The sequence below is a fragment of the Lampris incognitus genome, chromosome 14 (genome assembly GCF_029633865.1).
Source record: "Lampris incognitus isolate fLamInc1 chromosome 14, fLamInc1.hap2, whole genome shotgun sequence".
Classification (NCBI taxonomy): Eukaryota; Metazoa; Chordata; class Actinopteri; order Lampriformes; family Lampridae; genus Lampris; species Lampris incognitus.
The window spans coordinates 33,843,220-33,968,122 of NC_079224.1; the positions used below are offsets into that span (position 1 = coordinate 33,843,220).

Below are 124,903 nucleotides of genomic sequence, written 5' to 3' on the forward strand. Positions count from 1 at the left end.
TTTTTCCATATTTCTCTACCCACCGTACTGCAGAGCACCTGTCACCATTAAGCCACTGGACACATGCAGCGCTTCCTACCCCTCCTTGTTCTACTATACCAACAGGCAATGTTAAAAAAAAAAGTTTAATTTTTTTTAGTAGCTCTGGAAAAAAAAATTCTGAAAAATATCAAATGTCTCAAATATCTTAAAAGGCTTTGAATATTTGAAATTATTTGCTTCAAGAGCGTCAGAGATGAGGATTCACCCCTTGACATCTAATTATAACAAATTATACTATAAATAACACAAATGATGAATATTTTTAGCCATTTAAAACTAATTTCCTGCATTTTAAGGTGTGTATTGTTTGATGTTTCACCACAAAGCAGTAAGTAATTAGAATTTGAGTAAATTGTTTAAGAATGTAAGACCATGGGGTCAGTGGTTGTGTCAGGAAGGGCACCCGCCGTAAAAAAAAATTGCCAAATGATTACGCAGATTGACAAAACCATACCAGATCAGACGAGGCTCCATACGGGATTGTCTAGGGCCCGGATTAACAACGGCTGCCATTGGTGCTGTGCCCTCACAGGGTACTGATGAAAACTGTACAATCCGCTGTGGTGACCCCTGAGAAGCAAGGAACAAGCTGAAAGAAGAACAAGAAGAAGTTTAAAAATTTAAGACAGTGTGCAGCATTATCATATACGCTACATTCCTTTGGAGAAACTCCTTACTGTCAGGTGAAAAGAAGCGGCTGGCGACTCCACATGTATCGGAGGCATGTGGTAGTCTGCAGCCTGCAGGAAATGGGGATACGCTTCTCTATATTTAAGCAATATCATACGAAAGCGAGTGCTGTTATACTGAATATCAGCACAGCTGTGATTCGGTCGTAGGTGCGAGGCCGCAGGACGAGTACCGAAGATAATCACAGTTGATATTGATAACGACTGTTAATGTAGCCTAATTAACGGTTATTAATAGAAAACCTGTGCGGCGGAGTGATACATATATACTTAGCACAAAAAGTAAGGAAATGTGTGTTTGGTAGGTTATTTCTTTGTTGTAACAATGCTTCTTGGCCATAAATCTTATACCGTTGGAAAGCCTGTTTATTTCCCTTTTAAATGGTGCCACATTTGTAAGGAACATGCATTTGTGGGATCAGCAGCAGAGCTGAGTATGTGGGTTGCGCCCATGAAAAATTTGCCATATCTTCTCTGCCAATGCCAAACAGCTTATTTTGCTGCTGCTGTTGACTCTTGTTTTGAGCTTCTGGTACTCCAGGTGCTGACAATCAGGTGCCTGATTTAAGATTTGTTGCCAAGAAGCATTGTTACAACGAAGAAATAACCTACCAAACACACATTTCCTTACTTTTTGTGCTTAGTTTAGTTGAAAGTCCTAGTCCTGTTATGCTGAAGCTTGTTTGTAGTCACGTGATTCTGATGCCGCGCGAGATTCAGATGGAGGGCAGGAAGTGAAACGCATAATGGACGAGATGGAGGAAAACTCCAACAAAGCAAAGAAAAACAGCTTTAGCGTAATAAAGTAAGGAAACAGTTAAGCTACATAAACATAGCCACATAAAATTACTTTACCTTTGACGAAGCGGTCACCGCACACACACGCGCATTATCCGACTCCGCTCCTCCCGACCGCAGACGACGGTTCGCAAGCCGTTTTTTTCCGGCGTTTTCGGTCAGTTTCTTGTATTTCCACTCCTTACGAACAACAGCTTTTGGTACTCGATAAACACTCCTCGTAGTTTCTCGATTTAAACGATGTGAGCAACTGGCATTTTGAGAGTTTGTGACAGTGCTTCCTATGTAGAAAATCACTTCCTGCCCTCCACCTAAAGTGACGTGACGTCATATGCAAACAACCTATATCAGCGCTTATGGAATGCCTCTTGTCCAATCAAATGACTTGGTTGGAACTAACTGTTGTATAAATGCTCATAATCCAGGTAAGAAAATCGAAGGGAGTTGAATCAGTTCAGACAACGTTCATTGGCAGACACGTTTCAACGCTCATCTAAGTGACCTCTTCTGTCTAAACCGACTGCACGTATCCCCACCCTTATAAACAATACAGTGCCACAATGACCGAAAACAACGATCAGTTTCATATGCAAATATGTGCGTGAATTGTAAACTGGACGTACATTTACTGCGGAGTACGTGTAGACCAGACTATCGCAAAGGGCGGCGCTGTTCAAACAAAATGGCGAACGGTTACCTTAGCTGACAGGGGCTAGCATAGGCTACATGACTAACGCTTAATACAGTCTTATCTTTCAGGAACATATAACCCACGGGCTTTGCGTGAAATGACCCGTTACAATATACCGATTTGATTTGCTTCTTAATAAAAAGTAATACGACGTGCAGGAGCCAAAAGAAAAGGAAAAAATGCGTCTAACAACGAAGCGCGCTATCATGCTAGTGCCTAAACCACGCACGGAACTAACACACCCCCCCCTTTCTCTCTCTCTCTCTCTCTCTCTCAAATATTTCGTAGTTCACTGCAGTATATAGCTGAAAAGAGCAATTCCAATAACTACACTAGTATACAATTATAATTATTTTTTCATTACAGACTCAACCATTAAATGGAGAAGTTTTCCTTATAAGTCAACCATTATACTGTAGCGAATTCGGGGGACAACGCAACCACAAAAACTGCCGCGGCAGGGAAGCGACCCCGTATCGCCCGCACCGCAGGAGACATTGCTAACCGCTAGACTAAAGGGTCAGTTCCGCCGCCAGCGGCCAGCGTGTCTTGTTATCCATGCACGTTACAATACTTTGCCCTATAATGGCTGAGTTCCTACTGGAGAAGAACATTCATTCATTTAATGACATTTAATAAATGTCATTAAATTTAAATTTCATTAAATGAATAGAGATTCTTCTCGAGTAGGATAGGGTGAAGTTTTCCTTACCCTATAAATCCTATTTATTGAATTTAAGACATTTTTTTTCAAAGAAATGTTATAGTCAAGTTTAGTTTATTAGTGATACTTCTTCCGGCTGTTCCAGCTAGGGGTCACCCACAGCAGATCATCCGTTTCCATTTCTTCCTGTCTTCTGCATCTTCCTCTGTCACACCAGCCACCTTCATGTCTTCTCTCACCACATCCATAAACCTCCTCTTTGGCCGTCCTCTTTTCCTCTTCCCTGACAGCTCCATATTCAGCATCCTTCTTCCAATATACCCAGCATCTCTCCTCCACACATGTCCAAGCCATCTCAGTCTTGCCTCTCTTGCTTTGTCTCCTGACTGTCCAACTTGAGCGGTCCCTCAAATATATTCATCCCTAATGCTGTCCTTCTTCATCACTCCCAGTGAAAATCTTAGCATCTTCAACTCTGCCACCTCCAGCTCCGCCTCCTGTCTTTTCGTCAGTGCCACTGTCTCCAAACCATATAACATAGCTGGTCTCACAACCATCTTGTAAACCTCCCCTTTAACTCTTGCTGGTACCCTTCTGTCGCAAATCACTCCTGACACTCTTCTCCACCCACTCCACCCTGCCTGCAATCTTCTTCACCTCTCTCCTGCACTCCCCGTTACTTTGGACAGTTGACCCCAAGTATTTAAACTCATATGCCTTTGTCACCTCCACTCCTTGCATCCTGACCATTCCACTGTCCTGCCTCTCATTCATGTATAGGTATTCCGTCTTGCTCCTATTGACTTTCATTCCTCTTCTCTCCAGTGCATACCTCCACCTCTCCAGGCTCTCCTCAGCCTGCACCGTACTTGCTACAGATCATAATGTCATCCGCAAACATCATCATCCATGGAGACTCCTGCCTGATCTTGTCCATCAACCTGTCCATCACCATTGCAAACAAGAAAGGGCTCGGAGCCGATCCTTGATGTAATCCCACCTCCACCTTGAACCCATCTGCCATTCCAACCGCACACCTCACCATTGTCACACTTCCCACATACATATCCTGCACCACTCCTACATACTTCTCTGCAACTCCCGACATCCGACTTCCTCATACAATACCACACCTCCTCTCTCGGCACCCTGTCGTATGCTTTCTCTAAATCTACAAAGACACAATGCAACTCTTTCTGGCCTTCTCTATACTTCTCGATCAACATTCTCAAAGCAAACATGGCATCTGTGGTGCTCTTTCGTGGCATGAAACCATACTGCTGCTTGCTAATCGTCACCTCTCCTCTTAACCTAGCTTCTATTACTCTTTCCCATTTCTTCATGCTGTGGCCGATCAACTTTATACCTCTGTAGTTGCTACAGTTCTGCACATCGCCCTTGTTCTTGAAAATCGGTATCAGTATGCTTCTTCTCCACTCCTCAGGCATCCCCTCACTTTCCAAGATTGTGTTAAATAATCTAGTTCAAAACTCCACTGCCATCTCTGCTAAACATCTCCATGCCTCCACAGGTATGTCATCAGGACCAACTGCCTTCCCACTCTTCATCCTCTTCATAGCTGCCCTCGCTTCCTCCTTGCTAATCCACTGCACTTTCTGATTCACTATCCCTACATCATCCAACCTTCTCTCTCTCTCTCATTTTCTTCATTCATTAGCCCCTCAAAGTACTCCTTCCACCTTCTCAGCACACTCTCCTTGCTTGTCAGCACATTTCCATCTCTATCCTTGATCGCCCTAACTTGTTGCACATCCTTTGCAGCTCGTTCCCTCTGTCTAGCCAATCGGTACAAGTCCTTTTCTCTTTCCTTAGTGTCTAACCTGTCATACAACTGACCATACACCTTTTCCTTTGCCTTTGCCACCTCTCTCTACACTTTACACTGCATCTCCTTGTACTCCTGTTTACTTTCTTCATCTCTCTGACTATCCCACTTCTTCTTTGCCAACCTCTTCCTTTGTATAATTTGCTGTACTTCCTCATTCCACCACCAAGTCTCCTTGTCCTCCTTCCTCTGTCCTGATGACACACCAGGTACCTTCCTAGCTGTCTCCCTCACTATTTCTGCAGTGGTTGCCCAGCCATCTGGCAACTCTTCACTACCACCCAGTGCCTGTCTTAACTCCTCCCTGAACTTCGCACAGCAGTCTTCCTTCTTCAACTTCCACCATTTGATCTTCGGCTCTGCCTTCACTTGCTTCCTCTTCTTGGTCTCCAAAGTCATCCTACAGACCACCATCCGATGCTGCCTGGCTACATTCTCCCCTGTCACCACCTTGCAGTCTCCAATCCCTTTTAGATGGCGCCTTCTACATAAGATATAGTCCACCTGTGTGCACTTTCCTCCACTCTTGTACGTCACCCTGTGTTCCTCCCTCTTCTTGAAATATGTATTCCCCACAGCCATTTCCATCGCAAAATCCACCACCATCTGTCCTTCCACATTTCTCTCCTTGACACCATACCTACCCATCACCTCCTCATCACCTCTGTTCCCTTCACCAACATGTCCATTGAAGTCCGCTCCAATCACCACTTTCTCCTCCTTTGGTACCCTCTCCACCACGTCATCCAACTCACTGCAGAATTCTTCTTTCTCTTCCATCTCACACCCAACTTGCGGGGCATATGTGCTGACAACATTCAGCAATACACCTTCGATTTCCAGCTTCATATTCATCACTCTTTCTGACACTCTCTTCACCTCCAGCACACTCTTGACATACTTTTCCTTCAGAATTACCCCTACCCATTTCTCCTCCCATTCGCACCATGGTAGAAGAGTTCGAACCCACCTCCAATACTCCTGGCCTTACTCCCCTTCCACCTGGTCTCTTGCGCACACAATATGCCTACCTTTCTTCTTTCCATCGTATCAGCCAGCTCTCTCTCTTTACCAGTCATAGTGCCAACATTCAAAGTTCCGACTCTCACCTCCACACTTCTACCCTTCCTTCTCTCTCTAGCTGCCTCTGGACATGCCTTCCTGCTCTCCCTCACCTTCGCCCAACAGTAGCATAGTTTCCACCGGCACCCTGCTGGTTAACAGTACAGGTGGCGGTCGTTGGTAACCCGGGCCTCGACCGATCTGGTTTGGAAATCTTATTTATGATCCGCATATTTGATTTAGCAAAGATTTTACGCCGGATGCCCTCCCTGACGCAACCCTCTCCATTTATCCGGGCTTGGAACCGGCACTAAGAATGCACTGGCTTGGTCATCCTCAGTGGCTGGGTTACGAAAAACAAAAAAACCATGGGAGAAACCTGAGGAAGATCAACGGAGGAGGGATCCCTCTTCCAGGACGGACAGACATGCAGTAGGTGTCAGATGCACAAAGTACACAAAAATAAACAGAATTATAATGTAACATCATAGATTACACAAAGCAAGGTAAATACATATAGTTGATGCAAATTTAAATGTGCTGGGTAGTAAACTTGTAACGAGAGTGCAAGGCAAATTTGCTGAATCTGTGTCCATCCAAGACAACATTAGGAAGCCCACAGATGCAGTGAAGAGACAGAGGGACCCTGCACCACAAACCAGTTCTACACAATGGGGCCCTACAGAGAGAATAGACGTCACATGCACACAAGAGGGGAGGCAGACTTCCATACAGATTTCACAGAGAGAGAGAGAAAAACAGGAGAACAGTGATGAGAGTGATGCAGAAATTGTCGTAGCTAAAACAAATAGTATAAAAGCAATTTTAAATGAGAACAGCACAAAGGATAGTATAAATATCCAGGAGGGTGGGATGGTCCATCCATCCATTATCCAAACCACTTGTCCTGCTCTCAGGGTCGCAGGGATGCTGGAGCCTATCCCAGCAGGTGGAAGGTGGGGAGACACCCTGGACAGGCCATCACAGGGCCAACACACACACACACACACACACACACACACACACACACACACACACACACACACACACACACACACACACACACACACACACACACACACACACACACACCTAGGGTCAATTTAGTATGGCTGAGTCACCTGACCTACATGTCTTTGGACTGTGGGAGGAAACCGGAGCACCTGGAGGAAACCCACACAGACATGGGGAGAACATGAAAACTCCACACAGAGGATGACCCAGGACCACACCCAAGGTTGGACTACCCCGGGGCTTGAACCCAGGACTGCGGCACGGTGGTTGGCACAGTCGCCTCACAGCAAGAAGGCCCTGGGAGCACAGTGACACAGTGGCTAGCGCTTTCGCCTCACAGCAAGAAGGTCCCGGGTTCTTGAAAACCCAATTTCCAAAAATGTTTCAATGCCAAGAAACGGCATTTTAGCCTACCAGTGGGGCATATTCTGCCAACGACTGATTTCAATGTTTTTAATGCCTCTTACAAAAATAGTTAAGTGCCCTTCATAGCTTAAGTATGAACCCCAACATTTCCTGACCTATCAATGGAACTTATTCATATAGATCACATGAAACAACAAAAATGAGAAATGACATTAACGGAGACATAAGGCCGAGTAGATAAGAGAGAGGGACGTTGTAAAAAATGAAAACGAGAGTCAACTCAAAGACACAGGCATCTTAAATGTCACACGAGCTGTGATAACACCATCAATACAGTACAAGGTATAGAGGATGAAGCACTGGGGGATGAGGAAGGTGGAGGGCTGGCGGCTCCTCCAACACCTCCATTCATTCACCTCCTGCATGTCCTCCAAACAACAAGAATCAAACATTGAAATTTCATTCCTGGGATGACCTTCATCTCCGCCTGAGAGAGGCATTAAAATCCTGCAGAGAGGAGTGGGTGTTGAGGAGGCTACCCTGAGACAAATCATGTAGGCATGGATTAGAAGATAGGATGGTACAAGGATGGGATGGTGTCCAAGGGAAAACAGGACGCATCACAAACAGGCTCTGAAGTCATCAGGCGTTTGAAGAGAGCGAGAGAGATGATGATGATCCATAGTCATCAGACAATCCATAAAAGAAGAAAATATGTCCTGGAAAGCAATAGAGAGACAGAGACAGAGATAGAGAAAGTAATCATACATACAGTAATCATAGATTTTTGTTCGATGGCCTGACAGTACAAAATGTTATTAATGCAGCGTCACAAACTGCAAAGAAAGTGTGAAGTATCTGTCTTTTTTTGCACTCTTAAGACGAAAAGAGGTCATATATTTCCACTGTGTCTAAATGTGGGACACCATTCTACTATGCCCAGTATTGTTTAAGTATTGTTCAAAAGTAAAAAACACAAGCACACTGGTTCAAAGACACATACATGCACCTATGTGTTCACAGACACTTAAATTCACCTCTTTGCTCTTTGCATTTGCACCATTAAGTGACATTTCATATTAGGCAAATCGGGTTTCTATAGCTCCGTCACCCAGGTTCACAGGAGAGCTTTTGAAGGAAAGTAAATTTGTGGGCCTGATCAACCCTGGCTGGGTCGCCTGAGAGAGGGTGTATGATGGTGAAACACCCGAAACACCCAAGGACCTCAGCAAACATCACTGATGATGTGTCCCAGTGCATCCTAGGATGCATCTTCGAGTCTGTGTAGGTGCAGCTCTCGGGATTCTGCAAATACACAAACTGTGGGCCACATTACACTTGTTGCACTGGTTTGACTTTTACAACAGTGTTGCTGCTGTTTAACATAGTTACTGTATAATACTGTACAATTTCATTACTGTATAATTTTCTTTTACATTAGTAAAATTACATTACATTACATTACAAAAAATACATTAGTACCTTACAGCTTTTTGATGTCAACAATGTACAGTGTTTATCTATTTCTATAGCCAAGTGTTTGTGAGCTATAGTGCAATATTTAACCTTCTGTCCAATATTCCACAACCTTTGCATAATAGTGTTCCAGTATTCCCTAATCCCTGCCAACCCTTAATATAATTGTGGTTTAGCCTCCTTTACCCAAAACCTTGTTGCTGTTGTTCTGTAATGTGCATTTTATAATGCTGAGTGAGCCAAACAAAGACAAATGTCTTGTGTGCTAAGATACTTGGCCAATCCATCTGATTGTGATCGATTCTTTTAACCTGTAAAATAGCATTTCGACACTAGATGGCGATATTTTTCTTTCTTATAAGTGGACTATTGGCCTCATTAAAAACATGCGCTGTCTTATTACCTATTCTTATATTGTTATTTATTTGGACTTTAAGTCAGACACGGAGGGATGTTGAAATACGTATAATCTTGCATAATAAGTCTACAACCTCAGATCAGTTATCTCTAATCAACACTTGCTTAACTCCTCCATGTTCATTTAAATTAGAATGACTGCCCTTATTCTGTGTCGGAGTGACCTCTTCACAGGCCTCAGTTTGTAGTGACCACCAGAATGAACCTGACCGATAGACCCTCCTATTAGACTGAATTTTATATAGCTTGCTGTGTGTATCCGCTCTCTCCCCGTACTTGTGTGTATAAATATGACACATTTAACCATGAATCAAATCTGTTTTCTTTCACATATCCCAATCCCGCAAGACACGCCCCCAGCACAGGCCCCTCCCCCTCAAACCAAAAACACACGCGGAGCTCTCTCTGGATCTTTTCATGCCACCATTCAGACCATCACATAACTGGGCCCAACAGGACTAGTGGCCTTCCGTTAAGAACACCTGTACAGGGGAAATAAGGTGGGTCAAGGAGAAAAGTAATGGGAGAGAGCGAAAGCAACAGAGAAAATTAGAGAGAGAAGAATGAGGGGGCTATAACAAAATAAGGGAGCCTGCCCTCCATCTACATGCTACACATCACCTGTCCTTGAACTTGAGTCTTGTCATAAGCAACAACACCAACAACACCTACTACTACCACTACTACTACTACTACTACCACCACCACCAACAAAGTTTTGTATAGCACAGGCACACAACACATAGATATGCATTTGTAGTCAAAATCACAAACCAACTTGTCAGAGCACCATGTAAAGCATCCACCCATCCATTATCCAAACCACGTATCCTGCTCTCAGGGTCGCGCTGATGCTGGAAACCATCCCAGCAGTCATTGGGCGGCAGGTGGGGAGACACCCTGGACAAGCCACCATCACAGGGCACACACACACACACTTGCTTGCTTGCTGGTTGTCCATCGTGCCCGATGATGACCATCTTCTTCTATTTGTGGGTCCTTTGAGGACTCAGATAGCAGAAGATACCTGCGCAGAGATGGTTTTTAAAGTGGCATGGGGGGTGCGCTTCTCCCAACGCCACATGACTTGATTGTAGAGGAGATGGTTCCGATGGCAAGGGGGATCCCTAGATGACCAGCACCTCCACACAACTGCAGGGGGCTGCCGGAAATCCAGTTTTTTGGAAACCGCCTCGAAGCGTGCCGCCACAGCTTGCTTTTCTGCTGGGGTGAGCTCCCTTAGCCTTATGTCTTCCAGACTCACCCACAAGGCAGCGGGGCAGTGGTTGATAGGTGCCAGGGTGTGTCCACCAGGGTGGGCCTGCACACCATATCTCTGGGGCCCACTGCTGCTCCGAGATCCCCTGCCAAGTTAGCCTGGGGCCGCAAGACCCCAGTTACCACGTGTGGCCACGGGGAGGCCTGGCAGGAGTCTTGGTGAAGGAGAGGCTATGTACTGGCAAGGGAAGGGTTACACGCTAGGATGCTTCCCTATTCGCCACAAAGGCTAGCCAGCGGCAGCAAGCTAAGGGCAGGAAGGACACAAGCGGGTTGGAAGAACACATGCACCTTCCCTCCAACTACACACTGCTGCACTAGACGCATCACAACACTATGTGTGTATGTACACACACACACACACACACACACACACACACACACACACACACCTAGGGACAGTTTAATACAGCCAATTCACCTGACCTACGTGTCTTTGGACTGTGGGAGGAAACCAGAGCACCCAGAGTAAACCCACGCAGACACGGGGGGGGGGTGCAGACATGCAAACCCCACACAGAGGATGACCCCCAAGGTTGGACTACCCCGCGGCTCAAACCCAGGACCTTCTTGCTGTGACGTGACCACGCTAACCACTGTGCCACCATCCCGCCCCATGTAAAGCAGTAATTCCCAAACTTGTTTCAGATGACTGTGAGTGTTGTGGTGGAAGTTTGAAGGCGGAGGAGCTGTGTAGGAATATGAATGACTTGAGTAAGAATCCAGAAAACCAGGATTCGTGTGTGATCATCAAGGTGTAACACTGCATTACACATCGTTATTGATTTCAGTATTTTGGACTTTGCAAACAAGAATTAATTTGGGTGAAAAAGATTCAAAAAATTGTCTGGAGACAAATAATGTTTTTAACAAGTAGTTTTAATGCTAGGGAGTCTGCGCTTTGGTTTTAAACACAGTGATACATTTTCGTTATCGAAAGGTGCCCGGCACTGAATAAGAACAATTAAGATTCAAGAGGAAGGTTTCGATAAGGTACATTAATAGATCAATAAAACATCTCATTCTGTACTTATCAAGTCATGTCCACATAAAACTTTATACACAAACACCATACAATTTAAAAGATCAAAAACTGTTTCTCATAAATATCAAAATAGATGCTTTATTACGTAAAACCCCGTTCTAATAAAAGTTACATTTATTGCATAGAAATGTAGTGAGAAGACAAAAAAAGAAAAAAAGCAGATTCAAACATTTGATACCCTATCAAGTGCATTTAGTTAGCTGGTTAGCGGGGCTAGCAGGATGCAGCATGGGATGCCCTTGGTGAGGGCCACAAATCAAATATAGCTTATGTTGAAAAAACGGACTCGATCAGGAATTTCTGGTTTTGATGTGAAAATCTTTTGGGATTTAATGTCAACAAAGAACCAACAAAGTTGCGTGTACACAGAGAGAAGAGGCAACTGTGACACGCACTGTACGGTAACACACATCACGTCTCTTACAGATTTGGGGGAAACACAATGCGGAGCATAATGTACGACGACTTAACACGTCATCGGTGAAAAGGGGAACTCTTCACAGCATATCCGATTTAGGAATTCTCTAGTTTACAAAAATATAGGTACCAAAATATCTTCACTGGTAACCTCAGAGACCAGCATTGTTTGGTGTCGGTTATCTCGGCTGGGTACTTTGGAGCTCTTTGAAATATTTACACCCCTGGTAGAGTGAAGTTGGAAAGTGTGAATGTGTTAAAGAAAAGCAAGTTATTGAAGCGACAACATGTTGGAGTGGCGAGTCGGTAAATCGTCATTTACACAGATGAAAGAAGTTCACTGCATTACAGTAGGAGGAATTCTCCTCATTTTAGTGAACAATTTAAATAAAAGTGCAGATATAAGTTGTTTTTTTTCTTCTTTTGGCTGGACTATCTAGTTTTGTGAAAATGGATGGAAAAAATTGCTTTAAAAATTAATATTTGTAAACACTTCTAAACTGTTTCCCCTTGCAGGGGAACCTTATTCATTCAATCCTAGTTATAAAACATAGATTTACTCTTTAAGAATATTCAAAACTAAAGTTAATTAAAACTCTAGGCTTGAATATCTATACAGAGGCTCTCACAATGGTTTACGTCGCTCTCACCACGAATGTTAAGGCTGCCTAAACAGACAGACATGCTAGTATGCAAACAACTAAGGCTCCATTTTGGTTGTTAAAAAGAGTCTTCTCTGCAAATTAGGATATGAACTGACACCAGCTACACCCCCACCCTTAAAAAGGCCTTTTGTATCACACTTTTCCTCCACAGAAAAGGGTGTAGGCGTAGAAGGGAAATGTTGCCCTCTATTGGTGACCTGAGAGGCAAACGGTTGAAAAGCAACGTGAGAATTGTAGCTGGGCAACACTATCAATTCTGACTGTTGAAAAAGAAACCAGGTAAAATACACCGGCAGAAAATCTGTCCCACGTATTATCACAACAAGCGTTGAGGTGGATGACGTGATGGTTGGTTATTTACTTGTGATGTAGGATAAATATGAAGTCCTTTTTTGGCCCGACCAACTCCATCCAGTAAATTCACACCAACCTGCCATTTCTTACACACAGGAGACACTGTTAGATTTCACTTTGAATTAATGTCACTTGAGGAGAATTACTTATGTATAACATGGCTCCAGTCTAGACATGTGGCAGGTTTGGACCGAAGGTCCGTCCGTCTTAAAACCTGTGTTTAAACATGTTTCGGCTTTCATTTCATTCAGTTTTCTGAACTGGACATTAATGTAATGTTTGGTGGACCAATTCATGTTCTGGTAATTTAATTTAAACTCACCATAAGGACATTTTTCTAATAAACAGACAAGACACAGGGTAAGTTAGGAGGCAAGTACCAAGGGGCAGCTCTGACAATCCTATACACAAACACACAGACACAAACCTTAACACACACACAAACTCTTGACACATGCACACACACACACACACACACACACACACACACACACACACACACACACACACACACACACACACACACACACACACACACACACACACACAAGCTGTTGAGAGCATATGGACGCATCAGGCAAAACACTGACAGGGAGTTAGACACATTGTGATGGACAAGGTTTCTAAAATAAACATTTAAGAAAAGAAAACTGTACATCATGTCAGAATATTAAATATAAACACGTTTTCAAAAAAATAATCTCTATGGAGGGCATCATTGTGTTGATTATTTTTATATGGCAACTAGAGATACTTTTGTGCTCTACTAGACCTGGGAGACAATATATCTGAATATATTCAAAAGAGATTTCATTTCAAATTATTGATCTGCGTCTGGTACACTAGACTTAATTAAGAGTCACTCAATTAGCATTCAAGAGTAAAGACATTCACTTGCAACATCAGATAAATCATGTGAACCATCTGCTGAACTTTTTAAAATGCCTCTACCGCTACTTAAATCCAACCTGGTCATTGTTTTTAAAAGCCAGTTCCCAGTGCCTCCATGTCCTCACATCCAGGGGTTGGGGTACCCCTCTCAAGTCCCAGACTACCATTCATTCCCTGGGTATGGAGGTTTTTCTGCTCTCCCTGGTAATGCAGCGGGCACTGGATCGGACAGAGGAGTTTTCCAATTTCCCCTTCCATGTGTGTGTCTATACAGTCTTGTGTCAGAGTCTGCATGGGACAGCCTTGTTGCTTTTTATTCCTGCATTTTAGGTCACACATGAAGCATGTTTCCTTGCCATTCTCTCCTTCCTCCTCCTCCTCCTCCTGGCTGTTAGAGTACTCCATTGCTTCTCCATCATCTCTCTCACTACTGGGAACCATAGGAGAGCAGCTGTCTTCAAACACATCCTCCTCTTCCTTCCTCGCAAAAGCCTCCGCCCCTTCTCCCCTGTCCCTGTGGGGCCGGTATGGTGGGATCTCAATCACAGCAAATTTCTTAGCCCTGATGCTCTGTGCCACTTTTTCACGGACCTCGTTTCCTAGCAGCCCCGGGTCACAGTTTGAGTTAGTTGCTGACAAAGTGAGAGAATAAAAAAACAGAGTGGGCGGGGGGGGGGGGCAGGGAACAAATAGAAAGGATATGGAATGATGGAAGACAAAATGAAAGGAGAGATGAAGAAAAGAAAGGGACATGCAAAGACAGGAAACAACATTATTATCCAACTTAGTCATCCGTTTTAGTCTGAACATTCACAGTACATAAAATTAAAGGTCCCTGTATTTCTCGTAACGGTGATATCTCTATAATGTACACAATAGTTGCCAATGTTGTTTTTATTGCTGTAGGCAGCGACAGCAAACTGGCTTACTTCTGTCATCCATTGACATCAATGGATGGCGGAAGAACTACAGTGCTGATTGGCTGGGCTATTTTTTTTAATTATTATTATTTTTTTATCTGCATCATTGAAAAACTCTGTTTTAGAAGATCAATTAGACCACCAGCACGCAACGGATGCTATTAGTGGTGAAACTTCCCTTTGAGAACAACTCCATCACTGGTTAATTTTTTCCTTATTCAGTATGTAACCAAGTTTCCATTTGTCCCTCTTTAAATAGAAATAAATCAAGATGAGACCAGATTTAAATTTTACTGTAAGAGGAAATGTATTCCAGGGTCTGGTAGTAGTATGCTACCTAAGTCCAATTTAACTAATGGACTGGAACGTATCCCCCCTCAAATAAACGTCAACCCTTCGTTTTAAGTAAACGCACAAATAAATAAATAAATAAATAAAATAAATTATCTTCTACTGTAATTTGTAAGTTATAACTTATAAATGAAAGAGAATGAATGACATGAATGAATGACAACATAACAAACACGAATGGATGACATTAAAGAGATACTAGTTTAGCTATTAAGAAAATAAAAAAGCAAAAACAAATTCTTGCTCAATATTAATTTTTCAGTCTTAATCAAAAGTGAACATTTTACTGTTGTAAACCAGTGAAGTTAAACCTCCTAAAAAGGACAGGATGTTGTGTTGCTGTAAAGCTCACTAAGGCTAATTTGTGATATTGGACTATACAAATAAAATTGACTTGACTAATATATAAAGACATCTGCTATTGTTTTAGTTCTACCTACAACGCAGTTATTGGACTTTCCCCACTTCCCCAAACATTTCATACTAAAATGGGATCATGGTGTCCCCTGACCAGACAGTCACCTGGCATAGTTGTGGAGAGCTGGATGGAGTTACACATAGTAGAGTTGTTGTTAATATAGCCAACAGCAGCAGCAGCTGAGTGGAAGGCCTCTGAGCGGGGGAGCAGAGGGGACACCGGTAAGGAGTGGCACTGTCTGCCGGGCAGCTGCTGCCAGTAGTAACAGGGCTCCTGCTGGAGCCCACTGGGACCTTGGGAAGAAGGTGGGCTAGAGAATGCACTCCCTGGTGGTGAGCGGAGGTCAAACATAAGCGAGAACACGGACTTGCTGGGCACATCATAGAACTTGATCTTGCCCCCTCTAAGGTCCTCGCGGGCGGTGAATGGGTTGACCTTGCAGGTGCCGACAGCTCGCTGGGGAGAAGGGGGGTTGTAGGAAGGGTCCTGAATGTTGATCTTTCTTGCCGGCTTACGGGAGAAGATGTCCGACTGGCTGCGGCTGAGCCATATGTTTCGGCGTGGGCGGGGCGATTTGGGCGGGATTTTGTCGTCCTGGAGACCGAGAGGGTTCAACCGCTTAATGCCCTGGATCTTTTCACCTACAGGGTGACAGAAGAAGGGAAAAGCATTTTATCAGAAAGAGGAGGACAAGGAGAATTACTGATCCACTTTTCCAGCAAAACTTTTCATTATTTTCAAAACCTTTTGGGGGATCTGGAAATATACACTACCGTTCAAAAGTTTGGGGTCACATTGAAATGTCCATATTTTTGAAGGAAAAGCACTGTACTTTTCAATGAAGATAACTTTAAACTAGTCTTAACTTTAAAGAAATACACTCTATACATTGCTAATGTGGTAAATGACTATTCTAGCTGCAAATGTCTGGTTTTTGGTGCAATATCTACATAGGTGTATAGAGGCCCATTTCAAGCAACTATCACTCCAGTCTTCTAATGGTACAATGTGTTTGCTCATTGGCTCAGAAGGCTAATTGATGATTAGAAAACCCTTGTGCAATCATGTTCACACATCTGAAAACAGTTTAGCTCGTTACAGAAGCTACAAAACTGACCTTCCTTTGAGCAGATTGAGTTTCTGGAGCATCACATTTGTGGGGTCAATTAAACGCTCAAAATGGCCAGAAGAAGAGAACTTTCATCTGAAACTCGACAGTCTATTCTTGTTCTTAGAAATGAAGGCTATTCCATGCGAGAAATTGCTAAGAAATTGAAGATTTCCTACACCGGTGTGTACTACTCCCTTCAGAGGACAGCACAAACAGGCTCTAACCAGAGTAGAAAAAGAAGTGGGAGGCCGCGTTGCACAACTGAGCAAGAAGATAAGTACATTAGAGTCTCTAGTTTGAGAAACAGCCGCCTCACAGGTCCCCAACTGGCATCTTCATTAAATAGTACCCGCAAAACACCAGTGTCAACATCTACAGTGAAGAGGCGGCTGCGGGATTCTGGGCTTCAGGGCAGAGTGGCAAAGAAAAAGCCATATCTGAGACTGACCAATAAAAGAAAAAGATTAAGATGGGCAAAAGAACACAGACATTGGACAGAGGAAGACTGGAAAAAAGTGTTGTGGACGGATGAATCCAAGTTTGAGGTGTTTGGATCACAAAGAAGAACGTTTGTGAGACGCAGAACAAATGAAAAGATGCTGGAAGAATGCCTGACGGCATCTGTTAAGCATGGTGGAGGTAATGTGATGGTCTGGGGTTGCTTTGGTGCTGGTAAGGTGGGAGATTTGTACAGGGTAAAAGGGATTCTGAATAAGGAAGGCTATCACTCCATTTTGCAACGCCATGCCATACCCAGTGGACAGCGCTTGATTGGAGCCAATTTCATCCTACAACAGGACAATGACCCTAAACACACCTCCAAATTGTGCAAGAACTATTTAGAGCAGAAGCAGGCAGCTGGTATTCTATCGGTAATGGAGTGGCCAGCGCAGTCACCAGATCTGAACCCCATTGAGCTGTTGTGGGCGCAGCTTGACCGTATGGTACGCAAGAAGTGCCCATCCAACCAATCCAACTTGTGGGAGCTGCTTCTGGAAGCGTGGGGTGCAATTTCTCCAGATTACCTCAACAAATTAACAGCTAGAATGCCAAAGGTCTGCAATGCTGTAATTGCTGCAAATGGAGGATTCTTTGACGAAAGCAAAGTTTGATGTAAAAAAAATCTTATTTCAAATACAAATCATTATTTCTAACCTTGTCAATGTCTTGAGTCTATTTTCTATTCATTTCACAACATATGGTGGTGAATAAGTGTGACTTTTCATGGAAAACACAAAATTGTTTGGGTGACCCCAAACTTTTGAACGGTAGTGTATAACCCCCAAATAACCAGGCAAACTAAACATTTATTTATTCTTAGGCCAAACCTACATTTTACATTTAATGACAAAAAAGATAGTCATAGTGCCACAAAGTAGTTCCATCTGATGCTATATTCCCTATATTAGAGGATGATTATAATCTAACCAGCAGGTGGCACTGTAAGATAACGACAAACAAGCTTAACGTTTTTTACTTGTGGAAGTCCTGGGACTTTTAATAATGCTCTGGATGACTTTTGGAGCGCGTGTCGGGTTCTTTTTCTTTCTTTATTTTTTGCACAAACGCAAACTCCGTGTATGTAAGGATTCAACCGTTCATTTTATAAATCTTTCCAGAGCCCTACAAACATGAGCCAATAACGAATCCACAGATGTTCTTCTATTGCTGAAATTGGTATCCATTTATGTTGGACTTAAAACTGAAAATGATCCTTGTCATTCGTGGACAAAAGAGCAATGGCACAAAAGAGGGGATGGAGTTTTTGTTATGTAACAGAAATATGTATTTCTAGATTCAGAAAATACTGATAGCATCAAGCAAATTGAGGGCGTGGGAGGTGGGGTGGAATTTGTTAAGTAGGAGAAGTCAGTGACATCACGGTCGACAGCCGCCTACAGCACGAGAAGGTTGGAAGTAATCACAGATCCAGTCCATATTTTTTGGACAAAATTATCAAAAGGAGCTCCTTCCATGAAGTCAACACAGTCCAGTTTAAGAAAAAGATTTCATATAACTGCAGCCTCCAGATATTGGAACCTATATTTTGCCTCTTCAGATATAACATTTTTTTAGCTAGCGAGCATATAATGCTGAAAGAGGAAAAACACTTGTCGTCACTAATATAAACAAGGCCTGAGCTATACAACTAGACTGGCTTCTCCTTCTATAGGGCAGGTCTGATGATAGGGAGTTTCTGTGTTGGTCAAAACAAAAGCAAAGCCGCATCCTGACTCCTTGACGAGTAGATTGGCGGGCAGTTCTCCTTTGGACCAAATTAGAAGTGGACCCTGGGCCCGGAGGGATCAAGTATCTCAGAATAGGAATGTTGATCATCTGAGAGCAGTTTTCCTCTGAAGTCATTTTGAAGTTTAGCCGGGGATCATGGGTCAGTGCTCCTATAATTTGCTGAATGACTGGTCGATTTTCATCTTTTCATCTGGGTCAAGGTGCGCTGCCACCGATTATGTTTTCATCTGTTATGGTGCTCCGACACCAGATTTTGTTAAGTATGCTAGTCTGTCACTATCTTGGCCTTACTATTATGACTCCTCTTCCATAGCGCGGCAGTCTGTTTTACTAGTAATTATTTCTTTTAGGTGTCAACTGTGCAGTGCATTTCACTGTTGCTGGTCATTTTAAAGCTGCATCCTCTCATTTCTTTCATTGGCTACTGCCATGACATTATGTTACATCTGATTGTGATGGACAGGCCGGGGCCGCTTTGACCATCTTGGATTGGGGTCCGGCCCTGACTCGTTATGCCTGTGATAGTCCACAAACCACTGGGTGATGTCACAGTATCTACGTCCGTTATTTTATACAATCTAAGCTATTGTAGTATAATAAAATATCTGCTGCTTCAAACAGGAATTTAAAAATAGACTTTAGGTTGCAGTAACGTCACTTAACGTTACCTAAAGTACATTTCTAATAACAGTAGGCCTAAAAATTAAAGTAAGCCTACACCACTTTAAGCCTTCTGGTGATTTTGGAGGCAGATTTTTGTAGCTGAGGTGGTGCCATTCAGTATCATGGAAATAAGCAAAAACTAAACTATAATTTTTTTGGGAGGGGGATTTTCTCCCCCCCTTTTTTCTCCCCAATTGTATCTGGCCAATTACTCCACTCTTCCGAGCCGTCCCGGTCGCTACTTCACCCCCTCTGCTGATTCGGGGAGGGCTGCAGACTACCATATGCCTCCTCTGATACATATGGAGTCGCCAACTGCTTCTTTTCACCTGACAGAGAGGAGTTTCCCCAGGGGGACTTAGCACATGGGAGGATCACGCTATTCCCTCCAGGTCCCCCTTCCCCTTCCCCCCGAACAGGCACCCCGACCGACCAGAGGAGGGGCCAGTGCAGCAACCAGGACACATACCCACATCCGGCTTCCCACCCGCAGACATGGCCAATTGTGTCTGTAGGGACACCCAACCAAGCCAGAGGTAGGCAACATGCGGATTCGAACCGCCGATCTCCGTGTTGGTAGGCAACAGAATAGACCACCACGCCACCCAGACGCCCCCTAAATTAACATTTTAACATTACATTTTCCTTAATTATCTTGGTTTTACTTTTTTTTTAAATTCCCGGTAAATTGAAGATCTAAAATGGTTACTTAAAGCTGACCGTTTGATAATAACCAGATTATTTAAACAGCATTTGTATAGGAATGACTGTCCAGAGACTTTTGATAAGTATAAGCAGTTGAGCACTCTAACTATGATCACCATTCAGCGGTTTCCACTGTACCATTTGTGTACTGTATGTGTGTCAAGAAATAATTTCTGTGTGAGTGTTTATCTCTCTACCAATGTGTGTGTTTGCATGTAACCAGTGCAGAGTGTTTGTTACTTTTAGGTGTTGACTTCTTGTCCTGGTCCCCACTAAGAGCCGCTCGATTGCACTCCACCTCGAGTCGGGCCAGGATCTCTTCCAGCCGGCTCACAATGTCTGGGAAGGACGGACGCAGTTTCGGATCCATCTGGTGGAAAGACGAATTAGAGTGTTGAAGGATGACAACTGAGAGATTGTACTGCTGACACTTGTAGCTACACATAGCGGTGATGCAGAGAGCAGCAGGAAATACAACCATCAGGTCCAATCTCAGCTTTCCTCTGTAAAGGATGTGATAGGGAAAACATTCACACGAAAAGCAGGAAGTGGCTCTTTTAAATAGCTACTGAGGATATAACTCATCAGTGAAGAGAAGAGGAAAATGGTTATCTTAATTGGAATTTATGAAGCCTGAAATTCTTGGGGGGGGGGGGATGAGATTAGAAGAGAAGGAGAGACACAGGAGTTACCAAGGAGGAAAAGAGAGAGCTCAGGCAGACAGGAAAATGACAAACGGGTGGAATGAGAAGAGTGGGGTGAGGAAGGAGGGATAGAATAGAGGGAGGGGCAGCTACAGCAGGAGAAGAGAAGAGAGGAGGGGGAATGCTAAAGGAGGGAGCGGTGGGGTGAGAAGAAGGGAGAAAGAGTAGAGGAGGTGGATGAGGGGTAGAACGGAGACGGGAGATTAAAGGGAGGGAGGGATGAGGAGCAACAGAACAGATGAGAAGGAGCTGGAGGAAGTAGATAGAGCGATACAGGATCAACACAATCAGCAGGGTGTTCAATAAAGCGTATTATCTTGCTTCTCCTGGATGTGGTATTCATCCTTCTCTACACACCAACTTCATACAGTCTGAAATAACAATTATCAATTACTCAACAAATCCAACGGTTATGAGCTGACCTGATGTTCTGCAGATTCCAAGACAACTATATTAGCAAACCAGATTTATTTCTAATTATTATTTAATAATAAATAATGTAATTAAACTGTAATGAAAAATAGTCACAATTGCCTTATTGAAATCATTAAGTTTAACTTAATGATTAACACTAGAATGACCAGGATTTCACTCCTACCTAAAACGACCATGGGCGGTCAACATGACGACCAGTTTTTAAACTCTATATTCTGTCAAGATAAATACCCAGTTGAGATATTAATGCATCGCATATGTTAGTATGTCTGTTAGGAAACGACTGACACCAAAATAAAAATTTTAACAACTACAACACTATTTTTAACAATTTAAACTTCAGCGAGACATGGTCGAACTTGAATAGCAAAATTGAAGTGAAAATATTACCTGAAAAACAGAACGGGAAACACTTTTTGCTAATCTAACAAATGTAACAAGGCCTATAAAACGTGAAATGTAAAAAAAGAACTGAAAATAAATATTGAAACAGTCCCAAACAACGACAGGAACTTTAAAACTACTAGAACGACGCCCATGGTTTTTAAACTCTGTATTCTGTCAAGATAAATACACAGTTGAGATATTAACGCATTGTATGTGTTAGTATGTCTGTTAAGAAATTACTGACACCAAAATTAACATTTTAACAACTATTTTAAACATTTTTTTGAATAGCTGCTGCCCAACACCTGTAAATACTGCAACGCCTCGGTGGTAGTCAGTTTAGACTATTTCTCTGTACTGGAGAATGCTAGTGTGTTTCTAGGACACAGCAAGGAACTTCACGAAGGAAATGATGTGATCAACACACGTCATAAATAGTGACATGACGTGCAAATTACAAGCCGTCTTTTTGACCGCTTTTTGGTCGTTTTAGGTAGCTCTTATCATTTGTGTGAAATTGATCTAAAACTAATTTTAATGCAAATATATGCAATTCTAGGAGCATTCAGGGAGCAGCAGGTCTGTATCTTTTTTTTCCACAAAGTTATTAACCTGAAAATCCAAAACCGTCAAAATGACGGCCTTGGTCGTTCTAGTGTTAAATTCAATCCCATTTCATCAACTGGCCAATCTCACAGCAAATTTATCTTTGGGTATTGAGTTTACCAACCCACAGATCCAGCTCTGCTCAAAGACCCCCCGGGTAGCAAGATAAACTAGATTATTCAACTAATCAGATTATCTCTGCTTCTACACAAAGTTCATTTAAGGAATAACTATTAAAAAGGAAGAATCTCAATCAGAGGACAAAGGCATTACATCTGGTGTTCTCAACGTGGAAAACACCATGAAATAATATGACTTAAAATATGATCATCACTTGCCAACTTGACTGACTGAAAACAATCAGGGCAAGAGATTCAGGCCAAGTTTTGAAGGGACAACCATGTGCTAAATACAAATGATAATTTATGTCAGAGTAATACTTTCTATAAAAAAGAATGCCTTTCATCAAAAGTTGAAAGAGGGCTGACTGAAAGTGACAGATGAACTGAGTCAGAATACCGATGGATTATTTACCCTCAAGTCAACTGGCCGAAGGATGAAACGATGGGCAAATGGGAGCAATTGCAGTCCACTCAAATCACAACTTTATTTCGCTAACATCATTACTGTATTTCTGATGAGACTAAATGATAGAGACGGACACATTTGATAAGGGGTGGGGTAGACTCACATTGCAGCAGTTAAAGGCCAGCTGGAGGAAGTCTGGGGGACAATCTCCAACCATGTGCTGGAACGCATGGTAGTCCAGGCCAAAGTTCTACGAGAGAGAGAGTGAGAGAGAGCGAGAGAGAGAGAGAGAGAGAGAGAGAGAGAGAGAGAGAGAGAGAGAGAGAGAGAGAGAGAGAGAGAGAGAGAGAGAGAGAGAGAGAGAGAGAGAGAGAGAGAGAGAGAGAGAGAGAGAGAGAGAGAGAGAGAGAGAAAAGACAGCAGATGTGTGACATAACCCCTTTGCCAAAGCCAGCTTCTTGTCAGACAAATCCCTCTGACATGGTCCTCCTGATTGCTGTGCTCTCATGTTTGGCAAACAGTTATGGAGCATTATTAAGGGCCAATAGCACCCCTGCCAGAACAAACACTGACTTGGCCCCTGCAAGTCTCAGGGCTTGCATGCAGTACTATGCAGTCTAAGGGCTCAGTGTACTCTTTTGATGCAAGGATAGTTAATATAGGACAGTAGGAACACATTTTGCATTCTGTGGGTATTTAGAGACAAATCATTTGGCCTGTTTCTTTCTGTCCCTCCATGAGTGACCTAAATTACATGAGTTGGAATTTGACCTCAAACGGCTATAGCCATCTGACATTCAAATTAATAAGGGCAATGAAGTCAAGTTATCCAACACAATATCTTTGTACTCTCACATTTATGGGGCTGACATATCATTAAGCCATAAATAGAAGTGTACAATTGGTCATAAGATTATTGAGAAAATCAAAGCTATAAATCTAACCTATGTCAGGCTGAAATGAATTAAAACTTCTGCAAATGCATATGCTTTCAGATTCAAGATTCAATACTTTATTGCCATACAACTTAGTTGTTGGGAATTTGCCTCAGTGTGCTCATGACAGAACAACAATCACAGCGTAAAACACAACTAAATAAATAAATAACACACATAACCCCCACCCTACAAAACATTATGTACATACATCCATGGATGTAAACTCTAATGCAAAATAAGAGTAAAATACCAGGTGCTTAAAAATAAAGTAAATTACAAAACAACATTTCCGCTTCCAGCGTGGGAAGATGGCAGCATAAATTCACGTTTGCAGCGGCCTCACCCAGTACTGTCCATGCAGTGTCTCTGTCCACGTCTGTGTTTAAGTTTTGTCTTATTTTGATGGCTGGGAGAGCTGGCGCTGGATCAGTTGGGAGAGCTTGGTCTGCTGTGTCTTGTGGGCCCAGGGATCATGGCCTTGCCTGGAGCTACGACCAAGGAGATAACACCAAGGGCAGTCTGACAGGACTCGGAAGTGGAGCAGGCTAAGCTAACTGCTAGCCCGGGCAGACCAGCAGTAACGATAACACCGAGGGTGGTCTGGCGGCAGCCTCGCTTGGCATTGACTGTGGTGTTTTTGGTGTCATCGTGTGGAGTGCGGGGAGGTGTGTCGAGGGTGTCTGGCTGGGGAGCTGGTGTTGGATCAGCTGGGGGAGCCTGGTTTGTTGTGTTCGATGGGCCCAAGGACCACAGCCTTAGCCTGGAGCTGTGCCCAAGGAGGAAGCACCAAGGGCGGTCTGACAGGACGCAGAAGCGGGGCAGGCTAAGCTAACTGCTAGCTTATACAGACTGGCAGTTCCGACAGTCATCCTGGCTAGCGTTCGTTCCTTGGACAGTGATTTTTATTTATTTATTTTTTGTTTAGTTTGGATATATGAGTTAGTTTAGATATATGTGTTAGTTAGTATGTGTGTTCTTGAAGTTCTTGTAGTTTTTGGAAATGTGTTTTTGTCTTTGTGTTGCATTGCTGTGGCCTGGGGGAAACAATATTTTGTGTACTTCCGTACATGAAATGAAATAACAAATTAAGTGTTGCTGATTCCTGACAATAAAATACAGCGGTAGTTAGTGCTTTGCTTTCGTAAAGTGCTGATGCAGACAGAATTGGGAGCGATTTAGTAATTGGATGGTTCTACAGTAAGTGCTGTTGAGGAAACAAAATGTCTTAGTTTTGATGGCCCTGAGTCTTTTTCCTGAGGGAAGAGTTATTAAGAGGGGGTTGGCAGGGTGTGTGGAATCCTGTAGTATTTTTAGACCTTTACGCTGAACGCGGGTCTCGAAGATATCAGAGATGTGGGTAAGTTTGCTGCTGCTGATTTTTGAGACAGAGGAAACAATTCTGCTCAGCTACTTCCACTGCTGAACTGTGGGGTTGCCACACCACACAGATATAGAAAAGGTGAGAACACTTTCTACCGCAGCTCTGTAGAACTGCAGCATCTCCTTTCTAGACACACCAAACATTTTGAGCTGTAGCAGGGAAAGAGTCTTTGAATAGCTTTTTTTAATGATGCAGATCAAGTTGTCATCCCATTTCAGAGAGGAGGGGATTGTTGTTCCTAGAAACTTAAAGCTGTCTACTCTTTCCACCTCCTGACCATTGATGGTCAGTGGCAGCAGAGCCTTCCTATCTCTCTGAAAGTCGACCACAAACTCTAGTTTTGGAGACGTTCAGCTCCAAGTTGTTGAGAGAGCACCCGTCAATCAGATAAAAGACCTAATTTCTGTAGGCTGATTCATTGTCACATGAGATCCGCCCCACCACTGTTGTGTCATCAGCAGGAGAGGTGACAGTACACAACCTTGAAGGGGTTTTATGTACCGGGTTTTAGAGAGCCTGTTGTTAATTTTGACTACCTGTGTTCTCTGCTGTAGAAAGTCAAAAATCCAATGATATAAAGAGTGATTGACTCCTAGTTGCAATATCTTATCAAAAAGCTCTTATCAAAAGAGATTTCACAGCTATTAATCTACAGGAAAAAAAAAAGCCTGGAGTGTGACTTTAATACGTCTCTGGTATTACTAGATGAGTGGTGGAAATGTCATGTAATGTGAATGTGGTGGGTTTTATAGGATTGATGGCCCCAAGGGAAACCAGAGATCAACCTGTGTACAAGCCACACACGCACACACATGTGCGCACACACACACACACACACACACACACACACACACACACACACACACACACACACAGCAGTTCTTGGTTACAGGGTAGGTCTGTGGTAAAGAGGGGATGATCACTCACCTCTGTGCGGGGAAGGAAGTCAGGGTCAGCCTGGATCCTAGCAATGATCTCACACAGGATTATACCGTAGGAAAATATATCTGCCTGAAAACAGATAGACACACAAGATACACACATGCATATTCCTTGTCTTTATATAAACTGAGCACATTCCTGTTTGTCACAACTTGTTATTAACAATTGAAAAGGTGAAAGGTAAGGTATCTGGGTGGAGGACCTTACCTTCTCATTGTAGGGTTCATCCCTCAGCACCTCCGGGGCCATCCAGAATGGAGAACCCACCACTGCCAGCTTCTCTCCCTCAGCACTACCAACACACACACACACACACACACACACACACACGCACGCACGCACGCACGTTAGGTTAGCGATTTGCAGAATCATCTCTGATCATTATAATGATTAACGCTCTGAGTTTCCATGCCAGAAGTCAATTTAAGTCAACTTGGATAATAATTCTCTCCTAAGAGAAGGCCTTTGGCCTTTTAAAATGCCGCACAAATATTTGTGCAGATCTGAATACAGGCCTTCACTTAGTAGAAACAGATCTGCTGATCTTGTCTGATCTATTTGGATTCAAATTAGGTAGAGTTGGTACATCTCAATCTGTTTTGTACTGAAAAAACAGCAGTGGGTTTCCTAATGGCTATCACATTTACAAATCATTTTAGGCTAAGTAGCTTTGGCGGTTCTTTTGGCAAATCTTAACAGATTAGAATGGGATTACAAGAGCAACTTTGTTCATGCCTTTTCCCAAAATCATCACCAGCATGCACACATGCACGAGATGAGGTAAATCACCATTTGCTACAGCACTGTTGGCTGTACTTTTGAGGACCTTTTTGAAGGTATTTAAAAAAAGACTTATAGTTGGTCACTCTATTGTGGTATGACTAGAAAAACTTCTTGATATTAACACACCACAAATGCACTTTTGATTATCAACTACTCTTTGGAACGTGGTATCCTCACAAATGTGTTTAATACTGCAATCAGGCCTTGATATATATCCTGCCCTTAGTAGCTACCGCTCCATTTTCAATCTAACATTTCTGAGGAAATCTTTACAGAAGGTAGTGTTTAAACTGTTAGGTAAACGCCTTTCTGCGAACAGTGTCCTGGGGGAAATTCCTATCAGGCTGTGTTGGCATAATGTTGGGATAATGTTATATTAGTTGCTTAAGTCACCCGAGAGCCCATCTTGTTTTTCAGAAACTATTAAGGCAGACAAAAAGAAAATCGAGGTTGCGGCTTTTACCCACTAAGTTGTGGAACGTTCCATCTCAACACTCCATCTCCTGCTCAATAAGTGTTAGCAAGGCGTGCTCAGTCGACATTTATAAATTACAACATACCTTTTAAATCCAACCCATAACAAATACAAATTAACAACACATGACAGTACAAATCCATGTGCTAGATGATGACTTTCTTGTCTGCTGCTCTGGATAAAAGTGTCTTCTAAATAAGTGAAATGTAAAATGTAAATGTAACAAGCGGGATCTTTTTAGCTCATAACTTGGACCCAGTGACAGCAGCACAGTGCCCACCCAATGAAGTCCATCTACAGGTGACACAGGCTGATGTTAGCAAAAGTTTTAAAAGGGTTACGGCTCATAAACCTGCTTTGGCATCCCTTCCTGTGTCCTCAAGGCATGATACACTCAGCTATCTCGGGTTTTTACTGACATTTTTAACCCGTCCGCCATTGTGTGTGGTTCCACTGTGTTTTAAGAAAACCACCATTGTGCCTGTACCTAAGAAAACACCTGTCTCCCTGTCCTTAATGATTACTGACATGTTGCTTTGACCTCTGTTACCATGAAGTACCTGGAAAGATTGGTTATATTGTGGCAGACACTAGGGGCTATGCCTCTCACCCAGCAGGGCTGTGAGCTGGGGGCGTGGTTTACGTTCCCGGGCTCTCTGGTGCAAGGTTGTTCCCGTTTCAGTTTGGTTTTGGAGTTGAGGAATAAAGTTCAAACTCGCCTTCGTCTCCTGTGTTTTTCCTCATCCTGCCACAATATCATATATAAAATGTATCATTCCTGTTACCCTTGACCCATTACAGTTTAACTACTGTTCCAACAGATCTGTAGATGAAGCTATCTCACTTTCTAGTACACCTTAAAAAGAAAAATACCTGCCTGTATGTTGTTTATTGATTACAGCTCTGCTTTTAATACAAGTGTACCATCAAAACTGGTGTTGAAAGTCAGAGGTCTTGCTCTGGGCAACTCTATCTGCAATTGGCTATTTGATTTTCTGACAGGCAGCCTTTCCTGACAGGCAGGCCCCAGACTGTGAGAATAGGTAAAACATACTCATCTACATTAGTTCTTAGGACCGGCGCACCACAGGGCTGCTGTCTCAGTGCCCTATTGTACAGTCTGTTTACACACGACTGTGTTGCCAAATATGACAATAACAGCATCACTAAATTCGCAGATGACACCTTAGTGATAGGACCAATAAGCAATGGCAATGAGAGGATCTATAGGAGGGAAGTGGGAGATATAATCATATAGTGCCATGATAACAACCTCTCTCTAAATTAGGGTTGCCAACTTTTTCACTCCCAAATAAAGGATAAAAGGTGACGTGCCGCGGCGGTGTGGGTATGGTGTTGTGTGAATATACAGTGTATTGTTTTAAGCCATATGTCATAATGATAGCTAATCTCTTACAGTCAAACTAAAGATCAATACACAACTCTCATGCCTTGGTAACATACAGTAGGTTTAATAATAGCTTGTTAATTTACAGCAGGTACCTTTAACACAGTCCTTTATTTGAACCATTACCTATTACCTTTACTATTAGTCTAAGTCAAAACACTTGTGACTCTTACACTGTAGGTTAGAAAAAGTTATCCCCTTCTTGTTAATCCTACAAGTTACAAACTAGAAGTAACAATAGCTTCTGTATGCTGTAGTTTTGCAGAAGAATCGAACAGCCGAGATTCACAGAAGGTGCACCCTCTGTGTACACAAACAGTGTTGGGGAATGAATGCTTCATAGTCTTACTCACTAAAACTATAAATAAGTTGGAAATCACAACTTGGACCCTCACAACAACAACAACAAAAATTAATGCAAAAGAGGAAGAGAGGGGCATGCCTCTGCTCACCAAGTCTACTTTTTCCATGGATATTTTTTACTGCTCTTGACCAATTCAAGCAGTCTTTTGTCCTTTTGTGCAGCCAGAGAAATGTCCTTACATGACAAGTCTCAGTTCACAGATATTTGAAGTTCATTTTTGATCAGCTCTGTGCTGCACTTGTTTCTTGAGTCTGACCATTTAATGGTCATCAGAGAGAAAATCCTCTCTACAAAGGCATTTGAACCTGGCACACTGAGGACAAATAACACAATCCTGAACATGTTGATCAAGTTGGCTTTCCCTGTGTTTTGGAAAACTGCCACCCAATTCTCATTGGTGGATTTTGTGGTATCCTGTCTGGCTTTCTGTATTTCCTCCCTGCTAGCATAAAACTCTTCATAGAGTTGGTCCATACTGACTTGTCTCTGACATTTTGAGGGCAGCCACCACCGGCTCCAGGTCAGTGAAGGAGAGCTCCTCATGTAGGCTGATTGGTTTCAGTTTCATCATTACATTTTCTGATGAGAAATGAAACCACTTGTCAGTGTATGCAATAACAGAGTCCTAGAACTTCAGAAAGTCCTTTTGCTGCTTTGAGCTTTGTGCTGAGACTTGTTTGTCCATCAGCTGCTTGGTCTGGTATCCAAAAAAAGCTGTCTCGTTTCTACTGAAGCATCTTCACTTTGAATTTTCCCACCTCCTCGTAAACATCTGTGATGCAGAGCGCTGTTTTCTCCAGCATTCTCACGAGTGTATCAAAAACACACCCCACATTGTGGAAAAAGCACAGATAAATCTCAGCAGCTCCAGTTTTTTCTTCGTCCTCAAAACTCCTCTTCAGTGCCACAGGACAGGTCTCCCCAAGGGACCTGAAGTATGAGGTGAGAGCTGTCCAGCTCTGCAGGAGACAATCAACAGCTGGATGAAGAGACAGCCATCGCGTGCAAACATGATGCAGAATTTCACACCTCTCAATGCAACAAAGGCAAAAAATGCACGCAGTTCCTCTCTTCTGGAAGCAGATACTGAGAAGTGGAAGTAGATCTTTAAAATGAGTGACTCAATATCCCCTGACAGCTGATCACCGGCGTGCTTGCAGGTGTTATGAGCCATGTGAGCCGGACAATTAGCTTTCAGAATGCGACTGTTGGCACTGCTCAGTAACTGGTAAATGGAGTGGTGTTTTCCAAAGTTGACACATTGGCATCAACTGCTGCATAGGCTGTGATGTGTTTCATATCCGGTTGATACTTTTCCAGACAGTTCATCCGAGCTTGATGTATACCATTTGCAGTTTCATCACTGGCCTCATAAAAGTCAAGTAACTTGCACTACACTCCATCAGACACAGTAAAATATCTCACGCACACTGGAAACATTTTTCTATTTCCCTTGTTTGAGGCATCGGTGGCAACCGAGTAAAACACAGGCTCACCTTCAGTCGGGGACAGATCATCCAGAATATCCCACACAGTCTTTGGTCCTAAAACGTTCTTTGTGATCATCTAAGCTTTCGTTCTTCCCAAGTGCATCTTCTTCACAACATTTGGGTCATGAAACAATGCACCGTTGAGCTTAACAGGACAGTCGGTGCTGTTGTAGCTGAGTCCATGTTTAACAGTATGATACACATATGAGGCTTCATTTGCCGCAATTTTGTAATTTTCCACCACGAAGAATGCACCGACATTGCTTGCACCTTTAGCTAGTGTAGCCTTCTTGTGCATTTCTGTGGAAGCATGCTGAGTCAGGTCATTCTCACCTCCATGGCCAACTGAAAATTCCCTGCGGCATAAAGTACAGAAGGCTTTTGTTGAGTCACTGCTGACGGGCTTAACTCACGTCTTTTTTTTTTTTACTTCCCGTTGCTTATTGTAGCTACACAGGCTTCTTTTTTGCAGGTTTATCCATATATTCAGGTTAATCCATACTTCCACATGCCAAACCGACTGAACAGCAACCAGACATTGCTGGAACTTTTTCTGTTTTTGAAGGAATTGGTGCATTTACTGTACATATACAACCGATGCGCGTGAGGGGGGCTGTGATTGGATGATGACAGGTGATAACTCTCACCTGCCATAATCAGCATTGCTGCTACTGCTGTTGTATAAGATTTGATACTACCGTGAGAGTGCCCTCTAGTGGTTAGAGTAGAGCAGCAGTCAATAAACGGGACAAGGGAGGTCACGTATGGGACAAGGGAGGTCACATATGGGTCAAATCAATTTGCCCCAATATAAGGGACATGCCGACTAATACAGGACAGTTGGCAACCCTGCTCTAAATGTCAGTAAGACAAAAGAAATCACTGTTGGCATTAGAAAGATTAACACATTCCTATTTCCATCCATGGGTCATCTGTTGAAATTGTGGACAGTTTAGATTTCTCGGTTTACACATCACAGACACCTTCACATGGTCTCTCAACACCAATTGAATCCTGAAGAAGGCACCGCAGAGACTGTATTTTCTGAGGCGTCTCCTCCCAAAAAAAAGAAAAAAGAACAGAAAAACTCTTCCGATCACACGTCACCCAAATTTGACGTGAAAAAGCAACTTTAAAGGATCAGACTGTATAAATTAACAACCTCAGTAAATATTGTAATTATAAAAGGTAGAAAAAAAGAGTCTTCTCCATATTGTACTCATGATTTAAACTGTCCTGGGATTGGATCTCAGATTTGCAGAGCAGCAGAGAACAGCCACTTACTCATTAGTGGGAATCTTCTCTGCCAGGCCAAAGTCTCCTACCACTGCTGTATAGCCAAGCTCGTCACACTTAATGAGGCAGTTCTGTTGGACAGAAAAAGAAGAAATATTATTGTCAAAACACAAGAACTTTCAGATAAGGAAATTGAGATATTGGAGGGCCTGGTATTCATAATCGTTGCTGTGTGACTTTTTATTTGCTAAGCAATATCAACTAAAATGCTGGTTGGCCTTGGACTTTGCGTGGCAACATGCCTTTATGGCATATTTTATGAGAAAACAATGGAAATTGTGCTGAATGACTCAACTAAATACATCCCCACGATGCTCTTCCCTACTGTGAAGATTACGCTATAAACCTACTACAGATATCTATTACTATGCTATTCATTTTCATTGCATTGCATAATCTTGTCGTACACGCAATATCCACACAACCCACTTAACATCTTATAGCCTCAAGAGGTACATCTATGTTCTATAATGATCATTTCAATTTAATGGTTGCCATGAACCTACTACTAAAGGCAGGAGGAAATGCAATGTAGAGGGCCAAAAGTGGCTGACGGAATAAGACATCCGGCCTGCAGAGGATTCATGGATGATATAACTGTGATGACTCCATTGATCCAGGGAACATGGTGGCTCCTAAGCTCGCTAGAGAATATGGCTACATGGTCTCGGATGCAATTCAACCCAGCTAAAGCTAGGAAAGTATCCTGAAATGAAAGCTGACAAAAAACATCTTTATTATTCAAGGGGCTGAGATTCCAGTGATTCAAGAACAAGGAATCCGGTGCCTTGGGAAAAATTGTGACAGCACCCTGAAGGACAGCGACAACGAAACCATGGCTCAACTAAACATCTGGCTCAAGATAACTGACAACAACCAGCTGCTTGGAAGGTTTAAGGTGTGGTGCTTCCAGTATGGCATCATACCCAGAATGCAATGGCCATTCCTACTATTTGACTTCCCCATGGCTCAAGTGGAAACAATGGAGAGACTGTGCAGCAAATTCTTGCAAAGATGACTGGGTGTCCCTCCAACTTTCAGTGCAGTCAACCTGTACAGCAAGACCTCCAAGCTCCACTTACCAGTCTCACCAGTGGTGGAAGAATTCAAAGCCACCAAGGCAAGAGCAGTCAGCACACTGCTATTGTCTGAGGATGAGAAAGTCAGACATGCTAAAAAGACCATTAAGTGTGGCAGAAAGTGGATGCCTCGGGAAGCAGTGAGGAAAGCAGAAACATACTGGAAACATCAGGAGATCATTGGGGTAGTCTGTCAAGGATGGCTAGGACTACAATGAAACTACAATGCCAAGAGATGGAGTAAGGCCAATGCCAAAGGGAAGAGAGAACTAGTGGTACAGAGGGTCCAAGAGCCAGCGGAAGAAGACTGCCGCAAAAAAAGTGGTAGGGCTCGCCTGCCAGGGACAGTGGATGCAGTGGGACCAGGCACTCGAATGATCGTTGTCCTGGAAGGAACTCTGGGGTACCGACCAAGTTGACCTTCCTACTGCGTGCTGTGGCTGACCTCTTGCTAACTCCAAATAATCTAAAATTCTGGCGCAAAGAAGACGATCCATCCTGCAAGCAGTGTGGAGCAACCCTTTGCACTCTGAATCACATCTTGACTGGATGTCCCAAAGCACTGAGAGAAGGCTGATACAAGTGGAGGCATGACAAGGTCCTTACAGAAAATGCCAAATGGATGGGCCTGCAGAGGGTCAAAGCCAATAAACACCAGGCATTTCCACCCCAACTTGTCAATTTCCAAAGGGAAGGAGATAAGGCCCCTTGGGCAAGAACAACTGTCAAGAACCCATGTTCCATTTTGCATCAAGCTTCTGACTGGGAGATGTAAGTGGACCTGAAGAAGAGACTTGTCTTTCCGGAAGAGGTGGCAGTAACCTCACTCTGACCAGACATGGTACTTCTATCCAGGAGCACAAAAACTATCTTAGTAGCCGAACTCACAGTGGCCTGGGAGGACAGGCTAGCCATCTCTCACCAACAGAAGAAAGCCAAGTACCAGGATTTGATCAATGAAGCTCGCTTCAAAGGATGGTGCACAACCTTATTTCCCATCGAAGTCGGCAGCCATGGTTTCCTAGCAACATCAGTGCGCTATTTCCTACAGAAGATGGGTTTGGAACCAAAACAACTGAGGCAAGCCATTGGGGAGATAGCCATGGCAGCTGAGACCAGCTCAAGATGGTTGTGGTTGATGAGAGCCTACAGTTGGAACCCTTCTGCAGTTGAAGGCTAATTTGGTCTTTGCTGCCCCACTCAGGCACGGCGTACAGGCTAAGGGGTGAAACGCTTGTGACCCTGAGATACCTGCTGAAGATGCAGAAGGGTTCACCACAATGCGACTGCGCCGACTACATTGCCACCAAGGAATACCATCAAGAGGAGTACTTTGCAACATCTTAAGTAGCTCCTGCAGTTTCTATTTGTAGCAAAGCCTCTCTGATGTTTATTTCACTAATACATCTTGTTTATTCTGGCATAACAACTTGAAAAAAAACTGGCCTCATAACATTACTGAAAGAGTTTATAAGTTGAACAATAATAAGTCTTCTGCCTATTGTATGTCATCAACCATCTTCATACCATATGTTAGTAAGTATATGAGGAGCAAAAACAAAAGAAAAACAAATACCAAAAAAAAAACAACCTCCAAAAACAAAAATATAATTTCTTTAGTTTTACAATATGTAATTTGGAAGTGGATCAGGAGATATTATAAACCGTGAAAAAAAGATATATGTGTGCGTGTGTGTGTGTGTGTGTATATATATATATATATATACATATATATACATATACACACACACACACACGTATATCTTTTTGGCACCGCCAATTTTGTTTATTATGACTGTGATGCTCATATATATAGATAGATAGATAGATAGATAGATAGATAGATAGATAGATAGATAGATAGATAGATAGATAGATAGATAGATAGATAGATAGATAGATAGATAGATAGATAGATAGATAGATAGATAGACAGATAGATAGACAGATAACTCGATGGCCCATCACAATTGAAATCTGAGTAATAAGCATGGAGCTTCATAGATAACATGTACAAGGTGGCAGTACCACACAACACCGGGTGTCAACTATAAACTCTGTGTCTGCTTGCTCCTCTGTCCTTTTTTTGAGACCAGAGCCAAGCAGATCACTGGACAGATGGCAAGAGCAAAGGAACATCAATTTCACTGATATCACTGTAGTTTGATTTTATCTTTTTAAAGACAAATAGGAAAAGATTTCATTTCTATATCTTTGGTAAATATTTGAATTTCTTTTCATTTCTTTTGGTTGATGTTGCTTTAGGTATCACCAAAATTGACTGCACACCAGCACACGTTGACATGGATGGTAAACTATTGAACCTATGAAAATAACAAAACAAACAAAAACAAGATAACATTTTTAAAAAAAAGAAAGACCGAAACTCAGAATCAAATGAAAACAGACTGTTTTCAGTCCCAGAAACAGTTGTTCCTAGGCCCACATGGCTCTGGGTCAACTTGGAATCCTGGAAATGTCTTGAGAGATTATCACATCTGATAATCAGTGTTCTCTATAGGTTAGCAGGGAAACTGAACTGATCTCTGGAAAGTGGTATTACTGGTAAGACCCGAGAAGAAACCCCCAGGTACTCCTACACTCTTCCCCTTAACACATTTCAGTTCAAAGCAAATCAGCTCATAACACAGGTGTCCTACTTAAAACAGCCTCTCTCCAGTTTTGTCATTTCCATCGCTTGACAAAAGTGTCATATGACTCTGGCCCCCAGTACACAGAAGCTATTTCATTATCTTTACTTCCAATCAACTCATAGATGATGCACGATGAAATTTACGAAATGGAGGACAGGAAAAACTCACTTTTCAAGATCTTAGCTTAGGTTTTTTGGGCTCTGTCTGACTACTCAATTGTAGTCACTCAATAAAACAGAAAAGCACACAGTCCTAATTTCCCGTCACAAAAAGAAGTACATTCTTAGTGGAAGAGCAGGGTCCCTCATAATGAAGGTGTCAATATACCTTCAACAGAAATGAAATTATAGAGTACTGTACACATTGTTGTGTGTGAGTGTTTCTATACTTGCCATGGCTTCATTCCTTCGTTTGCCATAAGATGGTTAGCAATAGCATGGAAGCACAGGCAATGAAATGGATATACAGATGCTTCACAACAAAGCAACACAACTGATCATGTGACATAAGGCACCATTTATAAGGATATTGTATAATGGGATGGTGTGCAAAAAGTCCAACTTGTTCAACTATGAGGCCCGTACACACAGCAGAAACTGCTGCTAATGCTGTGCTTGTTTTGGCTCCTTTTGCTTGTATTAACAAGCCAAATTGCATGCCTGCATGAATTCACCAGCACTTTAAGGGACGAAAAACAAAACAAAACACAGACTAGCACTTTAAGGGAAAAAAAAAACAAAATATGTGGCCTACCTTGGAGGTGAGGTCTCTGTGAAAAATTCCTTTAGAATGCAAGTAGGCCAGACCACTGGCAATCTCACAAGCCAGCTTCACCCTCATGGGCCAGCTCAGGTGTTTGTTGCTGTCCAGAAGCTGCTCCAAGTTGCCACCATTGATGTACTGTTATCAGAGAGCCAAAAGCAAAACAAAAATAATAAACAAAGACGTATGACTGCATTAATAATAAACCAATTTACAAATGTGCTTCAGAAACTTTTCCAACATAAAATTTTAGCAGTTATAAAATATAAGGATTAGAAATTCAGTGTCAAAGAAATTAACTAAAGCAGAACCATTTAAATTTCATTTAAAATCAGTGAAATTATCCATTTTGCTCGCATGTTAGCAGAAATTTATACCTGTAATAACTGGCAGCATTATTAGCTATAGATAGGACTGCAGAAATGTGCTACACAGATGAAAAAGAATCTGAGTGAATGATTTATTGAGCAATGAAAAAAACCCAAACAATTTTCTACAAATGATCTTGTGCCATGAATTGAATCCCCCAGAATGGTCAAATGACATGTTAGTTCTACTAGGTTGTGTATGAGCTTGGCCTGGGCATCTAACTGGTCAATAAAGAATATACAGTTTGTATAAGAACTTAAGACCAGGCCTATAATTCTATATCGTTTCAGCATCGTCATCACAATGAGCGCATGCACAATAGTCATGTCACAGGAGTGCATATTAACTCCCATGCTGCAACTTTTTGCTGCTTCATACAAAAGGATAACTCACACATTTCTAATTTTCCATGACTAATTCACAAGAGAAGTCTGTCCGATACTTTGTCATTTCTCGCTCAGTGACACATCGACGTGTTCGTCTGCTTCTTGGCTAGTAATGCGCGGATCACAGTCATATCTGTGGGCACCACGGTTGTGGGTGGATGAAATAATAAATATTCAAGGAGGAAAATATTAGTTACATTCTCTAAAATGTGAACATATTTTAAGCTTAATTTTACATCAAGCACAAATAAGCAGACTAGACTCTCATTGTCAATTTGGCGTTCATTTGTCTTAAGCAGCAATGGAGGCAAAAAACATCCGAGAGAAAATTAAAAAAGGAGAGTTAAAAAGAAAAAAAGGAAGGGCAGAAAAGTTCCATGTGGGAGCGATTTGGTGAAATACTTAACCATGACAAGTCAAGTGCTGGGTATGTCATATGCAACAGCTGCAAAGCACTGTGTGTTTCTGGTAGCTACAAAACTGGTACCTCAAATATGGTGTAATACGTTACCATTTCACTACGCTTACATATATCCCACTGAGAAATAATGGTAATGTGTGATCGGGTGTGAGTCCCTAAATCGGAGAAAATAATTCATTTGCATGGGTGGCGGGTGGATGATTAATGTACTTTTAACATGGGAAGCGACACCTGTTCCCACGGTTACCTCACCACACGACATATTACTTTCGCAACTCCAGACAGTCCGTTTGTCTTTCACATGAGAGGCGGGAGGGTGCGGGAGATCACTTCCCGTTTGAAAACGTCATTATGCGTACAAGCGGATTCAGATGATGTCAGAGCCGATCCGGGCATCACTATTCTCGGTCCATAGCTCCGTATCATCTGTCTGGCTCCATTGCCTCCTCCTCCCCGTATGAATGACGAAAAAAGACACCGTTCACATTTCACAATTTCCCAACAACTCCCCTACAAAATCACCCTAATCGTTCCAGAATCATTCATCCCTTTCAAATCGAGGTATTCAAGTCATCTGGAGGAAATTCCTGTATTTTTCTTTTCATATCGCAATACATATATCGCAGAAAAAAAATATCGCAATATGAGTTTTTTCCAATATCATGCAGCCCTACTTAAAACAGGTCTCAATTCATTACTGGGATAAATCTATTAACAGCAAAAGCCCATTCCCTGATGTCAATGACTAAAACAATTTTGACAGACCAGCCAATAACAAAGACAGCTTGTCTTGATGCATGCTCAATAATCCAGGCAAGGACATCCCAAAAAGTTGAATCAGTTCATCTGGACACAACGCTTAGTGGGAGAAATGTTTCACCACTCATCTAAGTGACTTCGTCAATCTCAGCTTACTGCGGGTATCCCCAGCCTTATGAACAACACAGTTGCATAACCACCGAAACAGTTGCATCACAATCAATAGGGGGGACTAAGAGTACACCTGTCACCATCTTACAATGCTGTGATTGCAACTATTCCCCAATCCTCTGTAAAAAGTACACATGGCCATTGTAAGTGATGTACTGATTAAACTTTCTGGGATAAAAGTTGGCTTGCTTAAAGAACCCCAACCATAAACAAACCAACTGACTAATGGGCTGATTGCTTTGCTAAGGGACCTTCTGCCTAGTTATCTAAAAATACAGTGAGACAAAATAAATGCCGAATGGTTTACTAACTTAGTACCCAGATAAACTGACTGATGAACAACATTAGACTACCGGTAACTTTTCGCCTGTCTGGCTAGTTCAAGTTTAGGCTAATGTGCAGTGCCATGAAAAAGTATGTGCCCCTTCATATTTTCCTCTACTTTTGCATATTTGTCTTAATTGTTTCAGATCTTCATACAAAATGATCGAAAGAAGATAAACAAAGAGAACCTGAGTAAACACAAAATTCATTTTTTAAATGTTCTACTTTTGGCTTGTTCCCTGTTTTTCAGGGGTCACTACAGTGGATTTTATAGTTTCCATCTACCCTGTGAGGGCACAGCACCAGTGGCGGCCGTTGTTGATCCAGGCCTAGACTGATTCGGTATGGTCTTGGCAAGCCGCATACTGATTTGGCAAAATTTTACGTCAAATGCCCTTCCTGACACAACCACTAACCCTATGGACGGGGGCACAGGTTGTCAGGCACAGGCGGTCAGTCGGCCAGGGTGGACATCGCCTGGATGTTGGAGGCCGTTGCCAAGACTACTGTGGTGAAAGCTGGATCTCGTAGACCTCATCTGCTTACTCGTGCTCATGGTCAACCTCCCTGAAATGCGGTTGGAAGGCAGCGGTCTTGTGCTGGGGAGGTCACGTGGACAGTACTACCTCGGCCCGTTCAGCTTCACGGACAGCCATCGCTGGATGCCGTCCCAGTATTCAGGGACTTGCGCCCATGCCCGTCACCATTCAGTTTTTAAATGATAATTTTATTTATTTAAGGGAAAGAAAAAGTTAACCCGCAACTGACCCTGTCTGAAAAAGTAATTACTCCCTTAGTTACTCAATCAACTGATTAACCAAATTTAATTGATCACTGGATTCAGTTAGAGCAGACACACCCAGGCTTGATTACTGCCAGCCCTGTTGAATCCAAACATGACATACAGAACCTTACCATCAATGTGAAGTGGGCTACAAGGTCTCAACAAACAGTACACTATGCTGCGATCAACAGAGACAAAGGAAGAGATGAGAAAAAATGCTGCCGAGATATATCAGTCTGCAAAGGGTTATAAATCAATTTTTAAGGCTCTTGGACTCCAGTGAACCACAGTGAGAGCCATTGTCTCCAAATGGAGACAACTTGAAACAGTGGTGAATCTTTCTAGGAATGGCCGGCTGACCAAAATTCCTCCAAGGGTGCAGCAACGACTCATTCAGGAAGTCACAAAAAGAAAAACCCCAAACAACATCTAAAGAACTGCAAGCCTCTCTAGCCTCAGCTAAGGTCATCGTTCATGATTCGACAATAATAAAGAGACTGGGCCAAAATGGAATTCATGGGAGAGTTGCAAGGCGCAAACCACTGCTAGCTAAGAGAAACATTAGTGCTCAGCTCACATTTGGAAAAAAGCACACTGGTGACCTCAAGCCTTTTGGAATAATGTTCTATGTAGAACTTTTTGGAAGTAGAACTTTTTGGAAGACATGGCTCCCCTTATGACTGGCATAAAGCAAACACAGCATTTCACAATAAGAACATCATACCAACAGTCAAACATGGTGGTGGTAGTTTGATGGTGTGAGGATGCTTTGCTGCCTCAGGGCCTGGAGAACTTGCCATCATTGAAGGAACCATGAATTCTGCTCTCTACCAGAAAATGTTGAAAGGAAATGTCTGGTCATCGGTCTGTGATCTGAAGCTGAAGTGTAATTGGGTTATGTGGCAGGACAATGATCCAAAACACAAGACTAAGTCCACCTCAGAATGGCTCAAAAGAAATAAAGTGAAGGTTTTGGAGTGGCCTAATCAAAGTCCTGACTTGAACCCCATCAAGATGCTGTGGCAGGACCTTGGATGAGCAGTTCATATTCAAAAGCCATCCCAACGTTACTGAATTACAGGAATTTAGCAAAGAAGAGTGGGCCAAAATTCCTCCACAGCGATGTGAAAGACTGATGTCCAATTATAGGAAGCGTTTGGTTGAAATTTTTGCTGCAAAAAGTGGCACAACCAGTTATTAAGTTTAGGGGGGCAATTCATTTTTCAAATGGGTGATATGGGCGTTGGATAACCTTTTTCCTTCAATAAATTAAATGATCATTTAAAAACTGTATTTTGTGCTTACTCAGGTTCTCCTTTGTATGAAGATCTGAAATCATTCAGTGTCACAAATTTGCAGAAAATAGAGGAAATCAGGACGGGGCAAATAATTTTTCACGGCCTTGTATAAGATATCTGTGTGGTTTACATACTGACTGTTTGACTACCTGTTCGGTTTATTATTCAGTCTGGTCTCACTGGCTGGCCACCAAATTATTCAAATACCGAACAACAGGCTGTCTGCTTGGGTAAGCTGACTGCCTGTCTGATTGACAGAAAAGCTTAGTGGCAGGGTGATGATTGACTGTTGACCAACTGGCAGTCATGTAGGGTAGAGAGTGAAGAGCCAGGAGCGTAAATCAGCTCAGTGGGTTTAAAAGTAGCCCTCCTTCACTCTGACTGTCAGCTTTGATCAACAAAACTTGACGTGGCTGTGCTGCTTAGATGGAATTATACACACACACACACACACCGCACGCACACACACACACATGCACAGACAGACAGACAGACAGGCAGACAGGCAGACAGACACAAACACTAATCCGATGTCAAATATCATGAACATTGCACCATGGAGAAGTGAGATGACATAATGAGGTGGTCTGGTTTAGCCCTGATCATTGCTAAGAGTGACAACCATAGAATTAGGACAGGGGGGACTGACAGGCAAGGGAGGAAATCCTTCTGACCTCGTTCACACTGTTTTTGTATGAGCAGGATTCCACAACAGGAAGAGGTTATCAAATTTATAATGAATTTTTTTTAGATTTTATAACATCCTTTCCCTTTTTCTTCTATTTATCAAATACCACTGTGGCACGCTCCTTTCAAGTAACTCACAACAAAAGCATTCTCAGACTTAATAGTAGGGGTGTGACAATCCATCGATCTGGATCGATGTATTGATTCAATGATCAACGATCCAATATCATCGATGCAAAGTGAAAACTTAGATTCATATCATCCTCTTTAAGACACGCCAAGGATGTGAACATTTTAAAGCTCAATATCTCTAAACTGTGACTAAGAGGCTAAAACAATGTTGACCTGTTTGATGTGTCAGAAGCTGTGTCCCAACAGTCAGCAGTTGAGTTCACATTTAAGAGTTGAACATGGTTACTAACATGGACCCAATTTCAAATTGTTTTGTTCTAAGTGGTCCTGTGATGGCCTGGCGGCCTGTCCAGGGTGTCTCCCCACCTGCCGCCCAATGACTGCTGGTGCATGGTTCATGTTCATAATTGAAAGGTCATCAAGGGCTCTTTAAATTCCATCCATCCATCCATTATCCGAACCGCTTATCCTGCTCAGGGTCGCGGGGATGCTGGAGCCTATCCCAGCAGTCACTGAGCGGCAGGCGGGGAAACACCCTGGACAGGCCGCCAGGCCATCACACAGGGCCGATATACACACACATTCATACCTAGGGGCAATTTAGTATGGTCGATTCACCTGACCTACATGTCTTTGGACTGTGGGAGGGAACCGGACCACCCGAAGGAAACCCATGCAGACATGGGGAGAACATGCAATCTCCACACAGAATACGACCTGAGACGACCCCTAAGGTTGGACTACCCCAGGGCTCGAACCCAGGACCTTTTTGCTGTGAGGCGACTGCGCTAACCACTGTGCTACTGTGTCGCCCATATACATGCCGCTCTTTAAGTTAACTGATAAAAAATATTTGCACTTAAACATGAGAAATATGGCACTTTAATAGTGAATAACAGGAGGTCTATTTTTATTATTTTTATTAAAAAGAACAGATTGTTTTTCATTTAAATGTCTTGAAGAGCTCAGTAATAAAATTGTCAAATCATATTGTAGTTGCTTTTTGTGAGTTGATATAAATGTGAGTGACTGTGTTAAATGGGCATACGATATCATCTCATATCGATCGTAGGCTTCTGAATTGAATTGAATCAAAATCGTACCGTGGTAGACTTTGTGATATCAGCAAATATCATATTGTTGTCCAAAGAATCGATATAATACTGTACAGTGATAAAACTTGTGATTTACACCCCTACTTAATACACTGCTCAAAAAAATAAAGGGAACACCTAAAAACACAATATAGACCTCGATGAATTAAATATTTCAGCTGAAAATCTTTATTTATTAGACAGAGGAATGTGTTTAGAGCAAAATAACCTAAGAATGATCAATGGAAATCAAAATCATTAGCCCATTAAGGTCTGGATTCAGAATCATACTCAAAATCAAAGTGGAAAATGAGAACATAGGCTGATCCAACTTCTGTGGAAATTCTTCAAGATGATTCAAAATGAGGCTCAGTAGTGTGCGTGGCCTCCACGTGCCTGTATGCACTCCCTACAACGTCTGGGCATGCTCCTGATGAGACGACGGATGGTCTCCTGAGGGATCTCCTCCCAGACCTGGATCAGGGCATCGGTCAACTCCTGGACAGTCTGTGGTGCGACATCGCGTTGGCGGATGGTACGAGACATGATGTCCCAGAGGTGCTCGATTGGATTCAGGTCTGGGGAACGTGCAGGCCAGTCCATAGCATCAATGCCCTCGACATACAGGAACTGCTGACAGACTCTGGCCACATGAGGACGAGCATTGTCATGCATGAGCAGGAACCCAGGGCCCACTGCACCAGCATATGGTCTGACAATGGGTCTGAGGATCTCATCCCGGTACCTAATGGCAGTCATGGTACCTCTGGCTAGCACGTAAAGGTCTGTGCGGCCCTCCAAGGATATGCCTCCCCAGACCATCACTGACCCACCGCCAAACCGGTCATGCTGGAGGGTGTTGCAGGCAGCAGAACATTCTCCACAGCGTCTCCAGACTCTCTCACGTCTGTCACATGTGTTCAGTGTGAACCTGCTCTCATCTGTGAAGAGCACAGGGCGCCAATGGCGAATCTGCCAACCAAGATGTTCTCTGGCAAAGGTCAATCGGGCTGCACGGTGTTGGGCTGTGAGCACAGGCCCCAATTGTGGACGTCGGGCCCTCATACCATCCTCATGCATTCTGTTTCTCACTGTTTGAGCAGAAACCTGCACATTAGTGGCCTGTTGAAGGTCGTTTTGTAGGGCTCCGGCAGTGCTCCTCCTGTTCCTCCTTGTACAAAGGACCAGATAGCGGTCCTGCTGCGGGGTTGTTGTCCTCCTGTGGCCCCCTCCACGTCTCCTGGTGTACTGGCCTGTCTCCTGGTACCTCCTCCATGCTCTGGACACTGTGCTGGGAGACACATCAAATCTTCTTGCCACAGCACGCATTGATGTGCCATCCTGGATGAGCTGCACTACCTGAGCAACTTCTGTAGGTTGCAGATACCGCCTCATGCCACCTCTAGTGGTGAGGGCACTAGCAAAATGAAAAACTAACCAAAGATCGGCCAGAAAAGATGAGGACAGGCAAATGGTCGGTGGCCACCACCTGCAAATCCATTCCTTTTATAGGGGTTGTCTTGCAAATTGTCTAATTTCCACCTGGTGGAAATTAGACAATTTACCAACAGGTGAAATTGATTCACAAATCAGTGTTGCTTCCTAACTGGACAGGTTGATATCTCAAAAGTGTGATTGACTTAGAGCTACATTGCATTGCTTATGTGTTCCCTTTATTTTTTTGAGCAGTGTAGTATCTCTTCTGACTCCTTGCGTGTTTCAAATGGAGAATAACCAACTTCTGCCCTCTAATTGTCAATTTATTGTCTCTCAATTTAAACACAGCATGCTGAAGAATTCTTTTATACACCAGCCTATCCTGTTTAAACCAAAATCAGTGCACTGCTAACTGAGATTTGAATCCAGAGGATATAATGTATATATGTATGTATAATATATATGTAATAATAATATATATAATTATATATAATTTTTATATGATATTACACATACACACACATATTATATATATATACTACTTTCAGCTGTTCCTGTTAGGGGTCGTCACATAAATATATAATATATATAATGTATGATTGTCATGACTGTTTGATGTGTTTTTCTACATCTATAATAACTGCCATTTGCGTAACCATGTTTAATCTGTGTGTAAATCTCTTGAACGGAACTGCCTAAGGATGCAAAATGAATTTCAGTGTAAACTGACAATTAATTTGCATTGTATCATAATACTTTTAAATTCTGTTTCTAATTTTTAATGTGATCTGACCCACCTAGTCAATCCCTTGTTACGTTTGAACTTCCTTGACTAACGAAAAACGGATTCTGGTTTTGCGATGAAGTGAATGATCCATTAGTAGGCTTATGTTGTACTGACCCACACGGCGAATGTGGTGCTATGACCCTAATCAAATTACACCACAGCAGTGATGTCAATGGCATTGTAATTGGTGTGAGCCTGCTGATGAAGAGAAAGCACTAAGGCATCAAATGCTATCAAAAAACTCAAAATATTGGATTCAGAAAAGATCTTCTCTTGCTGTCATATCTTAGGGCATTTCTACCATTATATTTTCTTAGGATTATTGACAACCAATTCACTTGAAAATTTACTGTAATCATGCTGTTTAGAAAAGACTCTTCGGACCACTGCTGAACATTTGTTCTGTACTTCTGCGTTATTTGCAAAATAGGTCTGATAAGGTTTGCTCTAAGCAGCAACTGAGAAGAGCCCAGCTGTACATGGGGCATTGACAAGCTATATGATCAATATTGTCGTTCAATATACAAAAGACAATTCACACTAGGTTTGGAACCCATTTCAGGTCCTGCACCATATATCTTTTTTCATTATCATGTTGAGGTTGTAATGAGGCCACTGCATGCCATGCCGTGCTGCCAAGGAGTCATGTGCACAGTTATCATTTCTGTTTCCATTAGAAACAGATTACTGGAGATGAAATCAGTTCTAGGAAGTCCCATGTGATGCACATGCAACACCAGAGCCAGCGTCCCCTCCACTGACTACAACACGGATTTGGACAATTTTTTAAATTTCCTTTTCTGACTGAAAAACACAAGTGCTGGTTCACTGCACTTTCAGCAGGTGCTGTAGGATCAATGCAGGATGTAATAATCAACACCCTTTCATATGTGATGCAACCTGAATGCAAAATCAATCATTGAAATACAGACGGCATTAAGCCCTCCCACTAGCATGATCTGGCCTTGTTCAGCAAGGTTATCAAACAATGCTGAAATGAGCAGTTTGGAACCCTTCCACACCAAACCGAGCACGAGTGGAAACGCCACTGGAATGAATTCTTTCTGTGCTCAGAACCTCTGTCTTGCTATGGAAAAACAACAGTTTAAGAGACCCAGGTTTACTGTTGTTTTGGATGCATTTGGCCAAATGATTGCTCAATTTACATTGTTTCTCAATACATAAAATACTGTTTGGCTCGAAAAACGGCACAAATATGTCTGCCCTTGCATGCAAGAGTCAAGTCAAATGCTCAATTAGCCTGAACTCCTCCAGCTCCATACCCTCAGAACTTCTACCTTCGCCTCATTCATGCACACAGGCACGCATGCGTGCACGCGCGCGCGCACACACACGCACGCACGCACACGCGCACACACACACACACGCACACACACACACAAACCCCAATCCTAGACGCCGTACAGGATTATACTGTCTTTGTCCAGCAAATTCCTTTGTAGCCCAACATCTGCTGTCTACTTGCCGAGGGAAGGTGGGGAGAAGGATGGAGCAGTGAAACCTCACTGGAGACAATTAAAACTCAGACTAATCCAACTTCCTGCCAAGGGACTTATAGTGTTAGCCTGAAGCGAATCCCCACCATGCATCTGTCCTGCTCCTACCTGCAAGTAAGACTACAGTGACAACTCCTCAAATGTAGAATTGGGGAAGTGGAGTGAACACTTGACACTACATCAAAGTACGCCTCAACAATCTGGCCCTCAGCAAATAAAAATTGACTTGGGTAACTGACTGATATGAGGAAAGCAGTGCCAAGTCCAAAGTTAAGCATCTTAACTGTCCCTTTTATTTCTCCTTTTGATCAAAAGAGCTTACAGCTATAAAACCTTGGTATCAAGGCTATTTACAAAGAAATCAAAACCATCTTAACCACACAGACATAGAGCCCAATATGTGTGGGCACAAGTTAGAGTGGGGCAGTGATTTTTCATTCTTTTTTGAAATTATTCTTTAAATGTATAATTTTCCTATTCTTTCAATGTCTTACTTGAGATACTGCAAGTGATTACAGCATTGTAAATACTCAACACACACACACACACACACACACACACAAACCTCCCTCAAAGCATTACTTCATACCTAAATGAGTGTTAAATAGGTCCTAATTATATGTCATCATGCTAACTGCTAAAATAGGGCATATACTGTATATACATGCCACTGTGTGTGTTCACCCTAAGGCCTGCAGGGATTTGACAATTTCAACTCCTAATACTTAATCTAAAGTTGTGCAACATTAGTTTGAGTCTGGTTTGCAAGTAACAAAGGCTAAAAGAAGCCAAAAAAAAACGCAGGTCACAGAAAACTAAACTCTACTTTTTAAATTGTACATGTTTTCTGTTTTTCCCAGCTTAACATCCAGCTCAAACTCAACAGTGAGAAACAAAGAATTTTTGTTGGCCACAGAGAGCGGATTTGAAAAGATGGGCTAAATCCTGCCATGGGTCGTGACTTAGCATTAGCCTAGATTATAGAATAACCTTTCCTAAAAGGTGCAGAAACTGAGCAGAGTTTACTATGCCGTACCAATAACCTTGACCATGGAGGTTTTGTATGCTTTTAATGGCTTTGAGGGAATTCCAGTACATGCTTTCCTTCGCTTGGGGCTTGCAAATGAGCTCAATTTGCATCATTTTTGTCTCCGAGATTTGTTGTTGGGTCTTAGATAATACTCAATTATCCAGCTCCTCATGAAACCTTATCCGCTGGTGATGTTGGCTGTGTATGCCTCTCCTAGAGCTGGGGAGAGCATGCAGGTCAGCAATTAAAGTGTTGTTTTAGCAGCTCTGTAGCTCAGAATCAGAGACCAGCGCTGATCATTAAGGAGCCACTGAAGAGTCCTTGGGCAAGTTGGAAGTACAACCAACAATTGACCCGAGTTAAGTAAGATTAAAACCATGTTTTTTAAATTTTCTATCAAAATGTATATTTGCTAATTTCATACAAAATGGTTACCACAAGCAAAATCGCCTTATCCTATATGTACCCTGGAGAAAACACGTTTGTTTTTTTTTAAACAAAGTAATTACAGAACACAAAAATAGAACATGGGGTGTTTTTCCATTTGGGATAAAAGAAAAAAAGGAAAGTTAAAAAAACAACAACATACTTACATAGACAAATTTAAACAAAGGAAGGACGTTTTGGGGAAATATACAATTTCCACTTCTCCCTAATTTCCTCAAATTTTGTTTCCTGAAGCTTCATGGAGAAAGTGATTCTTTCCATCACAAAAATGTCAAAAGTTAGTATATCATACCAGTCCTCTAGAGATGGGGTGTCTGTCTTACGCCATTTCTTTGTAATTGCTTTTCTCACAGCTACACTCATTATTCCAAATAAGTAACTTGTATTAATGTTTGTGGGTGCTGCATATAATAGACCAAAGAGGAGTTCATCCCAATTAAAAGTAATTTTTGTCTATATAAATTTTTTTCTACATAAATCTTACGCCAAAAGGTATTTACTTTTGGGCAGGCCCAAAACAAGGGGTAGTGATTGGCTTCCTGGGAGCTACAACTTCTCCAGCAGCTGGAAGAGCATGAGTGGTGAGGAGACTTTTTTTTTAAAAAGGAGGCCTTATTGTATCCACTATTCTGTGTTCGTATTCTAATCTTCTCAAGTCTTTTAGACGAGGACAAAGCCTTCCCAATCGCTGATGGATTTTTTTCCAAAGAGCACATTCATTGAGCAAGGTTTTTGAGGTCCTGATTCTGTTGCAATGAAGGCTGCAAAGCACCAAAAAATGATGAAAAATATTCAAACTCGTTGGAAACTTAGAAATAAATAAATAAAAATTAACTATCCATGACACTGTAATGTGGAAACCGCTCTAGCTTTTGATTCTCATTGGGTTCTCCACAAGAAAATTTCCGGAGTCATTTCTTTTTCTTTGCTCAGTGTGTATTTTTGATGTGTGACAGCTATCTGTGTATACGGGTAAAGGTGGCTTGGGGCTGCACAGTAACTTGAGCCTCCATTTCCTTTGAGTATGGTCTCATAGCAAGGGTCGGGTAACTAAACAGCATGGCCCCACCACCAGGGTCAGGGCAGTAAGCATTGGTCCTGTCGCAGCACCACAGGATCTTGTTTACGCTGCAGCGAGAAAACAAGACCTACCGCAGTGTGTGTGCGTGCATGTGTGGTGTGTATGTGCACATGTTGGAACATGTTTTCATGACACAGCAGCGGAATAAAGTAGTTCTGTATGCGCCTCAAGATTACAATGTGCACATTCCCTGCTGAACAGTATAATGAGATGTGTGTCTATCTGTCTGAAAGCATGGCTTTTGTGCAACCCTAAACAAGAGTGGAATTGTGTGTGTTTGTACTTGTGTTCATGTGTGTTTGTACTGAATGCATATGCAAATGCAGAGGTTTTTCAGTGTTAACACTGGGCAAGACAAGTTCGTCTGTTCGAGCACAACTTGAATTTGACATGCAAGTGTGTCACACTGTTTTGTATGTGTGTGTGTGTGTGCGTGCGTGCGTGTGTGTGTTTGTGTGTTGGCACAGTGACCTCAGAGCTCTAAGTCTGTGGTTTGGGGCCTCAAACCAACACAGTTGTGATGTTATTTTGGAACGGCACACTGCAGAATTTGGGCAGCCATGGACAGGATCCAGCAACTTTTCCCTTCCTAATTTAAGGACAATTAGGATTTGCTTCTCTGTCTGTTCCCATCTTTTGTTAATATGCAATTCTCTTGTATGAAATGATGTGTATCAAATAATTTCTCATGTATCAAATGCTCTGTCTGCAACTCTGAGTGACAATCAATCAGTAACTCAAGCTGCCTCGTTTTTAACATGTAAGCATATATATATATATTTTATTATTTTTTGGAGGGGGGGTACCCCCCTTTTCTCCTCAATTGTACTTGGCCAATTACCCAACTCTTTTGAACCGTCCCGGTCATTGCTCCACCCCCTCTGCCTATCCGGGGAGGGCTGCAGACTACAACATGCCTCCTCCGATACATGTGGAGTCGCCAGCCGCTTCTTTTCACATGACAGTGAGGAGTTTCACCAGGGGGACATAGCGCGTGGGAGGATCACACTATTCCCCCCAGTTCCCCCTCCCCCCTGAACAGGCACCCAGACCGACCAGAGGAGGCACTAATGCAGCGACCAGGACACATACCCACATAAGCATATATTTTGAAAGACCCTGAGGTGTTTGAGGGCATTTGCCTGTTGCTGTTTCCATCAATTTCATGTTTGATGTATGTAGAGAAATTATGTCAATGTTGTTGAAGAGGAAAAGTTTTGTTCAAATTTCCGATCAAAAGCAAAACAAATTACATGTTCTTGCCACTGTATTAGGCGTTATACGCAGCACATTCTTCAAAACTAGAAAACATAAGACCACAACTGTCATCATCTGTGCACTGTCAAAGTTTATCTACACTACCGTTCAAAAGTTTGGGATCACCCAAACAATTTTATGTTTTCCATGAAAAGTCACACTTATTCACCACCATATGTTGTGAAATGAATAGAAAATAGAGTCAAGACATTGACAAGGTTAGAAATAATGATTTGTATTTGAAATAAGATTTTTTTTACATCAAACTTTGCTTTCGTCAAAGAATCCTCCATTTGCAGCAATTACAGCATTGCAGACCTTTGGCATTCTAGCTGTTAATTTGTTGAGGTAATCTGGAGAAATTGCACCCCACGCTTCAAGAAGCAGCTCCCACAAGTTGGATTGGTTGGATGGGCACTTCTTTGAGCAGATTGAGTTTCTGGAGCATCACATTTGTGGGGTCAATTAAACGCTCAAAATGGCCAGAAAAAGAGAACTTTCATCTGAAACTCGACAGTCTATTCTTGTTCTTAGAAATGAAGGCTATTCCATGCGAGAAATTGCTAAGAAATTGAAGATTTCCTACACCGGTGTGTACTACTCCCTTCAGAGGACAGCACAAACAGGCTCTAACCAGAGTAGAAAAAGAAGTGGGAGGCCGCGTTGCACAACTGAGCAAGACGATAAGTACATTAGAGTCTCTAGTTTGAGAAACAGACGCCTCACAGGTCCCCAACTGGCATCTTCATTAAATAGTACCTGTTAGAGCCTGTTTGTGCTGTCCTCTGAAGGGAGTAGTACACACCGGTGTAGGAAATCTTCAATTTCTTAGCAATTTCTCGCATGGAATAGCCTTCATTTCTAAGAACAAGAATAGACTGTCGAGTTTCAGATGAAAGTTCTCTTTTTCTGGCCATTTCGAGCGTTTAATTGACCCCACAAATGTGGTGCTCCAGAAACTCAATCTGCTCAAAGAAGTGCCCATCCAACCAATCCAACTTGTGGGAGCTGCTTCTGGAAGCGTGGGGTGCAATTTCTCCAGATTACCTCAACAAATTAACAGCTAGAATGCCAAAGGTCTGCAATGCTGTAATTGCTGCAAATGGAGGATTCTTTGACGAAAGCAAAGTTTGATGTAAAAAAAATCTTATTTCAAATACAAATCATTATTTCTAACCTTGTCAATGTCTTGACTCTATTTTCTATTCATTTCACAACATATGGTGGTGAATAAGTGTGACTTTTCATGGAAAACACGAAATTGTTTGGGTGATCCCAAACTTTTGAACGGTAGTGTATATTATGCTGTAATTATGAGAACCAGCTCACACATATGTTAATAAATCTAAGTGGTCTTGTCTGAGATGACCTGTGAACATCGTTTCGGGGTGAATTTCTTGTTTGCAGTATTCTTCACTCCCTTCCGTTTGTGGTGGCTTTAATCAAGAGAACTGGGCCTGGCTTTTGTTACCCCTAGCATTAACATTAACAGAGAACTGTTATGTAATAAATGGACTGCTTATTAGGCATTTCCCCTGTGACTAATTAATGAAAATAACTACCAGAAGGTTCACTGGATCTGGATCTTGAGCCTTATCTTTCTCTGTCTCTCCCTCGCTCTCTCTTACACACAACATATGCACACAAGAAAAAGAATTAAACCTTCTCGCACACCCTATAGGGCCGTCTAGATTACAGGTCAAGTCAAGTCAATGTTATTTGTATGGCCCAATGTCACAAATTTACAAATTCGCCTTAAGGGGCTTTACAGCAACACAACATCCTGTCCTTAGACCCTCACATCGGATAAGAAATAACTCCCTGAAAAAGCCCTTTAACAGGGAGAAAAAATCCTCAGGGAGAGCAACAGAGGAGGGATCTCTCTCCCAAGATGGACAACGTGCAATGGATGTTGTGTTTACACAAATTACAGAGTACAACATTGAAAGAGGATAACAGAATCTTAATGGAATTATAAAATTCAGGCACAAAAATATGTTGTCTTGCATACTCCCAAAGGCCCATAACATCATATGAGAGCAAAAAGTCCTTTAGAGACTCCATATGGGCATTCTGAAGATCTGCTTTTGCACATACTTTGCTGCATAATCAAATTTGAAGAGGAAATTGGTAAGACTTGTGGCAATAGCTTCACTGAGTTGTCAGCTCAAAAGACAAAGTCAAAGGTAGATATTTTCACTCAAATAATGATTTTCTGTTTTAGGTAAAGATAAAACTCAATGAAGGCATTTTTTTGAGCTCCTGCAATTTAATTTCAGAAACATTTAGGTTAAATCTGATGCTTCAGGAACAAATTGCAAAGGGTTACCTTTCTGAAGAGACCATGATTATGCGTATGTTCAAAACTGTTAAAGAGCAGCGTCTTGGTAGCATAGCGGTCTATTCCGTTGCCTACCAACGCGGGGATCGCCAGCTTGAATCCCCGTGTTACCTCTGGCTTGGTTGGGCATCTCTACAGACACAATTGGCCGTGTCTGCGGGTGGGAAGCCGGATGTGGGTGTGTGTCCTGGTCATTGCGCTAGTGCTTCCTCTGGTCGGTAGGGGCGCCTTGAATTCGGGGGGAGGGGGGACTGGGGGGAATGGCGTGATCCTCCCACGTGCTACGTCCCCCTGGCGAAACTCCTCTGTCATGTGAAAAGAAGTGGCTGGCGACTCCACATGTGTCAGAGGAGGCATGTGGTAGTCTGCAGCCCTCCCTGGATCGGCAGAGGGGGTGGAGCAGCGACCAGGATGGCTAAGAAGAGTGGAGTAATTGGCCGGGTACAATTTAAAAAAAAAAGGGGGGGGGTCCAAAAAGAAAAAAAACTGTTAAAGAGCTATGGCGATTTTAGCCTGGGTACATCATTTTTGGACTTGGGCTCATGAATTGAGGGGCATCTTAACTGCTTAAAATTCGGTTATGTACAACCCTGGAAGCACTACTCTCTCTGACCGTAATTGTGACTGAACATTAAACATCTGTGAAAAACTTTATAAGCACGACGCATCATATCATCATGTGCACATACGCACCAACACACAGACAAAAATTATGATGTCCACTCGGGAACGCGGTGGACAATTACAGGCTCCTGTGCTACATACTGTACTGGGATGATGTGATGTTAACCTGAAAAACACTATGAAAAATAAGAACAAACATACACATATAAAATGGTGCACTCTAGGGCTGTTGGAACAATGTAATGTTAATATAAATCAAATAGTATTCTTTTATTCTTTAAGCATTCTTTTATTTTTTCTAAATGTGTTAGCTAACATTAGTGAATCTCGCCCTTCTTGCCACTCCAGATGGTATTCCTAAATTTCCGAAACTCTCGCACATGCGTACTTGATTCAGCACAGCAGCACTTCACAAGCATTAGGTTGAAGATAGGTTGAGGCTGGATTAAGGTTAGGTTAAAAATCCTGTGATAGTTTTGCAAATCTAGGGTTACCATCTAGACATGACCCTTCTTGCCTTGGCCTGCCCGCATGTGTAAACGAAACGCTTTTGTGACGTCTAAAGTTTTCTGAGTCTGACCCTGACTCAAAATCTTACGTTCAATGTAAGCTTTATTAATACCCGTGGGGAAATTCATCCTCTGCATTTAACCCATCCTCACTGTGTAGCTAGGACCAGTGGGCAACCGCCGTGCAGCGCCTGGGGACCAACTCCAGTTCTTTTGCCTCGGTCGGGGGCACAGACAGGCGTATTAACCCTAACACCCGTCTTTGATGGTGGGGGGGAAATCGGAGCACCCGGAGCAAACCCACACAGACACGGAGAGAACATGCAAATTCCACACAGAGAGGACCTAGGACAGCCTGGGGTTCAAACTCAGTACCTTCTTGGTGTGAGACAACAGTGCTAACTACTGCCCCACCGTGCTGCCCTGTGCTGATGTAAACCTCTAACCTTACGGTATAAGAAATGGCAGAAAGTGATGCACCTGCGGAGAGCACCACTCCTGACCATTTAAGAAGCGATGTGTGAAAGGTTTTTGGATTTCCATCAACAAAAGGAAAAATAACAAATAGACTGTTCATGCTGGAATGCCGTCTACGGAATATATAACAACTACATGTTGATAGTGGTATTGGCAATGCATAAGCCGGGTATATAGGTAATATTAATAATAGGCTACATTTGCATATTAAAAATTTGAATATAATTCATCCATCCATCCATTATCCAAACCACTTATCCTGCTCTCAAGGTTGCAGGGATTCCGGTAGCCTATCCCAGCAGTCATTGGGTGGCAGGCGGGGAGACACCCTGGACAGGCTGCCAGGCCATTACACAGAGCCCACACACACACACACACACACACACACCCATCCATCCATCCATCCATTATCCGAACCGCTTATCCTGCTCTCAGGGTCGCGGGGATGCTGGAGCCTATTCCAGCAGTCATTGGTTGGCAAGTGGAGAGACACCATGGACAGGCCGCCAGGCCATCACAGAGCCCCCCCCCCCCCACACACACACACACACACCATCATCATCATCATCGGCGGTCACTTGGGGTCGAGTATGACTGTCCTCCTTCTTGGTCCTTGTGGGTCTTCAGGTGGGCGAAGAGGCTGATCCTGTAGCCACATATTTTGGTGCATTGTGGGCAGGGGTAATTGTGGGATTGGTTTGGGCCTTTTTGGTGGAAACTCCCTCCTTTCTGAGTCTGCGCTTGTCTTCTGCAGCACGTCGGAGATCATTATTATAAAGTGCAGCTCCTCCCCAGACAAGTTTTCTCCAGGTTGCCCTGTTGGCTGCTGTGTCCTCCCAGGTCTTAGGGTCTATGTGGCATTTTTTGATGTTCATTTGGATGTTATCCTTATACCTTTTCTTTTGACCACCCGGGGCACGTTGTCCTGTGAGAAGCTGGGACTATAGGACTTGTTTTGGAAGGCGAGAGTCAGGCATACGGATGACATGGCCAGTCCATTTGAGCTGGTGTTGGGCAATGGTGGCAGTGATAGCGGGAATGTTAGCCTCCTCCAGGACGCTGGTGTTGGTGCGTCTATCTTCCCAAGTGATCTTCAGGATTTTTCGGAGGCACCTCTGATGATGTGTCTCTAGTGTCTTCAGGTGTCTGCTGTATGTGGTCCAGGATTCTGATCCATACAGTAGGGTGGGCAACACTACCGCTTTGTAGACCAGAATTTTCATTCTGGCTTGGACCCTTTTCCTTAGTCTTGAAAAAACCCCACTGGCACAACTGAGGTGGTGGTGTATTTCCTCATCGATGTTAGCTTTGGAGGATAGGAGGCTTCCGAGGTATGTAAAGTGGTCCACATTTTCCAGTCCGGTTTTGTCAACATAGATAGTCGGGGGTGGAGCAGGGTTATTTGTGTTGGGTGGTGGCTGGTAGAGGATCTGGGTCTTTTTTATGTTAAGGGCCAGACCAAGCTGCTTGTATGCCTTGGAAAAGCATCCAGAATGCACTGTAGGTCCTCTTCTGAATGGGCCACGAGGGCATTGTCGTCAGCATACTGCAGCTCCATGATGGATATGGCGGTGGTTCTGCTTTTAGCCCTGAATCTGTTGATGTTCAGGAGTTTTCCATCGGTTCTGTACATGATTCTGACTCCTTGTGGCAGGTGTTTACCCATAAGATGGAGGATAGCAGAAATGAAAATGGAGAACAGGGTAGGAGCAATGACACGACTCCAGTATGAACCCTGAAGGGTTCAGTTTCATCTCCACTGCCACTGAGTACTGTGGCTGACATATTGTCATGCAATAGTCTCAGTATCCGGATGTATTTGTCCAGGCAGCCAATTTTTGCCAGAACCAGCCACAGAGCCTGACGGTTCACAGAGTCAAAGGCTTTGGTGAGGTCTATGAAGGCCATGTATAGTGGTTGATTTTGTTCCCGGCGTTTTTCTTGTAGTTGGCGAGCAACGAAAATCATGTCCATGGTACTTCTATTTGGGTGAAATTCACTCTGAGACTCAGGGAGAATGTTTTCTGACACACACAAACACGCACACATACACAACACACACACACACACACACACACCCCTACCTAGGGACAATTTAGTATGGCCGATTCACCTGACCTACATGTCTTTGGGAGGAAACCGGAGCACCTGGAGGAAACCGGGTGAACATGCAAACTTCACACAGAGGACGACCCCCAAGGTTGGACTACCCTGGGGCTCGAACCCAGGACCTTCTTGCTGTGAGGCGACCGTGCTAACCACTGTGCCACCATGCCGCCCACACACACATTTATATTAAAAATAATAAGGTATGAAATTCGAATGGGGTTATAGAAGATAGACAACCCTAATGCACTCTCTCTCTCTCTTTATTTCTTTCTTTCTCACACCAACACACAGCAGCACTGACACATGCATACACCCTTACATGTTTCAAACCACTTTTACTACATATGTCAATGGCTGATGCAGAATCCTTAATCTCAGATGTTAGAATAGCAAGCAGTCCTTATGTTTGTTTGTACATATATGTGTGTGTGTGTGTTTGTGTTTGTGTGTGTGTGTGACTTCTCCTACCTCTGTCAGAGCATGAAGCTGGCCCTCTTGAACACACACTCCCATGAACCTACAAAACACCAAGAGACAAATAATCAAACATGCAAAGCTGATTTGTTGACTATTTGGATCAGTCATCACAACAGGCGTTTCCCTGGTTTTAGCAGGGCTGGGCTTGATCTCATTAAAGAATTATCAAAATGACTGGAATTTCATCATCTCCTGCCCGAGTCAGCTATAAAATGAAACTGAATGGAAAATAAAATAAGACCGTATAAGCTCAAACATGAGTGCAATCTCAAAAAAGGTATGTTAAACTTGATCTAAAAAAAAAAAATAGCAGATATGGACCAATCCCAACACACACCTTCAAACAACACACCTGAAACAAAAATAAGTTGGAAATAATTTTTAATAACTTGATGCTTTTAATGGAACACATGGCATTTGTGACCTTTTCCATCATCGGTAAACCAAAGGAGGAAGAATGGTTTGGAAAGTGTTGAATATTCTTGGGCAAGACCAGACTTGGGGATCCCAGACAGGTTGTCATTTACCTGGGAGGAAAATAACAGCTCCATCTCTTTCCCTGCATTCCTTCCATTTTTCTCCCATTGCTACTTCCTCTCATCTCTCCATTTTGCTTCCTATGCCTCCGTGCGTCTATATTCAGTAATCTCTGATGCCACTAGGGACTGTTTCAGATGGCTGTGTTCTCTTACCAAACAAGAAACTAGGCAATGCCCCGAAGCCCTCAGAGCTCTGGAGGCAGTAAAAGAAAAAAAAGGTCAACTGTGTCGCCCCTCATCGGATTTTAACTAACAATGACCCCTTCAGTGTCTGCTTGTTAACACACAGACACAAGCAATCCACTGGGTTAACCAAACAAAGATGGTATTGTAAAATTTGCACATGCACATACATAGGCACATACGCATACACACCACACACCTATGTGTGTGTGTGTGTGTGTGTGTGTGTATATATATATATATATATATATATATATATATATATATATGCATGGGCACATGGCACATGTACACACATTCTCCCTCCTGCTTGTAAACTTGGGACAGAGTGTTGGCCTGACATGGTTTGGTGCTGGCTTGACATGGCTTGGAGCCTGCAAAAATGAGTAACTGTGCTCTGGGGCAATGTAAAGGCTCATTGTGATGTATTACACTGAATAAACTTGCAAGAATACAATAAAAGGAATAACAGCCATTTAAAATTCAAACCAGACTAATAAAGCAAGCAGACATTTTAAGATGCAACTAGAGACAACCGAGTCATCACAAGCTTCCATGTTGTTTGTGCCAAGGAAGAAAAACAAACTTTGAGAGGACACAGTGTCTTGCACAGCACATAGTATGTCGTAAGGAGACTATCATGTCATGTATTAGCCAAACAGAAGGACTAATTATTTACCAGATTCTTTGAAGTAAATTAAGTATATGATAGTTCTGCATGTGATAGTCTTGTCGTAATTACTTGGGACAAAGAATGCCCCTGAATGTTTTCCCCCCTCAAGGCTGCTGCTGTAACCCTAACAGGAGCTGGCAGTTCAGAAAATCCATTGTTAATAGGCTCTCTGTTTGACCCGGTTTCAAGCCCATACCAGGAAGAAAAAAAAAAGAGAGACCACAACGACAGGGTCCAGGGTGAGAAAGAGAGAGAGAGTTAGAGAGAGAGAGCACTAGAGAAAGAGAGCTCAGAGAGAGAGCAAGAGCAGAGACAACGTCCTTTCATGGGTAGGTCACAGGTGCCACAGACAGGTTGCTGTTAAAGCTTTCCTTGATGTGGCTGAAGAGCAATATGGAAACAAAGAGGATTAGTGGTTACTCAGTTACTTAAATCCTCAACACAGTGACACAATCCTATTATTTAAAAATTACAGTATGACAATGAGTCCATTCCAAGTTTTTACTGACATCTTTGAAGTTGTTGCATAATGGCCTTTACTGTACTGATATGTAAAAGCCCCTTTGGCTTGGACCTGATAAGAGGCTATGGTTATTCATTCAGCAGCTATGCAATAGCCAGTTCCTTACAGTTCAGTTTCTTAAGTTGTGCTGATGTTTCATGATAATAATGAAATTATTAACTAGCACTCTATGGCTGATAGTATTGTCATTGCTATTAGGATGTGTATGCTGTAGTACTCACTGCAGTACTGCAATTGGTCAACAACCTGTCTGTAAGGACATTGACCAGTCGGACCCTTTTTTCAACCCATTACTGCTTTTGCATTTCTACATTTTTTAGCTATATTCATAATAGTCTGGTAAGATGCAAAAGAGGTTTAATAATCCCTGTGCATACATCCTGTAATAATCAGAACAGCTGGAATCGTTATGGTATTGTAACTTATGTAGTTACCGTTGTTAACCTACCTGAGTATGTTGGGATGTGACAGTCGGTTCATCAGTTGGACCTCTCTCAGCATGTTGGCTCTGTTGCTACTGAGTTTGTTCATCTTCAGAGCCATGACCTGGTCAGAGGCTCGATGACGCACCTGCAGAACAGACAGATGACATCTGAACTTCACCACTATATGTACAAAAACATCAGCCAAACAGTCAAACTGCATTGGTGGAATCCCAATATCTGGACTAGAGATACATTATTTTTTGGCCAACAGCAAAGGTTGAGCTGAAAAATGGGGATAAATTAATGGTTATACTGTAAATAAACTGTAAATGTTTCAGCATCAAAATGAGTTAGCATTACATAGCCTACAACAAAACCACTCTGCAATGCACACTTGAAAATAAAGGCCATGTCTCATGCTCACTGTAATGCTGAGAGGCAATGTAGGAACCCGGAGGGGGATATGGACAGATAGGACCAGAGAATTACATTGAGGTCAGTCACTGCTGACCTGTTATGTCACTCTAGATGTGTCAGGAATGTCATAGTCACAGACTGTCACGATACGAGATCAGGCAACAGCACACACATTTCAGCATAGTGACCAGTACAAATAAGATTTGGGGATGAATTTGTAAATTTCTCTTAGAACTTGTTGACTCTGTACTGCACTGAATAGAGCCAAGTGTGAGACAGTAGTTAGAGATAAGACTGTATCTTTGAGATCAAATGAAGAGGTTTTTCAGTGTCAACACTGCAAGAAAAGTTGAACTGTGTGAATGAGCACAACTTGTGCATCTACATACTATAAATGCACTGTTTTCATGTTTCAATCCCTCACTGTTTTCATGTTTTGGACTGCTGCTGTCTGTTAGTTTCTGCTACAAACACATGACACTGCAACTGCCACTGACTTACTGTCAGTGCCAGCCGTACTGGTCCTTTTCAGACAACTAATACATTAATTAGATGAAGTGTAACAATACTGAACACATTTGAGTCATGTGAACAGGTCAAACAAACAAAAAAAGACTGGGTCAAAACCGAGTATATGGCTGGACTGTGCGTAGTCAATGTTCGAAATAGTGGCCAGTTTGTTACAGGGATAGTCAGTGATAGTGTCTATAATGTGAATTCCTGGATATTAAATGCTCATCTGCAATTTTCTGTAATAGTATCAGTAATATTTGCTTTTAAAGTGTACTGAAGTAGCATATCACATGACATGGTTAAGCTAAGTATTCAAATACTTAAAAACAAACAAACAAATAAATATTAAGTAAATACATAAAACAACTTTCTAAGTATTTACTTAGTATTTATTTACAGCTCGGTGCTAGTGTGGCCAAAGTTAGCATTATAAAAACAATTTTTAGCTATCCTTAGTTAATGTAAAATTGTCCCTAGGTGTGAATATATGTGTGTGTGTGTGTGTGTGTGTGTGTGTGTGTGTGTGTGTGTGTGTGTGTGTGTGTGTGTCGGCCCTGTGATGGACTGGCGGCCTGTCCAGGGTGTCTCCCTGCCTGCTGCCTAATGACTGCTGGGATAGGCTCCAGCATCCCCATGACCCTGAGAGCAGGATAAGCAGTTTGGATAATGGATGGATGGATGGATGGATGGATGGATGGATGGATGGATGGTTAAGCTACGTTCGAGTAGGAAAAAAAAAAGGCTGTAAATGCAGTTGCACGAACAATACTTTCCACTCATATCTTGGGATGTCTGATTTGAAAGAGAGTTTATAGGCAGAACAAGTAGGATTTGTCGGTTGCAGTTGTAAACACAACATTCAAAGTTGGCCCCTCCCCCCCAGCTCAATGACACCAGAAGGACACGGCCCCTGACCACAGTTGCCAGAATACATCCCAGTGTACAAGCCAACTCCGTGTCGCTCTTCATCCCCATGCTGTCCTTCAGTGCACGCCAGCGGGTGAAAGCCAACCCCAGATTCACTCTCACTTTGGAACGAGCTTTGTCCACTTGGCATTTTGCCTCGCTATATTTACGTCTTTTCGGCACTGTGTCCGCCATTGTTGTAGCTCCCTTTTGGATGCGTGCTTAGGATCTCGATCTGGTACTCGGTCACTGTGTTTTTATAGAGCCCCGCTGCCCAAAGGTTAACGCCCAGAAACATCCCGTACACAGCTAAATAAGAAAATACAGGCATAGGACAGGGTCTCTGCAGATACAGACACCGCCACACATGTCTAGTGGGTCATAAGTGATGATTGAGAGGGATTATTTTGTTAGAGTCTGTACATTGAAAATTCTACTCATTATACGTTTGTTATCCAATCAGCTTATACTGCTCTCAGGGTCGCGAGGTTGCTGGAGTTGCTGGACACCCTTGACAAGTCGCTAGGCCATCACAGGGCCCACACACACACACACACACACACACACACACACACACACACACACCCCTAGGGACAATTTAGTATGGCCGATTCACCTGACCTGCATGTCTTTGGACTGTGGGAGGAAACCAGAGCTCCCGAAGGAAACTCACGCAGACACGGGGAGAACATGCAAACTCCACACAGAGGACGACCCGGGATGACCCCCAAGGTTGGACTACCACGGGGCTCGAACCCTGGACCTTCTTGCTGTGAGGCAATCACGCTAACCAGTGTGCCAAAGTGCGGCCCATTATACGTTTAATTGTAATTATAACTATTCTAATCATCTATTAACCCCCCTCCTCTTTCATCTATTTCTATCTTCTTCTTTTTTGTTAGGTGTATTGGCAGTTGGCAAACAACGATTTGGTACGTTATCACCACCAACTGGAATGGTTAGTGGACCAGAATGTCTATTTACTATTAAAGAAAAAAAAAACAACCTCATGTCTTCTCAATAAAACTAGTTATTTCTGATGTTTCTGAGATTGACTAAAAGCCTCTCTCAGCAGCTGCTGTACACCTTCTCCAGAAATTCCTGCAACAACCAGAAATGTCCTTACTGCATCTACAATTATGTCAATTCTCAGATTTTCTCCCTACTCCAGCAGTTCAGTTAATTACCATTGCCAAAAATGTCTTCTGGTCCTGACAAAAGCAAAACTCAGCACGCTTCCTGACCGACTTGTCCTCCTTAGGTTCTTGCCTCACATCATTCTCGTTGTTTCTCTCCATTCTTTTAGCAGCTTCAGCATATGACAATCCCTTTTCTGCTCTAATCTTATTCACTTTCACTTTCTTAATTATTTTTGGACACCATGCTGACCCCGTATCATGATTTCCCTTGCAGTACAGGCATTCTGTTTGTACTCTCAACTTTACAATATTCCACACTGCAGTTGTCCTCCCTACATCTTCTGACTCCATTACATACTGCTGCAACATGTCCATATTCTTGACGGCAAAAACATCTGAGAGGAGCTCTCTCATATGGCCTCACCCTGTAACTAACATAATCAAGGTACACTCTTTCTAGCAATTCCCCTTCAAAAGTCAAACACACCGACTTACTGTCCTCCTCCTTCCAAGACAAATTCGTCATTGTAAAAACATTACAATGACGAAATAAAGTGGCTTTGTTTTTTTTTCTCTTCTTCTACTCTGCTCTATGCAGGACTGTTACAGTGCATAACCAGATGTGGAAAGAGCAACAAAATATTCCGTTCTTAGCATTTCAGTAGTATCCACAAGCAGAAATATATTCTGTTCGTTAGTGTGTGATAAATGTAAAATGAGCTGGAAACCACAGCACCTATTCATTTTGAAAGACCAACCGCCAACAGGAAAACTCCCACTTATATGTTTACCAGTGAAGTTGTTGGTCGGCCGACCAATTGTGTAACTTCAGTGACGTCGTTTGTCACCTCATCCAGTGGCTCAACTGTGTAACTTGATCACTCAGTCATTCCAAACATGTACAGTCGTTTGTAGGGCTGGCCCGCTGGTCCAGTCCAGCCAAAATCAGGGCTTGTGTGTAGATTGGTGCATATGGGGGTGCGAAAGCAGGTAAAAATATGAATATGGGGGGGTCCGGGTAGCGTAGCGGTCTATTCCGTGGCATACCAAGACAGGGATCGCCGGTTTGAATTCCCATGTTACCTCCAGCTTAGTTGGGCATCCCTACAGACACAATTGGCCATGTCTGCGGGTGAGAAGCCGGATGTGAGTCTGTGTCCTGGTCGCTGCACTAGCGCCTCCTCCGGTCGGTCGGGGCGCCTGTCCAGGGGGGAACTGGGGGGAATAGTGTGATCCTCCCATGCACTACATCTCCCTGGTGAAACTCCTCACTTTCAGGTGAAAAGAAGCGGCTGGCGACTCCACATGTGGGAGGAGGCACGTGGTAGTCTGTAGCCCTCCCCGGATCGGCAGAGGGGGTGGAGCAACGACTGGGACAGCTCGGAAGATTGGGGTAATTGGCCGGATAAAATACCCATTTCCATCCATTTTCCAAACAGCTTATCCTGCACTCAGGGTCGCGGGGATTCTGGAGCACACACACACACACACACACACACACGCATATTCATATCTAGGGACAATTTAGTATGGCCGATTCACCTGACCTACATGTCTTTGGACTGAACCCAGGACCTTCTTTGCTGTGAGGAGACCGCGCTAACCACTGTGCCGCTCACAGATACAATAAATAAATAAATAAATATGCAAATAGGAATTTTAAGGCAAAGTCAGAGCTGAATGCTATCAATTCACATTTGTTCTGCAATTACTGCCACTCTTTTACATGAGTCATAGGACCGAAAGTGATCTCATCAAGGTTTCAGCAATACAAAGCGGGAAGCACTCAAAAACACCTGCTCAAGGCAGCATACGACAACAACCCAGATTTCATCTTGAAAGTGCATGCACCCTCACACAACCACCTACAAACAGAATCAAGCAACACAGAGAGGAAGTGGAGAACCACAGGAAGCCAAACTGTGTCAAATAATAAGCCACAGCAGACCTATATCTGCCAACTCACTTCCTCTCGCGACATCGTGAACCATCATGTAAGGGGGCTCTGAATATGTCTGATGGTTACAACATGCTAAGCTCCAAACCATGTCTAAGGGCCCACGACTACACTCTATAACAAAGAGGTTATTATCAAACAATCCAACGCACTATGTGTGGACACGCTATGAGAACTATTCAGAGGCATTATACACCATTATACGATTACACAGGGCTGCATTAGAGCTGAAATAATATCCCTGATAACTTTGCCAGACCTTGTGACAATACTGATTCATAATGATTTTTAATCTTGGTGAGCTGAAGAACAAAATCAATTTATTCTCAAATTATATATTTGTATACTGACATTTCTTAACAACAGAAGGCATTCTATGTGAAATGAAATATTTGCCTGATTATGGAGCTCAAGGTGACCATACAAGATTATTCTGCCTGGACCGACATGGAAAAGATACCACTGTGAATGGCTCGATTTCACCTTGGGCAATACTTCTAAGTGTAAATGATCTCAGAGTTTCACAGGCTCATAAAATTGAAATTACCACTGCAACTGGTTAAAATAGGCTATATTAGATGTGCGCGTCTGACATGAGTGGGCAGTTTCATTTCAGCTGTTTCCGTCTGCTCTGCTCCTTTACCATTCCTACAGAATGTGATACACACATAGTGCTGGGCAACGGGGAAAATATTATGAAAATAATCGGAAAATTTTACACAATATCACATGATATCTGCTTACATATACAAAAATACCATATTTAAGAATTCAATTGAGGCTCATCACATGGAACGGTTATTTGAAATAGAATATCAAACCAATACTAGTTTTCAAATAAACCACTGATAAAAAAATGTGTATCAAAATATGACAATATCCGAATCTCATCCTGACACAATACCACTGAAAGACAAGTGATAATATTGAATTATCGCCAAGCCCTTTACACACACCACAAAATAGGCCAACAAGGAGTGAACACCACTGTTAAGAAGTGTTAGTGATGCCAACTTGTCTGCATGACTCCAACTACCGCACAAGCTAAATATCTAATCAACCTCCCCAATATCAGATGATAGAGGAGAATCACAAAAGACATGGGTGTTTACTAAAGGTCAACTCAGACATATCAAAACACACACACATCCACCTTGCAGTTCCCTGCTGAAGTTCATCTGAAGGGGCCTGGTGTTAAGTACTAAACAGTTTTCACCATGGGACATGAGACATAACAGATGGCCACTCCTCTTCAGGCCACCTCCCCCACCACATCTAACCTTCTCCTCCCCCATACTTATCTATTCACATCCAAACCATCTCCATCTACCCCTTTTCCCACAGTCTCTTCCTCCTAAGCCCGACCTGTTCTCTCTAACAAAACCCACTTCTCATTCCTTATCTTTCTCAACAGTGACTATTCCTTTCCCTACATATCTCCTCTCCACCGCTCCTTACTCGAGCAATCCTACCTCCTCCATCTTACCCTCTCTCCCTATGACCCTCTTCCTACCACCCAGCTCTCAAGCACCCTCTTCCTAACCCCCCTCCTCTTCTACCCATTTTCATCACTCATGCAACCCCCACCCCACCAAGCGCCATACGCAAAACAAACTCACAATTTCTCAATACCCCTCTCCCAGTCTCTGTGCCACAGCCTTCCCATGTTCTCAGCTTGATAGTAAGCCTTCTTCTGTCTCCCACATTCTGTTCTCTTCCACCTCCTATTCCCTAACCTAGTCTGTCTCTTTCTCTGCATCTCCTAGCTTTCCATCCAATCCTCCACTGCACATTACCGCCTCCTCAAGCCTGCCTGGTCACTTCAAAGAGAGACAGAAAGGAGAGTGCATCAAATAAAGGCTCTTAGGGCTACCCTGGCACAATCACTTAACAAAACTACTTGCCCATTTCCAAGTGTACATCCTTCAATATAATACTGTAAAACACACACATTTTACACACACACACACAGACACACACACACATACATATATATATATACGTAACACTTGTCATAAAAAATAAGCTCTATAAAGAATTCATAAAGCTCAGAACCATTGAAGCAGAAATAAAATGTAAAAAAGATAAAAACAAGCTAACTAACATTATGAGGCTATGCAAGAAGCAATACTATAATAATGGGTTACAGACCAATAAAAACAACACCAAAGGTATATGGAGTCCCTTTGTGATCCATGGACTATCTTTATATTTCTGTTTACTGTTGAATTGTGCTATTGGACAATTTTTATCATATAAGGGTTGAAATATGCCCTGTGATGGACCGGCAGCCTGTCCAAGCCTGTCCAGGGTGTCTCCCTGCCTGCCGCCCAATGACTGCTGGGATAGGTGCCAGCATCCCCGCAACCCTGAGAGCAGGATAAGCGGTTTGGATAATGAGTGAATGAATGAATATTTATACACACACACACACACACACACACACACACACACACACACGCACACACACACATTTTATATATAGTAAAATAAGAAAATAAGTACTGTGCATAATGTACTATGTATAATGTCAAATAATAATGTTGAATAATCATCAAGTACCTATTGTGATGCAGTCAGCAGCAAGATTAATTGAACCATTAAATCTTTGATTCCATTTTCCAGAAGCTACATATAAAAAGTGACAGATTATTCCCATATAAAATGCAGTCCCTCAAAAGACACACAATCGAGGAACTATGACATGAGCTGAAAGACAAAATGAGAATCAAGCATTGCCTAAGCTTAAAACATGCAAATTAACTTATTCCCAAACCCCCTACGTACACACACACACACACACACACACACACACACACACACACACACACACACACACACACACACACACACACACACACACACACGTCTGAATACAGCTCATACAACCACTTAACTTTCTCTATGGCAGTCATGATCAGCCCAAGAGAAAGAAATACCAGCTATCAATCAAGATTATTCTTTCACACATGTAAGTGTATCACAACTCAGAGTTCTTTCACAGCCATCGTTTGACTCAAACTGAGTCGTACCAAACATTATGTGTTGTAATGAGACTTGGTGTTATAAGGGACATAAAATAAGATTAGAGCAAAGCAGATTTATCTGCTGATCACTTTTAATAAAGAGGCGTTTACTGAGCACAGCCAAACTAATGACACAGAGCATTCCTTTGTGGCCTCACACACCCCGGCGGGAGGGGATGAATAATAGACTTAACAAACCTCTTTATAAACTAGTCTCTTTGATGTGAATGCGGTCAAACTTGACCTCAGAGTGTCAGGCAATGACTAGCAAGCACAGACCCTGTTAGCTCAGAAACTATGTCAGACTGGGGACCACTAAGCATATAAACTTGAAGGGATTTCACTCCAATAGCGAATGACCCTGGGTGTTCCAGTTTATCATACCATGTGCAATATAGCACTACATAACCATTTCATTTCATATCTTTTGCTACTTTCCTCTTCTTTCAATCATATCTTTCCCTACTTGAACTGGAAGCTCAGCCTTGGCACATATGGCACAGTACACTGATATGACTTTTTGCATGTACCACTAAAGAAAAGAAATCAGAGGAGGTCATATGAGTTTATGTGTTTTGAAGGCCTGTTCAATTCATTGTAAAACAGCCTGCATGGTAAAGCTCGATGGGTAGACAGAGGAAAATATCAAACAGATCTGAGATAGAGAGAAACAGGAGAAAAATTAAGTGTGTAAAGAGAGGCAGAAAAGAATGAAAGGAGGGAATATGAGAGAAAAGAAGTGAATGGCTAGCCATTCTACTAGGGATAGTAGAATGGTGGCAGACTTTTGTGAATGAGCGTCTCTAGTGAAACGGGTCTAAACTCACCTTGTACACCTCTGAGAAGAATCCAGAGCCAATCCACTCACAGTTGAAGTCATCAAGGCGTGTAAGACGGGAGAAGGCACTGATGAGAGCTCTGTAGGAGGACGGCCAAACCCTGCCAACCTGTGGGGGATAGGAAATCATTGATGCAAGCTAAACCTAAAAAAAACCCCACAGGATCCATAAAGGCTGGTGAATCATGGGCAACTATTTCACAGAGCTGAGGCAGACATTGTTGTCTTAAAAGCTCATGGAGAGTGGCCACTTGGACAAAAATCAACGTAGATCACAGAATGCACCGTAAGGAGTAAACATATTTATAGACATTACTCTCCATTAGGTGTGGTTGCCCATTATAGTTAGAAAACAGCACCTGCAGCTAAGAAAATATAAATATATGAAAAATGAATCACCTACTTTATGTTAATTCTGCCAAAAAACCGACAACATAATAAAACATAATGTACTTCAAATTACAGCTCATCATCCATAGAAAAAAACTGCATGAACTGCTGAAACTGATGCTGGAATGTCTCCAGGAGTAAACATAACTCTCGGATAAAGTCATACCCATGCCTCGCACTTGACTAGAAACACTGATAATGTAATATTGTTGGACATAAATGTAGGTCAAACTGGACATTTTTATTTATAAAAACTCAGCCTGCATAGAAGATCTAAGGCAAATAGTCCAGCATGAGTTTGCAGTGCTTACAAATAATAATCTCTTTGGTAGATCAAGGAGACTAAACAGAAGACAGAAACTTGCTTTCAAAGTTAATGGCTCGCACAATTAAAAACAAAACCAACCTGTTACACTGTCATGTGTTTGCCGTGTGTTTTAATCTATCATGCAAATGCAGCCCCTGCACTAAAAACTAACAAGGTAGGCTCACCTGGGAAGGTGGGGTCATGCCCACATCTCCAGCCCCTCCCCCTCCGATGCCGTCCCGGTCATCGTGGAGACGGTCGGGTCTTGTGGGAAAACTGGCAATGGAGTTGCGTTTGTTGCGTTCCATGATTTACCAGTGGCTCACTTTTTGCTAATTTATCTGGTCTATCCCCATTAGTTGCCCCAACAAGTAGAAGCTACTCTTCCTTAGGTTCCTTAATCTGGAAGAGCAAGCAGCAGAAGGAGACGCGGAGTACTGGCAACTCCAGTGTGGGTTCTTACACCCAACGCAAACAGAGCTGATCAATCCCATAGACTACTGCACATTAAACCATGGGTTGGACTTAAACTTTGGTCGTAGTAGTCCTGTTCTTCACTGCTGGTCAATGTGTGGGATAATCCACAAGAATAGGAGGGCTCACATTTTTGAGAGATGTCTGACAAATCCTGGGAGCTCTGTAGAAAAAAACAGAGAAAAATAGAAAACGATCTTCAGTGACTTTTTAAATTCAGAAGTGTATCCGTGTATCTGTCTGTGAGGGGACAATTTGTCACATTCTCCTTGTTTACAGTATCTGCACTCTTGTGGGTGCTCCAGTGGGCCCTAATCATATCTCTGGGAAAGGGTGGATGGAGAAAGAATAATTGAGATGAGGATTTTTTTTTCTTAGATCACCCAGTTAATGACATCTGGAAACACTGAGGAAGTATATCGTTGCCTTACGATAACCAAGACCTGCCTCCTTTACAAGACAAGCTCTGATGTAATGGCTATAATTGGGGCTGATTTTCCAATTGGAGGAGATTATCCAAGAATTAGCCTTGGTCCTGGACCTAGCTGCCATCCACAACAGAATCATCAGGGTACAAAGGAGAATGGAAAGTAACCCTGTAGCTAAGGGTCATTTTTATAAAAGTAAACTGCATGACAGTAACCTGAATGAAAACCTATGAAGGAATTATCTTATTATTTTATAAACAGACTCAACCAGGTCTTTATTCTTTTTGCTTCGGGCAAATACTTGCACACACACACACACACACACACACACACACACACACACACACACACACACACACACAAACACACACACCTAGGGATAATTTAGTACGGCCGATTCACCTGACCTACATGTCTTTGGACTGTGGGAGGAAACCGGAGCCTCCGGAGGAAACCCACGCAGACATGGGGAGAACATGTAAACTACACACAGAGGACGACCTGGGACGACCCCCAAGGTTGGACTACCCCGGGATTTGAACCCAGGACCTTCTTGCTGTGAGGCGACTGTGCTAACCACTGCACCACTGTGCCACATGGGGCCCCAATTTGATGCATCAAATTCGAACTGACACAACATGTTTGTCGATCAACAAATCCCTAATTATAAAAAACACAATCTTTTAATTTGAATTTTAATGCCACATCCCACCTCTTAATGACATGAAGTCATTAAGATGTGGCCCATAACCTTAGCAAAGAGTGGGCTTATCTATGTGGACTTAGAATGTTTCATAAAAAAGTGTACAGCCAAATGAGTTTTACTAGTTTTGCACCTGAAAATGTGACTGTATCCCCCAGAGAGTCTATCTACCTACCAATGTGGTCAGGTTTATTTGGGTCTATGTTAAGTTCAAAAACTCGACTGAAATAGCTTTGATCATAAAATCCTTGTCCACACATACCCCAATACCAACTGCAGCTTAACACAATGCTTTCAATGCAGGTGTAATGTCTCTGTGATAAGCCACTGACCGATATTGGAAAGCCGAACACACTGCAGTGCAAATGCCAAGCACCGAGTCAAATGACTCGTATAGAGTGTTGTCTGTTGCACAAACAGAAACTGCCAGCTGATGCCAGTCTAGCATGAAAGGTGCTGTATTTAGCACTGCTCTGCAAAACCAGCAAACAACTTTTTCCCATAGAAAACATGAGCCTGCAGTGAGTGTCAATGGTTTGGAATAGAACAGGGTTTTGAAAAATCGCGGCTTGTCAAGTAGACGTGCATCGACTCAGGGCTAGACGCGTAGGTGTCTGGGGTTTATACTGAAATGAACGGGAGTGTCGTTCTTGACCTGTGTCAGCTGGTGCTGGTGTGTGTTGGCCTAAATACTGCATGTGGACACAACGAGCACATTCGGAGCAATGTTAGCAGAAAGTAGAGAGGTAAAAGTAAAGAGCAAAGCTCTAGATGTATTAAGTTACAGGTGAACCAACAAATGTCCCACGAAGCCTACACCTGGCGTTAACATGTGACTTATATCTGAATGTGATTTATCCACTTTGCATTTTTCATGGCCAGAGAGAAATCCAGTTGCCCACCCTTGACGTTTTTCTGCACAATATGAAAATATTTCCTGGATGGGAACCTCCGTTTTACTCATCATTCCTGTCCATTGTACAGGGTCCGTGTCTACTGTGGCAGAAGGATTATCATTAATAATTGAGCAAACCAGCATTGCATGCCAGTGTTGGTGTTTCACAACAGTAAACAAGTGAATAACTGTATTGTTTAATGTTCACCATGTTTTAGAAATAGATCAGGCATGAGTGGAGAGGAGCCTGTGTACAGTGAGGCGGACGGTATGCCGTTGCAAACTCAGCAGTCAACATTGTAATCAGCTGCTTTTCCTTGTACGCCATGTGAGTGTCAACAATCTGGACAGTAAACACATGAATGGCTGAATGACTATGTTCTTCAACTTTAACCGGGGATGAAGAATAGCAAAGGCATGAAAGAGGCAAAAATGAGACAATCTTAGAGGCTATAATTTACACACACAAAAAAATCTTGTCACATTACTCTTTAAACATTGGCATCTTATGAATATGTCTCTCTCAGCTCCTTTACTTTCTATTCTTCAGTTAATGGTAAAAGAATAAAGTGGTTCACTATTATGTCTAACTGCTTATGTCCATACAGTAAAGACCATTTATTACAATGCTGATTGCTCAGTTTGCAATGGTAGGCTACGATGTCTGCTACAAGATACACAGGCCGCAGTGCAATGGATGGGGGCTATAACATCTCGACCCACCTTTTTGGAGCAAACAAATCTACAACATGCACGAGTATGTAAGGGTACTGTAATCGTGTTTACAAAAGCAGTTAGTTGCTATTCGCCTCCCCTGAGTCATAATGTTTTGGGAGGCGTAGGGATGACAAATTTGGCTCAGAAACAGTTTTATTTATATTTAGCCAACTTGAAGTTACAATGTGTCCCAAATGACCTCCCAAGATGGTTTCAATGACTGAATTACAAGCCGTCCTAAATGCGTCTTGGGTGCGTTTACGGTGCGATTTCTTTAGGTGATAAAGCCCAATCAGATTGCTATCAGATCAACCTAGATGCACGTTAATGTCAGGTGTATAGGGGGTTAAAGACACTCTCAGGCCAAGTGTGAACAGAGATGTGGTGTCATTAGATCAGCTCTCAAAAACTGTTAATGATTTGTAAACGTAGTACCAGATAGTCGGATTCTATCTTGACCCTTTGGTATTACATCACAGACATGAGACTCTTGACCAGACAACTTATGAGATCACTCTCTCAGTCCCAGCTACTACGTCCTTAAAAGGATTTTCATCCTTCCGTGCTTCGTTTTCCCTCCGATGACGTCTCGTTCTCTGCCTTTCTGAAATAGTACAACAGTAATAAAACTCTGTGCCAAGAGAAAAAATGTAGGCCACAAGTACCAGGCCCAAAACTTCCTATCTGATTTCAGTAGCTCTTCCATCCAAATCTAGAACAAGACAGCTTAGCCAGCATATATATATATATATATATATATATATATATATATATATATATATATATATATATATATATATATATATACCTGTAGGATTACTTCCCCTGATTCAAAACTGATAGCAATGAAGGAGAGGGGCTACTGTATACACACACCCACGCTAGTGGACCGCATAGCTGCTGTACACAAACAAAAAACCTGACTCAAACTTCCCACGCTTACCAACATTTCTGTTCTGCAAATCGGACCCACAAGCAAACTAACTGAAATTACAACGTAATGCCCATATTCTTCAAACCACAGTGGGTGGGTTAAACCACTGACAACTGGGGATGGTTTTCCCTTCTCATTAAAGTTATACACAGACTGACCACCTGAAGGACGTTTCCTAAATTTTCAAGGTAAATATGAAAAAAAAAATCAAAATATTAGGAAATTTATAAGTCCCTGGAAAATATAAGAAAGACATAAGAATATCATTTCAACACCACTGGCACTTATTAAACTCATATACTTCATAACCATACAGTGCCAACATTGAAATCTAATTTCAGAAACTTGGACTCACTGCTTAACTGATTAGTAGGGAGTGGAAGGACATTGTACCACATTCATAATACCATCATAAATTACATTTTTGTATTCTACCTGTTCTGTGTGTGTGTGTGTGTGTGTGTGTGTGTGTGTGTGTGTGTGTGTGTGTGTGTGTGTGTGTGTGTGTGTGTGTGTGTGTGCATATCTTTTTCCACGTACTTCTAAGTTTTACTTTTTAAACTAAGTATCCGGAGAAGAAACCTGTTAATGTTATTGATGGGTATCCTAGAAACATGTCTAGTACACCTTATGTAGGAAACATATACAGTACAGTTTTTAGGGGAGAAATAGACAGTAATCTATAGCCAATATTTTCAAAAATAAGATGACCTAAAAATTGCAACATGATATATCAGTCATATCATCTAGCTCTATAAAATAAGCAACACGTCATATCTTTTATGAGTTGTGCTGGAATCCTGGAACCCTTCTTGATTCAAGCAAGCAATTAGATGGAAAATCAAACACGGCTACAGAACTCAACTCTATATTTGTTTCCATACAATCCCCTGTTGCCTACATCTCCAAAAGCACAAAAATAAAATCACCACAGTAAAAGGACCGTGCTTGGAAAAGGGGAGGACTTTTAAAGGACAGTCTTTTTCTGGTCTTTAAAATGTGGCCTAGCTCTTTTCAAAAACAGATGGGACATCCCCAATGTAGCCTACAGCCAAATCTGTTAGCAGCTGTTTAGGGGGCTGTGCACCATCCAGCTGTGTCCCTGTGGATTACAGGCCAATAGAAAATATCAATAGTAAATCAACCCCTAAGTGACTTTATAATAAAGGGTTGCAGAGAGGGTGGATAGTTGGGGGGAGGGGAGGGGAGGAGAGGGAGAGAGAGGGAGAATGTGTCTGTTTGGATGTTTGAGTGATAAAAGACCTAAAACGTAAGATGTTTCTGTGTACTTGAAAAAAATAATTCTGCTATACTCTCTTTACTGTCATCTTTCCACCATTCCACCTTCACCCCTCCCTTCTCTCTGTCATCCTGTCCTCCTACTGGCATCTATTCTCTCCTCATCACACCTTTTCATAAAACAGACAAAATGCAGAGCGCTGTGCACTGTCATGTCTTGTACCCAGTTAGTCTGATTCAATATCAAATACTCATAAACCTACCGCAAATTACAAATTCATATATTTATACAGATACATACTTTTTAAAGCATATGACAAAACATTTTTAAGCGTTAAAGAGAAAAATGCAGACCCCGCCCCCCATCGCCCCCTTATTAACGCAGGGCATTGATAATCGTATATGTGAGGTCACATTGACACAAACTTAATAGCTCTCCTCTCCTATCTGACTATCATCTATTGTAGTAAATGCTGTGATATTTAAGATCCTGCATACTTTTCATTCATCCAGTGTTGAAAAAGTTGAGGGGGGAACAAACGGACTTTTTTTTTTTAAACAACGCCATCACCAAGTGAGCCAGTACTTTCACAGGACGTTGATACAACATGGCTTTACACAATTCCTTGATACTTAACGTTAGTCAATGTGAAATACAAGAGGGCTTGAATCCTGCAAGACTGAACTTCAGCCAGGTGCCAAATGTAAACAAACAACAAAGCAACAGCAGGCATGCTTAGCTTTAAGTTAATTGTTCATAAAAAGTAAAACTTTCTCACCTGTTAATTTTTTGTGAAGATATTCATTCGGCACTTACGCCGTTTTGAACTTCAGACTTCGCGTTAGTTCAAAACAAAACAACAGCATCTCCCGAAAATGAACTGCGCCCGAACGGGCTAGCGTGAGCTAACTTAGCTTAATGGCTGGTTGACTGGTGGTATAGTTTGTCAAAAAACAAAAAACAACGAGCTAAGCAGAGCTAAAGAAACTCTCCCAAGACACAAGAGGACGTTTGGTTCACCGACAGTGAAATATATCCACAAAGAAAACGTTACATCTTCGGAATGAACACAATATCTCCCCACTGTTCAGCCCATCCGAGTCCATATTTCAACTGTCGCTGGTTTGACAGCTCGGCGTCTTCAGTCAGCTCCCTCTGTCCCCTCCCACATCTCGCTGCTGCTTTGACTGGCAATTCAATCTGACCAATGGACGGAGATCTGACCCAACGCCTCTATTTTATCTTTATTGTGTCGTTATCTTTATTTATCGCTGTCTTTTGATCAAACTGTTGTGCACATTTCGACATTTTACTGACTCTGATGCCCAACTGTGTGTGTGCGCACGTGCCTGAGCGACAGCTCTGAGTGCTAGTCTGTATGATTTTGTAGTTATTTGTGACTTTTTTTCTTCTATGCGAGACAGCACTGCCATCGGGACATGTTTGGTCTTTTTTTAAATGATTGTTTTGTATCGAAAACATTGTAAATTCTGACCAAAACACAGAAATTATAGGCACTGAATCTAATATGAGTTGTTCTTAAACTAAGACGATAGGAAATTCACCCTTTCGCCCTAAACGCAGACGCACTGGTCTGTTTTTCATGGATACTGCGCCCCATCTAGTGGCTCTAAAATAAACTACTACCCTAAGATCCTAGAATAAGCGGTATCCTTTGTAAAAATAAAAAAAGGGGAAGGGGGGAGTGAACTGTACTCAAAAATAAAAGTAATCGGGTTTCTGACATATTTAAGGAAATCATTCATAAAATTACCAGGATCACGGATAATTACTGGGAGTAGTCATTAATTATGGGGACTAATCAAAAGAGTAGATAGCATAGAGATGGTGCATTACAGTAGGATGCACACTGACTTACAGATAGAGTTACAGTGAGTTCATACACTGAAGAAAAACAAATGGAAAATATATGGGTTTTATTGACCACCACCAAGGTCTATTCACACACTTTACCAGATAATTTCTGTACACAAAATTGTAGAATAAATGAAGAGAAACTACCACCCCAAAAAATATTAGCAGACCAGTGTCTCTGTTGCTAGCAAGTTGTAACGGTGGGACATGTATTGATGGCGTGTCCATAATATAGAGGAGAAAGACAGTTTTTTTTTTTTGGAGCGGGTGTACAGGTGTACATGAGTGTAAATGGATCTTTTTTTATGGAAATTCATCAGAGGATGTGTATTTTGATTTTTCATTACAATTCTCAAGATCACCGGCACTGATACACCGCATTTGAATTTCCTACATTAAAACTTTATTTATCTATTCATTCATTTTTGAGAATTTAGTCGGAATAGTTCCACGATTCATACTCCTGTTCAATTGATGGCAGTAACGCGCCTCAAAGTTGTTCGCCAACCGCCTGAAAAACCTCAGAAGAAAAACACCTTTTAAAAAAAGACGAAGAAGAAGACTAGTGGCGAGCATCCAGGGTAATCGATTGTGCTCATACGACACTACTAGGGGGGAAGCTGTCTTTCTGTTCGTTTATCTGCTTGGTTAATTTAACCTTACCCAACTTTACCCATCTCACAACAGTCAAATGAGCCGCACAGAAAAGGACTATAGTTGATATAACCGTATAACAGAAATGGCAGAAAATGAAATAGACTACAACATTGTATTTCCAGATGCAGTGACATCGGGTGAGCGTGTTAAATTTCAATGTAAGCTAGGTCGTTTGCTAAAGGCGTTTAGCCGAGCTGATATCACTTTGCTAGCTAACGTTGCTGGGTCACGTAGCCGTCAGGTTAGCTATGCTAGACAGTTCATACTCCACGCACACTAGGCACGACTGCATTGATAACACATTAGCTTGCAGGCTAGAATTGCTTCCTGTTTGTGAACCGTTTTGTGTGGGGGTGTGTGTGTGCATGCGTGCGTGCGCGTTTTCAGAGACTCACTGGCGGGGGACAAAGGAGCCAGTTGTCATCCTCCTGGGTTGGGCTGGCAGCAAAGACAAACACCTCTCCAAATACAGCTCCATCTACAACGAACAGGTCAAAACCAAACAAGGAAATCATCTTATAGCAACATTTGTCTCAAATACATTTGTTATAACATCTTAAACATTTAACATTTGAAATAGCTTGGATTACTTACTGTTTTTCTTTTTTCCTCTCAAACCAACGAAGGGGTGTGTTACGATACGCTACACGGCCCCATTGAAGACAGTCTTCATATCAGAGACTTTTGGCTACAAAGAGCTGAGTAGCATAGCCCTCAAGCTGGTGGAACTCTTGTATGATTACGAAGTGGAGAACAGCCCTATATTCTTTCATATATTCAGTAATGGAGGATTCATGCTGTACCGTTACATTGTAGAGCTTTTGCAGAGTGACAAACAGTTCAACTCTCTGCATGTGATTGGAGCAGTAGTGGACAGTGCTCCTGGTAGTGGAAATGTTCGCGGGGCCCTGCGGGCACTGACAACTGTCCTGGGGCCAAACATTAACTGGGTTCTGAGATTCATTCTGCTAGCCCTTTTTGCAGTGACTGTTTTCCTTCTGCGAGTGGTGATGTACCCTGTGACAAAATACATCCATAAAAACCACTATGACACCCTGCGGGAGAAACCGGCCACCTGGCCCCAGCTCTACCTCTACTCCAGAGCTGACCAGGTAATCAGGTACATGGATATAGAGCTTATGGTGGAGACCTTAAAACAGAAAGGGGTCCCTGTGGATAGTTTTGACTTTGAGTCAACCAGCCACGTCAGCCATTTCCGAGATTTTCCAGAGCAGTACACTCAGAGGTGTCGCAGTTTTCTGGTTGCCTGCGTGAAGGACTTACATGGTACTGAGACCAAAAAGAGGCACCCTGTTCACAAACTGTGAAACCATTGAAATGGGTAAATTTAGGACACACAATTGCAAGATAATGACAAAATTTAGCCACATTCAAGCAGCTCTGTTCAAATTTAAACAATTGGGTTAAAAAAAAAAGAATTGCGTATTTTGATCATAGGTCGACAAAGTATGGCGAAGGTCTGAACCAGACCTTTGCAGTGCAAAATTGCCTACAAAGGGAACTTTGCACTGCATTAAGGGAAGGTCTTGGCAGTGTTTTAGTGACCTAAAGCAACTTAAGGGTCTGTTTCGAATATGTGCCCTTGTCCTATATTCATTAACAAATTTGTAGCTCTCTTTATAAGGCTTAATCCAAGTCTTTAAAATAAAAACAGACCCATGATGCACTGCATCTTTGTTGCTGTAAAAATGTGAGGCAAAAGGTATAACCTTACCTATGGATATCCAGCCATCCATTTTCCAAGCTGCGTATCCTAAATAGGGTTGCAGGGTGCTGGAGCCCATCCCAGTGCTCATTGGGCAGAAGGCAGGGAAACACCCTTGGCATGTCGCCAGTCCATCGCAGACCTATTTATGTATTTGCAAAACTAATATAAAACATTGTAAGAACAATACTTTAGTTGTACACTGGAGTTGTTAGATTATACAAATTGAGCTAATATAGATTTGACAATTGCTGTGAAATGTGATTGAATGTAAGCTAGTTGTTAATCTAAAACTGATGGCGCTGGGTACAGAAAACAAAACAGGTGTGTTTCTGATAAAGGGATCTCAAATTTGTATAGTGTAACTTTTTTAATAAAATAAGTGCAATCTTATTCTAATAATAGTAAACCAATGTCATGCACATGTTATTGAATAAATTGTTTAATAGGATTTATTTCAAGATGTGAAACGGTTGTGAAAAATTATTGCCTCATGAGCACTAGCAGTTTAAGTTTTGGACCTTTTGGCTAAAGACTGGTTAACAATACCCAGCCCTTTCATGGAATAGGCAATTAATTTAATTTGAGGATAAATGTAAATGACAATGAATGTACATGTCCTGATCAAACTAATGTGTTCTTTTTAAATAATGTGCCTTCAATAAATGTGAATAACCATAAACTAACACGTCAGCTACTCTTTACTTGGTTTGGATGCACATGATATTAAACCGATTTTGTTTTTTACATAAAGGAAAAATCCCAAATCATTGTTTTCTCGTGCTCTTTTATGTAGATATTTTTCTTTGGAGCGTCAACTTTTGCGCAGATAAGTTACATAGATCCTCTATACATCAATTGATTCTTTGACCTCTGCAGTTAGGCTGTGAAAGTTGTCTTATCTATTTTTGCCACATTTTAGTACTTTATTGCTTAAATTCCAGACAAAAACTGATTGCACACCCATTGGCCTGGTATGAACAGTATATACTGTAGTCAATCAATTTGAAAAAAAATACAGTATTTATGCATGTGCATATACTTTTTCATTGCTCATGAAACATGTTTGCACGTTTGGCTCTGGGTTTGCCTTCTCTCATGTTTAAAGCAACATTTATTTACATACATACAAAAAAGCTTAACAGAGAGAGTGAAATTGCCAAAGCTACCATTGGGATTACACAGTTACTGCTGAGTGAGAAGGGGAATCCTCAGCCTATAGCCACAATTAACAAGCAAAATAAACCAAGCAGACAAGCAGATCTCCAGGAAACCACCAGTACAGATGTCACCATTTCCAACCAATTCAGCTGGGACTTTGGCTAATGTTCACATCCTTTTCCCTTCTGCAGATGATTTATTCTCAACTTAATTTGGGCATTAAAAGTCAAGCCCGCAATGAACACGAGGAAGCTGAAAAGCCAGTTTTGCTTGACTCAGTGTGGCCTCCATTCCTCCTTCCATTCCCAACATTGGTCAAGATGAGGTGCCTGTGTCATCCTATACTTACAGGAAAAAAGAAGATGGGGGGGGGCATCCTTTCTGTCTATCCTCCCGTCCTCAGACATCAGGGCTTGTTTGAATAACGTGGTTGTGAATTGGTCCGGCAGGGATGGTTATCAAATGTGTGTGACTGTCAGGTTTGACATTTGGAGGAACGAGTGGCTGGCATTTGTCTGGGCGTCAGGCTTGGCCTTGGCACTTCATGTGTCATGTTGAGATGCTCGGAGGACACGGAGACGGAGGATAAGTTTACGTAGCGGCACAGACAGATGAACATCGCTTACTGGAGTGCACGTGAGACTGCTGGTGGGTTCCTGCACTGGTTCATGTGGCTGATAACACACGGCTCCTGGCGGCTGCAGAGCTACTCCAAATCAATTCTATAAAGATGGTGGCATCATATCTGGCCTGGATCTGTCTTTTGAGAACTACATCAGGACATCTCATTATCGCCTCAGAAATATCTCCAAGATAAGCGCTTTCTGCTTGATTTTTCAACTCTGACAAGGGGACCCACAGCCTAATTCAATTCAAAAATGAAATACACCATGGTCATACACTGTATGGATGTTAATCTGTGGTGGAACAACAACAAAGTTTAGCAGCCACAATATCTCCATGAGCCAGAAAACACCAGTCTGTCCTGTCTCTTATATTGGGGCTTTTATGGAGGGAACCTTAGACAAAAAGCTCAAATTTACTATTTTACAAATATTGGAGATTGATTGATGAAATATTGGAAATACTGAAATATTGCACGCAAGGCCAGATGAGGGTGACAGTATGCGTCTCTTGCCCATGTACTGATCTGATCTATTGTCTCTGACCTACTGATGATTGCCACTTGTCTGTGTGTGGTCAATTTCAATTTTATTTGTATAGCCCAATATCACAAATTACACATTTGCCTCAGTGGGCTTAACAGCAACACAACATCCTGTCCTTAGACCCTCTCATCGGATAAGGAACAATTCCCTAATGGTCTGGGTAGATTGTAAAACTGAATTGCCCTTATGGGATTAAAAAAAAAAAGAAAGTTGTCTGACTCTGAATCCGGTGGGATTACAAAAGATTAATATTAAGAGGGAAAAAGAATAGATAGATATATTTTTTTATTGTCCTACTTGAGGATTTTTATTGCCACAGCCTGCACATGAAAATGCAAGTTCATCACAACAGAGTACAAATTGACCCTCATACATGTAGTCCATGGGCCAGATGATATTTCGGTACACTCAAGGTGGCAAAACTTACTTATAATTTTTGAAAGGATCCATGTCTGTAGATGATATTTTGGTATGATAACCATTCCTGAGTGGCAGCTGTATCACAGTTATCAGCTCATGAAGTTAACCACCCGCTAAACTAAATTGCATTTTAGACGCTGGTGCATATCCTGGTTTAGCCTCATGGTCAGGACATTTTTCAATGTTCTATAATATTGTCTTTGGTATCATTTTAAAGGGGACCTTCTTAGCTTTCATTCAAGCCCTGTTGTGGATATTTTTCACAAATATAGAGGTCACTTGAGCTCTTCAACCCGTCAATAACACACATCTCTCTGCAATGTTCGCCTAAACTATATACTTTCTTTTAGCCCTGTGGCATCTAGGAATATCAGGGACACAAAACACAAACACTGGAATACTCACAGGACTGTAAAGATTCAGGAAATGTATAATATACCCATACTATTTCATTGTGTGAGGTGATTGTGAGCCTTAAATGAGAACTAGACCAAAGCCAGTTAGGTCACAAACTGGTCTCTATACATTTGTTTAAATACACAATCAAAATACATGATAAAAAGGAATACCAAAGTGAGGCAATGAACTATTTTAATATTTTAAACAACATTGACATTTACATATACTTAGTCAATGATACATGTAATCCCATATCATTAGTGGGTATATGTAATGGTAATGGGTAGGGTAATGGGTATATGTGAATATGGTTACATTATTGTTATCAAGCTCTGGGTAACCAAGTCCAGAATCAACATCCTGTGCATCAATAGACTGCTACCACAGTAATACCATCAGAATCATCACACTGTCATTCATCAAACTGCTCGTTTCTCTCATCATCTGACTCCCCAAGTTCAAAGTCCAGTTCTGGACCATCCTGCTGTTTTTGGTTACTGCAGGTCTGTAACCTGCACATGTCTGTGCATGGAAGTCCATTTGACAGGCACATGCAGCTTGGCATTTTGCATGAATGCACACACTTGCATGTTAGCATTTCCAAGACCACATCTGGTGCAGGTGGGGAGCGCATCCAGTAAATGGCCAGCTTGCCTTCATCGTCTGTCCATCCATACTCAGTAGGGCTTGGCACCACAGGGTTAGCCTGCAGACAGCACTTCCATATTGCTGCCTGATAGTTGGCTCGTTGAACATGCATAAAGAGACAGTCTCTACATGGTGGCAGCTGGCTGGACTCAACCTCTCCCCTTTTGGTGCAGAAGAGCTGGTAACGCAGTTTGTTCACCTCAGCAGTGCTGCTATTAGCAACATACATCCGACAGGTGAACTGCTCAATTTTCTGGAACAGCTCATCACTCACATTCCATGTCTGTCCCAGTTGACTAAAAGTCTCTTGGCAGGAAGTGTGCTTTCTCACTATCTTCAGGGCATTCAGCTTCCCTCGACCAGCGAATGCACTAACAGTGTCGCAGCCTGTGAAGGCATGTAAGCCAATTAGGCTGTCACAGATGCTGTCTCCAAGTGAACTTGCCAATTTGGTGATGTCGACAAACCGTGTGCGGTTCTGAGTCCCACACTTCTGGTAGATGGGACAGGTGATGTCCTTCTGGAAGCCAAGACAAAGCACCATGACATCAGTGTCCTCAGCTGTGATGATAACTGACTTTGAGCCCGCATTTGCTGCATGCAATGCATGCAGGAGCAGACGGGTGTCAGCTTCTTCATGTGTGGAGTGCAGTTCTGCTGCTTCCTCACACCCATCTTCTGTCAACTTGTAGCAGGTTTCCTCACAGGTCATGTACAACACCTTGCCATGCAGCATAGCTCTGTATCGTGGGAGTTTCCACTCTTCCACCAGAAACTTGATGAGACTGGTCTTGTTGGAGGAACTGCACAGAAATTTTCTCCACTGCTGGACGTGGTGTCCCCCTGCAAGATTCTTGTACTGGAGAGTGATGTCTCCACCCCGGTTCAGTCGTTCAGCATCTTTGATCGAAGTCTGGTGATAGACATCAAAAACAACATCAATCCTCCCACTCTGTGCTCCCTCATGGAGGACCTGGGTCAAGGCTGACTCTGCCACCTGTGCAAAGGTTTTGTTGTTGCCATTCATTTTTTGGACCAGGCTCATCCCATCAATGATGGAAGTAGATGGGATTGGGATGTCTTCTGCAGGAGATACATTCTTTTCAAGCTCTCTGGCAAGTGCAGCCTTGTTTGTTTTTCGTAAGGACCCATCAGCATTTGCCAGTGCCCATGGTAGTGGGCCCAATGGGTAGGCAAGGACATCCTTCAGATTCACCTTCCTGCTTTCAGCCACCAGGATCATGTGACTGAAAAGGTTTCTATCTGCCTTCAGAACCACATCCTGTGCTTTCTTTCCATGAGCTTGTTTTGTGCTGACATTGGAGAATGTTTTCAGACTTTGCTTGGTCATCTTGTCGTGGAATTTCACAGGTGGTGGGTCTGCATCTAACCTTGTTTGCTGGAATGCTTGGTAGGCCTCTTCTCCTTTCTCAAGAGCTCTCAAGAGATCTATGGTCACATCAGGTGGAGCCATGTTGCCAGTGGAGAGGCTAACCAAATCAATCTCATCAGGGGACATAGGATTGAGCCAGTTATTCTCCATAAGGTCCATGAGAGACTGGACATCTGCTTCATCTCTCTTGATCCTTGGACTCTGTAGATCTGGATGAGACCATTTGCACCTGCCTTGACCTGTCAGGTCTCTCAGCTGTCTGAGGTACATGCTTCTATACTCAGCTGTGAGATAATATTTGGTCACAGCTCCTGGCTTCAAGCTGAATCCCTTTGTCCCTCCAGCTGTTTGGGTGTCTTTGTTCACCGTTTCTTCTATAGCTTGGTCAACAGGGATTCGGCCAAAGGGATTGGTGGAGCCCAGTTGGACTGAGAAGCCTCCTTCCATGAATTCTGTGTACACATCTGGGTGTGTGATTGTCAGCTCAGACATCTGGGCGTAGTAGTAGGGGAGGTAGCGTGCATAATTCATCCTGTCATAAGCAAAGCACCATGGGATCATTGCTCGAATGCTAGCCAAGTGTAGCATCCAGTCTCCCTCTCTGGATGCTCGGGTGAGCCCCAACAAGATTTCAACCATGTCCAAATAGGACATCCAGAAGTTCGAGAGGCTGCCGTTTCCACCTCTAAGGAACTCACGGTAGACTTCAAATAGATCCATGATGCGTGTACAAGAGCTGTTCTCGAGGACCTCCTTCAAAGCATGTTGTGAGACTTCTTTCCCAAGGCTGTCAATGGTCTTCAGTGTCTCATTCAGGTGAACCATGTCATTCCTGTGAGTTTCTTCCAACCAGGACAGGAAACCATTCAAGGTCAGTCGCATGAGAGCCTCATACAGGAGCTTGTGTAGTCGCACTGCCCTGTTGTACTTGCGGCCATCCATAACACCAGCAATTGAGCCTTCTGCAATCATGCCAGACTCAATGCAGAGGTCTTTGAGTCCAGCATCTTGGAAACGCTTTCCTATTATTGCCAGCAGTGTGCAGATGGTGTGGAATACCCCAAGCCTAACGATGATATCATGGAACTTGTCATGGTGTTTCCATGTGATCTCGACAGCCTTCGCATACAGGGCTTGGTCAAAGACACAGACAATCTTCCTCAGGCCTAAGCACTGCATGATGCTCAGTGACTGGTTAAGCACCTCGTTGACAGTAGACATTTGTGTCGCTGGAGCATTGATGGTAGGCAGATAGCCTATATTGTCGGGGATGACCGTCATCTCTCCTCGAGTCAGGATGTTGAAGCCTGTCCAGCTGCTGACTGACTGTTCTTCTTGTTGTGACATGCGTGCTAGGACCCAAAGAAGGTTTTTCTCTCTGGCAAGCTTAGTATTGGCTGCAGTATCGGCATCTGACTTTTTGCTTTGTGGTGGCCCTTCCCGTTGTCCAGCATTGTAAGTTGGTAACATTGGTGGGGGTCCATCAATGCTTCTCTTCTTTGTTTTGGGAACAGTGGGCATGGGTTGGACAGGAAGTGGGTTGACTGGCTTTGCTTGCACAGCAATCCCATTGACTCTGTGAGATGTTCCCTCACCACTGACAGTTTCTTCAAGACGGTCGATATTGTCCCAGGCTAAAGTTGGGAATATCCCAGGATGGATGTTAGCTGGAAGGGCAATGCCACTCCCTGATGATGAGAGTTTCTGGAGACACAGGGCAGTGTTGATCTCTTCCATCTGTGAATAGGACACACTGTGACCAAGTCGGTTGAGGATGTTTATCAACTCTACATTTCCTGTCAACGATTTGACACTGAATGGCAGAACAATGTGCTTGGAAGGCTTGGTATTACCACATGTCACTGCATATACTATGTCATGGCCAAATGACTGCAGAAGGCACTGCACTCTCTGGGATGCATGATCAGGATCATTTGAGCCTGTGAGTAGAGAGTACAGGAAGATAATGAGCGACTCTGGAATGGTAGGACATTCTGCTTCTGGTTTGACTTCAGGCGGCCAGGTTTGAGGAACATCTTGACTTTTAATGTCTGCTCTCAATTTGATGGCTGCTTTGGCTATAACATCTTGTGCACTGACACTTTTCAGGGTCTGCAGCTCCCTTTTGAGAGACTGATTTTCTTTGGCAAGTTCCCTCATGGACAAGTTATCGGGATAGAGGAGGAATTTTCCTTTCTCATCAGGGAATATCTGCAAGGCTCCAGCAAACTCACTCTCCAGGTTTCGCCTTATGTGCTTCTTGGTTGATTCCTTGACTTGGGCAATGCCTTGGGAGTTCATTGAAGCTACCAGTCTAGAAGAGAGATCAGTCATTGCCAAAAAGCTCCATCCTGATGAAGAGGAACAGCTCATTGTATGCCTTATTCACAGCAGCTTCATACTGGGCTGCAGCATCATCATCTTCATTGCTGGCAACCTCTCCTTTGGAAACCTCTTCTTTGGTGTAAAGTCTATAGCATGACCTGTGGTAGTGCTCTTCAGCTGCTACAAGGTCTCTACTCACAATGGCAAGGATTCTGCTGTCCCTTTTCTTTGTGGCTGCACTCCTGATCTTTGCATCAGCTCACAGTTCTCGACACTGCACCAGTACTTCTCTCGTATTCTGTCTCTTGGAATATTTGCTGTTTTTCTGACAAAATATGCACTCTGCATCATAAGTCCTAGATGTACTTGGAGCATGTCGAGCTACTCTCTTAGATTGTTTCTCTTCAGCAGAGACACAACTTTTCTTTTCTTTTGCAAGGAGGCCATCAAGAATTTGCTTCATAGTGAAGATACTGCGACACTTTCTGTGGTAGTAGATTGCTGGAATCTGTCCCTCAGGAATGTGTTTTGCCAGTTTCTAAACTGGTGCATGATTTCGTATCTGAGCTGCCCTGAGCAGAGTTCTCCATGAGTCGACACTTTGTAGTGAAACCAGCTTATCTGTATCATCAGAACAGTGGATAATGCACTCCACCCGTGGGCGCTTTGGTATTGGGTAAAAACTTGCTTGTTCACCAGTGGCCATATTCAGTCAGTTTTCACCTGCCATATACAAACAAATACATGTAACTTAGGTGTATGAACACTACTAAAACAAAGTTTACTTTGCTTCACCAGCGTCATATTACCATTATTTATCTTACATAGCCACAAATAGATCCATTACCTAGTTGCTATGCAACAGCTGTATTTTGTCCACATGAGGCCGCTAAAATCAACACAAGATGAAAGTTCCTCGTAGCCACTTTAACTAATCATATTAACATATACATTAAAAGAACATGCTAACATTATGGGAAATTAGCTTACAATCTTCTCCAGAGTGAGACAAGAAGATAGATACCAGTTTCCTCTATATGTGTTTAGTAGAAAGCTATCTGGCTGCACGTTAACCTAGCTTAGCACAATGAATGGAAGTACACAGTACTGGTTATCCTTGGTTGTTGGCCAACTAAGAACTGTCCCAGAGTTTAAGCTAGGCTAATCAGTACCAGGGGTGTTGAAATGCTATATTTGTAATAATTTGGGCAAATACACAATCGTGAGAGGCACAGAAACAGGTTTCCTGAAAGAAAAATGAAATAGCTGCTCATTTGGAAAGGTTATCATGTATTATTTTACTTCTGTTAGTGTACCAAATAAAATGGCACCAGTGAAGTTGTGTCACATTGGGTGATATCGATATCTGGTCTGACCCATGGACTAACTGGCTTTGGTCTAGTTAGTTTCTTAGTAATAATGCCCTTCTAATTTAAGGCTCACAATCACCTCACACAATGAAATAGTATGGGTATATTATACATTTCCTGAATCTTTACAGTCATGTGAGTATTCCAGTTTTTGTGTTTTGTGTCCCTGATATTCCTAGATGCCACAGGGCTAAAAGAAAGTATATAGTTTAGGCGAACATTGCAGAAAGATGTGTGTTATTGACGGGTTGAAGAGCTCAAGTGACCTCTATATTTGTGAGAAATATCCACAACAGGGCTTGAATGAAAGCTAAGAAGGTCCCCTTTAAAATGATACCAAAGACAATATTATAGAACATTGAAAAATGTCCTGACCATGAGGCTAAACCAGGATATGCACCAGCGTCTAAAATGCAATTTACTTTAGGGGGTGGTTAACTTCATGAGCTGATAACTGTGATACAGCTGCCACTCAGGAATGGTTATCATACCAAAATATCATCTACAGACATGGATCCTTTCAAAAATTATACGTAAGTTTTGCCACCTTGAGTGTACCGAAATAGGAAATTTTGGGCTCTGGCCCATGGACTAATGGACGGATTGGCCATCGGGAACACCAGGATCCCGGTAGGCCGCTTGAGCAGCACGTCATACAAACCGAGCGAGAGAGATGCGTCGTCGTTGGCCCACTTCGATTACGCACCAGCTCACGTCCTCAACACACCCACTACCACTTATGGCACTCATGATGATGATAGGTCCGATTTTTTGAGTGGCAGTGCGTTTCGCAAATGCCAGCTCGTGTACAGCCCGTGCGCGCAGCGAACGGAGGAGGAGCTGAAGCCTGCTTTCCGCTAGCTAGCTAGCTAGCTGCCTTTGATGTAGGTTAAGATAAAAAAATAATAATGGCGGAACAAAGCGGTTTGCTTAAGTTTGTCACGAAAAGACGTCGTGGGGAGCAGGAGGAAGAGAATTCAGCTCAAATTCAGTCATTCTCAACCCAGACACCTCCTGCGCCAGTTTGTAAGTGCCAACTAGGCCGGGGGAGAGCCATGTGGGTGCAGGTTTTCATTCCAGCCGGACTCCACACCAGGCGATTTCACTGATTAGCAGCCCTTCAGCCAAAGAGGAAGAATGAATCAGTGAAGAATGTATCAGTGAAATCACCTGGGGCCTCATGTATTAACCCTTATTGTGGGCAAATGGGATTTCTTTTTAGCCCAGAAGTTTGTCTCAGACACCAGAGTAGAACATGGGGTAACCCCTGAATGTAGACGCCGATTGGCTAACACCCATGTCTTTGCAGGCCTGGGTCACTGGGTGATTGTTCGTTGCAAGAGGTAGACGATAGACGTTAGGAGGAAGAAGGAATTACAAACAACCATCACGCGTCAGACAATTTTGAGGTCTAAAAAATTCCATCGGTGTGTACGTACAAATTTGCCCATAATAACGATTGATACACGAGGCCCCTGGTGTGGAGTCCGGCTGGAATGAAAACCTGCATACACATGGCTCTCCGTGGCACATGGTTAGCCACCTCTGAAGTAGGCCTCTCCCCGTCAGCAGCTGTACCGTTGAAAGTCTCCAGCTGTCAGTCGGATAAAGACTGGTATCAGGGCCTCAGTGATGACATACTACAGACTGAACTCGTTGTCCCTGCTCTCCTAGGAAAGAACTGGCTGAATCGTTGGACTATAACGAAATAATTCCAGTGTTCAACACCAAACCCCGTCGTCTCCTCTTGTCATCATCAAAAGTAAGCTCATGTACAATGTCGGGACTGTAGTAGCCTCTTGCCTGTTACAATATTATTGTTTGTTGGGTGTACAATTGAATTGTGTGTGTGTGTGTGTGGTTTATGTGGCCGCAGTGCCAGGGTACATTCAAGGGTCATCTTTAATATTACTGAGCATGTTGGTGTCGGTGTACCTCTATCCATAAGCTTAATTAATGATGTTGTTGCGTCTGTCAGCTCTGTGTGTGTGTGTGTGTGTGAAGGTGTGTGTGTGTGTGTACATACACACAGGGTGTTGTGATGCGTCTAGTGCAGCAGTGTGTAGTTGGAGGGAAGGTGCATGTGTTCTTCCAACCCGCTTGTGTCCTTCCTGCCCTTAGCTTGCTGCCGCTGGCTAGCCTTTGTGGCGAATAGGGAAGCATCCTAGTGTGTAAGCCATCCCTTGCCAGTACATAGCCTCTCCTTCACCAAGACTCCTGCCAGGCCTCCCCGTGGCCACACATGGTAACTGGGGTCTTGCGGCCCCAGGCTAACTTGGCAGGGGATCTCGAAGCATTAGTGGGCCCCAGAGATGTGGTGTGCAGGCCCACCCTGGTGGACACGCCCTGGCACCTATCAACCACTGCCCCGCTGCCTTGTGGGTGAGTCTGGAAGACATAAGGCTAAGGGAGCTTACCCCAACAGAAAAGCAAGCTGTGGCGGCACGCTTCGAGGCGGTTTCCGAAAAACTGGATTTCCGGCAGCCCCCTGCAGTTGTGTGGAGGTGCTGGTCATCTAGGGATCCCCCTTGCCATCGGAACCATCTCCTCTACAATCAAGTCATGTGGCGTTGGGAGAAGCGCACCCCCCATGCCACTTTAAAAACCATCTCTGCGCAGGTATCTTCTGCTATCTGAGTCCTCAAAGGACCCACAAATAGAAGAAGATGGTCATCATCGGGCACGATGGACAACCAGCGAGCAAGCAAGTGTGTGTGAATATGTGGCTGCCATGCCAGGCTATCCGATGCTGTTAATGTTCATCTTGGTGCCTGTAACATTATCTCTGATGATGTATGAGGCTTGTACTGTGGTGCATTCAGGCAAGTATAGTTGTAATGGCCTATTTTGGTTAACGTGCATTTCGGAACCTGACAGGCACCTGATTTTCTCTGTGTCCACCCACATTGTGATTTCTGCCTATGCTACAGGTGTGTGCATGTTTTTGTTACCTTTTGGAGATCTTTTCTGGTATGAACACTAACCTTGTTGGGACCAGTAGTCCTCATGGACATCAAAATCTGGTCCTAGTGGGGCAAAACGTCATTGCTGATGTCCTGGTTAAGGTTAGGGGTAAGGTTGTGAACTGAGGTTAGGTTAAGGTTGGGGTTAGGCATGAACTGGTTATGGTTTGGGTTAGGTTGTCCACAATGAATGGTAGTCAATGCAATGTCCTAATAAGGATAGCTGCGAAACTTTGTGTGTGTGTGTGGCCTGCTGGTGACCAACCTTTCACTTGCTCTTAAAATGGCTCTCTTAATGTTACAGTAGCCATCCATTATGCTTACAAGTGGTGGTAGTAAGGGGTGGTGTGTTTGCATGTGCGTCGATGGGGCAGGGGTGGTGGAATATCTGCAGGCTGGTTGTGGTGGGCCAGTCTGGGTAAAAAATTCCAGGGCCATTTTTCCATACCAGTCCATCCCTGCCCTCATAAATCCAATGTGTGTTTGTGTATATACCTAGTGTATACATGTGTCCCTCCATACAGATAGATATGGAAGGACAAGGAGGAAGTGAAAATGCACAGGTATGCCATGGATCAAAGTATGAAGAAGAGAACCAGTTGAATGTGTCTGTTTGACAATATTACATCACATTATGTGTGTAACGTATCACAATTCACCATGCTGAGTAGCCTACACTCAGTGTTGGGGAGTAACGGAATACATGTAACGGCGTTACGTATTTAGTATACAAAATATGAGTAACTGTATTCAAATAGGGTTACAATTTAAATTTATGGTATTCAGAATACAGTTACATTCTTGAAATTAATGGATTACTTAAATTGTTTTCCTTTGGTGCCATTCTTATTTTAAGAGGACTGCGGCACAAAATGCAGTGAAAGTGATACCTAAATGTTAGTTCAGCAGTAAATTCAGTAAAACAGTATGTTATAGTTTCATCTTTGTCTAAGGTTTTTCATTCTAACAGCTATGGAAATAAAGAAAAGGACATGGAAAAGTTCTTGTCTTTCTTTCTTTTTTCTTTTTTTACCAGATAAAAAAAATCATATATCTTTTGTGTTTACATACTCTTCTAGCCTTAATTAATATATATTTAAGGTGACTCAGATGCATTCAGCCAGTTGATACAATAGAAGAAACAGAATAGTCTACTCAAATAAGTAGTATTGTGTGAATGCTACATATACTGTTACACAAAATGTAAGAAAATATTAAAGTAATCCAAAGTACTTAGAATGCGTTACTCGCATTGAGTAATCTAACAGATTACGTTACAAATTATCTTTCATGACATGTATTCTGTAATCTGTAGCGGAATACATTTTAAAAGTAACCCTCCCAACACTGCAACACTGCCTGCTATCTATATAGTGTAAAGTGGGTAAGGGGAGTTGAGTGTTTGGACACTAATATATATTATATATATATGGTATACAACATGTGAAATCACATTAGCACAGGCTGAATGCAACATTGAACTGCAAAACAATCCCAAGAAGGCCTAAAAAAATAGAGAGAGAGAGAGAGAGAGAGAGAGAGAAGTAATGAGCAAACGTGTCTGTGAACACTATGACATACATGTGCATACAGTGAAACCAATATTCCGACAGAGGGCAACATTGACCCACTGTTCCCGCCACTCACTACCGCCAAGGCCCACACGGTGCAGCAGACCTGCTTCATGTTCAACTTCAGCAGTGGATATTTAGTTACAGGCTTTTCTAGTCTGGACATAACGATCGTGACTCCATCACATGTTGTTTTATTATCCTTCTCTATACCCGCATTGTTGTAGCCAGTGATAACACAGTAATGGTTTAGGGGGTTGTAGTGCACCTTGATTGGTTTGAGCCACATGTTATTCTTGTTGAACAATTTCTCTTATGAAAAAAGATCAAAGTGAGAAAGGAATGAAGCAGCATATTTTCTTTGAATTATTTTAACAGAGCGTAAGGTCCTTCCCGCTGATGTGTGTTGTGCAACTGAAGCAAGGAAAGAAAGAGCGGGGAATTGATAAAAAAAATAAATCTAACCATCATAACAGTCTTCCTGAAATGCAGTGAAAGAAGAAATTACCCCATGGAAGTTAATGAAGTCTCACAAGTTGATGAGGGGAAAATTGCAGTGAAGAGGGGTCAGCGCTTTCTCTTTAGCCTTTTCCTCTTCCAAGGAAAATGGCTGCGGTCAAGATCCATACTTTTAGAGGACGCAGAGCACTCCAACAGAGAGAGAGAGAGAGAGAGAGAGAGAGAGAGAGAGAGAGAGAGAGAGAGAGAGAGAGAGAGAGAGAGAGAGAGAGAGAGAGAGAGAGAGAGAGAGAGAGAGAGAGAGAGAGAGAGAGAGAGAGAGAGAGAGAGAGAGAGAGAGAGAGCGCATGTGTATGTTGGTGTGTGTGTGGGAGAGAGAGATATAGAGACATGGGGGGGGGCATCAAGATTAATGGTATTAAGTGGTAGCACTTGGCAAAACGGTAACACATCCTCTATGTTCTCTTTGCCAAGCTGATAGTTTCATAGACCTTGGCTCTACACATTGACTTTTAGCCGTGATTTACACCATTCAAATCATCCATCTTGCTTTTTATTATTGCACGTTGCCGGGTAAAACCTTTAAGCGTCTTGAGCCGATTGGATGAAATTAGTACTGGTTGATGCTTCTCATATAGGAACGTTCTATAAACACCTTGAAAGATGTGGATGATTATTTCTCATGCACCTTCATGAGCAAGTTATCATGCCTGGTATTGCAACCTTGCATTTGAGACGCTTAACCGAGCTTTCCTTCAACAATGCATACGTGCCCTGCAAAGGTTTGACTGTCGGCCTTGGTTTAATGTCTGCAGATGGTAGGAAATGTGTGTATTACTGTACATATTGACATTTTGGATGCTTGCTTGTGGACCTCCTCTCTAGATCACTGGAAGGGGATATACAACATGTTATCAGGCAGGAACACGCACTCACTATCAGACTTGATCTAACGGCCCATCTCTGTGCCTCTCTCTGGTGATTTTGCGGAGATTTTGTATAAAGTTTGACATTTCAATTTTAAGCCAAACATAGTAAGATATTCTGCCATGATAACATGTATTAAACTATTTCATTGCACCGTGTGCAAAAGAAAAAAATGGCATGCTGTTTGTCATAATGTCGTGTTAATGTGCTTTTCAAAGTGATGAATGGGAGCTAATTTCTGTTCCTGCAGGTGCTTCTGTCATGTTTAGTTGCTTTTTTTTTTGGAAAGATTTGAGAAAATAATATCTGAAAACGACGTGTGTTGCTGCAGTATATTCTTTTAGTGTGGTGTATTAAACTGCGAGGCATTCCTGAGAAATTAGTAGATGCGGTGGTATATGGACATGACTGTATATTGTCTTGTCTTTGTCTTCTGCTTCCAGTGTGGGAAGATGGCAGCGCGAACTTATGTTTGTGGCGGCCTCGCCCAGTAACTGAGTAACCGTCCACGCAGTGTCTGTGTCCACGTCTGCATCTAAGTTTGTCTTCGTTTGGGGTCTGGGAGAGCTGGTTCTGGATCGGCTGGGAGAGCCTGGTCTGCTGCGTCCTGTGGGCCCAGGGACCACGGCCCTGACTGGAGCTGTGCACAAAAAGGAAACACCGAGGGCGGTCTAACAGGACAGGCTAAGCTAACTGCTAGCCCATGCAGACCGGCAGTTCCGATAACAGCGAGGGCGGTCTGGCGGCGGCATCGCCTAGCGTTGACTGTGTTTTTGGTGTCGTTGTGTGGAGTGCGGGGAGGTGTGTCGAAGGTGTCTGGCTGGGAGAGCTGGCTTGGATCGGCCGGGGGAGTCTTGTCTGCTGTGTCCTGTGGGCCCAGGGACCACAGCCCCTGCCTGGAGCTGCAGTCTGACAAGACACGGAAGCGGGGCAGGCTAAGCTAACTGCTAGCCCATTGGATATGTTGGATATATGTATTTTCGTAGTTTTTTTTTTTGTAGTTTGGATATATATGTTCTTGTAGTTTGGATATATGTGTTCTTGTAGTTTGGATATGTGTTTTTGTCTTTGTGCTGCACCGCTATGGGCTGGGGGAAATGATATTTTGTTTCATTTCATGTACACAAGTGCATGAAATGAAACGACAAATAAATGTTCCCGATGTGTCTTGTAATATTGTAATGCGGCTGGTGAAAGATGTCAGACAGACGGATAGATGAAGAAGAACATAGAATTATTGCGCTGATTACGTTTCGAACCCCAACGCTCGCCTAAACATTTTCTCTGAAGCCTCATTTCATCTTAAATGATCACCACCTACGGCTTACAGGCCAAGGTGGTCTCGCATACAGAAGATTAAAATGTCCTACTCCTGAATCACCTTGGTTTTTCTGCTTTCCATTTCACCTCGACATCGCTCATCACACTGTACGGCGCCTCCGTTCCCATTCCTTCCATCTTCGCCTCTCTGTCGCATTCTCCTTCACACCGCAGTGTCATGCTGTCTTTTACAGGCGACACACACTGCGTGGAGACCTCGCCGGTCCCCTTCACTGCGGCCGCCAGGGGCCCAGACTTATGATCAAGTTGAGCAGGGGAGCCAGCAAGAAGTCACTCGAGTCCTCTCTCTTCCCCTAATGAGCAAAGTGTCCCATGGAAGCCATGTCAAAGACAGCATGAGGGCACCACACACACACACACACACACACACACACACACACACACACACACACACACACACACACACACACACACACAGGGGCATGCAAGAATACACACCCTCAATGGGATGAGATCCAGAGGATCAGGACCAAAGTCCTGTCTGCCTTTGGGTAACTTTAAAAGGTTTCCTGGTGTTTTGGATTTAAGTATGAAGAGGGTACTGAGAGAAGTGTGTGTGTGTGTGTGTGTGTGTGTGTGTGTGTGTGTGTGTATGTGTGTGTGTGTCTGATTCTGGGTGGGTATCAGCTTGTTGGACCAGACAGGGAGCAGTCATCAAAATACCCTCTTGTCTATCTCAGCCCCTCAGCCCTCTGCTTAAGACCGAAAGGAAAAGAGCGACAGAACGATAGAAAGGGGGAAAAGGACAGAGAAGGGAAGATGGATCGAGAGAGGGCAAAAAGAGATAGAACGAGGGAGAGAAGGAGGGGGACAGCTGTATAGCATAGAAGCCCCTCAGCATGAGTGCAGCCTCTCTCCCATTGCGCGATGCGGCAGGCAGCCTCTATCGGCCTGTTCAAAGCATGTGTGTGTGTGTGTGTGTGTGTGTGTGTGTGTGTGTGTGTGTGTGTGTGTGTGTGTGTGTGTGTGTGTGTGTGTTTTACAGATGTCCTTGAACAGAACCCCCTTGGCTCAGCGGATCCCTGCTGCCACTGGAAAACATTTGACAAGCAGCAGGCTCCTGTTAGAGTATTGTCAAATTAAAGGTGTGTGTGTGTGTGTGTATGTAGTATATATATGTGTGTGTGTGATGTGTATGTGCGCGTGTGTGTATATATATGTGTGTGTGTGTGTGTATGTATGTATATATATACACTCACCGGCCACTTTATTAGGCACACCTGTCCAACTGCTCGTTAACGCAAACTTCTAATCAGCCAATCACATGGCAGCAACTCAATGCATTTAGGCATGTAGACATGGTCAAGACGATCTGCTGCAGTTCAAACCGAGCATCAGAATGGGGAAGAAAGGTGATTTAAGTGACTTTGAACGTGGCATGGTTGTTGGTGGCAGACGGGCTGGTCTGAGTATTTCAGAAACTGCTGATCTACTGGGATTTTCACGCACAACCATCTCTAGGGTTTACAGAGAATGGTCCGAAAAAGAGGAAATATCCAGTGAGCGGCAGTTCTGTGGGCGAAAATGCCTTGTTGATGCCAGAGGTCAGAGGAGAATGGCTAGACTGGTTCGAGCTGATAGAAAGGCAACAGTAACTCAAATAACCACTCATTACAACCGAGGTATGCAGAAGAGCATCTCTGAACACACAACACGTCGAACCTTGAGGCAGATGGGCTACAGCAGCAGAAGACCACACCGGGTGCCACTCCTGTCAGCTAAGAACAGGAAACTGAGGCTACAATTCGCACAGGCTCACCAAAATTGGACAATAGAAGATTGGAAAAACGTTGCCTGGTCTGATGAGTCTCGATTTCTGCTGCGACATTCGGATGGTAGGGTCAGAATTTGGCGTCAACAACATGAAAGCATGGATCCATCCTGCCTTGTATCAACGGTTCAGGCTGGTGGTGGTGGTGTAATGGTGTGGGGGATATTTTCTTGGCACACTTTGGGCCCCTTAGTACCAATTGAGCATCGTGTCAACCCCACAGCCTACCTGAGTATTGTTGCTGACCATGTCCATCCCTTTATGACCACAGTATTCCCATCTTCTGATGGCTACTTCCAGCAGGATAACGCGCCATGTCATAAAGCTCGAATCATCTCAGACTGGTTTCTTGAACATGACAATGAGTTCACTGTACTCAAATGGCCTCCACAGTCACCAGATCTCAATCCAGTAGAGCACCTTTGGGATGTGGTGGACCGGGAGATTCGCATCATGGATGTGCAGCCGACAAATCTGCAGCAACTGCGTGATGCTATCATGTCAATATGGACCAAACTCTCTGAGGAATGTTTCCAGTACCTTGTTGAATCTATGCCACGAAGGATTAAGGCAGTTCTGAAGGCAAAAGGGGGTCCAACCCGGTACTAGCAAGGTGTACCTAATAAAGTGGCCAGTGAGTGTGTGTGTATATATATATATATATATATATATATATATCATTTTTTGGGGGGAACCGTCAATGGTGTTGATAAAAGTGCTCAACAAATAAGCGGAATATCAGTATAGATGTAGGCAAAAAATATGGATTTTATATATATGTGTGTGTGTGTGTGTATGTGCATGCATGCATGTTTGCATGTGTATGTATTTCAAAGACAGTCAGAACTAAATAAAATGTGTGTGTCAAACAGACAGGCCAAGTTCTGTGTGCGATGGCAGTGGTAGGCCTAGGGCTGCGTTGTGTGTCTATCTGGGTATTCATGAATGATTGTGTGTGTGTCAGTCAGAGAGAAGCTTGCATCCCTCATTTCTCCACATTTGCATATATTGGTACTTGCATTTGTCTTGTTTTTCAAATACTAACTCACATCGGTGTTCGGAAAGCATTCACCATTCATGTCCAAGTGAGTGAAATAAAGTAAAAATATAAAGACAAGGAAACACACACACACACACACACACACACAGAAACATGCACGCACACACTGCTTGACTGACCTCTCTCAAGTTGTTTTTGTTCTTCTGCAGATATTACAGTAGCACATAGGAAATAAAACTGCATGAGAATGAAAATATTTCTCATTTTGTTGCTTGTATGGAAAATAAATACAAATTCAAAGATTGCTCATATTTTCAGCTGGCCATTCAGACTCCCATTACAGAAAGTATCTTTTACTTAAACTTTGGAATGAGGTAAATCTTGTTTCTTTGTCACTGTTCTTGACACGTGCAATCCTGCAGCAACTGGTTTACTCTGCAGGACAAATACAGCCTGCAGAGTTACTCCCTGTATAGCTTTCTCTTTTTTTTTCTTTTCAGAAATGTAGACACGACACTTCAGCTTCTTCTTCGAGTTTGTCAATAAATGCATAAATACAAGTAATAGGGCAGAAAGGGAGTGGAAATGATGCAATAGCGGATGTAAAGGGAAAAATGACCTTGTTGCTGTTGAGACAGCCGTCACCTCTACAGACAACGTGAGTAGACAGACACTCTGTTATAAATACACAGGACCTTTAAGCCAGGCAGAACCCAAACCAGCACCCTAAATCATCTACGATAGCCTACTCTGTGTGTGTGTGGGTGTGTGTGTGGGTGAGAGAGAGAGAGAGTGTATGCATATATGGTGTGTGCACATTTATTACTCTTTGTTTGCACTTGTGCATCTTCTGTGTCTACATTACAGTAGATGTGTGTGTGTTTGACATTACCTCCATGAGTAAAATGTTATGATTTATGCAGTTGCTGGCAGACTAATATCTTTAGAAGTCTCTCTCTCTCTCTCTCTCTCTCTCTCTCTCTCTCTCTCTCTCTCTCTCTCTCTCTCTCTCTCTGTGTCTCTCTCTCTCTCTCTCTCTCTCTCTCTCTCTCTCTCTCTCTCTCTCTCTCTCTCTGTGTGTGTCTCTCTCGTTGCTGGCTAGCCGATTCATCTTAAAGAGTGATGAGGGGAGGTTGCTCTCTATGCAAAATACATTGAAGCTAAATGAGGAGTCTATTACTCAAATCTGGCCGATAATCCGTTAGCTAAAGACCTCCCGCCACTAACTAAGCACATTAAGATATGTCACGGATAACGCAGCAAAGATGATGAGAACAGCTTGCGCTTTCTCTCTCTCTCTCTCTCGCTCTCTCTCTAACAGATGACAACATTCATGCACACACATGTGTATGAACACTTTCTCAAGTGCATTGCATACAACCCTTCTCTCACCCTCACAGTCTGTGCAGGGACACACACACACACACCATCCGCCGAGACGCCACTTATCTACATATAGTACATGCTTGCCACCCCATTACATAAAATTAATTCTCTCCTCTCCACCCTCTCTATTGTGGTGTAAGTGTGTGTGGGCAACGGCTGTGCATGTTTGAGGGGAATGCACAGGGGACTCTTGAAGAGGCCGTGTTTGTATGAACACGGACAATTCATCATGGCTTGATTAACATACAAGATTTTATCCCCCTCTCATCTCTCACTCCCTCTCCCTCTCTCTCCTGCAGCTCTGCCGTGATAATTACAAATAATTCATTCCTACTGGTTAATTAACTGATATTCTTTGCACGCCGTCCTGAAAAACACCGGGAACATGTGGCGCAGTGTTTTAGTCCTAGCAAGCCGGCCTTATTGTTGCTGTGACATGAATGAAATGCCGCAGTTTCTGCTAGTAAATCACATAGAGGTGGGAGAGTCTCTTCAGATTCAAGATTAGTCGAGGTCGGTAGTTAGTAAAAAAAATAGTCCTTGAGGTCAGGGTTCGTGGGCAAATGATACAACCAAAGAAAAGAAGAATTACACCTTAGAAGAGGTTACCCTCTTCTATCACAACTGAGACCTCTTTCAAAAACACGAGAGTAGCAAAAAGTCAGACACTTAAATCTAAATTTCACTATGCTTTGTTTTGCAGGCAGTTTAAGCGCACAATGTGATTGTTTTCTACTTGGTCTGAAGACGAAACGGGTTCAGTAGAAACTAGTCTAGCAATCGGCTTTGAATAAAAAAAGAAGGACTAGTACACCTGTACAGAGCCATGGTTGATGTGCATTTGTGGTCATCATTATATTTTCTTCACTATTTTTTTAAGGTTAAATTTTTTATCTCATGCTATTAATTTATTGCGTGTTTTCTTCTTTTGTCATGACCTTCTTTTTGCATGTGCAATTTTACTAAATGTAAAGCATGCAACACTGCATTTTAATGTGCGAAATATGCTGTTTGATTGATTGATTGATTGATTGATTGATTGATTGTTTGATCTAGGCAAGTACAGTACAGTGTTTAATATTTAGTCCACGTGGTTAAATTATTGTTTTTACACGTGTATATCAATGAGTGTAGCACTTGGCTCTCCAGTAGTAGTACTATAATCACATTTAAACCCTGGCATAGGCAATACTCGGTAACTACCGGAGATACATACAGTATATCTGTGTTAGCTTAGCATCACTTTAAAGGCAAACGATAGATGCCATTATACACAGGTATCCCATTGCGTTCATTAGCGTAAATACACTGTTGACAATGTCGCACACCTGAAAGAATAAAGTAATTGATCCAAAGGTCAGCAAGTCTAGCTGTGCCTCTCTTTTCTTTCCATGCATTTGGCCAGACTGTGTGCTGCGGCTGCAGCATGTTAAATGGTGGACTGGAGAGAATTAGAGAACGGCCACACTGCTTCCCCTTGAAAATTAGGCACACCTCTCAGTTTCAACCAGGAATGAAAGCAAAAATTGATGATGCTTTTCAGTTCTGAAGAAAAGCCCTGACAAACCCAGTGGACTAAATGAAAAGGTATAAGGAAATTACAGTTATTTCAGATCAATGCTTCTTTCCCAGTGGGCCCTCTGGCTTGGAGATGACTCAAATTTTAATGAACAGAAAATTGTTGGCGAGAAAGCAATGTCAGATAGGTCTACACGATTGTTTAAAACCGAAATAAATGCGCACAAGCATCTTCTACTCATTTGGGCACCAAGGTGGCTTCAGTGCTGTTAGGGACAACATGAAACTGAAACAAAAGGACCACTCTTGTTGAGCAAGTCTTTAATTTTTATCAGCAATAGTCAAAAAATAATAGCGTTCAAATGTCAGTATGACAGACAACATGATTCTTGATTTGACTGGTCCTTAAAAACATGATTGCTCATGCAGATTTGAACAAAGACATATTTTAAACAACTGTGCATTCATGCGGAATTTCACAACAGCTTTGGCTCTTATTCACAGGTTATTAATGACCTAATTTACTCAGTTCTGTGCAACATCCATATACAATACCAGCTGTAAAGCACCCAGTGTGTTTGCTAAAATGCATTATGTTTCCTTTCAGTCTATTCTGAATTCATAATTTGGGCACAAGTGGGAAACTGCACTCGAAAGTAGGAAGTAGATGGCCAAGGTAAGCTGTCAGGGTCAGACGTCGGACATGCTGAGATCACTCCAGATCCTGAAGCTGGTTGACCTATATAGGGCCCGTCTTGTTTCCAATGACCATTTGTTACTAATTAATGGACTGGAGCCCATTTTCCTGCGCTGAGTGCAACATAAACCACATGCATTAAACATGACCATGTCTCATTCTGCCTGCCGGAGCCAGCAAGACAGACAGACTGACAGACAGACAGACAGACAGACGGACGGAGAGACCAGAGGAAATTGCAGAATCCGTAATGTTTCCACTGATACAACACATTTGTCAAATTGTGATAATTTTTTTTATACCCACATCCGGCTTCTTATCCGCAGACACGGCCAATTGTGTCTGTAGGGACACCCAACCAAGCCGGAGGTAACACGGGGATTCGAATCGGCAATCCCCGTGTTGGTAGGCAATGGAATAGACCGCTATGCTACCCGGACGCCCACATTGTGAAAATTTAACTGAGAATTCCAAAATAAACAGAGGTGGTTAGCTGTGCTGGCACGTCTTCATCTTCTGCTTCCGGTGTGGGAAGATGGTGGCGCGAATTCACGTTTGCAGTGGCCTCACCCAGTACCGTCCATGCAGTGTCCACGTGTGTGTCTTACGTTTTGTCTACATTTGATGGTTGCATCGGCTGGGAAAGCTTGGTCTGCTGCGTCCTGTGGGCCCAGGGACCACAGCCCTGCCCGCAGCTGCACCCGTGAAGGTAAGACCAAGGGCAGTCTGACAAGACGCAGAGGCGGGGCAGGCTAAGCTAAGTGCTAGCCTGTGCAGACCGGCAGTTTGGACAGTCATCCAGGGTGGCGTTTGTTCCGCTGGACAGTGATTTTTTTTATTAAAGTTTGGTTATATGCGTTAGTTTGGATATATGTGTTGTATTTTTTGGATGTGTGTTTTTGTCTTTGTGTTGCACTAGCAAATAAATAAATGAACAAATAGTGTTCCTGATTCCCGGTTCATCCATTTAGCAAGGTGCACAGAAATGGCAGAGAAAAAAAAATGTAGAAGTGAAAGGATTCCAGCTGAACTCGCAGTACTGAGAAAAACAATTTACCATTGGAAAACAATGGATTTAGACCTGTGGCCTTCATCTGGAAGAAAACGGTACAGTGGCCAATGGAATATCTCCACATGCATGACAGCCCAGAAGGCAGGGCACAAGGTCATGTGTTGTTCACGTTGTCAGAGGGGAATGAAGCATCAACAGCCCTGCAGAGGCAAAGGAGGTAGCTCCATCTGTAGTGTATGGTTGAACCGATGAACCCACTGAGGTCTATATAGGCACATACATGAAGAATGCCCATCCAGTTCCAACAACAGCAAGTCCACCGACTTATTATCAGAGTAGATAGCAAAGCAGGGTCAACGCGAGTACCCAATTACCTATAGCAGCAAGCCTGATACGTCCCCGGGTTGGAGATGAATCGCTCATGTGAAAACATTTGGGATGTACTGAGAGTGTTTAAGTCATCAACATGAGAAATTTCTCAAATTTCTGGACTTGCCTGTTAAGACTAAAACTGCCGTTAATGGTGATACCCTGCAAACATACTCACATGCACAAACATATGTATGTGCGCGCGGACACACACACACACACACGCGCACACACATCATAACATGAAAGCACATATATCGCCATTATCAGGGCTGCTGCCAGTGGCAGAAGCTCCCCCACCAAGATCACCTCGGCTGACAAAAGTTAATTTGCACTAATGATGTTTTACTCCTCTCATTACCTTAAATCATCTCCTCCCTCCCTCTCTCCCCATCTCTACCTCTTTCTTTCTCTCTCTCCGAGGGTGTGTGTGAGAGAGAGAGAGAGAGCGATAGAGACAAAAAGGTACCCTGGTATACAGAAGAGATAGTGTAGTCACAGAGACAGACGCAAAGAGAAAGAAAAGAGAGGTATGTGAAGAGATGTAGTGAGAGACACGCAGAGAAAGAAGTGCAGTGAAATATACAATTCACTCTTGGCATAAACAAGAAGTGAGAGAGAGAGAGAGAGAGAGAGAGAGAGAGAGAGAGAGAGAGAGAGAGAGAGAGAGAGAGAGAGAGAGATCTTCAGATTAAAATCCTTGTTGTGGATTGAGGTGGTGAGCTGGTGTGAGCCCCTCTCCGTAAATCTGCTGTTAAACATTCAAACCAGTGCATAATTACCAAAGCTGCTCTGGTTAATTTCTGAGGGGATGCATGTGCACTTTGTGGTGTTTTTACTGTACGGCATTTTGTATTTATGATGCAAGCTTAAGTGGTGGGACTTGGTAATGAAAACAAAGTCTAATGTTAACAAGTCTGGAGTGTTTAATGCGCAAATGAGGATACTATTATGTTTTCAGTGTTGTTATTTAATTGAGTCTGAGTTGTTGTTGTTTTTTAATTTGGATGGAAACAATTAGTGTTTTACTGGGGTTTTTCCCAATACACAACACAGTGAGGGATTTTTTGATGCTTTTTTCTTCACCTTTTAAACTTGACCATTGAAATGAAATGTTGCATGCTGTGGGTTTATGGAATCCGTTTGTTTCATGGACTTGGAAAAATCCTCTGTTGCCCCAATAAACAACCGGAATTTACATTGGTCATTTATTATCTGCAATTTCTGGACTTCCGGTGTGGGAAGATGGCTGCGCGAACTCACGTTGCAGCGGCTTCACCCAGCGTCTTTTTGTCCGTGTCTACGTCTGCGTCTTAAGTTTGTGTCATCGTGTGAATATTTTTCGATATTCGATTCTTTCTTCTTCTTTTTTTTTTGTCTGGGAGAGCTGGTGTTGGATCGGCAGAGAGAGCCTGGCCTGCTGCATCCGGTGGGTCCAAGGACCACAGCCCTGCCTGGAGCTGGAGAGGAAGAATGACGGCGCTCTGACAGGACGCGGAAGCGGGGCAGGCTAAGCTAACTGCTAGCCTATGCAGACCGGCAGTTCCGACAGTCATCCTGGCTGGCTTTCGTTTTCTGAACAGTGGAATTTTTGGACTGGGTTGCACTGAATGGACTGTGTTGTTAACTGTTTGTGTTTTTGTTTTTTGTTCTCCCGGTTTTTGTATGTTTTTGGTGGTGTCGTTTCGGGAAGTTGGATATGTGTTTTTATCTTTTGTGCTGCCCTGCTGTGGGCAGGGTGAAACGAAACTTCGTTTCTTTTGTGTACACAAGTACATGATAGAAATGACAATAAATTGTTCTTGATTTCAATTTGTTACTTGTGTGATTTTGGTGATTTGAGTCAAGGATTGTAAAGAAGAGTCGACAAATAAGGAAGCCAGCTCTCTAACACCTCGTCCACACGTACATGGGTATATTTGAAAACGGGGTTATTCCTCCTCCGTCCTTGCAAAAAGAAAAAATCGTTCACACAAGCACTGTTTAAAAAAACAAAAGAAATCTCCGTCCAAAGGAAAACGCAAAAACTCATGCCACTCAACACCTTGTACGCGCTGCCATGAGCATGCCAAACCAACAGGGAGCGATATAACCATAACCCTGAAGCCACGTTGGCCAATCAGAAGCCTGAAAAACGTCAACAAGCCAAAAACTCAGTTTTTCCTGCTTACACGTCCAAAAGGTCAATTTTCGGTCACCTAAACCGCAGTTTGCGTGTGGACGAAACACCGAAACTTATAGAAAAAGCTGCGTTTTCAAAAATACCCGTGTACGTGTGGACCGGGTGTGATAGTGGACGTCACTGGGAAACGCCCCTCCGGAGCGACTCCATTCATCTGGCTGTCAGACTATCAGAGTCAGCACTACCGCACTTGGAAACAAAACCCATTTGGGTGCAAAAGCACCGACGCCAGACTCCACTCTCTCATTCGTTCAGGGGAAAGAAAAAAAAATGACACGGCTGCAAAACTGTCTCTGGATGACATCACCGAGGTCTCTGGTGTATGATCCCAAGTTTTGAGGAGAAAGTTGGAGGATATCGATCCAGCCGTGCTGGATCACTGGAATAACATATGTGAACTCTGGCGGCTTCACCTTTAAACATTCCCCAGAGTTCCCGGACTCGGCTCTCTCTAGACAAAGTTATGCGTTGGAGGAAGCCACTGACCCTTCCTTCACATCAGCTCTGCCACCTCGCCATCATTAGCTGCGGATTGATGAGGAAGACGGCTTTAGTCTGAAAACATTTGCGGCTCATTCAGAGAAGGGGCCATTTTTACAATTGGTTTAGAGGATTATGAATGTGAGCGTGCTCTGTTTGAAATAGGCAGTCTTCATTTGTTATCTTTAATTGTTTCTGCAGGAAGCTTTTAGTAAGAGATGAGTTATGAATCTATTAGAGGCCACTGCTTGCTTCTTTCTTTCTTTCCATACAGAATCATATTAACTTGGATGATTTCTGTGATATGGAGCTTTGATTATGCATGTTTACAGTCATGCTAAATATAATGACCCAATTCATATTCAGGCACACACACACACACACACACGTGTCTGTTTAGGTCACTTTTGGGGACATGACATAGACTTACATTCATTCTGTTGCTATTAACCCTATCCTTAACCTTCAGAAATACATGCCTAACCTTATCCCTTAATCTAAATTTAACCTAACCATAACCCAGTTCTAACCCTAACCTTAACTTCTTCTTCTTCTTTAGGCTTGTTCCATGTTTCTCAGGGGTTACCACAGCAGAAATTACAGTTTCCATCGGTACCCTGTGAGGGCACGGCACCAATTGCAGCTGTTGTTAACCCAGGCCTCAGCCAATCCCTTATGGTGCCTCGACCGATCAGGTATGGTCTTGTCAATCCGCATAATGATTTGGCAAAATTTTACATCGGATGCCCCTCCTGACACATCCACTAACCCTATGGACAGGGGCACAGTTAAAGTGCTGGATGCCATCCCAGTATTCATTCAACATTCAAGATCCTTTGTCTTTGTGTATGCCAAGCTACTTCTGTGTGTGTGTGTGTGTGTGTGTGTGTGTGTGTGTGTGTGTGTGTGTGTAAACTGATGATCCGCTGGAGACCATAGGTCAGTACCATCAGTCCGGCACAAGGCTTAGTGTCTTTTAATGTTCTTTGTTCAAAAGATTGCTTGGTGGAAAAAGCTGTTTCGGAGCCTACTGGTCTGGGCTTTGAGGCTACGGTACCGCTTGCCTGATGGTAGCAGCTGGATCAGTCCATAGTTGGGGTGGGTGGGGTCTTTGATAATACTGCGGGCTTTGCTGAGACAACGTCCATTTTGTATGTCCTGGATGGAAGAAAACTCGCATCCACTGATGTCCTGTGCCGTCCACACAACCCTCTGCAGTGTTTTGCGGTTGTGGGCAGTACAGTTCCCATGCCATGGACTTGCGCCCATGCCTGTCGCCCAACCTTAACCATTGACCCAAAATCAGCTTTTTCCTAATTTGGGACACAGCGGTGCACACACAAGATCATCAGTGTGTGTTTCACATTTCATCTCAAATCATGAAAAATTTGACTGGCAGTCCACGAGAAGAGTGCCATTTTGGGGCCATCACTATCGCCTCCTGGTGTCTGTTTTCATTATGGTATTTTGCCCTTGGGCGAATCATTGATTCCCTGGTAAGGACACTGAAAATAACATTTCCTCTTTGTTGTCTGGGTTTGTCGTCCTTGTCGTCTCACCAAAGGAACATGAGTAAGTTTCTAGCCAGGAGCACGACAGATGTCACCGCGGATATCAGCAACAGACATCCCCCATGCGCACGCGACCGCCACAGACAGGAGAGACACGTGCACATCCGTGACCATTGCAACATAGCTGGCGTGTCATGTAAGTGACGATATGCAGGCACGAAGGCTGCGAGGTCACATGATGAATCAGAGGCTCACATGACAACCAGGGCCAGGACCCCTTGACTGACAGAGAACGGCCCCTGTACACAGACAGGGGAGAGTTCCCCCCCCCCCCCCGTCTTCTTAAAATGGACAGCATGTGGTATCCATGGTGACATGGCGTTTCTCTCATCCAAAGAGAAGGGAGAGATGGAGACAGATTGTCTCCATCTCTCTCTTTCTCACGCACATCCACTCAGAAAAAACGGAGGAAGTGCCTTCTGTGTGAAAATGATGTTTCATGACGGAATGTTGGATGCGTTTCTGCAGCTGAAGTCTTCAAGCCGGACGATGATACTATGAGTCATATGGCCGAGGTTGTTGCAACATGGGTGCATTTTGACTAGATCGGCATTTGTTTATGATAAAACTTGGACGAATTGTCATGTTGGTCAAAGGTGTTGATTAAGGAGAAGGAATACTTTTGTCTTGACTGAACGTTCTTTGGAGGAGTTTTACACTTTAATGTAATGGAAGGGCATTGATTTCACTTGGTAAATGCTTTTCCAAATAATAATCAGATCAATTAGACTGGGGGCATCTGGGTAGCGTAGCAGTCTATTCCGTTGCCTACCAACACGGGGATCGCTGGTTCAAATCCCCGTGTTACCTCTGGCTTGGTCGGGCGTTCCATAAGACACAATTTGGCCGTGTCTACATGTGGGAAGCTGGATGTGGGTATGTGTCCTGGTCTCTGCACTAGTGCCTCCTCTGGTTGGTTGGGGCGCCTGTTCGGGGGGAGGGGGAACTGGGGGGAATAGCGTGATCCTCCCACGTGCTACGTCCCCCTGGTGAAACTCCTCACTGTCAGTTGAAAAGAAGCGGCTGGCGACTCTGCGTGTCGGAGGAGCAAAGTGGTAGTTTGCAGCCACCCGCGGATCGGCAGAGGGGTCGAGCAGCGACCGGGACAGCTCGGAATGAGTGTGGTAATTGGCCGTATGCAATGGCTTCCGTGCATAACTTGTAGTCCACTGACTTCTGGTTTCTACTGCAGCGGTCATACCAGTTTTCACAAACTATATGTACTAAATGTAGCGAATTGGGGTAGCCGGGAACCGCCACAGTCGGGACGTGAACCCTGGTCTCCCGCACCACGGGTGACTACGTTAACCAGTCGACTAAAGGGTTCGACCAGTTAGCCAAGGGCTAGCGAATCTACTTATCCATGATCATTACACAACCCCCCTCCTTCAGGAACCATATCAGCTTCCTCACGCTTCTGGGCGCACGCGCTTCCGATGGCCCCTTGGTCTCGCTATCCCACTTCTGACACCAATGTAGGCCATATGTGATATCAAGCAGAGGCTTCACCTCAGTTGAGCTGGCTTTTATTACTGGAACCGCCACAGCAACATTATAACATGACCAACATTGGGGGTGCAGCCTCTTCTTTCTGGGATCTGTACGCTCTGCCTAATTCCCTTGTACAAATAACACTGGAGCCCTCTATTGGTTCTTGACTGCAATAACGTGCAATAGTCTGTTATTGCATGACCTGTACATAGCAAGTTATGTCCACAAATATGAGAATGAGGATTCTCATAATTGTGGACGTAGCTTGATCTGTACAACTTGAAACGTTTCACCCGTTTGCTGGTAGGTGCAGGTGAAAGTTTGTTGACGATTCTGTGCATGTCGCTGACATTTATCCATGGTAGATCCTGCAGGCATTGTGAAAAATATGGCATTGTCGATAGCACACACCAACAAACAGGAAACTGGTATGACCGCTGCAGTAGAAACCGGACGTCAGTGGACTACAGTTATGCACAGAGTCCACTGGGGGAAAAAATCAATTTGACTTAATTGTTTAAATCAACTTAAAGACAACGATGCATTTCTTTAAATCCCAAGCAACCCCCTTTCACCCAAATTAAATACTCAAATGACACAAAATACACAAAACGAAGTCCATCTTGAAACAACATAAATAAATACTGGCACACCAATGAGTTCAGCACTAATACATTCACACATTTAAATCTTTTAATCATGTTGTCACAGGGTTGAATGCATTATCTCAAAAGCTGCTTTATTTTATTATTATTTTGCCATGGGCTTGCCTCTTTTTATTTCATCATATTGTATTCTTGCTGATATCTTATACCCTATCACCTCTCTGTGCACCCTGGAACAACGCACCTTTATTCCTCTTTACCCGTTATAAGAGCCACATCTCTTATTTGTGCAAAGGCACTTTTAAAGAAATTCCTTTTCGAAGGACCTGTAGCTCATCTCTATGTAACACCGCACCCGAGCCCCGCGGCCTCCGGGAGGGTATAGAATCACACGGACCAAACATAATAAAGGTAATTTACTGCCAAGGCAAATTCCATAGCTCTGGGCCTCCACCCCATGTTAAAGAGCCCGCTGACCTTTAGCGACTGATTTCATAAAGACAGACACAATGTGATTAGGCCAGCAACGGAAAGGTCAAATGCACTGGCAGTTGTGGCCATTGTCTGTCAGCGGTCTGGCTAACGTACATAGCTGCTAGCTAACTGTAGAAGAAGAGGAGCGGAGCACTCGCCGTTTTGAGCGACAGCCGTCTTCCGCGTGGCCGTGCAAGTGTGCATGTGAGGTGGAGATGGAGATTGTGTGTGTGTGTGTGTGTGGGAGGGGGGTCAATGAAGGGGTGAGAGGCGAGGGGTGGTGGTGATGAGGGTGGGGCTGGTGTCAGCAGTTAGCCTCTGTGGCCTCTGGAGCCATCGGCAGAAAGGGCAGCATATCAGATATGGGTGGTGTGCGTCTCTTTACGTCCCACTGACCACGAACACACACACACACACACACACACACACACACACACACATGGTGGGATGGTATCAGCACTACCTAGCAGAATCTTCAACTCCAGTGGGTCTTGAGGTGAATCCATGTTTTGAGGGATCTCATTTTGATTTTCTGACCCTTATTATTCGATGTTCTTGTTTTTAAAAAACATCTTTTTGGGTGATTGAACGATGTGAATTTCACAGCACATTTTTGTGATGGCCTCTTCTGCTCGAAAGAGAGCTCAGTGGCTCTGTCTGACGGCTCATCACACCGTCGCAAACAACAGTGGCGGTGCACTTCGTCTACAGCACACCTCCCAAGTGTGAATTGCAGGTTTAATATGTGTCTGTGAATGTTCTCATTCATCCAGGTCATGGTTATCCAAAGGAGTTGAATCAAGTGCAACTGGACTTGGTATATATCCGTGAAGACGTTTCGCCTCTCATCCAAGAGGCTTCCTCAGTTCGTGCCTTTCTGACTAGACCCTCAGCTAGCTTGGTCTAGTCAGAAAGGCACGAACTGAGGAAGCCTCTTGGATGAGAGGCAAAACGTCTTCACAGATATATACCAAGTCCAGTTGCACTTGATTCAACTCCTTTGAAAAGGTTTAATATGGGGTCACATCTTTAAACTGGACTCTCCTGGAAAGTGTCATTAGGTACTGTAAGTGGATCTGTGCTATCTCTCACAAGGCCTGTTTGAATCCCACATTGAATCTCAGTACTCACTTAGATACAGCCTCGTTCACCGTCTTCAACAACTCAATCCCCCCCCCCTTTTTTTTCCCGCCAGTTGTACCCAGCCAATTACTCCACTCCTGGTCGCTGCTCCACCCCCTCTGCCAATGCGGGGAGGGCTGCAGACTACCACATGCCTCCTCTGATACACGTGGAGTCACCAGCCGCTTCTTTTCACCTGACAGTGAGGAGTTTCGCCAGGGGGTGTAGTACGTGGGAGGATCACGCTATTCCCCCCAGTTCCCCCTCCCCCTGAACAGGCGCCCCGACCAACCAGAGGAGGCGCTAGCGCAGTGACCGGGACACATACCCACATCCGGCTTTCCACCCGCAGACACGGCCAATCGTGTCTGTAGGGACACCCGACCAAGCCGGAGGCAACACAGGGATTTGAACCGGCGATCCCCGTCTTGGTAGGCAATGGTATAGACCACTACGCTACCCGGACCAACATCTCATTTATGGTTTGGTTTCATTAAAGTAGTTTTCACTCAAACTATCTGCAATGAAGGGACTTGATATTAATGAAAAGGTGTGGTACCTTTTTTATTTAGGTCTGAATGACAAGAACAGCTACTTCTGGTGCCACATCTTCAGCTTATCAGGGCACATTTGATTTATTACGTGTATCAAGTAGCTGAAGTACCCCAAAATAAATACAATGTGCTGCTATTGAGCCGGACAATACCTATGCAATGCTGCTCACACGCTCATCTATAAATGTACATATAAGTGTGTGTGTGTGTGTGTGTGCGCGTGCGTGCAGGCAGGCAGTTTTTCTTCCCTGTGGATGGTCACGGCAGCAGAGCTGTTGTCTATTTTACGAGGTGCCCATTAAGAAGCTCACATGAGTAATGCTGATTGTTTGGGGTGCTGCCAGGATATACCGTATTGTACGTGTATGCGTGTGTGTGTGTGTGTGTGTGTGTGTGTGTGTGTGTGCGCGCATGTATGTGGGTTTTAAAGAGAGGGAGTGGTTGAAAGAGAGCCCATTTTGTGTGTATGTGCTTATGAATCTGTCCCTGGATGGCTGGACAAATTTGTTACTATGAGTGTGTGAGTGTGTGTGTGTGTGTGTGTGTGTGTAATGTGTATGTGCATCTTTTTGCAAGTCTGTGCACAGCAGATGGATCTTTGTGAGTGCTCAAGCCGTGTATGTGTGTATACAAGCGTGCACGTGTGTGTGCCGGTGTGCGCTTCTGCCGGTGTGTGTGTCATGCTTAATGTTGATTGTGTGGGAGCACAGCGAGGCGCTGACAGTAACGCAGCCGCTGAATGACGGAGATGATGTTAACAAGCACAGGGAGGCGGTCGCTTGCCCCCTGTTTACAATGTGGGGGTGGGTGGTGGGTGTGTGTGTGTGTGTGTGTGTGTGTGGGGGGGGGGTTGCAAAAGCTGTCGAGGCCATAACTATCACACACCAGTACGATTTGCATGTGTGTGTACAATATGTGTTTTTAGTATAGGGATGGAGTGAAGGTTGGAGCTGGTGTGTGTGTGTGTGGGGGGGTGTGTGTGTGTGAGAGTGCACACTCTATTACCTCCTTGTCCTCCACCTCCTCCTCGTCACACTCCTCATCTCTGGATGGCTGCTGAGCCTCTTGCCTGACACTCCAGCTGAGTGGGGGGGAGAGAAAGAGAGAGATGGAGAGAGAGAGAGAGAGAGAGAGGGGGAGAGAGGGAGAGAGAGAGGGAGAGAGAGCTCGTCATGCTGTGTGGTGGCTCGTAGCAGAGCTCAAGCTGCAGACTAGTAAGGAAACCGAGGTGAAGACACACAGCAGAGATGATCATTAGGGACCTGGGAACAATAACCAAGTGTATGTTTGTGTGCGTTTGCGAGCGGAAAGTCGCAGAGTGTCACGGACACAGATTTCCCTGTTCCTTTCGTTATTACAGCACACAGCGCTGTCAGAACATAGCGTCGCAGCAAGGCAAAGACTCGGCTGACAGAAAGTGAGGGCGAAACTTGACAAAGGAACCGTCTGTGTGTTCACTTGCTCTGCTAACGGTGAAACTGGGACTCGGATATCAAGTAGTCAACTGAAAGCTGTTCACCGACTGTATTTTTCAACGATAAACACCCAACGCAGGTGGAGGATAGGGGTGGTGCTAAGTCATTAGTGCATCAATGTAGATATTATTTGAATATATATATGTTTTGGGTAACATCATTCATATTATTCCATATAATAAAACAAGCATTTAACATGTTGTATATTGAGATATAGGTGTGGTGCATACACTGGCATACGGGAAGATTGTAAAAATAGCATGTGGATAAAAGATCCAGACCAAAGAAACAAGAAATACATCTTCAACGCCAAAAAAAACGTTGATCTTAAACAGTCTTAATTTCTTTCTTTCTTTTTTTCTTTCTTTTTTTTTGATTTGTTGCCCCTTTTTTTTCTCCCCAATTGTACTTGGCCAATTACCCCACTCTTCCGAGCCGTCCTGGTCGCTGCTCCACCCCCTCTGCCGATCCGGGGAGGGCTGCAGACTACCACATGCCTCCTCCCATACATGTGGAGTCGCCAGCTGCTTCTTTTCACCTGACAGTGAGGAGTTTCGCCAGGGGAACGTAGCGCGTGGGAGACTCACGCTATTCCCCCCAGTTCCCCCTCCCCCCTGAACAGGCGCCCCAACCGACCAGAGGAGGCGCTAGTGCAGCGACCAGGACACATACCCACATCCGGCTTCCTACCCACAGACACGGCCATTTTTGCCCCTTAGGGATGCCTGACCAAGCCAGAGGTAGAAGGGGATTCTAACTGCCGATCCCTGTGTTGGTAGGCAACGGAATAGCCCGCCACGCAACCCGGACACCCTATAGTCTTAATTTCTGTGTAATAGACTTTGATAATTAATTTAAACATAAAAATATATCTCGGATTCATTATCTGTAGGTGGCAAAGCAGGCGGCCGAAGACAACAGTGAGGTCAAAGTGTTATAATATGGGGCTCCATATTGATTTGGTATTTGGTATTTAGTATTCATTTGGTAAAGAAATGGAAACGGATGATCCGCTGTGGCGACCCCTAACGGGAGCAGCCGAAAGTAGTAGTAGTAGTGGTAGATATTGATTTGGTATTCGGGGATATTTGTTATGGATGATTCAGTCGTGGATGAGCACTCTTATAGTGACATTGATGAGCAGGCCTTGTGGAATAGAAACTGAATCAGCAAAATGTTCATTAAGGAAAAACGGTTAACGTGGCGGCCTACATCCGGTGTCACTCATTCCCTGGCTCATGTCTTTCAGACTTTGGATTTTAGCCATTGTTCTTTGGAGGGGAACAGCACGGTGCAAGCCCCTTAATGGGCAAAAGTTAAAAGCTTGGCACCCGCAGTCCACCAGAAGTTAAGAGCTTACACGGAGTTATCATAATAGGCCATGCTAGACGTCAGCCAAGTCGTCTCTTTAAAGCGGACCTAATTTGCCATGATGATGATGATGATGATCGGCCGGACAACATGCTCAGAAACAATTAGCACCGGCTGCCGAAGTGGCTGCTTTCCCCTAGTCAAGTCGAGAGGGCTGGAGCATAAATAAGTCCCCTTGTCAGCCCTTGTCGAACGACAGCTAATGAGTCTCATTAATATGCAAAACAGCAGCAATTTTTCACTCCGTGTGTGTGCGTGTGTGTGTGGGCGCTTGTCCCTCCTCATTTTGTGCACTTGGTCTGTCCAGTGTAAAAGTGACCAGCTCAAGAAAATTTCTAATTGTGAGTCAATTATGTCATTGAGCCCATTTCGATGTTCATTTGTATGCAAATTCAGAGGCTGCTGCCAGGAGAGGAAGAGGGGCAACAGGGAAAGTATAAATAGAAACTGATCTTCTGATGTTGGGCTACTTATAGGACCAAGATATGTATTTTTGTCATCGTCATCCATCTTCCTCTCCTTTATCCAAGGTGTGCTGACGCAATCCCGAATCTCTGCACGCATATATATACAGGTACTTGTCATGTGTCACGCACTGAGCACTATGTCAGTGATAAGTATGTGACACAAATCTCCAAAATGAAGCCAGTGAGTAAGATGATAACCGATAACAATGACAAAAACTACAAAAATAAGACGAAGGTTGGAAAAACAGAATTGTCCTTTATCAGATGCTCTGTTTTGCCCTTTAGCTTCATCTTGAGGAGTCGGGTTTATTACATATATAGGGACATTGGGATGCACGTTGAGTATATATACAACCGTGCCGTACATCTGCAGTGCGTTAAGTCGTGTTCAGACATGAGATGACTTATCACTCAAGTTTCCAGTGTTGACAGTTTTATCCGGTTTATTGATTCAGTGTGATAGGTAAGAAGTGAAACGCTTGACTCTTTAGCTGTTGCCAGGTGATATGTTGCTCGTATCATCCAAAGGTTCAGCTTTTCTCAACTTTTTAAAGGCCCCCTCGCCGTTCATAAAGCTGAATCACCCCATCCCATCTATGAGCCCATTCTCATCCCATGGCATCATATATTGACACTGTTGATAAAGCGTCAATATATTACATGGAAGATAACCTTCGTTGTCTGCATGAGACATGGTGGGATTACAGCAACTTCACCACAGTCTAACCGTAATCCTCAATGTGACTGCTACCTAAAAGTATGTCATTAATAATCATAAATCAGGCTGGAAGCTTCACATCGGAGCCTATGGAACACCAGTCGCATCTCTATACAGATGCCAAAGGAGTGGTACCTTGCACTTAACACATACATCGCCGCTTTGTCTACAGCATCAATATATGACACTATGGAGTGAGAATGCGATGTCTCCTACATTGCTCACTTTCATAGAAAATTAACCCTAACCTTAACCCTAAGTCGCTGGAGTTGCTTCAAGTCTGAGTGTGCTTCTACTGATTAGTGATGCATTTTCAGTGACATCTCTAGGGCCACCCAAACCTGCTCACAGGTTTAATGGACCTGCCCCAACCCAACCCGCAGATGGCAAACAGTGGATCTGTGGCTCGCTATTTCAAACCTGCTTTTAAATTAATGTTTTTGTTATTTTCCCTGCTCATAGATTTCTAACGTAAATCATAACACCACCCAAGTGGACTGAGATTAAGCAGGTGGTAGACAAAGCGGGGTCTGGTTAAGCTCCAGGACCGAATAAGAACTGCCCCATGATGCTGAAGCTGCTGTGGAAACTGATGAGAGTCACTTGGAAAAGAACTAAGTCATCTCATCGGAGTGTTGCAGAGTCATGACCACCTTCATCCTGAAGGAGCAAGATTCCCCTTCTAAACGTAGAAGGGAAAATCTTCTTGGAGGTGGCGAAGTGAGTGATCAACTACCTGCTGGAGAACAACTACATTGATACCAGCTGCCAGAAGGCAGGCATCCCAGGGTTCCCCGGCTGCCTGAAACACTCAACCATAATCTGGGAGCACATCCAGATGGCCAAAAGTAAGAAGTCAGACCTCCATGTAGTCTGGCTGGATCTGGCAAACGCCTATGGCCCAGTCCCCAAAGCTCATCACCTTTACCCTTGTTCTTCCATATCCTGTGCTGCATCCAGAACCTGATATCCAGCTACTTTGGCAGCTTTACATCACAGTTAGCACACTAATTGGCACAGTTACCAAACTCGTTGGCATCAGTTTGAGAAAGGCATAGCGATGGGTTGCTCAATCTTTCCTATCCTCTTCACAGCAGCCTTTGAAATGATCCTGATTGACAGGAGACAGACGGACCAAGGAGTCAGATCACAAGTCAAGCCAGAGACTGCCGGCCTTGCGAGCTAAATTGATGATGTTACAAGTCCTCTCCAAACAGCGGCCTGCACTGCCCGGCTCCTCAAAAGGTTTGAGGAACTCCTCTCATGGGCCAGGATGAAAATTTGTAAGACAGTGCTGGCTCAGGGCCAACACAGATGGTGCCATGACCAAGTCCTGTGGAAGCTAGCAGAGGTCTTGGAAACAAGCAGACTGGAAACCCACAAAGACCAACCTCCAGTGCAACAACACCCGTAGAACAACGGGGTGCTGCAAAGAACATCACTCGGAGGGGAGAAAACAACCCGTCACCTGCGAGTCACTGGAACCTGAGGGTGGACCTCGATTAGCAGCTCAAGTTCCCAACTGAAATCACCACAACCTCTCTTCAGCCAGACATCGTGTTATGGTCTACCACATTTAGAGTAGCAAGGGACTTGTCCTTCTTAAGGACAAGCACTCAGCGCTGGCAGCTGAGTGCAGAGAAGCAGGGTGGAGGGCTGTCACCTACCCCGTGTACTCAGCACTTCCTGATGAGCATGGGAGTGAAAGGGCCAAAGTTGAGGAAGTTGTGGAACCTGCTGAGGAGGCAGAAAAGCGGAGCTTCTGGCTTTGGCTAAGGAGGAAAGACAAGGAATGGGGAAGGCAAGGACCTTAGGGATCCTATGGTCAGCTGCAGGGGATGGCAGGAAGACATCCTTTCTGTTGCTCCACCACCACAAGATGTTAGAAATAACAATATCCAGAAATAATGGCGTGAAACATTAATGAAGGGTGGCTCCTGGCTGATGACCCTGCAGCTGGCCCAATGGCATCGTCGGAGGTGTGACTGGCAGAAATGGCCAGCAGGTAACCCATTTACCTGTGCTTCCATCAGCCTGTTTTGTAGGCTAACACAAACGGTAGACTAGCCTATACATAGGTTTAGTATACATAGGCTTAGGCTTAGGCCTATACATAGGCTTAGGATCTTTGCATAGTACATTGTTGAAGCACAGACAAACTATGTCGGCTTGTTGTGTATGTATTACGATTGAGCACATCAGATATTTCATTTTTAACATGTGCCTGCACATTGTTTTTAATGACAATAAATTGAATTGAATTGAATATGCGCTATAGGCTATAAAAATACTAACACTACAACGAAAACAAGAATATTCTAAACTTGAAGAAATGTTGATGGAAATTGTTGGTTTGTCGTTTGTTGCTCTAAATTGTGATGCAGTTTATACTCCACGTGTAATGGAATTGAAATAAACTAGTGTGTCACACCAACTTAAGCAATTTGTCTGCAAATTCTTTTTTTGAAGGCAAAATTGGGCTGAAACCCTGAACCTGTTGCGGTACTGCGAATTATTTTGTTTTCTAAACAGCCAAAAGAATGGAGATGGCGTCCCGGCGCTTAGGCAGGTCTAGACAGGATAAATTCAGGGATTCAGTCAGGATAAATTATGCAAACATCTTAGAGAGCTAAGGGATATTAATTGCAGATTTATTTATACTGATCATCTAAAAACATGTGTTTTTCTTTGCATAAACCTGGCCTGCCCAAAACCCTCTCGAACTTCACCAACAACTTCAACCCATAAACTTTCTCAACCAGGGCATCAATGCTGCCGATGGATAATGGATGCAGGGAAGCTGGGGTTATAATCATAACCTACAGAGAAGTTAGTCCATCGCTTTCCGGGAACCAGCCGACAGTTCCCTGCTCACGGTGTGGAACAGAGAGCTCATTAATTCATCAAGCCGTCCTGGTGTGGATCTACCTGCGGTTAGCCGAGTGGGCTGGTTCGCAGTAAATGATTCCTGGATCCATCATCCTGCTATGATCTGATCTCCTCTGCTGTTGATTAGACGCTTAGCGGAGCGAGGAGCACACACGTCGATAAGACGACAGATAGGAGAGAGGAGGGAAGGAGGAGTGAAGGAAAAGAGGGCAGGGACAGTTAAGAGGAAGGACAGGAAATGAACGGAGGAAAGGAGAAGGGAAGATGTAAGGATTGGAGGCTGAGTAAAAGATAAGAAAGAAGAGGAATGGAGGAGGAGTACATGGCACTCTGTAGCGGATAAAAAGTCATTTTCTCAATCTTTCTATTTTTTTTCTGTCTGTCTGTCTGTCTGTCTTATTCTTTCTTTTCTTTCTATTTCTCTTTCTTTCTTCAGCAATCATCCCCCAGTTCCTCATCCTTCCCGAATTCCATCCCTCTTCCTCTCTGCTCCTCCTCCTCCTCCCGCTGAGAAAGTTTTTTTTCTTTTCTGTGAAGGTGATCTGAAAATTGAAGCTCCTCCAGGAGGCTGGCTGAGGACACACTGAGAACACACATGCACCCCACGCTCACACACACACACACACACACACACACACACACACACACACACACACACACACACACACACACACACACACACACACACACACACACACCGAGGAAATGTTTTATTGGAAAAGTGAGGGTGCAGAAGGAATTGGAACATGCCTGTTTCATGAGAGAGGCTACAAATCTTCCTCCTGTGTGTGTGTATGTGTGTGTGTGTGTGTGTGTGTGTGTGTGTGTGTGTGTGTGTGTGTATGTGTGTGTCCAGGTATGTCTGTCCATTGGTATCAGAGTGCCTTTCTAGTCGTGTGTTTGGGTACATGTACACGCATGTTGGCAGCTATTATGTGTCTTTGTGCTGACACTTATATCCTTATCATGCATCGATATATCTTATTCGCTGCATCTGTTGAAACATCTGTATGTGTGTGTGTGTGTGTGTGTGTGTGTGCAGTTAATGTGCATGTTCATCAATACCGGTAGAAAATCCCGTTGACATTGAGCAGTCATTACAGCAGCCATCAGCAGTTAATGAACGGATGGAGTCCACCGCGTTCCCACTAAATTCATTATCACTGTATTGGACTCGACGGCGCAGATTAATAATTGCTTTGTCACACAGATATTTTGGATGATTAATACAGGTATTGATCAAGGAGAGGAGGCAGCGCGTGTGTGTGGGGGGGCGTCGACCATAGGGGGGGCAGTACGAGGGAAGAGGAGTGTGTTCTGCAGCGGGATGCAGAAAAGTCAATGGGTGTTGGGTAGAGAAATAGAGAGAGAGAGAGAGAGAGAGAGAGAGAGAGAGAGAGAGAGAGGGAGCAAGGGGGGGGGTGAAAACTTAATCAAAGCTGCGGTGTTCATCAGGGCACTCATGTCCTTTGCAGTATTTCAGTCTCCTTCCCTCTCTTTATTTATCTCTCTCTGTCATTTTTCCTGTTTCTCCATCACTTCCTTCCTTTGAATTTGGGTTGTATATCTTAAAGCGTCTTTTGAATACAACATATTTTCCTCTCTCTGTGTCCCTGTGTCTCTCTGCATCTCTGTGTGTGTGTCTCTCTCTTTGTCTCTCTCTGTCTCTTTGTGTCTCCCTTTTTTTGTCTCTCTCGTCTCCTCATTCGCTCTGTGTTTTTGTGTTGTAGGTATTGCTGACGCTTCGAGGAGACGTGTCATTGTCCATCTACGGAGTGTAGATTCATTAGTATCGATCAGCCACATACTGAATATACAGTATGGATCCACCATGTATATAGATAAGCCATTTATTATGTCAGATCTGTGTGTGTACGTGCTATAGATTCACCGTATGGATTAGCCATGGACAATTATACTGAACTCTGGATGATTGCTCTGCTCCCCCGAGGACCTGTTTGGGGAAATTTTTGCCCTTTCTCCTTTCTTTCACTATCTTAAGGCTAATTAATGTGATTGTCTGGCAAACTGTTTAATCAAGAGACACAAGTTTTATGTTACTCCGTGGCCATTTAGAGCTATTCTATTCTAGCCCATCTGAGGAAAAAGGCGCCATTGTGTTAAATACACTGTGTGGTAACTGGTGTCATTCAAGGCTTTTGAGGTGGGGGGTGGAATTGGACCGTGTGTGTGTGTGTGTGTGTGTGTGTGTGTGTGTGTGTGTGTGTGTGTGTGTGTGTGTGTGTACACGCGCGCGCGCGTGCGTGTACACGCACACACATGCATGTGCGCATGTCTTTGCATGAATGAATGTGCGCGTGTGCATGCACGCGTGTCAGCGCGCACGCATGCGCGTTCATTTGGGTGTGTGCATGCGCGTGTGCTTTGTGGCACATGCGTGGATGTGCGCGTGTTTTGTGTGTGCGTGTACATGCATGCATGTGTGTGCATGTGTTTGAGGTGTGTGCGTGCATGCATGTGTGTGTACATTTGTGGGGTGTGTGGTGCGTGCGTGCATGTGCGTGCATTGTTTATGTGCGCATGCGTGCATGCATGCACGTGTGTGCATGTGTGGGGAGGCTGCGTGTGTGTGTGTGTGTGTGTGTGTGTGTGTGTGTGTGTGGGTGTGTGTGTGTGTGTGTGTGTGTGTGTGCAGGAGGTTAAGTTTAATGCACCCAGATAGAAGTTTTGCTATGAATTCATCTGTATTTTGGAGAACCATTGAGATAAAATGTGTTTTGTCCTTTGCAAAATCGTCCTTGTTGCATTTGGGGTCGTTTAAAAGTGACGGCGAGACTGAGAAAAGGGAAACGTGATGGTCATACAAACGATAGAATGAATTGTCACAGGCCTTCGACGTGTGAATGAGGGGATTCGCAAATGTAAAAGCATGATACCTTTATCGCACAAAGCATGAGAAAAGATATCCCTCATATCCATGTCCAATTCTAGATACTTATCTGAGCTTTTATATAAAGCTGGAAACACTTTCCCCCCTGATGATAAATAACCGCCTCACAATTTGGACTTTATTTCATGAATCAAAATCATCGGCGCCTCCTTTTCCATCATCCTTCCTTTTATACAACCGCAGATTGGAGGCAATAATTAAATATGGAGTTATCATTATAACCCCCCCCCCGGCACATCTTCATCTCTTAATTTACCCCCCCCCCCCTAAAAAACCATGTTATTTTTTTGATACGCCCATCTACGTGCTACTGACTACCCATCATCCACTGGGATGATAAAGTGATGTCCGCTCCTTTCCAATGGGGAGGGATAGGAGCACCCCTCCGCACACCCAGATTAAGAAAGCTTCAGCCCGCTGGGACAATAGAGGAGAATTACCATATGAATATGACCATGGCGGCCCAGCCTCTTAAAACCATCAATCTCCCCGCGCCGTGCGCCCGACGCCAGATAACCCCCTGGATATCCCCTCTTAACCTCAATTTCTCAGGATGTATTAAGAGATGCTCGCCACAGAGAGGGGAGAGGAGAGGGAGGCGGGAGGGAAGAGGTTTGGCGTTGGACCGGCACGTGCTGCCATCACCCCCACTCCCACCCCACCCTGAAACGAGTTATAACGCAATTAATCTTGTCTGGGAGGAAAAATATGGCAGCTAAGTGAATTTTACATGAAGATCCTCCCTCTACTTATCCCGCCCCCTTTCATATCGCAACGTGGGTCAGGAGAGGGTAGAGGGACTGATTGGGACCCTGTGTGTGTGTGTGTGTGTGTGTGTGTGTGTGTGTGTGTGTGTGTGTGTGTGTGTGTGTGTGTGTGTATTGGTGTGTGTGTATTGGTGTATACGAGATCTGGAGGAGGAGACTTGTGGAGATTTGGATGAAAATTGTGGAAACTGATGAAAACTGTGACTACATTGTCCATGAAACTAAGGCTGTGGGATAAATGGAGCAGATTGTCTTCGTGACAGTGGTATTTTGCTCCAAAATCAATTTATTTGGATGGGATCGTAGGGATCAGTGGATTCACTTCCAGTAGTGAAGTAAATTCACTACTGGAAATTCGCTAAATTCACTGAATTCAATTTTGATGAAATTTGATGTGAATTTGCATCGTCGACCAATAGCAAGACTGTTTCGACCTCTGACAGGACGGTTGCTAGGCAGAGTCCAACACGGAGGCCGCAAAATTTTTTTTATTTTTTTTTTAGATTTTTCTCCCCAGTTGTATCCGGCCAATTACCCCACTCTTGTGAGCCGTCCCGGCCACTGCTCCACCTCCGCTGCCAATCCGTGGAGGACTGTAGACTACCACATGCCTCCTCCAATACATGTGGACTCACCAGCCGCTTCTTTTCACCTGACAGTGAGTTTCACCAGGGGAACGTAGCACATGGGAGGCTCACGCGATTTCCCCTAGTCCCCCCCCCCCCCAACAGGCGCCCCAACCGACCAGAGGAGGCGCTAGTACAGCGACCAGGACACATACCCCCATCCGGCTTCCCGCCCGCAGACACGGCCAGTTGTGTCTGTAAGGATGCCCAACCAAGTTGGAGGTACCACAGGGATTCGAACCGGAGATCCCCGTGTTAGTTGGCAACGGAATCGACCGCTACGCTACCCGGACGCCCATGAAGGCCGCAAACATTTTAGCGGTGTCGCATCATCCAACCTCATACAACTGTGCTCTGCCAGACTGTAGATTGTGACGCTAAAGATATGCTGCATGTTGTGAAGTGGTAGTAAAATGTATAACCCAGTTTCATTGATTTAATTGTGTTTAGTGTCTTTGGTCATCAAGCTTCAGAAAAGGCATATGAAAAAAGTTTCCTTTACCCATTTCCGGTGCGACCAGGGCTGAAGACGAACGTTCGAGAGACAGGCTGAAGAAATGTGAATTTGATGCATTTACAGATCATTTTTAGGCCATTTCTGAAACTGCATTCCTCACTAATTGCACCTAATGTGAGCGCATGTCATTTCTCATTTCCCAACACATGCAACACACGCTTTTATCTTACACGAATAATAGAAGTAAATATGTGCTTCTAGCGTAAACTGATAAAGGAGCAAATATATGCTTTTAGCTTACACTAAAAGGACTAATAGGCAGTGTTATGGGTATCTGACTGTCACTTTTATTACCCATGAAAGCTAATTTCCTGCTTTGCAGTGTGCGTGTCAGTGTATGTAATCTTGCACGCTCATGTGTGTGTGTGCGCCCTATGTACATTTGCAAGCGTGTGTGCTGGCAGGAAGTGAATTGAAAGGGGCACATCCTGTCTTCCTGTTGACAACTGTGTGACTCTGCTTTATCTGTGCAAAAAACTCAATGATTGTCAACAACCATTAAAAGTCCGGACCGTTAAGAGTCCTGACATCATCGGGTCCACACTCCCCCACCGCGGGTCAGACAAACAATGGACACGTGATGTCAGAGTCTTTTACAGTCACATGCCTGATTTCCTTATTTTCTCAGGTGTGGTATCCAACGGGCCGCAATGGAAAAAAAAGAGAGACAATAACGGAGGCTTGTATATCTGGGATGAAGCTCTGTTGCATATCCAAAACTGTCCTCTGGGATTCAGCATGAAGGCCTTTGCACACCAAGTCTGAGGCTGTCGTAAGCGTTGTTTTGTTAAATCTGTCATTGTGCTCCAGCAACCAGAAAACACTGATAATCAAAACTTCTCAACAACTTTTTCAGAGTTGGTGTGTGGACTTACCAGACAAAACATGAGGTCGTACTACATTTTTCCTTTTTTTGAGGGGAGGGGGGTGGTTCCCTCTTTTTCTCCCCAATTGTACTTGGCCCACTCTTCCGAGCCGTCCCGGTCGCTGCTCCACCCCCTCTGCCGATCCGGGGAGGGCTGCAGACTACCAAATGCCTCCTCCGATACATGTGGAGTCACCAGCCGCTTCTTTTCACCTGACAGTGAGGAGTTTCACCAGGGGGACGTAGTGCATGGAAGGATCACGCTGTTCCCCCCAGTTCCCCCTCCTCCCCGAACAGGCGCCCCAACCGACCAGAGGAGGTGCTAGTGCTGCAACCAGGACACATACCCACGTATGGATTCCCACTCGCAGACACGGCCAACTGTGTCTTTAGGGAAGCCCGACCAAGCCGGAGGTAACACGGGGATTCGAACCAGCAGTCCCCGTGTTGGTAGGCAACAGAATAGACCGCTACACTACCCGGACGGCCCATACTAAATTTTTTAACATGTAATCTATTTTCAGATGAAAAATTTGGATTTATGCAAAGGTGTCAAAGTCGGGTCAATGTGCCGTGTTACCACACATGACCTCTCGGTATTTCTCTGCAGCCAGAGGCCGAAAAACCCCATCACATGCACGGTACTTGGCAATTGAGCCGTTCTTACTCTGATTCATCATTATTGTTGTATTTCTCGGAGCAGAGGGTCTCAATGTCATTCTTTCAAACCCATATATGGGTTGTGTCGCCCACTCTTACACAAAGAGACCCCTGAGGTTAATTAAATTTCGAGTATCGAAGCTGTTGTCCTTGCAAACCTTCAGACATTCCTCAAAGTGACCCAAACTCTGCACCTTATTTTTTTTTCTGGAATATGATTTTCTCTTCCTTTTGAGCCACCCAACAGCCCAAAGAAAGGCAGCGCATTAGACTTCAGACGTCTGAACCGGTGCTCGTTTCAAACCACGACTGAAGGATATCTGCCTGTTCTTCTCTCATCAAGGCTTACATTCTGCACCCCGCTTAGTTTTCCTGCAGGATTTTATGAACAATGAACACAAATTACAACGATCCAGGATTTTGTGTTATAATAATCCAAGCAGTTGTCCTCAGCAACGGCATTCAAATGTGTTGATGCTCTATGACACAGGATGTGCAAAGAAAATAAAGCGTTAAAACTGACACAAAAAAAAGAAGAATGTGTAAACCGAATTAAACATTTGAGCATTTACATTTTTTTTTTGGTGGGAAAACTGATCAGTTGTTGGGGGGGGTGTCCCAAAATTGGGTAGCAGCTGTTTTTATTGTTACGTCTCAATGTGCGTGTTCAAGTCGTGTAAGCGGGAGGAGAAAGAAACACAAGAAAACGAAAAGGGTCAGATGATTATTGGAGATGATCGACTCACCCATTTGTCGAGCAGACGTTCCAGCGGATAACATAATGTACATGTCACAGAGAGACGGAGGGAGATCCATCGTTCCGAGAGAGAGAGAGAGAGAGGGAGAGAGAGAGAGAGAGAGGATTCATTGTCCCTGAGAAAAGAAAGAGAA

General features: G+C 43.4%; 2 protein-coding genes across 2 annotated transcripts; one reads left to right on the forward strand and one right to left on the reverse strand.

Moving 5' to 3' along the window:
• Positions 1 to 11,210: 11,210 nt before the first annotated feature.
• tesk2 (testis associated actin remodelling kinase 2) lies at positions 11,211 to 75,203 on the reverse strand. Its single transcript, XM_056292976.1, has 13 exons — positions 74,889 to 75,203; positions 68,905 to 69,356; positions 68,012 to 68,131; positions 59,250 to 59,371; positions 56,875 to 56,923; positions 36,357 to 36,503; positions 31,859 to 31,941; positions 26,262 to 26,346; positions 26,040 to 26,123; positions 22,957 to 23,043; positions 20,374 to 20,503; positions 15,509 to 16,045; positions 11,211 to 14,347 (listed from the first exon to the last, which is right to left on the reverse strand). The coding sequence occupies exons 2-13, from the start codon at positions 69,025 to 69,027 to the stop codon at positions 13,806 to 13,808; spliced, it is 2,109 nt and encodes a 702-aa protein (XP_056148951.1). The 5' UTR covers positions 69,028 to 69,356; positions 74,889 to 75,203; the 3' UTR covers positions 11,211 to 13,805.
• Positions 75,204 to 76,592: 1,389 nt separating this feature from the next.
• On the forward strand, positions 76,593 to 79,043 carry tmem53 (transmembrane protein 53). Its single transcript, XM_056293440.1, has 3 exons — positions 76,593 to 76,779; positions 77,030 to 77,133; positions 77,269 to 79,043. Exons 1-3 carry the CDS (start codon positions 76,725 to 76,727, stop codon positions 77,968 to 77,970), a joined length of 861 nt encoding a protein of 286 aa, XP_056149415.1. The 5' UTR covers positions 76,593 to 76,724; the 3' UTR covers positions 77,971 to 79,043.
• Positions 79,044 to 124,903: the final 45,860 nt, after the last annotated feature.

Coding starts and splice junctions, on each gene's coding strand:
- tesk2 (XM_056292976.1), bottom strand. CDS start 69,027: ATGGAACGCAACAAACGCAACTCCATTGCCAGTTTTCCCACAAGACCC. Junction 23,044..26,039: donor ACTTCCTTCCCCGCACAGAG/GTGAGTGATCAT, acceptor TCTCTCTCGTAG/AACTTTGGCCTGGACTACCA. Junction 16,046..20,373: donor CAAGAAGTCAACACCTAAAA/GTAACAAACACT, acceptor GTCACCCTGTAG/GTGAAAAGATCCAGGGCATT.
- tmem53 (XM_056293440.1), top strand. CDS start 76,725: ATGGCAGAAAATGAAATAGACTACAACATTGTATTTCCAGATGCAGTG. Junction 76,780..77,029: donor TCCAGATGCAGTGACATCGG/GTGAGCGTGTTA, acceptor GCGCGTTTTCAG/AGACTCACTGGCGGGGGACA. Junction 77,134..77,268: donor GCTCCATCTACAACGAACAG/GTCAAAACCAAA, acceptor AAACCAACGAAG/GGGTGTGTTACGATACGCTA.